This window comes from Ostrea edulis, chromosome 2 (assembly GCF_947568905.1).
Source record: "Ostrea edulis chromosome 2, xbOstEdul1.1, whole genome shotgun sequence".
In the NCBI taxonomy this organism is placed as follows: Eukaryota; Metazoa; Mollusca; class Bivalvia; order Ostreida; family Ostreidae; genus Ostrea; species Ostrea edulis.
This window is the reverse complement of record NC_079165.1, coordinates 18853906-18998084: the sequence shown is the minus strand read 5'-3', so window position 1 is coordinate 18998084 and position 144179 is coordinate 18853906. Positions and strand designations below refer to the sequence as shown.

The 144179-nt window shown below is 35.9% G+C and overlaps 6 protein-coding genes and 2 long non-coding RNA genes across 22 annotated transcripts; 5 read left to right on the top strand and 3 right to left on the bottom strand.

The window, feature by feature from the left end:
• The first annotated feature begins 26551 nt into the window (after positions 1-26551).
• On the top strand, positions 26552-66506 carry LOC125680255 (C2 domain-containing protein 2-like). 14 transcript variants are annotated; one of them, XM_048919692.2, is made up of 16 exons: positions 26557-27121; positions 31616-31711; positions 33890-34009; positions 35397-35501; positions 36062-36088; positions 43000-43215; positions 48125-48245; positions 51140-51248; positions 52245-52309; positions 52594-52721; positions 55108-55291; positions 56563-56688; positions 58410-58537; positions 60012-60087; positions 60485-60643; positions 63103-66506. In XM_048919692.2, exons 1-16 carry the CDS (start codon positions 26729-26731, stop codon positions 63360-63362), a joined length of 2313 nt encoding a protein of 770 aa, XP_048775649.1. In that variant the 5' UTR covers positions 26557-26728; the 3' UTR covers positions 63363-66506. The 14 variants fall into 14 exon arrangements, with proteins under 14 accessions (XP_056012261.1, XP_056012264.1, XP_048775649.1 ...); XM_048919695.2 differs by lacking the exon at positions 58410-58537 and adding an exon at positions 57257-57273; XM_048919706.2 differs by lacking the exon at positions 60485-60643 and adding an exon at positions 60272-60287 and having other exon boundaries at positions 63103-63242.
• A 6859-nt stretch (positions 66507-73365) lies between these two features.
• LOC130052145 (hybrid signal transduction histidine kinase M-like) lies at positions 73366-75146 on the bottom strand. The gene is made up of 2 exons (XM_056156284.1): positions 74843-75146; positions 73366-74282 (listed from the first exon to the last, which is right to left on the bottom strand). The coding sequence occupies exons 1-2, from the start codon at positions 74869-74871 to the stop codon at positions 73931-73933; spliced, it is 381 nt and encodes a 126-aa protein (XP_056012259.1). The 5' UTR covers positions 74872-75146; the 3' UTR covers positions 73366-73930.
• Positions 75147-77122: 1976 nt separating this feature from the next.
• On the bottom strand, positions 77123-78770 carry LOC125680260 (transmembrane matrix receptor MUP-4-like). The gene is made up of 5 exons (XM_048919713.2): positions 78676-78770; positions 78039-78566; positions 77874-77936; positions 77415-77522; positions 77123-77203 (listed from the first exon to the last, which is right to left on the bottom strand). The coding sequence occupies exons 1-5, from the start codon at positions 78755-78757 to the stop codon at positions 77154-77156; spliced, it is 831 nt and encodes a 276-aa protein (XP_048775670.2). The 5' UTR covers positions 78758-78770; the 3' UTR covers positions 77123-77153.
• On the top strand, positions 78474-84528 carry LOC130046386 (toll-like receptor 3). 2 transcript variants are annotated; one of them, XM_048919708.2, is made up of 3 exons: positions 78474-78602; positions 81347-81452; positions 81779-84528. In XM_048919708.2, the coding sequence occupies exon 3, from the start codon at positions 81799-81801 to the stop codon at positions 83971-83973; it is 2175 nt and encodes a 724-aa protein (XP_048775665.2). In that variant the 5' UTR covers positions 78474-78602; positions 81347-81452; positions 81779-81798; the 3' UTR covers positions 83974-84528. The 2 variants fall into 2 exon arrangements, with proteins under 2 accessions (XP_048775665.2, XP_056012257.1); XM_056156282.1 differs by lacking the exon at positions 78474-78602 and having other exon boundaries at positions 81098-81478.
• Positions 84529-100630: 16102 nt separating this feature from the next.
• LOC130052144 (uncharacterized) lies at positions 100631-103537 on the top strand. Its single transcript, XR_008800525.1, has 3 exons — positions 100631-100916; positions 101789-101874; positions 101982-103537. It is a non-coding gene; the product is annotated as an uncharacterized LOC130052144 (long non-coding RNA).
• Positions 103538-103732: 195 nt separating this feature from the next.
• On the top strand, positions 103733-112273 carry LOC130052143 (uncharacterized). Its single transcript, XR_008800524.1, has 3 exons — positions 103733-104095; positions 107718-107879; positions 108873-112273. It is a non-coding gene; the product is annotated as an uncharacterized LOC130052143 (long non-coding RNA).
• An 11740-nt stretch (positions 112274-124013) lies between these two features.
• LOC130051413 (integrin alpha-X-like) lies at positions 124014-124687 on the bottom strand. The gene is made up of 2 exons (XM_056153327.1): positions 124593-124687; positions 124014-124537 (listed from the first exon to the last, which is right to left on the bottom strand). Exons 1-2 carry the CDS (start codon positions 124672-124674, stop codon positions 124014-124016), a joined length of 606 nt encoding a protein of 201 aa, XP_056009302.1. The 5' UTR covers positions 124675-124687.
• Positions 124688-127696: 3009 nt separating this feature from the next.
• On the top strand, positions 127697-130434 carry LOC130052142 (toll-like receptor 3). Its single transcript, XM_056156281.1, has one exon. It carries the CDS (start codon positions 127711-127713, stop codon positions 129883-129885), a length of 2175 nt encoding a protein of 724 aa, XP_056012256.1. The 5' UTR covers positions 127697-127710; the 3' UTR covers positions 129886-130434.
• Positions 130435-144179: the final 13745 nt, after the last annotated feature.

Below are 144179 nucleotides of genomic sequence, written 5' to 3'. Positions count from 1 at the left end.
CTGTACATGTACATCCTGTACCCACCCAAGCGTTCAACAGAATACCGAACGTACCTCCCCCACGAATGAGCTGATATTTCGGAAATTGCGTATTGCTTAACAGATGTCAAGAACTTACTGCAGTATTTAGGACTTGGATATGTTTGGAATAACCAGTATGTTGAAAAGAAATTGGCATTTCTTTCTAGTACTGTAAAATTAAACAAGAAACAACATTTTACTTAAGTTTATGTGACACACAAAGACACAACCATTATTTACATACATCATACTTCAATCTTCTACATATATGTACATGGATTTACTATCATGCACTGTAATGATTGTTTGTGATGTGTGATTTTTAAAAAGTGTTTGTACACAAGTACATTGTACTCATTAATATATGTGTATCAGAATTTGTAACATTTCCTGAAACAAAGTTGTAATATTTTCTCCTGAAATGATTTCTGTCACATCAAACAAGGATATCTTGTACAAGTTTAATTTGTCACATTTTCTATTTATCATTTAAAACCGTTTTGTCATAACCTTCGTTCCGTTCAGCTGATTATTGATATCCATACGGATACACATTAGCCATATATATCCACACGGATACACAGTAACTACATATATTCACATAAATACACAGTAACTACAGATATCCACACGGATACACAGTAATTACAGATATCCACACGGGTACATAGTAACTACAGATATCTACACGGATAAACACTAACTACAGATATCCACACGGGTACACAGTAACTACAGATCTCTACACGGATACACACTAACTACAGATATCTACACGGGTACACAGTAACTACAGATCTCTACACGGGTACACAGTAACTACAGATCTCTACACGGGTACACAGTAACTACAGATATCTACACGGGTACACAGTAACTACATATCTCTACACGGGTACACAGTAACTACAGATATCTTCACGGATACGCACTAACTACAGATATCTACACGGATACACACTAACTACAGATATCTTCACGGATACGCACTAACTACAGATATCTACACGGATACAAAGTAACTACAGATATCCACACAGATACACAGTATTCAAAGATATCCACATGAGTACACAGAAACTACAGATATCCACACGGATACACACTAACTATAGATATCTACACGGATACATAGTAACTACAGATATCCACACTGATACACAGTATTCAAAGATATCCACAAGAGTACACAGTAACTACAGATATCTACACGGATACACAGTAACTATATATATCCACACTGATACAAAGTAACTACAGATGTCTACAAGAGTACACAGTAACTATAGATATCTACACGGATACACAGTAACTACAGATATCCACACGGATACACAGTAACTACAGATATCTACACGGATACACCATATCTACAAATATCCACACGGATACACCGTAACTACAAATATCCACACGGATACACAGTACCTATAGATATCTACACGGATACACAGTAACTATAGATATCCACAAGAGTACACAGTAACTACAGATATTCACACGGATACACAGTAACTACAGATATCCACACGGATACACAGTAACTACAGATATCTACACGGATACACAGTAACTATATATATCCACACTGATACAAAGTAACTATAGATATCCACAAGAGTACACAGTAACTACAGATATCCACACGGATACACAGTAACTACAGATATCCACACGGGTACACAGTAACTACAAATATCCACTCGGATACACCATAACTACATATATCCACATAAATACACCGTAACTACAGATATCTACACGGATACACACTAACTACATATATCCACACGGGTACACAGTAACTACATATATCCACACGGATACACCGTATCTACAAATATCCACACGGATACACAGTAACTACAGATATCTACACGGATACACAGTAACTATAGATATCCACAAGAGTACACAGTAACTACAGATATCTTCACGGATATGCACTAACTACAGATATCTACACGGATACACAGTAACTACAGATATCTACACGGATACACAATAACTACAGATATCTACACGGATACACAGTAACTACAGATATCCACACGGATATACAATAGCTACAGATATCCACACGGATACACAGTAACACACATATCTACACGGATATACATTACTACAGATATCCACACGGATATACAGTAACTACAGATATCCACAAGGGTACACAGTAACTACATATATCCACTCGGATACACAGTAACTACAGATATCCACACGGATACACACTAACTACAGATATCCACATGGATACACAGTAACTACATATATCTACACCGATACACAATAACTACAGATATCTACACGGATACACAGTAACTACAGATATCTACACGGATACACAATAACTACAGATATCTACACGGATACACAATAACTACAGATATCTACACGGGTACACAGTAACTACAGATATCTACACGGGTACACAGTAACTACAGATATCCACACGGATACACAATAACTACAGATATCTACACGGATACACAATAACTACAGATATCTACACGGATACACAATAACTACAGATATCTACACGGATACACAATAACTACAGATATCTACACGGGTACACAATAACTACAGATATCTACACGGATACACAGTAACTACAGATATCCACACGGATACACAATAACTACAGATATCTACACGGATACACAATAACTACAGATATCTACACGGATACACAATAACTACAGATATCTACACGGGTACACAGTAACTACAGATATCCACACTGATACACAATAACTACAGATATCCACATGGATACACACTAACTACAGATATCTACACGGATATACAATAACAAGATATCGACACGGGTACACATTAACGACAGATATCCACACGAATACTCAGTAACTGCAGATATCCACACGGATGCACAGTAACTACAGATATCTACACAGATACACATTAACTACAGATATCTACACGGATACACAGTAACTACATATATCCACACAGATATACAATAACTACAGATATCCACGCGGATACACAGTTACGACAGATACCCATACGGATATACAGTAACTACAGATATCCACACGGATACACAATAACTACAGATATCTACACGGATACACAGTAACTACAGATATCTACACGGATACACAGTAACTACAGATTTCCACACGGATACACAGTAACTACAGATATCTACACGGATACACAGTAACTACAGATATCTACACGGGTACACAGTAACTACAGATATCCACATGGATACACAGTAACTACAGATATCTACACGGATACACAGTAACTACAGATATCTACACGGATACACAGTAACTACAGATATCCACACGGATACACAATAACTACAGATATCTACACGGATACACAATAACTACAGATATCTACACGGATACACAATAACTACAGATATCTACACGGGTACACAGTAACTACAGATATCCACACTGATACACAATAACTACAGATATCCACATGGATACACACTAACTACAGATATCTACACGGATATACAATAACAAGATATCGACACGGGTACACATTAACGACAGATATCCACACGAATACTCAGTAACTGCAGATATCCACACGGATGCACAGTAACTACAGATATCTACACAGATACACATTAACTACAGATATCTACACGGATACACAGTAACTACATATATCCACACAGATATACAATAACTACAGATATCCACGCGGATACACAGTTACGACAGATACCCATACGGATATACAGTAACTACAGATATCCACACGGATACACAATAACTACAGATATCTACACGGATACACAGTAACTACAGATATCTACACGGATACACAGTAACTACAGATTTCCACACGGATACACAGTAACTACAGATATCTACACGGATACACAGTAACTACAGATATCTACACGGGTACACAGTAACTACAGATATCCACATGGATACACAGTAACTACAGATATCTACACGGATACACAGTAACTACAGATATCCACATGAGTACACACTAACTACAGATATCTACACGGATACACAGTAACTACAGATATCTACACGGATACACAATAACTACAGATATCCACATGGATACACAGTAACTACAGATATCTACACGGATACACAGTAACTACAGATATCTACACGGATACACAATAACTACAGATATCTACACGGATACACAGTAACTACATATATCTACACTGATACACAGTAACTACAGATATCCACACGGATACACAGTAACTACATATATCAACGCAGAAGAAAAGCTTACGAACGGGCACTTTTAAATATAAAAATTAGAACTTTAAAGCCTGGTATTTTGTTTTACAATCCTCTACTTTTCGCGATGGATTCTCCATGAAGGTACCCCACACCGTTCCGTTCTGGAAAATAACATTAGCCGGAAAATGGCTTTCAAAAGTTTTGTCATTACTATTAAGTACCTTGTACTAATTTCATAAAATACATTGTACGTCCAGGTATTTTATTTACAGTTCGGTTTCAAAAGTTTAACATAATACGCTTTTAATCATAATAATTCCATTCAATAATCTAATGTAAATAATACTATTCATTAGAATTAAAATCTCTCGATCATATTCGCAAAATTAATTTATAAAATACAATCATACATAGTTTGTTTTTTTTAGCTCATCTAACTTAGCTCAAGTATAGAGTTCCCTTTGAACTGATTTCTTCGGATTTAAGATTTTAAAGTTTGTGGAAAATAATATTTCTTAGTTTGTTTTCTTTTGTTGTGCTTGTCACCCCATTGATTTGTCAACAGAGTTTGAAGACTACTTTATGCCACAAGAAAATGTACCGTATAAAAGACACTTGTTCAGAAATAGGACTCGGAAACCATACGAGAGAGTTGATCAGCATTTAAGATGTTTCATGCAACGAGTTGGGTTTTGTAAATTTGGAGATCAAGCTAATGAACAAGTTCGAGACTAAGTGATATAAAGGTACTCTAGATCTGCTAGGGACTATTGCTAGAGCTCTTGAGTCCAGTGAGAAGCAGGCACGGCCTATTGCTATTGGGAGCAGCATGAAAACGGAAACAGATTCTGCAAATTATGTGAAGTCACGTGGTACTAAGACACAGGAATTCTCGTCACATCAGCTAAATAGATGCGATAGATATGGCAACATATCGACAGATCCTAAGTGCCCTGCCAAAGATAAGGAATGCCATAAGTGTCACAAAGTTGGCCATTTTGCAAAAGTGAACAGAAAACAGATAAAACTTCTATGCGTAATTCAGCAAGAAATAATGTAAACCTTGTGGACAAGAGTGATTCTGATGAAGAATATGTTTTTACTTTAAACAGTGACAACCAAACGAGCACCATTTCAGTAACTGTAGGGGGAATACCCACAGACATTATCATAGACTCAGGAGCAAGCTGCAGAACACCATTTCAGTAACTGTACGGGGAATACCCACAGATATTATCATAGACTCAGGAGCAAGCTGCAACTTAATTAGCCGCATTTAGTGGGAAAGACTTCAGAATGAATTGTAAGTCAAAGAAGTGCACAAAGAAACTGCTTGTCTTTGGAAGTAAAATGCCTCTGGTCGTTACTGGAAGCTTTAAAGCAGAAGTGTCTGTTGGAGAGTTTACAGATACGGCAGAGTTCATTGTTATTGAAGGACAAGGACAGGGCATTCTTGGAAAAAAGATACTGCAGTGAGACTAATCGTTTTAAGACTTGGACCTTATCATTTCAGGGAGTGTCTTGCTAGAACATTAAAAAGATGTGTTCACAGGGAGCGAAAAACTTGAAAAGAACTTTCAGTTGCAGATTCCGATTGAAAAATCAGTTAAAGCAATAGCTCATAGACTCCGACAGGTACCGTTCATCCTTAAGGACAAGATTGAGAAAAAGTTGCAAGAACTTCAGGATATGGATATAATCGCGAGAACGGAGTGACTAACTCCATGGTTAGTCCAATAGTTGCGGCACCAAAGCCAAATGGAGACATCAGATTATACATCGACATGCGACAAGCGAATACAGCAATTCTTTGCTAGTGTCTTCCTTGACGAAGTTCTCCAGAATCTGAACTGCAATTACGTGTTTAGCAAATTAGACCTGAATCTTGCATTTCATCAGATAGAGTTGTGTGAGGAATCCAGGAGCATTACAACACTTGTATCCCCAAAAGGACTTTTCAGATATACTAGTAAACGCGACCAGTTGTGCAGTCAGGTACATTTTGATGGCATTGTTATTTATGGGGCAACCAAGAAAATCGTGATAGAAATCTAGGACTCTTGCAGAGACTTAGGGGAAAGGGTTTAACTCCCAATTTCTGAGTTGCCCAATAGTTATTTCCTTTTATCCACGCAGTGGATACAAATACTTATCGCTGCGTTCATATATTACCTAAAGGATGATTGCCAGATGTCATGCAACTACCCGAACTGCAGGGACACACAAATTTAATAAGTTTACGAGTATTTGATAGTAAAATAGCTTAGATAAAAACCGATAGTCACCATCTTTCTTTGTTTAAAGAATCACTCATGTAGAAGAGGAACTAAATGATAATTTCATATTCAACTTAATGGCCTAATTCAAACAAACCATTCTTGATGTGGTCAGTTTAATGTATACCGATGGCTGATATAAACAAAATTTACGCTTTCATAACTTTTGTCCTTATTTACATAGCCTATCTATACCTGCTATGTCCAGGGGTCCGTGTTTGCTCACCTCTTTATTTAGTATTCCTTATAGCAGTTATGAGATTGATCAAGTTGTTCATCATTTCCGCCTTTCATGTATATATATTGTACCCTCTCAAGCGTTCAACAGATAACTGAACGTACCTCCATCACAAAAGAGCTGATACTTCGGAAATTGCGTATTTATCCGATATAGAGTTCATAGGTCATATGTTGTCAGTGAGAGAGGAATTCGTCCAGAGAACTCCAAGATTGAAGCAGTAACTGAAGCAAGAAAACAGTATAAGAAATAAGGAGTATCCTTGGTTTAGTGAATTTTTGATTTATTCCTGATATGGCGATATTGATAGAACTCTAAGGCCTTCAGGAGGCTAACAAAGCAAGGTGTTAAATTTGACTGGGGAGTAGAACAGGACAATTTGAAGAAGTTGACGAATGCAGAAGCTTTAAGATATTTTCCACTGGCGCGAAAACTCAAGTTAATCATGGACGCAACTCGGAGTTGTGTGAACATAGACCCAACATGGAGAAAAATGTGTAATTTCATATACAAGCCGTAGTCTGACAGGTGTTGAAAAACGATATTCTCAAACAGAGGAGGATCTTGGAATCATATGGACATGGGGAACGTTTTCATATGTATTTTACAGTATTGACTTCGAACTCCTTACAGACCAAAGACAACTGCAATACATTTATTCAGGCAGCATCCCATCCTCGTCTTAAGTTTCTCACCGGATAACACACACTAGTTCTAATACAAACTAGACGCTAAGACAGCTTCCAATACGCGTGCTTTTGATAACAGTTCATTCATTAGGCGAACAGGCACAATTTCTCCACCTTTCAAGGCTTTGACTAAAGTTCGACCAACTACCGCACTATCCGTCTCTTAAAATTTGTCCTCACTTCTTGGAGGAATGAGAATGCGGTTAGCAGCAGTGACACGATAGGAACCTATGGTTCCCTGGCAAGACACTTCACAATTCTCATCATTCAGTTGTAATGTATTGGTTTTCAGATTCATTGTTTGTTATCTTCACCTTTCATTGATAACGCTATTTCCCTTCTCGAAGAAATCAATGCCAAGTATTTCATCGAGCGAGATAATAGTATCTTTTGCTGAAATGAGTGTTTCAAATTTGCCCACCAAGGTGCAAAATTCTTCATTCCCGTACTGAGGTAACGTAACATAACAGAGACAAACTTAAGTTGTCAAAACAGATAGTGACAGTTCCATCGCCAAATGCTCGGCATCAGATGTGAATGACACGGGTCATCGGATACCTTAAAAACGCATGTCCCGTGTCACAGTAGGTGTGTCACGCTAAAGAACCCTGAACTGCTCAATGGCCGTAAGCGCCGAACATAGGACTAAATTTGAAGCCCTTCATCGGTATTGGTGATGTCTCCATATGAGTGATTATCGAGGGGGACGTTAAACAAGATACAATCAATTCTCCGACGATTGACCCTTCTTACAATAATAGCAAACCACGCCATCATTGCACTTTCTGCCTGTTTGTATGGGAGGTATCTGTGTCCAAGCTCTATCACGAACTTACCTTTTCAATCTATATACTTTACTTTGTAATTTCCTCCTCAAATCTACTACTTCCGTTATCTGCGCAGGTTGTGTGCTACTAACATTATCAATCATGCGCAAATCACCTCACTTTTCTGTCTTGTAATACGCATCAAGCTCTACCGCAAGCCTGATGGCATCGTTAAGGTTCCCGAGTCTGCTCTGGTTGACACACAGGCGCATATTAGTATCTGAGTCGACCAATGCATCTTTCCCAACCGTCTCTCATACTTCATAGGGTGCAGTCGGATAGGCCAAGCAAGTTAATCTTCAGATTCCCGTCCTAATTCTGATACATATGTACTGTCTCAGACGCTTCCTGTCAGCTTTCTTTTATTTGTGCACGGTAAAGTTCTGTCGGATTTGATGGCACAAACTTTAACCAGTAGATCAAACTGCCGTCCCGTTTCCGACGACAAATTTCCAAGTACACCTTGTGTGGCTACTCTTAACGACACTGCTAAGTTAAGTCCTTTCTCTTTCTCAGACCAATTATTGAAGTCGGCGCATGCGTCAAATTGAGATCTGTAGTCCAACTATGAATGGCTTTCATCAAATGTTGCAGGTTCTATATTGCATCTTGAGCCCTTGCTGCTTACATCTGCAATCTGTTTCTCGCCTAAGAACGGATGATTTTCGTGCCGCATATTCCATACCATGCGTTTTGCGTCATCCTTAGCATTTACATGCTGAACCATCGCATCTTCATAATCTCATCTGATTTCGCTGCACGTTGCACTCGTTTTCTTGCTTGTTGTACGAGGCAACTAAATGGGGCGGTCCTTCGGATGAGACCGCAAAAACCGAGGTCCCGTGTCACAGCAGGTGTGGCACAATGAAGATCCCTCCCTGCTCAAAGGCCGTAAGCGCCAAGCATAGACCTAAATTTTGCAGCCCTTCACCAGCAATGGTGACGACTCCATCTGAGCGAAAAATTCTAGAGTGGGATGTTAAACTATGTATAATCAACCAACCAACCTGATCTGCACTTGCTCCAACGATTGTATGAATTCCTGAGTCGCTCGCTTGCGCTCTCTGAGCCAGATGTGTTGAATGAAAGGTGAAGATGTTTACTCATCCTAGGTACCTTATCCCACCTCTGGTATATCAAGGGGCCCGTGATTGCCCAACTCTCTATTTTGTATTTCTAATACAAGTTATGAGATTGATCAAAGTTCGCTATCTTCACCTTTCATCCAATTCTTATGTGATTGGAGCGCACGCGCTTCCGCAACAGAAATACAATTCTGTTTACCAGCCGACAGATCTTTTAACAAACAAGCCCTCGAAAGCCCCAAAAAGGCACAGCAGGTCTTTCTTAAACAAGTTTTCCGCTTACTTAACCAAGACTGCCAACATCGAACTGACAGAAATTTGCTTATACACTCTTTAGTCACGTGACTACTTAAAGACCCAATTTTAAGTTAACACCCCCAAATTGTAAGATACCTGTCAATCAAATATTTAACAATAGATCTCAGGCGGAGTGACATCTGCAGACACTGTGGTCTGGAGCTACCCCAGAGAGGTGTTTTGATAACAATAACAGCCAGTATCTACAGGTGTTATTTAGATCTTGAGGAAGCCCTGTATACCTGAGTTTTGATAGCATTGATCTGTCCACAACTGCTATTTTCTTGTAATTCAATTGTTTTTAAAAAGACCCCTGAACAGAATAAATTACACAATCAGAAATCAAACAATAATTAGCACAATAATTTCTAAAACTTGTAACTTATTGAAATAATTTATGTCATCAATTTATGATACCTCTATATTTATAACAGAAATTATTCATTGAGTCAATGACTGAGAGAGAGAGAAAAAGAGGGGGTGGGTGTAGAATGTGTGTCAGCTACTCTTAGGAATACAACCATTATTCAAACACTATGACCACAGAAACTCTACAGAGGTTCCTGAGACAGGTCCTGTGTATATCAAAACTATATAAAAAAAAATTAAAAAGCAGGGACAGGTAGATTTCTACCATATTCTCTTTCTGTGTATGTCTTTGAGTGCCATGGGATATAGCAATTAACACTTTCATAGACCCTGGTCACTCCAGGTAAATAACATCTGTTTAGATTAGGCTCCGCCTACATTTTCACTGACCGTATGGTCATGAGATGGGTCTTTAAGAGATTCTAAAATTCGGAAGCAATTGTCGTTTGCGCTGAATTGTATCTTTCCTTTTCCTTTTTTTATGTCAAGTACGTATTTTAACTCTAACAGATGAGAGTCATGAAAGCTGCAGATTTCCAATTTTGTCTGTTAATGTTCCGCGGTCTTACTACTATGGGGCGCCAAATTGAAGATATCATCAATTCATTTAATGCGCGTAACAATTCAGTGAAAATTATCTTTAAATAAGTAATGATATCTTAAATTCTGAATTGCTGCGATCATTAATTGAATTGTTAATAGCATTAATTAATCTGCTGATTGATGAACACTATAATGAATATTTGCTCTCTTAAATAAATTGATGATATCAACAACTGAATTAACGCACGCATCTATTCAATTAATGAGCTCAGTAATTGAATTCCTGCTCTGTCCAGTTGAATTGTAGCGTGTATCAATTCAGTTAATGTGCGCAATAATTGAATTATTGCTCTCTTTAATTGAATTAATGATGTTATGAATTCAATTCATGCGTGCAATAAATCTTTTAGCGAGAGAATTAAACAATTGGAGATATTTTCAATTCAACATATCCACAATATTGAATTAATGATCTCTTTAATTGAATTGTAGCTATCTTTAATGTGGGCATTGATTCCATATACAAAAGCGTTGTAAATAATCAAACAGGTCTTCAATTTAATCAAAGGGATCAAGAAATCATTTGTACCCTGCTCTAAATTCCACCACATTGTTGCGCGCATCAATTGAATTGATGAGCTCTTATCAATTGGATTGATGCACATATCAATACAGTTATTGCGCGCATTAATTGAATTGATATGCGCATCAAATGAATTGATGAAAGCAATAATTGATTTGATGTTCGCAACAATTCAATTATTGCGCGCAATTTACAAGAAAGATATCTTCAATTACTTGAGTTTAGGTTAATTTGGCACTCCATATATTACGCCTTGTATAACCGCTTATTATGCCTTTGTTTTGTGTTATTACGCCTTTGTTTCGCGTTTTAACACCTTTCATTCGCTTAATTAAGGCTTTCATTCACCTTATTATGTCTTTCTTTTGTGTAATAACCTTTTTACATTAAATATTACGCTTTTAAAATCTCTCTCTCTCTCTCTCTCTCTCTCTCTCTCTCTCTCTCTCTCTGAAGGTACTTAATGTATAATGAAAGGAGACTGAAGATTTTTTGTGTGATTTGAATGGAAATACGAGGGCGAGTCAATTAGTAACCAGCCTAACTTATTTCCAGTTGAGATCCACCTCTTCTTTTTCGGTGGAATTACCCTCTAGTATGAGGCACTTAGACCAACGGTGTTCAAGTGCCATCAGCCCAGAACTGAAAAGGTCAGAGTCCTTTCCATTGACCCACTCCTTAACTGCCGTCACGACTTCTTCGTCAGACCGGAAATGACATCCATGGATATCTTTTTTCAAGTTTGGGAATAGGAAGAAGTCACTAGGAGCTAGGTCAGGCGAATAGGCAGAATATGGTATTAATTCATACCCGTTTCGCTCTACAGCATTCATTGCAACTTTGCAAGTGTGGTCTCTCGCGTTGTCATGTTGCAGCAAAACACTTTTAGAGAGTTTAACTCGACGTTTTGCACGGATAGTGGTTCTCAGCTGGTCTAACAAGTTTGCATAGTACAATCCAGTTATTGTACTTCTCTTGGGTAAAAAGTCCAACATAATAATGCCTTAAATTGCATCCTAAAATACTGTGGCCATCACCTTGCCAGCAGATGGTTGCGTCTTGAACTTCTTTGGCCACGGGGACCCAGGTCCTACCCACTGACAACTCTGAGTTTTATTCTCTGGCTCATAATAACGAACCCAAGTCTCATCTACAGTCACCAGACGCAAAAGAAAATCATCTTTTGACATAAGACGCTTCAATAAGGCGCTGCATACTGATGTTCTGGTTGCCATCTGCTCATCGCTAAGGGATCTGGGAACCCAACGGGCTGTTAGTTTGCGCATACCTAAACGACCATGTAAGATTGTTGAAACGCTACCATGTGAAATGCCTAATGCCTTCGCTATTTATCCCACCTGAATTCGCCTATCAGAGTATACCAGATTCCGAACTTTCTTGCACATATATTCTTTGTCAGTGGCATCCAGTGGGCGTCCAGACCTGGCTTCATCTTTTAAAGACGTTCTACCGCGTTTGAATCCCCCTACCCAGAATTAATCTGAGCATAAGATGGCACAGAAGACCCATAAACATCGGCTAACTCGCCGTGTTTTTCCTTGCCTGTTTTACCTTTTAAATACAACTACCGAATTATAGCACGATGCCGATACTCAACTTTAGATGAAAGGCATGCCTTTGCATCACTAGCCATGTTTGACATTCAATGTCTTATTAAAGAATGACTCGATACGCGTGCAATTTTGTACCCAGGTATAAAACATGTATTGAAACAAGGCATGAAAATCGTGACCGTCTCGGTCAATCGGAAATGGGATTGGCTGGTTGCTTATGGACTCGCCCTCGTACATATCTATAAATGTATATGTTTTATTGTTAAATAATACCGGTAATAAAAGTGAAGTAGATCAAATTAACATGACTGTTTAATGACTAGAAGCCGATCTTTTTGCATTTGAGACTTTTTAAAAGAGTTATCCGCCCTTGGTATAAAAATCCAATTTTCTAAAAATATGTGCGGTAAATGATTAACTTTATTTCATTTTTTCATAAAGAGAAAGTTTGTGTAACTAATTTGTTATATAGAAAATATAATTTCTTTTTAAGATATTTTGATAAAACATGCTCTTCCCATATACATGTACTCTGAACAGTGTAAAATTCTAGGTGAAATAAATCAAGCAGTAATCAAAATTTTGTAAATTCCCAAGGTGGATTATTTTTGATTGATAAATCCTTCAAAATGATTCCAGGATTACAATAATCCCACCATTCATTTATTAGATACAAAATAATTGAATACATGTACATCATGGTATTCAGTGTATAACGACCATATTTCATATCTGGCTAAAACATGAGCAAACATCTTACAATCTACATTTGTTAGGCGTACTGGTCTATAGTTTTTTTTAAATTTTCTTTTTCTTTCTGTCCTGTTTTATAAATTAGTGATAATTGTTTCTCTCTAAGAAAAAGGCATTAAATTAAAGATGCATAGTATAGATCTTCTATTTCATTACAAAATACTTTATAGAATTTTACTGGCAGTCCATCCTGACCAGGAGATTTTTTTCAAGCAATTGACAGAGTTTTTGGTGGGTTTTTTTTTTTTTTTTTTACATTCTAATAAAGTTGGTATCATGTCACATGTTTCTTTTTCATCAGTTGGAATTTTTTCACAGTCTACATTCAGTAAATAGTTTTCAATGTCAGCTGTGGATATTATGATGCAAATAGAATTATAGGACGTGAACAAAGTGCAAATGCTAAAGGGAGATATGTAGGAGAGAATGCACGATTAATATTGGATATATTTGAATACTGTATAATAAATGACCAAGATGGCATATTACTTTTTCTTGATTTTGAGAAAGCGTTTGACTCGGTAATATGTTTATTAGAATGATAAAAACCCTTTATAATAAACCAATATTCAAAATTAAAAATAACGGATGGCTGTCAAATTCATGCTCAATGCAAAGAGGTACAAGGCAAGGATGACCTGCATCAGCTTATCTTTCTATTTTTGTCTTACTACTAGCTATCAAAATTAGAAATGATGATGTTGTACATGATTTGATTTTAGAATGAAAATGGTAAAACAAATCTTCAAATCTTACAACATGCAGACGACTGCACAAATTTCTTAAGCGAACCAAATTCACTAAAGAAAGCTCTAGAGATCCTATATGAATTTAGCAATGTTGCAGGACGTAAGCTGAATTTAGATGAAACAAAATGTCTGTTGACTGGTTTATACTCTGAATGACATTATATTTATGGAGTAAAAATTGAGAATGTCAAATTACTATTTTGTATTGCTTATAGGAGTTATGAGATTGATCACTGTTCGTTATCTTCACCTTGGAGTATATCTTGGACATGATAAAGACGCATGCTATACAAAAAACTGGATGGAAGACGAAGATAACGAACAGTGATCAATCTCACAATTCCTATAATACAATACAAAATAGATAGTTGGGCAAACACGGACCCCTGGACACACCAGAGGTGGAATCAGGTGCCTAGGAGGAGTAAGCATCCCCTGTCGACCGGTCACATCTGCTGTGAGCCCTATATCCTGATCAGGTAAATGGAGTTATCAGTGTTCAAAACCAGTGTGCCAAGAACGGCCTAACAATCGGTATAATTTAAACATATTTTTTGAGAAACTCAATAGGATCGGGCAACAGGCATAGCCTATGTAGGCCCTCTCCCAAATACAAAGGTCAAGTACAAAGGTTTGATTGATAAACAGGATTCTTTGAAGATGTGACAATATTGTAATGAGGTTTATAGGAAAATAGTTAATAAGAGTTTTGTTGAATTTTGCTATGAAATGATTTTTTATAGATCAACATGTTCTACACATGCACAAAAATAATGTAAATAATATGCAAAATTAACTTTGCATGCTATTTATGATAAGAGAATACTTTTAGATATGAAATTAAAATAACAGATATACATGTATGTGGTCCACATTTTCAGACTCAAAACCTACATAAATCCACTGAATTTTAGGAATAGCACGTGCTCCTCTACAATACGCCTACATGTCCAACTTGACCCTTTGCATTTGACCCAATGATAAGTTGTATTGGCAAACTTGGTCGATATATCGATCATAGAATTTGCGAAATGCTGACTTTAAGCGAGGCTGTTGAAACATCATCAACTTGTTTGTCAGTAGCCTGCCTCAATTCTAAAACTGATCATACGCAGAAGAAGTTCTTGCTTATCGAATCACTTGAGAGATATGAACACCATATGCAGGTGATAATGGAATATTGCTACAGAAATATGAGAAGTTGACGATGGAGAAGCTGAGATCATCCCGTATGTCATAAAGTTGAGTTGTTAGTTTGCCGTTAATATCTACTTTTAATAAAATATCTAAGTATGAAGCAGAAGTGGACGACTCTGTGGTGTCTTATTTCGAGTTCACGGGGATATATCGAATCGACATATAAATGAAAATGATTATTATTAATAGATAATACGTCGTAGATATAACTAAATGTCGAATTGAAGGCCACAGCAAGAGATGTGTTATTCTCACGTAGAAGTTTTTTTTAATAAATTTTGCTTCAGAAGAATATAAAAACGGGTCAGCTAATAAAGGATAAGTAAATTAGAAAAACTACAACCAAAAAAAATATTAAAAGACGAAACTTAACTATCTTTGGAAAATGTACGACTTTAAATACACTGGCAATATCTGAATTGATTTATAATGTCTTTATTTTGCCTAATCCTAATCCCGAATTTTTCAAAAAGATATCACAAATTTATAATCTTTTATGGAAAAATAGAGATAGAATAAAAAGAAATACACTCATCGGGGAAAAAAATTGAACAAGGCGGTATAGGAATTGTTGATATTGAGGGTAAACTAGCTGCAAAAGCTTCTTGGATAAAGAGAATATAAGATAAAGAAAGTACTACACAAAAATTACTAGATAAAATATTTAAAAAGATAAATCCGTCAGTGAAAGAAATTATAAAAACAACAGATTATAAATTTTTGGATAGTGATTTATACAATAACACTATACCACAATTCTACGGTGAAGTTTTCACAGCATTCAACAAATGCAAAAAATATAAAGACATGACTACACTGAAAAGAGAGGAATTCTTGTCTGAACTTATTTGGAATAATGATTTATTTCAATATAGATCCAGACCTCTATTCTTTATAAACTGGATAAAAAGTGGGATTCTGTATGTTAAAGACTTATTCAATGATGATATAGACACGCATGATTTAATATATTTTACAAATAAAGTGGGTGGGGGGATAATATAATTTGTGAATACTTTATGCTAAAACATGCCACTAGATTATACAGAAATGTTTTTGATTCCACTTATGCAAAGTATGTAAATAACTTGATAAGAAATTATTTTTATTAAAGGACAGAAGTGTAAGGTCAGTGAAATATCTAAGCAGTGATTTTTATTACTTTATATCTTTGAATTCAAAATTCCATAAACATGAAAAAGGGGAGGAGGGGGTCAGAATATCTTACAAATGTGTTTGGAAAAATATCTATATATCCAAAATAGAACACATATACGAAATAAAAGTTGCAGAATTCAACAACAAATTATTACACTGTACTTTATGTAATAATTCTAGTGTTAGTAAATGGAACAAAGATGTTTCTTCTTTATGTGAATGCTGTCAGTTTGTGGAAGATATTGAGTACCTTTAATTCACATGTAAATTTACAAGAAATGCATGGAAGAAAATAGATTGGCATTTTCTTGAAATTTTATATCACTCGGGAAAAAACATAGTATTGGGATTCTACAATGAAATAAATAAAAAAAAAAAATACTTTAAATAACATGATATCCTTTATTTCTTTCACAATCTATAAATACAAAAGAAATGTTAACACTGTTAATATGTCTGAGGAAAACCTTCGAATGACACTGAATCAGTCTCTCCATGCAAAACAATGTCCTAAGAAAGGCAAACAAAATTATAGATAATTTTTATCTGGACGCAAGTAACTGTCTTTAAGGGGAAAAATATATACATCTAAATGATATACATACTTGTGCATAGATGTAGGATTACAATGAATTATGTTACAAGATAATAGAAAGCTATCCAGTGTATAGAGATACAGTCCCTCAACACTTTGTTTACCTGAGGGCAATGTTGGACTGTGAATAAGGTGTGTCCTACAGGTAGACCTTGGTGGCTTTCGTATATCGTTTATATATAATGCTTTCATATTTCATTTATGTATAATGTACATTACTTCATGGCTTTCTTATATCATTTATATTTATGTATCAATTTATTTAGTACATTATTACATATATGTATGATTCTGATAATTTGTGGATAATACGAGTAGAAAGCAACCTGCAGTCATGCTATCGAAGACATCTTAGGACCAAGATATATCTTACGATAAACTTAGGATGTGTCTTAGTCCTAAGTGAGGCCACCGAATCCATCCTAACTTAAGATATATCCTAAGATTTCTTCTAAAGTTAAGACATATTATTTATATATAATGTCATATTTATATAAAATGTCATATATCATTTATAGAAAATGTCATATACCATTTATATATAATGTCATATACCATTTATATATCCGTCAAATGGTTGTATGATGCGCACAGTGCAGTGTGTTGTAGTGTTTGTGCTTGTCGCTCTCGCTTTCAGCTATGCCATTGCCTAGCACCCTTGTGTTGCGAAAGTGGTAGCAGATTATGTCAGCCTCCCATGTCAATTATAGCCTCTCGTACAGCAAGACCTATGTGACCAGATATGGACTCCTCCTCGAGGTGACGGATGGTAAACTGGGTACCTCACAGTCCCAGGCTGAACCACAGGGTCTCGGAGGTGACTAGGCCCCCAGATGCACGACATGCATGGCCCACCGGTGTGTGGATATACCCTGGTGTCTGCAAACCTAGTCCCAAGCTATGGGTAAATAGTCGGCTAGATGAGGACCGTTAACCTTGGATTGGTAACCTATCTACGAGAGAAAACTCTACACAAATCCGGGCAGATCTCGACTCGTGAGCCCTGAAAGGTAACAGATCTATAGGAAGGAAACCTAGACGCAAACTCCTGGTCCTCCTAGGTGGGGGTTGGGCATGAGGCTAATAACATCATCTCTTAAAAACAGCCTTATTACATAAATCAATACAAGAAATCAAAATACAGCAGGAATCCTCGAGGAAACGAGTTGTTTAGGTTTAAACAACATTATGAATGTTCAAGGAGAAAGCCCACAGAGGGAGTACTTATGCAGGAATTAAAGCCTCATGGATCCCCAAAAAACCATCAAGCTTGGCACGTGGAACGTAAGGACCATGTACCAAGTATCAAAAACAGCCCAGGTCATCAAAGAAATGGAAAGATATCAAGTTTCTATCATGGGAGTTAGTGAATGTAGATGGACTGGATCAGGAAAGACTGTCTCAAACGGCCAGGAAGATCAGACAATCAACATATGGAAGGAGTTGCAATTATCATGAATAAAAAAAGTTCAAGAAGCTTGATAGAGTGGGAGCCTGTAAACGAAAGACTTATAAGAGCTCGCTTCAATTCCATCTATGCAAAGATCACGGTAATCCAGTGTTATGCTCCAACAAATGATGCAGAAGACGACATCAAAGATGCTTATTATGAAGCTCTTTTAGCACAGATTAACAAAACACCTCAGCATGCTGTATTACTAGTTATAGGAGACCAAAATGCAAAAGTAGGCAGCGACAACAGCCAACATGAAAGGTATATGGGTAAAAAATAGTGTTCCAAGTGTGTTGAGACAGCCATTTCTTGTCGCTCTTTTTTCAAAGGATTTGGCAAAATGAATGCGAATGGAGAAAGACTGTCAAATATGTGCTCATCAAATGGGGTTGTAATAGGTGGAACTTTATTCAAACATAGAGATATCCACAAGATAACATGGTACTCACCAAACAACCAAAAATCAGATCGACCATGTAATTATTAATGGAAAATGGAGAAGATCACTCCTCGATACAAGATCCTACAGAAGAGCAGATGTAAATAGCGATCACTGTCTTGTGGTTGCCAGACTGAGACTCAAACTTAAGAAAACATCAGATGCAAACAAAACAAGCAGAAAGATCATTGATATTAAACGTCTTAATGATCATGAGGTACAAAAGAAATTCTGCATAGAGTTGAGGAATAGATACAGAGCATTAGAAAATCTTGAACCAGATGAAGATCAATCTTTGGAAAGTAGTTGGGAGAACGTCAAACAAATCTACCAGCAGACTGCAGAAAAAGAAAAAACCCAAACAATTGGATACCGTAAAAAGAGCGACAAGAAATGGCTGTCTCAACACACTTGGAATACTATTGAAGAAAGAGCAAAACTGAAAGAGAAAGCCCTAAACAAAAAGTCACCAAGACTCAGAGAAAACTTACAGAAGGTTACAGTGAGAAAGACAAAGAAGTTAAAAAATCAACAAGAAAAGATAAACGTACCTACATTGATAAGTTGGCAGACGAAGCAGAGAAAGCAACTTCTAAATGTGACCTAAACACCGTATATAAAATAGCTAAAGAACTATGTGGAAAGTCCACCCAAATTCCACCTGTGAAAAGTACCGATGGCAAAGTGATAACAACACAGAGAAGAATCAGAACGATGGCTCCAACATTTTAAAGATGTTCTTAATAGCCAGAGCCAACTACAGTATTTGAGGGGATACAACAACAAAATGACCTCAATATAAACACTGGACCACCATCAAAAGAAGAAACAGCCAAAGCCATCAAATCAATGAAATCTGGTAAAGCTTCGGGCATAGATAGAATTCAAGCTGAACTACTTAAAGCTGATCTTACAACATCCACAGACATAATGTACAACCTTTTCAATACCATCTGGATAAAAAATGAGATCCCAAAAGACTGGTCAAAAGGCTTAATTGTAAAACTTGCCAAAAAGGGGGACTTGGGAAATTGTGACAACTGGAGAGGCATCACCTTGCTCTCAGTCTCGAGCAAAAGTTTTCTGCAAAATACTCCTCAATAGGATAGATGAAGAACTGGATATTATCCTACGACAAGAGCAAGCAGGATTTAGAAAAGGGAAAGGTTGCATAGACCAAATTTTTGCACTGAGAAACATTATTGAACTGTCAATTGAATGAAAAACACCTCTCTATATGAATTTCATTGACTTTAAAAAGGCCTTTGATAGTATCCATCGGGACACTCTTTGGAAAATAGTAAGAGCTTATGGTGTGCCAGAAAAGATAGTGACCCTCACGAAATGTTTTTACACAAAATTTGAATGTGCAGTTCTACTCAACAACAAAGAAACTGACTGGTTTGCCGTGAACTCAGGAGTAAGACAGAGTTGTATTATCTCGCCTATATTGTTCCTTATTGCCATCGATTGGGTCATGAAGAAAACAACAGGTGGCTCAAAAAGAGGGATTACATGGTCAATTTTCTCCACCTTAGAGTACCTTGATTTTGCTGATGACATTGCCTTACTGTCATCTCGGCATGATCATATACAAGAAAAGACACAAAGACTCAGCCATTTTGCAAGCCAAGTAGGACTCCAACTGAACGCAAATAAAATTGAAGAAATGAGATTTAATGTGACATCTTCAAGTAGACTGAAAGTCAATGGTAACGAGATCAAGCAAGTAGAGAAATTTGCTTACCTAGGATCAGTGGTAAGCACCGAAGATTCTACACAAAAGGACATAAAAAAACAGACTATCAAAAGCAAGAACAGCCTTCAACAAGTTACGACCTATCTGGAAATCAAATCAATATAGCAGGAAAACTAAAGTTAGATTATACAACAGCAATGTAAAGTCAGTACTAATGTATGGAAGTAAATGCTGGAGAGTCACCAAAACAGACACGAGATCATTATCAAGTTTCCACCACAACTGCCTGAGACAAATATGCAGAATATTTTGGCCAAATATACCATCTCAAATACAAACATCCTGAAATTGACAGATTCCTCCTGCATTATCAAAGAGATACGACAAAAACGACTCCGATGGCTTTGACACGTCTTGAAAATGGATGGAACAACAATACAAAAAAGGGCTCTACGTTGGACATCACCAGGCAAAAGACCAAGGGGAAGACCCAAAAACAACCTGGCGAAAGACGGTCGAAAATGAGCTAAAGAGTCTTAACTTAACCTGGGAAGAAGCAGAGGCAAAAGCAAAAAAACAGAGCTGAGTGGCGAAGTCTTGTATTGACCTTATGCTCCGACTGGAGCGAAGAGGATACCATTTATATATAATGTCATATACCATTTATATATAATGTCATATACCATTTATATATAATGTCATATATCATTTATATATAATGTCATATATCATTTATATATAATGTATGAATTTATGTAATAGACTCTATAATGTCATTATTTCATACTTTTCCAATATCATTTTCATATACAGTATCAATTTATTTAGTACATGATTTTCATAGTACGCTATTTCATAGCTTTCCTGTACCATTTACGGGTAATTAATCATTACGAACATTATTTTGTGAGGTTAATATATAAGCTATAGTGATACATTACATTTTGAAGGGTTCATCAAATGAAAATAATCCACCATTTTAAAATATTTCTTTAGTACTGCTTGATTTATCTCACCAAGAGTTTTATTAAAATATTTTTAACAAGAAATTATATTTTCATACAAGTCTCTTGGTAGAAAGTTACATTCGTTTTCCCTTTATGAAAATATGAAACAAAATTAATAATTTACCGCACACATTTCTAGAAAATTAGATTTTTCTTATTTTTACAAATGGAAGATAACTCTTCAAAAAGTCTCAAGTGCAAAAAAAGTCAGCTTCTAATCATGTACCAGTCATCTGAATTGCATCTACTTCACTTTCATCATTATTTAACAGTAAACATATATGTTGGTTTAAATCCTTCAAAATTGTTCAATATCCTTTCGTTATATACATTGAATACCTTAATGATCCTACTAGGTTTTCGTACATATTGAAGTGCAATTTTTTCATTCAGAAATAGGCCAATCCGAAAACATGAGTTATCTTTCCTTGATCCGGAACGTAGTACGCTTGCGTAACAGTAGGTTAAGACTTCCGGGTAGTATATTCGAGAAGCGTCATTATCAACAGTGCAGAAGGCCGCAAAGATAATGCTGTATAATTTTACAGTAATCACGCCAACAAACATGTTAACGTTAGTAAAAGATCTCAATGCATAGGTTTACTTCATACACGTGAAAATAACCAACTTTGCCTGTAAAAATAATAGAAAATTAATGTTGTAAGTAGAGGAGGACACCCCCCCCCTCTCCGATAGGATGTTCTATCGTTAAACTGATGTAATTTCCTACGACGGGCCTGTCCCGAGACGCAGTAAGATTATTCTAACTAACCCCCCCCCCATTTTCCAGGATTTCACGTGTTTTATAACTGAAATTAGTATATATCATATATTGCATACATTTCCTCAGGATCTTTAGCCCGTGTTTTAATACAGTCAGATTTATAATAAAATATCAGAAGTTACTTGTTCAATATCAATGTAGTACATTCAGTGATGAAAGTTCTGCCACGATGTACGTCTAGGTATGTCGGACTGACACATCTGGATTCTGAAAATGTTCATCTCCTTCGATTGGTGAGTAAAATTTGTAAATGAAGCAGAGGCCACTGACAGATTTCCAGCTGTCTGCCCACAAATTTTATACAGTTTCAAATACAAGTATAACCATAAAGAATTTCGTCGTCACAAACCATCTTTAAACTGACATGCAATGCTTTGAAAATAAAATAACGTATAATTGAACACCCTGAATTTATAGTCGGCAAGAGTATGTACCTGTAAATACAGCCATTTTGAGTAAAATATTCGGAGTTTTACTCAAATTATTTTGTAAATTTGTGGCGAAAGGGGGTGTCTAAATCTGTCATTGCAATTTCTTTTATGACACGATACGTGCCTATACATAATCAAATAGATTTCAAGGGGGCTAAAACGAATAAAAGAGGGAAGATACAGAGACGTCAAAAGCATTGTATTAGGGGGGGGGGGTAAACTTACCTATCCCCCAGAGAGTACATTTGAGAATATGCCCTCCCCCCCCCCCTTCCGGGATCACACAGGTCTATGAAAAATAATTTATATCAGTCTAGCAATATTCAACAAAATTAATAAAAAATATTATTTAGTTACCTATTTTACTGCATTTTAAACATATCAGTTGATATTAACAATCCTAGCTTCATGCTGCAGTGTACAAAATGATTTGCACGTCCACGTCCAGGTACTTTGCAGAAAGTTACCCAATGATTGCAATCTGGTTTATTTTTGAAAGAGTCGATTTGTGTTGGTGGAATAAATTTAGCCCTGATAAAACAATGAAAGCGTTGATTTCCTATTTTAATTGATTTCTTTTATTTTGAAAAGAGGGGGGGGGGGGGATTTTACATGTATGCAAGATCTTCTCACCACAGGCACTCGACGTTTTAAATATCTATAATAAAAAAAATTGCCTACAAAATAATTATGTCAGTCGTTATTGGATACATATGTAAACAAATGAATGTCTGGGTGATTTCCAATTTAATTTTTAAAATCCCCCCTCCCCCCGAAAATCACTCCCGACTCGATCAAGAAATTCTTCTTCTTTTTTTCCATTAACATTTTCTAACTCACTCGTACAAATGATTTCAACTGTTCTCGATTTTGAACAGCGCCCATACTAATAATATATGAGCAGTCTGACTGTGTTACTACCCGGAAGTTGTCATATTCACACTAAATGTAAGAATACAAAGAGAGATAACTCACGTTTTCGGAAAGGCCTATAGGCCTAAGTTTCTGTGCCAGACAGTTACAGTGTCTACTACCTGGTAAAATCTATATGAATGGTTATATCTATATGAATGGTTATATCTATATGAATGGTTATATTTATATGAATGGTTATATCTATAGGAATGGTTATATATATATCTATAGGAATGGTTATATCTATAGGAATGGTTATATCTATATGAATGGTTATATTTATATGAATGGTTATATCTATAGGAATGGTTATATCTATATCTATAGGAATGGTTATATCTATATGAATGGTTATATCTATATGAATGGTTATATCTATAGGAATGGTTATATCTGTATGAATGGTTATATCTATAGGAATGGTTATATCTATAGGAATGGTTATACAGGGGCGGATCCAGGAATTGTGGTTACGGGGGCACCACTTTATGAGACAGGGAGTCTGGGGCGAAGCCCTGGTGGGGGCCCAGGGGGCGAAGGCCCTGGAAGCTCCTGGATTTTAGAGATTTTATAGGGCTTGAAATATATCTCCTATTTAGTCTTTTGTACTATTTTTTTATCATTTTTTTATGAGGTTAAATTAATAAAATTACGCAAATTTTAAGGGTTTTTGGAAAAAATTAAGTTCTCCCAATAAAGTAATTCAAGAAATCAATAGATTTTGTCATTTATTTCTCCGGGAGTGGAAGAAATTATTGCTTCTTACATTGTTTAGTACATTTTTCTAAACAAGATACCACGATTTACCTCAAGTTTGAAAATTTTAGAGGGGGGGGGGGGGGGGGGGGGCGCCGGCTGCGCCCCATTAAACCCGCCACGTTTATATCTATATGAATGGTTATATCTATATGAATGGTTATATCATTCTTTGGTGGATTGACATTAAGTAGGAGGCCTACATGTAAATGCATGTATATCCTCGATAGAATTTGCATCTGACATGGATGATTTTTCGCTCAAGTGCCGAATTTGCATCTGACATGGATGATTTTTCGCTCAAGTGCCAATTTAGCTCTAAAAATTTACAAACCATTGACTAGTTATTAAAACGAGAGAGAAAAAAATGCATTAGATATTGGAAGAGAAAATCATTTATTTTGTTGCTGAATTTTAAGGACATACATCATCACTCATTCATTTGTTTGAAACAATAAATGCGCATTTCCCCGTCATCCAAGATATTAGTAATCGTAAAATAATCGACCTTTGCAGGTCACATATTTCATTTACTTCATGAATATTTATTTATTTTTTTTTAATTTTAAATCGACAAGTTGAATTTTAGGAAAGTTCTAAGAGGCCCTGTGATAACGCTCTAGGCCCTAGATAGAACAACTGGATCATGCATGTACACGTGTAATATACTTGCATGCTGTATTCAGTAAGATGATTTTGAACAGTGGAATGTGATACTACAAATATTACATCTCATTACATTGTACACATTTTTTTTTCGTTTATGTTTTACAGTTGTAAGCTGTCTTGGTTGCTGGATGTACAAGAAAATCATGAAAATGTCTGTATATAGGCCTACTAACTCATAGTACATTGAGATCATTATAACTCCTTTGAAATAACGAGATACATATGTAACTAACTCGTTATATCGAGATAATTAATGCGTTATATAGAATAGAATATGATTTATTTCCAAATTAGGACCCTCTCGGGCATACAGCATACAACATGATGATACTTATTTGTATTACATGTAAGTACCATGTAGTATAGAATAGAATAGAATATGATTTATTTCCAAATTAGGGCCTTCTCGGGCATACAGCATACATATGATTGTTAACATTTCAATGTGCAATGTTTATTACAAAAAAAAAAAAAAAAAAAAAAAAAAAAAAAAAAAAAAAAATGATGATAAAAAGAAAAGAACGAAACAAGAGCAAAATATACACTATTAGTATGAGCAATGTTCATACATGAGACATTTTGAACATGATAATACTTATTTGTATTACATGTAAGTACCACTGTGTATCCTAATGCAAAAGAGTCAGAAATACTCTCAGAAAAAATATATACATGTACATAACAACACTACATGTATATATATATATCGAGATAATCAAGTCGTTATATAACGATATTACTTCAAGTACATCATCGTGAAAACTACAGGCCTGAAATGATACGGGTACAGTAATATAAAACCACAGGCACTCGACGTTTTAAATATCTAGGCTATAATAAAAAAAATTGTCTTCCTGTAAACATATTATGTTTACAGGAAGACAATTTTTTTTATTATAGATATTTAAAACGTCGAGTGCCTGTGTATAAAACAAATCAAAAATCTAAAAAAAAAAAAAAAAAAAAAAAAAAAATTAAAAGTTAAACTTCTCTTTTAAAAAAAAAAATGAATATGGCCTACATCTGCAACTATTTAGATTTTTTTTATTTTTAAAAAAGGCCTAATGTCTCGTCATGTCATAATCTTAAAATGAATTTATGACCTACAATTGTCATAAAATTGAAATAGAGTTTAATATTTTGTCAATAAGAAACGCCTCTGACCTAACCGAGCCTCCTTTACGGGAATTCCCTATGGAGACTATTTTTAAAGTATTCTGACGTATTGGGGGAAAAATCGATTGCAGGAGAATCCCTGCATTTCAGCAAAGCAGTTAGCTAGAAGAGGCGCTGAATTTTCTTATCTTCGTAAACCAGGGATGTGTTTGTATAGCAGAATATGGGAGTGAAGTTCAATTACAAGACATATCATTTTACAAGAAGTCGACTCTGATTGGTTACCCTATGGCTGATATCACACTGAAGCTGATCTGGTATCGGCTAGGGGAGAGTTTCGACAAAATGGCGAATGCGGGCCAGGGAATTACGGCTTGGTTGTTTTCAGACTGGGACGACAATTTGCTGGATGTTTTGCTTTTCGGATGGATAGGATGGGCAGTGTTAGTTGTTATGATTGTCAATGCAGTGCTGACATTTTTCGGGCCTCTGAAACCCCGCGATAGTTGGGACCGCAGTACCACCGGGGTTACAGGGGCGATTGTAATAGAAAAACCCGGATCGGAATCCTGTCAGTGGTTAAACTCAGCTTTAAATTGGTTCTACTTGCATTATGACAAATTTCCAGAGTTCGTGGACGCATGGGTATTGGGTTTAAATGAACAGACAATCAAACTTGGGGTAAGTAAGCAAAATTAATGAAGAAAACAAGGAAAATCCTCCTAGATTCTAAAGGGGGACTGTCTCAAAGTACAATATTTGAGTTAATTTCGATAATTTAACTGCACAATAATTGTATTTCCAGCTTGTCATTCTGTCACACAAATTTACTGGTTGTAGGAATGATATTTGAAATGTTTGGCATTTTGAATGTGAGTGACCAACAGTATGTACATGTATTATAAAGAATATAATCAGATAATTTAGCATTTTTAGAAAGTTCAAATAGATTTAAGATCCAATATTTGGTTACCATTTTGAATACTTTGCCATGTCTTCAATGCAGCTGCATGAGGGCACCCTCTCCTCCCTCTTACTTGTAGCCATGCGGGTCTTAATGTTAAATGCAGCAGTGGGATCCAAATACTTCATGTCATCACAGCACTGTCTCGTTTGATTTTTTCTCTATGTACATGTTGTAATATAATTACTTACCCATGCCAGTGACAGCTATATATGACGTAATAAATAAAAACATTGAGGTGCAGACAGAATATTGATTACACTTTCCATTCACTTGAAAATTTCGTTGGTAATATTCGCACTAAGAAATTCACCTGATAGTGGGTTTTTTTAAAAGTCAATTGTTATGCAACAAACGGTGTGTGTTTTGCATTATATAGACAATCCAAATCTCTTTTGCAAAGAAAGATTTGTGTCACAGAGAGTTAAGATTCAACAACCTTGGGAGGAAGTGAAAATGAAAACTTCCATTGTATTTGTACATTAGAACACCTGCAGAATCATTCGACATAAATTAAGAAAAATTCCCTTGGACTATAGTACTAATTAGTAGTCAAGGTATGCACTTTTATATTAGATACCAGTAGTTAGTACACCATTCTGTTAATCCCAAGATAATTTGTAGCACAACCATAGGTATAATTTTTTTTTTAGTAATTACCATGATTACATTGATTACATGTACAGTTGCATAGACTCATAGGTATGTACATTATCACTTTGAAGGAAAGGAAGATATTATAAATATTCTTATGGTGCTCCATTTATGTTTGAGAAAAAAACATGCATTGCAAATATAGCGGTCAGACGGGTTTGATCGCCAGTGGCCAGATTAGCTCATTTGATAGAGCACCTGACTAGAGATTCAGGGGGCCCTGGTTCGAATCCCGTTGCATTTTCTCTGTGTTACATATGTTTACAGCCTTAGGCATCACACGTATCTTTATCATCATATCTAAAAGATATTTATCTCATCACCTTATAATAAATAGTTTACAACATTTGGCTGGTGTGTAACACACACAGGATGTAGCTTTTAGAGTTATCACACACACATATTCCCCAGGTGTATAATGAGGCAGTCAGGTATAAGGCAGAGTCATATGTGGCATTTATGAATTACATATTAATTGATCTAGCCTGTGTCTTACTTAGTCTGATTAAAATTTCATTATCTGCCATTGTAATTGTACTTCTAATACTGTGCAACCTATTAAATCAGACTATGTCGAAAAGGGGGCCAGATCATGCACTTTTGTTACAAAGGACTCATTCTCTCTTCTACATTGTGTCAATTGGCAAAATGAGCTGCCTTGCAAACATGTAATTATTTACACCGCTACAAGCACATTCCTCTCCACTGTTGAAAATTAAATCACATTTCATCCTCACTGACTGAATAATTATGATGAGTTGCCATAGAAACGGTGATGTTAGATACATTTGTTTGTAATTGTTATTTTTTGTAATAATCTCTCTTATCTTTTTACTGCCTGATAATGATAGATCTAGAGAGCAAGACTAATTCTGCAAATTCCTCATTTAATAAGGGAACAATTTGTGCATACAAAATTATCATCTATGGAGCTAAGCATCCTTGCATGTTGTTCATTAATCAGTTGTAATGTTTGTATTGCTGGCTTTATGCAGTATGTTACATGTTTCATACACTTTAATCTTTACACAGACTTCACTTGTACGTCATTAGATATTACTGCATGTTGTGTTAATCATGTTAATTAAGGGAACTTGCTATTTTCATTTTTTTATTCAATTAATCCAAGTATGGATCACATCAATCATGTTAAAATCAGATCCTTTGATTCACTTGCTTAAGGTAGTACTCTAATCGTCATAATGGCTGACTTCCTTTAAAAACATGGATGAAAAAATCGATATCAGCAATATTTGACTTTTCCTTTTCCATTTAAATACCTAGCTGAGTAGCTCAGTAGGTTAGAATACCGACTACTGAACTGTAAGGTCTCGGGTTCGAGTCCAGCAGGGGTTTTAAAAATTTTTTTAGAGTACCTTCTACTAAAACTGTATTTTTTGACAATATAAAGTCAATTTGAAAATTTTCAACTTCAAAATATTGTTCAACATATCCTCCACTTTTCATCTACATCAAATTTCTCTGGTGTAGCATACCTCCTTAATATTGATGCCAGTACATGTGAACGTGTTCAGTGTCAAGTTATACATATGTATAGATCTATATTTATCGGTAAATACACTGAAGAATCTTTACTGCAGATTTACAAGTCACTAGATTCAACCTGTGTGAGTGCAGGTAAAGTGATTACTTAACACATTTAAACTTTCAGCAAAATTGATTTTAGAGTCCGATAAACATATTCTATTTGGCAGGCCCCATCTCACTGATATATAAAGCATTTAGATGACCAATATGAATAAGTAGTATACTGTTATATTAACAGTGACCTGAAATGACCTTTGATCTGGCTTGACCCAGCGTGTGTGGTGCCTACAATAATGACTGTCTGAATGCTGCAGTGATTATGTAATTTCCTCATTTAGTTGCTCATTTTGTGTCTGGATGTCTGCAGTACTGAGTGATAGAATAAATATATCATCCTGATCATATACACAACTTTATTATGCTCAGAAGATAAGGAGAGTCACTCAGCTTCCAGCAAAAATAATATACAAATATTATAATAAACACAAGGAGAGGAGCATCTTGAAGTTCTCTGATGACAACATTCCAGAGAGATTTTACTCTTATTCATTTTAAACTTATAGAAATAAAACAGAACACCAACACATCATGAGAATGCACGATGAATTTATTTGGTTCCTTGTGAGAATCTTCCGCAAATTAAACCTCAAGGTGTTGGTCTTCAGCTTTGACTCTGTCTTATTCATTTTAAAAGATATAAATTTCAATTTTGAAAATACTTGAAGTTATGAATTTCGAAGCAATCACGCCATAGGCTTACGTTATGAAGCACGTTACTTAGGGCTTATTGAAATGTATGCTGGCACGAAGCATTGCAATTCATACCCTCGGGTATTTTCAGAAATGATTTTTTTCCCCTTTATTTACATTTTACTTTTATTTCTGTCAGAATTCTCAGTCGTCTACAAAGACGAACATGTACTATGTTTATCCAGTAGTTCTGCATTCGTCAGGGCGTGAAGCTAACTTTTTATGTCACCTGTCCAGCCGGACTGATGGGGTATAATTTCAACCAGTCTGCAGAAAAATTTACCAGTCCAAAAGAGTTTTTCAGAAATAATTAAACATATTTCGTTAATGTTATTAAAATGAAATTTAACTCAGTATGCCTCAGACAATGCTGTAACACTTAAATGTGGGATTTATATTTACGATCAGATTGTCTGATATATATACAGATCGAAGCATGCCAAATGTGTGTATAAAATTTCATAACTATATTTTCCAAAATGATGCTTTAGAAAATTAACCAGTCCCATCGGACTGACTAAAACAAATGTCAGTCCGCCCGCCAGACTTTTAACCAGTCAGTCAGACTGACGGGCATATGTTGATTTCGAGCCCTGTTCGTATGTGCATTGTTTACAACAGTAGTGCATTCATGAGGAAATGCATATCATTACAATTTGTAACAAACATTGGAAATATAAATATGATTCCATGATAATCTAGTTTGTTTGCATGTTGGGGGTAAATTGTGAAAACAATGAAAGCATGAGGGTAATAAATCAGAGAAGAAATTTACCCAGAATTCCACTGTTCTCATATTCACCCTTCATACAAACATTTATCTCTTATATTCATGACATATTGTGTAATTCATCTTTATATATATATTTTTAGATACATGTAAGTTATTTATGATGTGTTAAGTTGAAGGTGACATTTTAAACAATGAAACGTACATCAGAGGTTTGAATATCAAAAAGATAAAGACTGACTTTGGAAAGGTCATCGTGCATGTGTATCGCATGCAGAGTATATTTGCATGAAATGGGAAAGATTTGCCCCACATACAAGCCATGTTCAATGGGAAAGAAAATATTGATGGTTAACGTAGATTTGGGCATTATGCATATAAATCACCTAATTAAATTACCCTAATATCCATTAGCAAATACACAAGTTCCTTTGAAGTTGTTCTAGATGAGATAATGCAAGCCTGATTAACCACAGCTCTTTAATTATTGGTGATATATTAGATGACCATACACCATTTATTTCTACAGGGACCGGTACAACTGAAGTTTGAAAGAGTCAAGTCAGGAAGCCTGCCTCCCAAATTCAGTGACGTCAACTTTCAAGCAGGTCCAGAGGATAAATATGTGAGTAGCACATCAATCACCCCTAAAGCATCTCAAGAAGTAAACATGGCAACGACTTACAAAACATGGGAAATGGTGAATACCCAGGTGTTTGGTTGTTGTAGAGGGAGGTGTAGAATTGAAATCTGTTACTTATGTAGGTGATGTAGAACAGCAACTTCACTCCTTTATTTGATTAGAGTTCTCAGTCCCTGGCTATATTGCACACTGTAAACATCTGTGACATTAGATAGGATGTGACAGCAGCTTCATTTCCCACATAGAAAACAGTATAATCTAACATGAATCCCAGGAGGGATTTTGTATCTGTCACCAACATTTTTAAAGAGCATTTTTGAAAGTGCATGATCAGATGTTCAATCCAAGCTTTCCTTACAAATGGGGATATAGATCTGTCAAGATTTATTGATGCCGTCTGAAAAGATTCTTTTTGCCTCAGTAGTATGTATACTGGAACATGTTTGTAGATATCATTGATAGATGTAAAGCACGTAGAAGTATATGCACATGTAAATTTTACTGGAAAACAATCAACGATTTTGTTGCTGGAGGTTAAATTTACTAGTATATTGACAAGTTACTGATCAAATATCACTGCCATGTAAGGTGCAGATACAGTGTAGTTACTTTCAGCAGTGTAGTGGTCCTTAAATTAAAAAAAAAATTCATGGACTTTAATTCTTCAGACATGCTTGTAAGTATTGACCTGGACCCAGTAACTTGTCATTAACTCTAACTGACAGTTAAACTTTTGAGCAGTTGTAGTGTATAGTTATGATATATCAGGTCAAACTCGAGGTTTGTTCCATTTGACATGTTAAATTGAGTAAACTTAAGAAAGAATGGCTGCATACAGATCTTTCTTGACCTAAGGTAAAAAAAATTACTGAAAATCTATCCACAACTTTTAGAGGTATTTCGAGGAAAAACTTCAAAATATCAAACAAGAGTTCAAATTATTACAGTAAAACTTGCTTTTATGGAATTCCTGGGGATACCTATACCTTTATAAGTGAAATTTCTTGTATTCATCATGTTCATATAGAAGTTCTTTGTATTCAAGAAGTACAGTCAAACCTCATTATCTCAAACTCGATGGTGCCGAGAAAAAATTTGAGGGTTCAAAATATTGTGGGTCAAATACCTAAAGACAATGCAGTTGGGACTTCCAACTCGCTTCGACATATCCGTGGTATTCGAGGTATCAATGTTCGAGACCGAAGTTCAACTATACATGATATTTAAGAAGCATTAATTGAATGATCTTTTTTTTTTTTTTTTTTTTTTTACATATAATATGATATATCGTGTCAAACCTTGCAGACAAATTGAATAATGTATATTAAGGTATTATGATCATTGGTCTGCATGCTGTTTCATGTTATTTGTACAATAGATGTATATAATTTTTAAAAGAAAATCATTCTATGCCTATAACTCAGGCAAGAAAATGCAATCTCATTATAAGCAGCCTCTCTGTAGATTGTGTGTTTGAGTTCCGCAGATGTTTTGATTTTTTTCTTAATGATTTTACACTAATATTGTAAATTTTTTAGCGATCTTAAACTTCCGACACCTCAGCATTATTAGTATATCATACATATCCTGTAGATTTCATCGATGACCATTGTCATATAGATGTGTTACACCTCCTTAAGATATTTATTATATCATTAAAACAGTGTTAAAGATATGGCTATAACAGCTTAGCTATTTATTTTGTAGCGATCACCGCTGGGTTCGATCGCTGGTGGCCAGATAGCTCAGTTGGTAGAGCATCTGACCAGAGATTCAGGGGGCCTGGGTTGGAATCCCAGTCTTGTCCGTTGCATTTTCTCCTTTCCTGTTACATTTGGTGCCGTAGACCAGCCCCTGGAACTGGCAGGTGAAAATGCCTGCCAGGGGATTAAGATCCTGGGTTGATTAAGGAGGGAGGAATGTAGCGGTCAGCCAGGTTCAATATCTGGTGGCCAGATAGCTCAGTTGGTAGAGCACCTGACTAGAGATTCAGGGGGCCTGGGTTCGAATCCCAGTCTTGTCTGTTGCATTTTCTCCCTTCCTGTTACATTTTCATAATGATATAACTCATCACCTTTAGGTATTATGATTTGAACAGTGAAGTTCCTGAATTGGATGAATCTGGTGAATGTAATTAGTTTTGTGCTGATTTCTCTGCAGGTCGTCAAATGCAAGGTGGATTCTAAAGATCTGTCCTTTGCCATTTTTGCCTCCCAACAGACATCAGAGGGAGTCCGACTCACCAACTTGACAACCAGCATCCTTAAGCTGAAGGGATCAGTGAGTGTCAGCTATTTTTATTGTCCATATAGTCTTACTGCTGACTATGTAACAAATGTGTTATGAAAACGCAGCAAATGCTGGCACAAAAACTGGCACATTTGTGCAGATATACTTTCCCACTTTCTCAGTACATTTGTATATTATGACCAAAATGTTAAAGACATATATAAGTTCTACAAAGCTTTGCAAATCATTGAAAAGAAACAACGAACAAGATTTGGAGAAAACTGTCAACAAACTTGCATGTGTTGGGGAACTTGTTTCTCCCATACCCTCTCTAGATTTCAGAAGTGTGGGGTCAAAGTTTAGAATGGAACACAATGAAAAGTGTTAGAGGTGATGTAACATGCAGCATCAAATCACAAATTGCTACAAAGATCAGGCTTACTATTATTTATTTTCTGTTGTACAAAAAAAATAAAATGGGGAGGGGATAAAAACAAAAGTCCTTAAAGATAGAAATATGTAATTAAAAATTTTATTTTTAATTCAGGATGGAACCTTTTTTCAAAATCCTAAATTCAGTGATATAAAGTGTTATTGGTCAAAATTTGGATATACATTTGTAATGTAATGTTAATGAGAATAATATGAACTGTTTTTAAGGTCACAATTTCTTGCACAAGTTGCAAACTGGACTGACAATCTTGCAGTGTTCTCTGAGTTTGTTTACATTGGGTTGTTTTTTTTTATCAATGACCATCAACAAACTGCTGGTGGAAGAAATGAAAATAAAACCTGAATTTGGTATATTTATTTTTATTGGATTTCAGCCCAAATTAGGGTCAGTGCTCCCTAGAACAGAAAATAAAAAGATGTTGGCCTCAGTTTGTGTTGTTAAGCACTCTGAATCCTCTCAAACAGGAAAAGACATGGGAATAAACCTTGATAGGCTTAACCTGTTTCTAAGTCATGCAACAGTGTAATGGTAGTCTCATGTTGTATGGGAGTCATTTATCTTATAAGATAAAATTTGCAAAACAACTTCAAACACAATTCTCTCAATAACATGGTTTTTGAAATTACATAATTTCCTGAAACTGGAGAAAAACCAATAATTTGTATACTCTGGCATGCTTTTAGAAGAACAGGGATGATGATAATTTCTTGAATGTTTAGAAATTGTAAACATGCCCAGTAAAACATATGGATAATTGCATTTACCCCTCATCAAAATGCCTGATGTAAAGTAATTTATGTACTTCAAAAAAAAAACCCTCAATCTTCTTTTTATCATTAGATGCTGCAACAAACAAAATGTTCATGTGATGTGGTATATGTATTTTTTACAATACACTTACAATAAAACATGTTCAGTGAACAGTGTGTATACATGTTACATGTCTGATTTACATTGAGTGATGGTAAACCATTTTTTTCACAGCTTCGTGTGGAGTGCTTTAACCATGGCAGTGATATGATGGCTAAGGTTGCCTTTGAAGGTCGTCCTGACGTTCATATCGTTGGAAAACCTGTAAACCCTTACCAGGTAGGCATGGCTAGATCAACAGCATGCTTGCAATTCTTCATCCCCAGAAAAAAAAGAGAGAAATATATAGCTCCAGTGGCTGCCAAGTGTTTCCAGCCATTCTGATGTAGGCATTTTCCTATCTAATTATAGAATGGCTTATCTTCTACTGGGCTGTGGGGAAGAAATTTGAGTATTTATGTTTTGTGATAGTAGATTGGTACCACACTGTTATATTACAGCAGTTTATACCGAGAAATCTTTAGAAACTGGGAAACATCAAGGTACCATGTTTTACTATCTCAGGAAAAATCAGTGTTGAGTAATAGCTAATCAACCCATCAAAACAATGAAACAGTATGCCTGTCAGAAATTCAACACCATGCAGGATTATTCAATCGGTTTTGCTTTACTCTTGAATGTGCTAGGAGAATCTGACTTTTAATTCAGAAGTCCATGATAATTCAGAATTACCATAATGAACTCTCCAAGGTAATCTCTCAATGGCCCTATAAATAGTTAAGCACTGTAAGCATGGTATTTATCATTTAATTATTATTTTCCCTGTTAATATTGATCAGGATTTGAGTATTAGAGAGGGATGGGTGGTAAGTAAACACATGAGGATGTACATGTATTGACAAACCTGCCAACTGCTTACTCCATCGCACCTTTCTGTCACAAACACAGTCTTCACACAAGGTATAATTACGTGGTGGATCACAGTAACCATTAGGACTGAATTACTGAACGGAATCATGAAGTTAGATTTCAAATTAAAATTGATCAAAAAATACAGATATACATATACTCATTTTGCATTTTATGCTTCCTTACTTAACAGATTCAATTCTAATCCAGGTTGATAGTGCCTCCTCCAAGTGATGTGTGGCATGTCTTTTCATTCTTGAAATATAATTTTTTTTTTAACTCACCTGAGCTTAAAGATCAATTGTGCTTTTCTGATCAACACCAAACTTGGCACAGAGAAGCATCTTTGGCTGAAGGGTCTTCAAGTCTATTTAGAAATGGAGGACCACAACCAAAAAAAAGGGGGGGAGATAATTTAAAAAATGTTAAATATATGTAGGCCATAATGTTGTAATTTTAGGTCACATGAGTTACTCAAGTGACCTTTTGCTATTGGTCTGCATCCATCGACGTGTGTCATCTGTCATGAGTTAATAATTGAACAATTATTAACTTCTTGATAATTACCTTTCGAATTCTTTTCAAATTTGATATGGAGCATCTTTTGGAAAAGGGGGATATGAATTGTAAATTTCAGGACTCCTGCACCCCTAGGGCCTTAGGGTCAGAGCAAAAACTGCCAAAAATTGACAAATTTTCAAAAATCTTCTCTACAATCATATATCTGTAGGAAAATGTAAATGCATAGTCATGTAGAGCAGAGAAGCCTCTACCAAAGTTGTGAATTTCATGTTCCTTATAGTGTCTATGTGTAAAACATTTAAACTACATCTTCTTTGATGCTATTGATACTAAGATGAAACGAAATAGATTAGGAGCAGGTAGCCATTTACCAAAATTGTAAGTTTCATAAATCTAAGGGTAGGGGTTTTGGTTCCAGGGTGGGGCCAAAATTATCATAGTGATTATTGTCTTAATCATTTAAAAAACTTCTTTAATTTTACTGATACTGTATGAAAACTAAGCGCATATTTGGGAAAAGCAGAAAAGGATGCATGTACCAAAATTGTGAATTTTGTGACTCCAGGGTTCTAATTCTAGCTAGGGCAAGTCAAAAATAGTCATATCGTGTTAATATAACATACATCATTTTATGCAATGTCTTCCATCAGTATGGGCACTTTGGGGGGCATTTGTGTTTGAAGAATACATTTCTTTTGATACTGCTGCTGGAGTTATGTTTTATGCATGAAATTGCAACTGCTTAGGTGAGCAATGTGGCCTATGGGCCTCTTTTTACAATTCATAAGAACCAGAAAGGTATTAGTACATTTTCAGAAGTGTACCTGTACAGTGTTGGTTTTATCTATAGCTCTGTTTAGTCATGAATGCTCAGAATCTTCAGCTGGATATTTGAGTGTCTGTTCTCTCCAGAGCAGGTAACTGGTTTGTGTTGCCATAGTTATCTAGCAAACAGAATTGATAGCAGCAGACATTCTTATGATGGAAATGTCAGATATAAATTATATCAATGACTGTGGAAGAAAATCCTCACTTGAAGACGAGATGTTTTTTACACTCGCAACAAAATATTCCCTGATTTGTTTGAATGGTGTCTGCTATTTGATCAGTACAATAGCTACATTAAAATTGAATGCTCCCTATTCTAGGTGGTTACAATTATCAACATCTCAGTGTTTTCTTAAGTGATTTACAGAGTAGAGAGAAAGTTTGTAGTGAATACCAAGGAACATCTGCCAATATCAAACTAGCGAGGAATAAAATAGTGGAATTCTCGTTTGGTATTTAATCACCATTACAGTATCACTGTAGGAGCAAGAGGGGAATAAAGCAACATATTTATTAGTTATATTGTCTTTGGTACTGTACAGTTGTGAGATAAGATCCCTGTTAGATCTAGTTTTATACATGTCTTTGGCACTGTACAGTTGTGAGATAGAGATCCCTGTTAGATCTAGTTTTATACATGTTTTTGGTACTGTACAGTTGTGAGATAGAGATCCCTGTTAGATCTAGTTTTATACATGTCTTTGGCACTGTACAGTTGTGAGATAGAGATCCCTGTTAGATCTAGTTTTATACATGTTTTTGGTACTGTACAGTTGTGAGATAGAGATCCCTGTTAGATCTAGTTTTATACATGTCTTTGGCACTGTACAGTTGTGAGATAGAGATCCCTGTTAGATCTAGTTTTATACATGTCTTTGGTACTGTCCAGTTGTGAGATAGAGATCCCTGTTAGATCTAGTTTTATACATGTCTTTGGTACTGTACAGTTGTGAGATAGAGATCCCTGTTAGATTTAGTTTTATACATATCTTTGGCACTGTACAGTTGTGAGATAGAGATCCCTGTTAGATTTAGTTTTATACATGTCTTTGGCACTGTACAGTTGTGAGATAGAGATCCCTGTTAGATCTAGTTTTGTACATGTTTTTGGTACAGTTGTGAGATAGAGATCCCTGTTAGATCTAGTTTTATACATGTCTTTGGTACTGTACAGTTGTGAGATAGAGATCCCTGTTAGATCTAGTTTTATACATGTCTTTAGTACTGTACAGTTGTGAGATAGAGATCCCTGTTAGATCTAGTTTTATACATGTCTTTAGTACTGTACAGTTGTGAGATAGAAATCCCTGTTAGATCTAGTTTTGTACATGTCTTTGGTACTGTACAGTTGTGAGACAGAGATCCCTGTTAGATCTAGTTTTATACATGTCTTTGGTACTGTACAGTTGTGAGATAGAGATCCCTGTTAGATCTAGTTTTATACATGTCTTTAGTACTGTACAGTTGTGAGATAGAGATCCCTGTTAGATCTAGTTTTATACATGTCTTTGGCACTGTACAGTTGTGAGATAGAGATCCCTGTTAGATCTAGTTTTATACATGTCTTTGGTACTGTACAGTTGTGAGATAGAGATCCCTGTTAGATCTAGTTTTATACATGTCTTTGGTACAGTTGTGAGATAGAGATCCCTGTTAGATCTAGTTTTATACATGTCTTTGGCACTGTACAGTTGTGAGATAGAGATCCCTGTTAGATTGTAGATTTAGTTCTATGTATTATTTCTTCATTGTTACCTGTAGTTCTTGTGAAAAGTGTTGCTTAGTAACAAATGAAAAACTGTGGCATTATTTTTCATTACTTGCTAGGGATTCATTTCAGAGTCCATTTAGAAAGACATATTTGACATTTAAGAAAGATTGAGTATTGAATTTCTTGAAGTTACCCTGTAGTTTTCTAGGACAGATCACTGCACACGCTGCAATGCAGGGAAATGTGATACACATTGAGTATTTGCCAATTCTGCTATTCTTTTCAGGTTTAGTATGAAACGTCTTTGGGACAAGGGGAAATTATTGTAAATTTGAGGACTCTTGCACCCCTGGGGGGGGGGGGGGGTCAAAAACTGCTAAAGATTTACCACCTTTCAAAAATCTTCTCTACAACTGCACATCTGTTAATAAAAAAACTAAATGCATAATCATGTAGAGCAGGATGTCCTCTACCAAAATTGTAAAAGATCATTGCACTAAATTAAGCTATGAGACTTGGGTTTTGGTGGAAAATAATGTTTCGAAGTCTACTGTTTTTGTACCAGACATATTAAGGTAACTCCATACTCAAATCATTATCTGATAAAAGTATAGACGGTGTATTTATTTCAATTTATTAACTAAACTATCAAATTAATCGTACCAGGTCATTGCACTTTTTAAGATGCCAGAAATATATAGAATCTTTTATCAACATCAGAAAATTACAATTCCTTAAACAGCATTATCAAAATTTCACAAAAACTGGTTATAACGATATAATAGTACTTATAACAATTTCATGAAACTGTTCCTTTACAAAAATATACAAAATGTCTGTGAAATATAAAGGAAATCTATCGCATAATGGACTTGATAAAGAAACAAATCAAAACGGAGTTACTGCCCTTGGATCCAATATTTTGAAGCATTTTATTGATTATTCGTATATAACTTAAGACTTTTGAAATATTTAATGTTAAACAAGATCTTTTACAATAACTATTGGAAATGACTCCAACAAAATTTATGTTACTATCCTGTGCTCTCCAACGACACACACACACACACACACACAATGAAAGCATATCGAGCACAAGAATGTCATCATTGATAATAATAATAATAAATATTAAGTAATAATAATAAGAATAAATCATTGATTTTGCATAATATTCTGATGTCACATGAGGGTTGTATTACTTTAAACAAAGACTTCATAGCAGGGTTTGGTTATATCACATGAAAGTGTTACAATTAAGACTTCAGAGCAGGGTTTGGTTATATCACATGAAAGTGTTACAATTAAGACTTCAGAGCAGGGTTTGGTTATATCACATGAAAGTGTTACAAGCGACACTTGTTTGTGAGACATGGGTCTAGCTGGTTGGGAGGGGGGGGGGGGGGGGGGGGGGGGGGGAATTTTATGCAGGTTAAGTTTCATTGGCTTAAATTGTTCACATAGAAATAGAATTTGTACGAACAACTTTGTACAGAATTTGTGTTTCATTTCTAACTTACACATATCCAAAGGGCAACGTTGAACAATCTCCGTTTCATAATTTAAAAAAAAAAATCTCAAATGTTCAAGTAATCTACATTGTTTAGTGACCGGTCTGACATTATTCTCACTTTACCCACATGACATTCTTGTGTTTGATATGCTTTAATTGTGTGTGTGTGTTGTTGGAGAATTCCTGAGTGTGTATGCATGTAATGAGGGCTAACCAGGTTCTATTGTGTGATTTGACATTATGTTTAACTGTTATTCTTTGTAGAAGCGTGGGGTATGTCTTCCATGCTGATACTGTATAAGAACTAAATACATATTTAGGAAAAGCGGAAACAAATGTGCAATTAAATCAAAATTGTAAATTTCACAACCCGAAGGTTCTGACTCTAGGTCAGGTCCAAAATAGTCATATAGTGCTCATGTTACATATGGTAAAACGCAGCGGTCACCTCTGTGAAGCAGTCCCTTGTCTCATGCACTTTATTCCCTTTCAATGAAAAATGTATAGTGGCAGTATATTGTGACAGTGTATAGTGTACAGTGGCAGTGTATAGTGGCAGTGTACAGTGGCAGTGTACAGTGGTAGTGTATAGTGGCAGTGTATAGTGGTAGTGTACAGTGGCAGTGTATAGTGGTAGTGTACAGTGTCAGTGTATAGTGGTAGTGTACAGTGGCAGTGTATAGTGGTAGTGTACAGTGGCAGTGTATAGTGGTAGTGTATAGTGGTAGTGTATAGTGGCAGTGTGTAGTGGCAGTGTATAGTGACAGTGTACAGTGGCAGTGTACAGTGGTAGTGTATAGTGACAGTGTGTAGTGACAGTGTATAGTGATAGTGTACAGTGGTAGTGTATAGTGGTAGTGTATATTGACAGTGTATAGTGGTAGTGTACAGTGGCAATGTATATTGACAGTGTATAGTGGTAGTGTACAGTGTATAGTGGTAGTGTATAGTGGTAGTGGTCAGTGTATAGTGGTAGTGTACAGTGGCAGTGTACAGTGGCTGTGTATAGTGGCAGTTTTGAATTGTCACTTAAATCCAAGGTTTATCTTCCAAATGTGGCTATTTAGTTAATGAATGCACTGTCTTTATATAAACAACTGATTAAGCATGAAGTGATCTCGAGAACATAATCGGTCTAATTAGGTCAATTTTGAACAGTTGGATGATCAATTAAAGTTATCTATTTAACTTAGCATATCATAATGAGTTGTTTTTTAAAATACACAATAAAGCAAGGGTCTTCATTTCAAACAAAATGGCAGAAAAGGGTTGGGAAAATCAACTTATGAAAAATGGAAAACTGAAATAGTAAGTGATGTAGAAAGCACCTGCTGAACAAAATCACCATTTTTTTCAAAAAGTGAATATCATGTACAATTCTATGTGAATTTGTCTTCTTCAATAGATTATAATGTTTTAAATGTTGTTGTTTATTATGTAGCAATCTGTATGCATTTACATGCATATAACTGCACTTATATGCATGTTGTATTGTAAATCATAGAAATCTAAGTTTTGTTTGATAAAGTGCAACTGTATTTAAGAGGTCACGTCACTTTAAAGGTCACTGTTATTGAATCTCGTTGATGACTGTTTAATACAGGTTTGACTGTATATTATATTACGTACCCCAGTAAAGTCTTTCATCAGTATTAGCACTTTTGGGGGCATTTAATTCTGTTTTAAGAACACATATTGTTTGATACTGCTGCTGAACATTAGAATTTAGCTTAGATATGCAGAACAGAACAGTTATTATAGATTCCGTAGCCCTTGGGGCTTTGGGGCTAGTGATACTTTTAACTAATACTCAGGTGACTGATCAGGCCTGTAGGCCTCTTGTTGATAGGAATCAAACAAACTCAATTCCTGAATTTGCTCACAGGCACATGGTGTCTGGATACTATGACACCCCCCTTCCCCACTTGAATTAACACAGAAATAAGAAATTGATGCAGTACTGACAAAAAAACAGTGTACAAAAATTCATTATATGAAAGACTAGGAGGTTGTTACTGTTCACTATGAATCTATCAGATATGACAGTTAATATGTGTACAAGAAATTTATCTATCTCTAGTGTATTAATACAAACCATGCTATCAGGTAAAGTGGCAACCTGTTATTATTTTGTTTTCTGTGTATTGCAGGACCCCCACTATTATTTTGTTTTCTGTGTATTGCAGGACCCCCACTATTATTTTGTTTTCTGTGTATTGCAGGACCCCTGCTATTATTTTGTTTTCTGTGTATTGCAGGACCCCCGCTATTATTTTGTTTTCTGTCTATTGCAGGACCCCTCCGATTTGGTGGACATTGAGGTGGTGGAGGAGGTGGTCAGAAATGCCATCTGTCTGGCCACCACAGAATTCAACATCACCAAATGGATTACCGGCCAGTCCCAAAATATCCCTCGAGTTTGTGGGGGGTCTCCAGTATCCCCAGTCTCCCCAAAGCCCCACACAGAGGACGCCTTCAAACCGATCGAAGCCAAGCAGACACAAAGTGCTGTAAGTGGCTTAGATGAAATCTCTCATATTTCAAGGGACAGGTTTACATGTATATTAATTTTTCTATTGCTGCTATGAAGTGGATGGATGAGTGAGAGGTAGAATGAATTTTGGGCATTTCATTTCAATTTCTTTATGATTATCTGATATATCTGTTTTCTGACATATTTTTTCTGAAGATTTTAGCCATAGATTTAAAACAAAATACCATCAAATAATGTTTTCAATTTCATTGATATTTTTTTAAAAAACTAATTAGAATGTCTATTTAAGTCTTTTAGCCATGTTTTATTAGGATATTCATATCATCAAAATCACAGTGAAATTAAGGCTCTAGACCTGTTTTCAAACAATACACCTTTTTCATCATTCCAGAAAAAATTGCAAAAAATTCACATGAAATATTTGAGAGTTTATATCACTCTTTCGGTGGTGAAATCATACTTCATATGAGGTGTTTTAATGAGCCATTTGATAAAATTTTGATGTAATCAGCCACCTTAAAGATATCTTCAATTCTTAGAGTTTATGTTAATTTGGTGCTCCACGAGTCTGAATTGTGTTACAGTATTCAGATAAAGTTTGTTACTTCTGTGTATCTGAAGTCATTAAAGTGTGTCAAGCATTGTAAGGTGGGCTTTTGTTGGAAAATCATTTCAACAGATATATTTCTGTTTTATTTATCATCAAATCGATGTTTCACTTCCCTTTGAAGCCTACACAAAGATTTACAATTGCCTAGGGAAGTAATTTGCCCCCCCAAAAAGCTTTCTTCTGGGAGTCATCATTAAGTTCCTGCATGTCAATTTTTTTTATGAGGAAATCATTGATTATCCATTCAGATTTCTCATTTGAATTTTGGTGTGTTGTGATTTAAAGGTCACATAATGAAACAAGATGCCTATTGGCTACAAGACTTGTATATATATAAGTATTGGAGCCCTAATTGTGGTCCCACACTGAGTATTGAAGCCCAATTTGTGGCCCCACACCAAGCATTGTGGCCCCACACTCAGCTTTGGAGCCCTTTATTGTAGCCCCACACTAAGCAGAAACTCGTGAATGAGCATCTATACCTACATTTTGACATACTGAAATTTTAAAAGTTGTTGCTATTGAAAATTCTCTTAAGATTCCTTCCGGGAATGAACCTGTGCACACTGGCAAACTGTCACAGATTCCGGGAATGGACCTGTGCACACTGGCAAACTGTCACAGATTCCGGGAATGAACCTGTGCACACTGGCAAACTGTCACAGATTCCGGGAATGGACCTGTGCACACTGGCAAACTGTCACAGATTCCGGGAATGAACCTGTGCACACTGGCAAACTGTCACAATGACCTTGAAGTTCTTGAGAATGAAGATTTTTAGAATATTTTTCCTGTATACATTATTATTGACATATTTTTCCTACAGATTCTATAGAGAGACTACCTGGGCTTTCACCGAGCCATAAAAAGCCCACATTGTAAAAGCCTAGGGATTTCTGATGTCGTAAATCCATAAAACAGTTGTGATATGACGTCTAGCTGTTTGGGGGCGAGATCAAAAGATTGATGTTGGATAAAAATCTAAATTCAGATAGTTAGGGGAGGAGGAGGAGTAAAAATCTCCATAAGTTTCTGTCATCTGACATCAATTACACTTTAGTGGATAAAGAAAAAAAACAAGTGACTGTTAAAAATGCATGATATTATTACATATTAATGAACATTTAATAGTTTTAATGTACTCTTTATTTGTAAATAAGTAATAGAAAAGGTATACAGAGTGTTATTTATATTGGTATGCTTTTACTTGTTAATCAATCAGTTTAAACATTCATCATATTTAGTTTTATGGAGGGGGGGGGGTGTCTTGATGAAAACTATGTGAATTTAGTTTTTTGTCAGTCATTGAACTTTTGATCTCGCCCCTTACAAATAATAATGGAAGTAAACACTACTGAAAATGTAAACAAATGTGTGCTTCTAAAATAAGAAATGCATAGAATTTGAAAAAAATATATATAAAAAAAAAGAATGAATATCAGGAAACATATGCATGTTCTGTACACATTAAAGCTTTACTGCACAAAAACCTCAGGCGTATTTCTCAATATTCAATCAACAACCATTAAATATCCAAACCTGGTACATGTGTTTCTCATGGAAACTCTGCATACAAAGATCTGACATATTCCGACTAGAGATTACAGCGCGGATCAGTCTAATTAAAATTAGACTTCTTAGATCCGCGCCGTATACTCTGCGTAAGAAGATCTGACATAACCTGACTAGGGGTCATGTTCATGTGAACTTTATGTCAGCCAATCAGCGCATTTATTCTGAAATCGTCGGTGTTCACAATTCTAGGAAAATGGTTGCGATTGTTTGGTTTAAAAGAAGAAACATCGCAGCTAGACGTGACGTCACAATGCACCGTTTACGTCGACTGGCGTTATATTCCTCACATTAATTAAGTAAACCATCTTGAAAACTATTCAAATCGTACCCATCCATATTCATTCATAAATCGCAATTCACAATTAATTTAATTTGGGTGTATTTTATATCGTACGTTTTGTTGTTTGTATGAACGGAATAAATTGGGCATTATTGCGAAAGATTGAAATTCCTTGTGTGAGAATATACAATTTTTTTATGTGGAATAAACTTCTTGAAAGAGATTACAGCACCTCGGTTACAAATTTCCGAGAACCGCCTAAATAGCCATCATTGTCTGTATGGCGTAATCTGATTGGCTGATAGTTCTCATGAATATTCCAAGCCAAAGGTCATGTGGACATATGACCCTCTATGGGGTTATGTCAGTTCCTGTTGTAGCGATTGTGAGCGAATTTTTGGATCTGATTTTAATTAGATTGAGCGCAGATCTAAGAAGTCTTGATTTTAATTAGATGGACATATTTCCAGTGATTAAGGGAGACGCCTATTGTTTTTCTTGTTCAGTAAATGGTTAACTTTGTGGGTAAGACTAGGATCATCTAATTTGATACATTACATTCAACCATCATATATGGGTTGTATTATAGTATATGGTACAGTATATCTGTATGTCTGTCTGTTCACCAATCATCACTTTGTGGAAGGATCTATGAGAATAAAACCTGGTACACATGTTTTCATCGTGAGAGGAAGAGACCTGTTATTTCTCAAGGTTAAAGGTCAAGATCATACTTGTATGGGTAGTCAAGGAGGATAAACAGTACAAATAAGGCTAGGATCATCAAACTCGGTGAACATGTTCCCCATGGTGTTGGTGCAATGTATGTTTTGAAAAGTAATAATTTTGCTTGTGAAGTTATACTTTAACCGAGTGAAATCTTTTGTTCATTTGATAGTTACCCCGCCTGTTATTGCACCTCGGTCTCTGTCCATTGCTGTGCGTTAACAATAATTGAACATTTTTAACTTCTTCTTGATGACTACTTTTCCAATTCTTTTCAAATTTGGTATGGAGCATCTTTGGGACAATGGAACTTAAATTGTAAATTTCTGGACTCCAGGACCTTTTGGGTGAGGCAAAATCTGCCAAACATTGACAAATTTTCAAATATTTTCACTACAACTGTACATCTGTAAGAAAAACTAAAATCATAATCATGTAGAGCAGGAAAGCCTCTACCAAAATTGTAAATTTCATGATCCCTGGGGTAGAGGACCTGACTCCAGGGTGGGGCCAAATTTGGCATGTAGTGTTTATCATATGAATGCTTTAATTTTGCTGATACTATATAGATTTAAAACTAATTGCTTTAATTTTGCTGATACTATATACTAGATTTAAAACTAAATGCTTTAATTTTGCTGATACTATATAGATTTAAAACTAAATGCTTTAATTTTGCTGATACTATATAGATTTAAAACTAAATGCATATGTATAGGTAAAGCAGAAAGGGTTGAACCAAAATAATGAATTTGCAACCACAGGATTCTGACCATAGAGCGGTTCCAAAATAGTCGTAGGGTGTTAATAGAGCAGTGTATTGTGTAAAGTCGTTCATCAGTATGGGCACTTTGGGGGTATTTCTGTTTTAAAAACACATTTTGTTTTATACTGCTGCAGAATATTAGTATTTAACTTTGAAATGGGCACTTTGGGGTATTTCTGTTTTAAGAACACATTTTGTTTTATACTGCTGCAGAATATTAGTATTTAACTTCGAAATGGGCACTTTTGGGGGTATTTGTGTTTTAAAAACACATTTTGTTTTATACTGCTGCAGAATATTAGTATTTAACTTTGAAAATTATCACAGATTTTGAAGCCCTTCGTCTTAGTGATACTTTTAACTAATACTCAGGTGACTGATAAGGCCTGTGGGACTAGTGATACTTTTAACTAATACTCAGGTGACCAATAAGGCCTGTGGGCCACTTATTTTTATGAATTATTGTGGTCAATTCATGAATATGTATATATATGACACCCTTCCCTCCTCCTTCCCTGATAAAATTTGTTGCTGTGTATGATTATAATATTCTTACCATGACTATTCAAACATACTCAGTAGTAACAGAAAGATGCATTTCACAGGACATATTGCAAACCTGTGACACTGTCTTAATAGATATTGAAAATATTCATTGCCTTTATTCCAAGTGTTTGTGTGCTGCGCCCATGTTTGGTATGTAAGTTTGGTTTTGAAAATGCTTCGAGACGTACTCGAAAAATCATGAGAGTATGTGTTCCAATGAGGTATGAGAAAGAATTCGGGAAAGATTTATTACCGTGACTATTACAGTACAAAGAGGATGTGAGTAAGATTTGGAGCATGAGAAAGTGCTTGGAAAAGGTATATAACCTCCAGGCCTGTTCCTGTTTTAATTGCTTTTGGAAAACACCACCTCATATTTGTGCCCCAAATATATGCATGTATGGCATTTATTTTATTTTCAGTTCCAGTCACCAAACTCAAGCTTTGCTGTCCCTCCCCTCAGAACAAACAAGACCTCCGACGAAAAACGGCTTCTAGTCAAGGTCATTAAAGCGAGTGGACTGGCAGCTAAAGGTGCCACAGGTAGGAGGGGAATCCACAGACATTCCCCGTCAGTATGAATAAATTGCATGGTGGAAGACTCAATAAATATAAATCCTCTTTAAAAAATTTCCTTCTTTCCTTTAAAGAAAGTCAAGCTTGTTTAATGTTTTTTTTTTTCACCCCATATCACCTTATTCCTTTCAAAATTATAAAAAAGATGAATGATATGTATCAACTTTGAAATGACAGCATGTTTGTTAAAAGTTACACTAGGAGCCAACTTATACAGGAAGTTGAATTTTTGTCCAGGAACCCAAAATTCAAGGGAAGTAATTTGAAGATTTTAATTGTTTTAAACTTGGAAATAAATCCAGATAAGTACATAATTTTGTTATCATATACAGAAAATGACTTTTACGAGTCACTTGGACTCAATTTAATTCTTCCCCCCAAAAATGAATAAAATGACCTATACTATTCCTGTAACTTTTGTGGTGAATAGTGGCAGAGTTTAAAATAAAAAGAAAAATGTTATCAGGAATCGGGGTCAGAGCTACAAAACCTGGCTCTTATGTGGATAAAAGATGGGTGGGTTGGAAGTCACAGGGCATGTGGGCATCAACCTTTGATCAGCAGACTCTATCTCTAATATCTTTTAAGCTTGAGTGATGAAACATCACACACACGGTATTCTAACGACCCCGATGGGCCTATTGATTTTAAGTAAGTCTAAGGTAAAAGTACAGGCAGAAAATGTGAAACAAACTGATTTACATCTTTATTTGAGTATTGGCAATGAAAATACATTTTTAGCTCACCTGAACTGAAGGTTCAAGTGAGCTATTCTGATCACATTTTGTCCGGCGTCCGTCTGTCTGTCCGTCCGTCTGTCTGTCTGTCCGTCTGTCTGTAAACTTTTCACATTTTCGACTTCTTCTCCAGAACCACTGGGCCAATTTCAACCTAACTTGGCCAAAAGCATCCTTGGGTGAAGGGCTTTCAAGTTTGTTCAAATGAAGGGCCATGTCCCTTTCAAAGGGGAGATAATCACAAAAATGCAAAAATAGGGTGGGGTCATTTAAAAATCTTCTTCTCAAGAACCACTGGGCCAGAAGAGCTGAAATTTACCTGAAAGCTTCCTGACATATTGCAGATTCAAGTTTGTTCAAATCATGGCCGCCGGTGGTAGGATGGGGCCACAAGGGGGGATCAAAGTTTTACATACAAATATATAGGGAAAATCTTTAAAAATCTTCTTCTCAAGAACCACTGAGCCAGAAAAGCTGAGATTTACATGAAAGCTTCCTGACATAATGCAGATTCAAGTTTGTTCAAATCATGGGACCCTGGGGTTGGATGGGGCCACAATAGGGGATCAAAGTTTTACATACAAATATATAGGAAAAATCTTTAAAAATCTTCTTCTAAAGAACCACTGAGTCAGAAAAGCTGATTTTTACATGAAAACTTCCTGACATAGTGCAAATTCAAGTTTGTTCAAATCATGGCCCCCGGGGATAGGATGGGGCCCCAAGGGGGGATCAAAGTTTTACACACAAATATATAGGGAAAAACTTTAAAAATCTTCTTCTCAAGAACTACTAAGCCAGAAAAGCTGAGATTTACATGAAAGCTTCCTGACATGATGCAGATTCAAGTTTGTTCAAATCATGGCCCCCGGGGGTTGGATGGGGCCACAATAGGGGATCAAAGTTTTACATACAAATATATAGGAAAAATCTTTAAAAATCTTCTTCTCAAGAACCACTGAGCCAGAAAAGCTGAGATTTACATGAAAGCTTCTTGACATAATGCAGATTCAAGTTTGTTCAAATCATGGGCACCTGGGGTTGGATGGGGCCACAATAGGGGATCAAAGTTTTACATACAAATATATAGGAAAAATCTTCTTCTCAAGAACCACTGAGCCAGAAAAGCTGATTTTTACATGAAAACTTTCTGACATAGTGCAGATTCAAGTTTGTTCAAATCATGGCCCCCGAGGATAAGATGGGGCCCCAAGGGGGATCAAAGTTTTACACACAAATATATAGGGAAAATCTTTAAAAATCTTCTTCTCAAGAATAGCAAAGCTGTGATTAATCATATTTATATGGAAGCATCTTCAGGTAATGTAAATTCAAGTTTGTTCAAGTCATGCCCCCAGGGGGTAGGGAGGGGCCACAATAGGGGTTCAAAGTTTGACATTGAAATATTAAAAAAAATATATGTTCAAAAATCTTCATCTCAAGAAGAGCATAGTAATGATTAGTCATTTTAATGTAAAAGCATTATCAGGTAGTACAGATTAAAATTTGTGGAATTCATGGTCCCCTGGCGAAGGTTGGGGCCACATAGAAGATCGATTTTTTTTTTGATTTTTTTTTTTTTTTTTTTTACATGGGAATATATTTTACATGGGAATACATAGGAAAAAATGTAGATAAATTTTCAATTTTTTCTGCTCTTGTTAATTTTGCATCCAAATAAATCTAGTGATATAATTTCATTTTTGTCTTCATTTATAAATTAAGAAGAAGAAAACTCGCCGTCGATTCCTTTTGAACAACTTGGTGAATATCATTAATCTTGGCACCAAAAATCTTTGACTGAAGGGCATTCAATTGTTATAATTACACACTTAATGCACATATTTACAATGTGTATGACCCTCTATTGATTTTCTGGTCACACCTGCCATGTTGGGTTTAAAACATAAACACTCTTTTCTCAGGTGAGCGATGTGGCCCATGGGCCTCTTGTTGTACTTAATATTAGGTAGAAAGAAGATTTTTAGATAGTCGGTAAAATCAAGGATTCAAACACATATATAAACATTTATAATCAATCTAATTGGATTGATTTATGATTAATAGATTTTAATGGAATGGATAAAAAAAAATTAATTTGATTTTTTTAAAAAATGAAAACAGGAACCATTGATCCTGCCTGTGTTGTGTTCCTTGACAATCCACCGCAGAGCCAGATCACAAGTGTAGTCAAAACTTCTGTCAACCCTTTCTGGGATGAGCAATTCCTGTTGTAAGTGAATTATAATCATGACTTACACAGCTTTCTCATATTTCTTTTACATGGTAATTCGAAGTTGAAATGTTTCATCTTGTGAAAGAATACTATATGGTCAGATTTATCAGATTGACTGATATTACCTTTGAATTATCAGTATACCGGAACATTTATATGTGTATAATTGCACCTGTTTTATCAGAATACTGGAACATTTATATGTATATAATTCTACCTGTCTTATCAGAATAACGGAACATGTATATGTGTATAATTGTACCTGTCTTATCAGAATACCGGAACATCTATATGTATATAATTCTACCTGTCTAATCAGTATACCGGAACATGTATATGTGTATAATTCTACCTGTCTTATCAGAATAACAGAACATTTATATGTGTATAATTGTACCTGTCTTATCAGAATGCCGGAACATCTATATGTGTATAATTGTACCTGTCTTATCAGAATACATGAACATCTATATGTGTATAATTGTACCTGTCTTGTCAGAATACCGGAACATCTATATGTGTATAATTCTACCTGTCTTATCAGAATACCGGAACATCTATATGTGTATAATTCTACCTGTCTGATCAGAATACCGGAACATTTATATGTGTATAATTCTACCTGTCTTATCAGAATACCGGAACATCTATATGTGTATAGTTGTACCTGTCTTGTCAGAATACCGGAACATCTATATGTGTATAATTGTACCTGTCTTGTCAGAATACCGGAACATGTATATGTGTATAATTCTACCTGTCTTGTCAGAATACTGGAACATCTATATGTGTATAATTCTACCTGTCTTGTCAGAATACCGGAACATCTATATGTGTATAATTGTACCTGTCTTATCAGAATACCGGAACATCTATATGTGTATAATTCTACCTGTCTGATCAGAATAACGGAACATTTATATGTGTATAATTCTACCTGTCTTATCAGAATACTGGAACATCTATATGTGTATAATTCTACCTGTCTTGTAGTGACCTGAGTGGGAACACTAGGGAAATGAAGTTTGAAGTCATCGACAAAAGCAGACCGACTGGAGGTAAATGTTCACATGGCAATGCTTGCGACTCAGGTTTTTGACTGTGTACTCAGTGGCAACAGTGATATTGTATCCAATGAATGTTAGGTGACAAAATCTTATGTGTTACAGTCTTTTGTGCTCTCTGATCTTATACATAGTCTTCCAAGTAAAAAAATCCAGAATCTTGGCTAAGGGCAAGGTGTAATGTGGCGATCGAGGTTAGCACACGCTTAATAAAAGGCTGTGTCTGTATGATAGCAGATTAAAACATGTAAATACGGGTACATTTCGTATTCAAACAGAAAACTTCCTTGGTGAGGCTCTTGTGTACTATGAAGACATTAAGAAGAATGCCAGCAGCAGACAGATTGTCCCACTACAGGGTGTTACAGATGACGGTTCCATGGCTAGTGGCTCCATTACAGTGGAGGTTGGTCTTTCTTTTTGTGAGGTGCTGTATATTCTTAATCATGACCTGCTATATGCGTTGTAGAAGAGGGCTAATATACAACTCGTGCTGTTCTAGCGTAGGGCTTCAGCATACACATGTAATCACAAAGAAAGATATAGGCTATTTTTTATATAGACTTTGTGGGATAGCTGATTTGAGATACACATACATGCATCTGTTATCTAAGTTGAATACATACAATTCCTTCATGTGTGTTCTAATAAATGGTTCTAGATGTATTTAAAGAAAAGGTCTTCTCCTTCAGCTGATATTTCCCAGTCCATGATATGTATAGTAGCATGATCTGTGCAATAGATACAATGTACATTTTGTAACAAGGAAAACTGTATTTGTCCTATCAACAAGATTGGCTTCTTTTAAGCTTTGTTTTTTGATTGTTAGATTAATAGAAAGCAATGATCATAAAGTTGATTTTGTTTAAGCTGAGCAAAACATGTATTTTGTCTCTGTGTGTTAACAAGCAATGGATGTATCGGTTATATGCTGTGGATTTTACAGGCAGTTAATCAGATTTTCTCTCTCAGTGCAGTCATATTTGGAAATATAAATCAAAATATTTTTTTCATTTTAAAAGTGAAATGTGTTTTGTAAAATTTTTCAGTTTCGCCGTCCTCAGAAATAGATCTTTTCAACCAACCCTTCCCTTTGATGTATATATGTGTGCCATATTTATCGAGTGTGGATTTATAGACTTTCTAGTTGTGTTTGTTTCCATGGTTTCCGAGTTCATCATTTTGAGGAAATTTGTTACCTTGACAATGGGTTTTTGTATTGTACAGAAGGTGAGCTTGTGATTTGAAGGAATACGAATAGTGTTTTACATGCTCAGTGTTGAATTATTAATCACTAGATGCATATGGAGAGTCTGCAAGTAGATTTAGTAGTATTGTTCTTCCAGTGGTCTTAACAATTTTTGCCAAGAGTACGTTGTTGGATTATGAAAATGGCAATTAACTTGGTTGCTTGAAAAGAACACACTGTTTGGAAGCCATTATTAAAGATGGCTGACTACTAAAATTTATGAAGAATTTAAAGTCAGACATTCAGGCATAAGGAAATCATTGTGAGATGTTCCCTCTGTCTGTAAAATCCACAGAATCTCTTTAAGAAGCTGAAATTAAAGCGAGTTTGTTTGGCATTTGCTTTATGAAAAAGTTGCCCCTTAACCAAACTTTCAAAAAAATAAACTAGCTATTTTCCATCATTGAAGATGATTTGCAATGAAGATTCCTCATTAGAAAAAGAATTGTTAAGAAAATAATCAATTAACCATTGCCAAGGCTTTGATTGACAAATGCCAAACAGAATTTTTTTTTAGCATGGCCTAATAATAATTTTAAAAATTATGAAATGAACAGCGCAATAATAGTTTACAAAGTGCTTGCGCTGATTTTTTTTCCCCATATACACAGGTAGTCGGCCTTCTTTATTTTTAGCAGAGCTTGCACCTTTCTTGTCGGTTGAAATCATATCACGTGCTAAATCTGTTTGTGTCTGTGCAAGTGCCAGTAAAAGTGCATCAGTGTTGTATAAATAGGAACTCTGGGGTTGCTGATCCTCTGCGTCTGCATCTGAATTCTTGGAATGCTCAGTAGAAATGTCTATACAGTCATTACAAAGTGATGGAAAAGGAATGCTACTCTGCATGCAGGCACAAATAAAATTTTGAGATAAAGGAAATCTTTGGGGTCAAGGAAGCCTTGTATCTTGATCTTTCAGAATATGTAGATTGAAAATGTTAGCAGTTCATTCCCCTGTTTTCCAGAGAGTTTAATTAATTTTAACAAGGTGAAAGTAAATGCACGTTTAGTCATTCATGCATTTGATAAGGTGATCTATCAGTCAATATTCCGATTAGGTGGCAAGTAGTGATCTCTCCCTATAGATAAAGCAGTTAGAATGGCACCTTAACTCAAGCTCTAGCCAGTAGAAAGCTCTAGCCATGCTTTATATCTATACATAATAAAACACTTATGTACCAAATGAATGTGTTCTTGCTGATTCTGATACTCAGTATGATGTATATGCATGGCAAAGTATCTAGAATTGTTAAATGTGAATCGTAAATTTGGTATGTGCAAATCATGATGAGTTGAGCTCGGACTGTGGCTAATTTCAGGCAGTACTGCGTCCTGCATCCATTTTGTCATGTACAAGCTTTAATTGTTTTCAGTGTATTGAATGACGGTAACATGAATATGAGGGTAAATGATATACAGCATTAATTTTGCCTTTTATACCAAAACATAATTTTGGTTTTTCCTTAATTTAGTGTCAGTATTGAATTCAACCACTTTCTTGTTCCTAGATACTATTGTTTTTTTTTAATATTGAATTTTAACAGTTTCTTTTCTTGGATCCTGTTGACACAAATGGGCTTGGCCCGGTCCTAAACCAGAAAAACGTTACATCTCCCAAGAGAACGATTCAAGTCAATCAGGCCAGGACACCAGGGGGCACTCTGGTTACCACGACAACTATGACAACAGAGAGGCAGAAAAACCAGCGACATGAGGCTGCAGTGGATGGTATGCTGACAGATTTCATGCTTGTATAAACACATCAAAACTGATTCGAAATATTTAAAAAGAATGGATGTGTATTACATCTTTAAATGAAGGTTTCAGAGAAACCATTCCTTTGAAGATGAGTTCAGATGGAGATGATTGTTCTGTAGGGTGATAATCTTCATTATTGGAATTATTGGTTTTCAGTATAGTACATAAGGAAAGCTACTGAGATAAAATAGAAACAGTACTTGTAAATCAGCATAACAATTTCTACAAGTACAACAATTTAGAATGCTGTTATCTATAGGTCTTTTATAGCTTTTAACCCTTGTCACAAACTGTTTTAGGGGTAAACTATACATATTTTCATCCTGCCTGCCTACATGTAAATCTGGACAGAGGTTATTTTCATGCATAATATACACACAATCTCTATCTCTTTCTCAAAATCATATTGGGGCAATACATGAAACTTTTATTTTAGCCCTTAAAGCGCAGAGATGTGTAAAGGTCATGACTGAAGAAAGATTTCCATTGGGTTTTAGGATAGTAGGTCAAAGGTGAAGGTCATGAGACCTGGCACAAGGACAATGGCTCAGTGGGGATGTCAGTTCTATTAGGACTTCTCTTGTTATAATCTGTGGCAGATTTTGAAAATACATGTACATATTTATTTGGGGGGAGGGGGGGGGGGGGGCACTTTTCCAATCATTTCACCGAGGCAGTTGGCAGCATGAACTTCCGACCCCTATGTATCTACTGCACCACCCCCAGTATATAAAATTAAATCATATGTGGAAACAAGGGAATATTTCATTGTGATAAAATGTGTATTCAAGTACTTTGTAAATGTGTTTGTACTTCTGTCTACTGATCTGCATAAATTATGTGAAAGTTGGAAAGAGGTGTCTAAAATATAGATTAAATTTCATTACCTCAGTGTTAGAGTGTCAAGACAATGCATGGTAATTATAGAACTGATAAACATTAATGGTGTAGGTATTTTACATACTGGTGTGTTGTGTGATATATTCATTCGTTCAACTCATATTACATGTGACAGGTAGAGTTCTGTATTATACATATAGTATGGAAAGTCACAAAAAGTCTATTTGATTGGAAGCCACTTATAAATCTGTTTTGAGCTCTTATTTAGCATGTGTGTTTGTGTGTTTATTAGCATACAATGAGTGGAATGTTGGCTTCTTTTCTTTCTTTTTTTTTTTTACCAAGAAATATGACATGATACATCTGATTGTTTTGCATGTATCTCCTACTTTTTATTCCAGCCTCCCCACATTATATAGAGAAGCAAAATGTTTTTGATTTTGAATTGTCGGAAAACACTAGTGTTGACACGCTGGACACGACCAACGCCAGCACCGTCCAGCAGAATCTGTCGCTATCATCTTCAGGTAATTTTGACCAATCAGGCTCTTACTAACACTGCCACACCGTGGATTTCTGTAATGGATGGCGTGGATAAATCACACGACTACTCACTGGAAATCTCTCACTTCCATCATGTACAAGTTCAGTAGAAATGTTGGAGTTACGCAGCTCTCTTTCTATTTATACACCACTTATTTTGTTTGTAGTAGCCCACATTAAAAATCACATACATTATAAGATTTCAAAATTTTAAGTATGAAAATTGGTATCCACATTACATTTCTACTTCTTTTCACACTCGACATTTCACCGAGTGAACTGCTATCACTGCATTCTCCCCGGGTGACCAGGTCTCATGTGTTCTAATGCTGCAAGATTTTCTTTTTATTTGCTGTGCTTAATTTACGCAAGTTTCTATGATCTCGAAATGGATTTTGAGGTCCAGAATGACAAAGAGTTTTATTTCGAGGAAGAAAAAGTAACCTCTTTCCAACTACAGTACATGTTTATATGCACCTTCATGTAAAAGTGAGAAGTCCTACATAGTCCATTGTTGTATTCCTTGTGTGTAGCACACTATGTGATTTTCAGACTTTGGACACGGTTATGTAAGTAAAATAACGAGATGTGAATATTACATTGTATTCTGTTTTGGTGCCTGTGACACCCCACATACTCATGCTGTGAGCACCCTGCATGATAAGTCTTACTTCCTAGACAGACGGCACTCACCAGTTTGTGAACTTTTGAAATTTTTCTTATTAATTGATTATTGGTAGATTTGTGTGTTTCATGAAAGAAATAGAAATGTATGAGAAAATTGACTAAAACTTCCAAAAAAATTATGGAAAAATCCCTGGTGAAAATAATTCAAGTCATATCAACTCCTAGTTATTTTTCCAAAGGAGAAAAGAGCAATCATACATTACCCTATTTAATTCTCTTATGTCATTCCTATTTTATGTAGAATATAGTGGGGGGAAATCTGTTATACTGTATGTATCCCACATCTCACTACATATCTAAAGTTTGCATTGTGTAATCTGTAATCTAGATAGAAGTGAGGTGTCAAAGCCAACAGTTTTCATGAAGCAATGGTAGCCAAAAAAAAATATGGCATGGCTGCCTTTTTGTTAGAAGTGTAAATGAGGATATCGCCTTCAATACTTGTGCATTAATGACATATGCGACGTTTGACGTTTAACTTTTTCATCTCCTCGATATGAAGAGTTCGTTTATAATTTCCAAAAAAGATATAAATTTTATATTGTAATAATATTACCATACTTTGTATACTAACCTGGATAGCTAATTGGTTAGATCACCTGACTAGTAATGCAAGGGTACCAGGTTCAATCCCCAATCGTTCCAAAGATTTGTCTCCCTTCTTCCCAATAATAACTTTTTAATGTCCATATATATACACACACACAACCTTCTGTAATGCATAAGAGCTAACTTTAAATATTCACTTGCAACAATCAGGAACTATCAAAGTATGCTAACTCTAAAACAGACACACAATTAAGATTTTTTTGTAGAAACAAGATTGAATGCAAGTGAATTGTACGTAAAGTGTCACAAAAAGATTATATATTATAGTGAAACGTTGCGTATGTCCTCAGTGGTGATAAATCATGCACTCCGCATGACGTACTAATTGGAATGCATATTTAGGACTGATTTTCCTGTAGTGTGTTTTGTCGGCATGTGTTTTTACAGGCCTTGCTTACTATGTTTACAGCAGAGGTAATTACAATGAATGGGGTAGAATCTGTGACAGAGACAGCCATTCGTGAGTTAAAGGACAGGAAATTCAAATCAAAAACCCCATCTAGGACTAGTACTCTCATCATTACAGGGGTCAAAAAGGTAAGTCGTGAAGGACACGTTCACTCAAAGTCAAAAGGGTAAATCGGGTATTCAGATGTGAAGGAGGCATCGGTGCGGAAATCAAACTGTATGATTAAACTGTCTAATTATGAAGAATCTGTAAGTTTACCTAATCTTGCAAAAGTTTAAATGGGTGAAAATCAGTTTGGTTGAAAAGTAGAGATTTAGCTTTGGTGTATGTATCAGTCATTAAAGCAGATGAGTGCATATTGCAATGTGAATTCTTAATTCCCAAGGAAATATTATCAGGCCAATGCACATTTGAATTTGAATTGTTTCCACACATTATTGAATGATGAGAAGTGATTTGCAAGTTTTCATACAAGGGGATACTCTCTCTCTCTCTCTCTCTCTCTCTCTCTCTCTCTCTCTCTCAAAAGTATAAAATCCTTAAAATATAAATTAAGCTAATAAATATTATTACATCCATAGTGATATGATTGATTGTGATGAAATATATGGTAAGTCTATAAATAAACTTCTAAGGTTTTCATTACCCATGTATCAACTATTTTATGTCAAATTAGAACTGCTAGGTAGAATATGACTATTGTACACAAGTGCACCAGCACTCGTATCAAATTATTTGCATTCACATGTTAAATTAATGACAGTGTTAGAAATTGGTTTAAATCTTGGTATAGACCACAGGTCTTTGCCAAAACAATATGACATGGACCTCATCGAATTGGCATAGGCCACAACATTGGAAAAAAAATAGCAAAAATATAAAACATTTTCATTTACTTGTAATGTACTTAGAAAGCACATTTTCTTTCCATCTCCATAACAATATCCTCCTTTCCTCATAACGTTTATCAGACGTTGACTGACCAGGGTACTTTGGGATAACTTTATTGCTTTAAACCTATAAGATTGTCATAGAATTTTGTCTGTTTCAATTACAATTGGTGTAGACCAGTGTCGTTTGACTTAGACTCAGTCTATCGATCTATGGTTAATTTCAAACACTGGTTCAATGATGTAAATGCTCGTGCTCTAGAATTCACATCAAACATTTCCAATACATATTGCAATTCTCGGTGGAAATGCAAAATCACAAATTAGAATGTGCTGAAACCATCTGTATGAACAAGGTGTGAATGCAAAGAACAAGTATGGAATTTTGAGTCTGTGTCATTCACATTATGCAAACATAATTAAAACTACAGGATCAAGCATGTTGTAGAAAATTAGAAAGTATGATTTAATATTTCATAGGAATGATTGCATCAACTGGCTGGCTTGAGCAATATAAGCTTGAAAGCTTGAGTAAATCATAGAAATTGTAGATAATGAAACTTTGATCTATTGGATTTCTTATGTAATTAAGTGAAAGTTTCTTGGGGGGAAAAGAAAACAGTTTGTAATAATTCTAAATTTTGAAGTTCTACTAAATTTCATGATTTTTCATACCAATGAATTCAACATACCTCATTCTTGTACTTGTTAGAGTCATGAAGAGGTGCCTCAAGACGTTCCCGTGGTTACGACCCAACCTCCATCACCAGGTCACCAAGATCCAAAAGGTAATAGCTTTTTAAGGAAAAAATCCAAACAATGTGCTCTTTTTTAAGTTTAAATACAAAACATACTGTACAGGTATAAATTAAACATCAGGATGCTAATACATTGTGTAAAAATGAATTCAATGCATCAGTTGACGTATATTAGGATTAATAACGTGAAATTCTTGTTTAACTAAAATTTCAGAGACTCTTCTGTATTTGTAAATGCTAATTTTACTTTTCCCCTGATATTTTGCTATTGCCATGCTTCTCTTATATTAAACTGCAAGGTAGCAACACCAGTGCTCGTATCTTCAGTATCACATGACACAGTGCTTTCCACAATATGTCACAATATACAGTAGATAACACAAAAAACCTTGTAGATGGCTTAAGTTGTTTGCTTCATGCTTTGCAGACAGAAAGAAGGGCATGTCCCTTGCACGGCAAATCAAGAAAAGGTTTTCTCGTTCAAAGAAGCGCTCACAGAGTGCTGATAGGTCAAGCAATTCTCAGAGAGAAGGCTCAAACTATCTTCAGCCGCCTGATTCTGGCCCTGGGAAGCCACAATCAAAAGGTTCACTGCATCCCTTTGTTCTGGTTCACTGAATGTTGTTCATGGTTGAGTAGATTTCTGTCTGAATAGTTTGATGTTGGATATGGTTTCTAGTTTTGTAGTTGTTTATTTCATTTGTATTTAATGTTCCACTGTTTGCACAAACAAATTAGATGTAGGCATATAAATACAAAATTTTATTACTACCATTAAAGTAATACTTTATGTACTACTAATTTTTTCAATATTTAATAACAATTATCTGAATATTAGATAAAAATGCATGCTTATTTTTTCACAAATATAACACTGTATACTGTAATTGCAAAAAATTAACAACAGTGGCAAGATTCTGAAAATGAAATTATTCTAGCTAAATCTTTAATAATTTTTGGTTCTTCATATTGAGTAGGAATACATTATGTAAAGTTTAGTTTGCAAGCTTCTATAGCTTACATTTTTATCCCCTTGCAATTCATTCAGAGGGATATAGAAACAAGACTGTTAATGTGTGTCAGAGAGTGTAACAATTCACTCAGAAGGATATAGAAACGAGACTGTTAATGTGTGTCAGAGAGTGTAACAATTCACTCCGAGGGATATAGAAACAAGACTGTTAATGTGTGTCAGAGAGTGTAACAATTCACTCAGAGGGATATAGAAACGAGACTGTTAATGTGTGTCAGAGAGTGTAACAATTCACTCCGAGGGATATAGAAACGAGACTGTTAATGTGTGTCAGAGAGTGTAACAATTCACTCAGAGGGATATAGAAACGAGACTGTTAATTTGTGTCAGAGAGTGTAACAATTCACTCAGAGGGATATAGAAACGAGACTGTTAATGTGTGTCAGAGAGTGTAACAATTCACTCCGAGGGATATAGAAACGAGACTGTTAATGTGTGTCAGAGAGTGTAACAATTCACTCAGAGGAATATAGAAATGAGACTGTCAATGTGTGTCAGAGAGTGTAACAATTCATTCAGAGGGATATAGAAACAAGACTGTTAATGTGTGTCAGAGAGTGTAACAATTCACTCAGAGGGATATAGAAACAAGACTGTTAATGTGTGTCAGAGAGTGTAACAATTCACTCAGAGGGATATAGAAACGGGACTGTTAATGTGTGTCAGAGAGTGAAACAATTCATTCAGAGGGATATAGAAACAAGACTGTTAATGTGTGTCAGAGAGTGTAACAATTCACTCAGAGGGATATAGAAACGGGACTGTTAATGTGTGTCAGAGAGTGTAACAATTCACTCAGAGGGATATAGAAACGGGACTGTTAATGTGTGTCAGAGAGTGTAACAATTCACTCCGAGGGATATAGAAACAAGACTGTTAATGTGTGTCGGAGAGTGTAACAATTCACTCCGAGGGATATAGAAACGGGACTGTTAATGTGTGTCAGAGAGTGTAACAATTCACTCCGAGGGATATAGAAACGAGACTGTTAATGTGTGTCAGAGAGTGTAACAATTCATTCAGAGGGATATAGAAACAAGACTGTTAATGTGTGTCAGAGAGTGTAACAATTCACTCAGAGGGATATAGAAACAAGAATGTTAATGTGTGTCAGAGAGTGTAACATTGAGCTGGTAGACACTCTACAGGCCACATTGTTAGCTCGATTGGTTTGATACTTCACAGGTAGCTTTAGTAGGTCAAAGCTCAAGGTCACTATGGGACTTCATAGAAAAAGCTTGAAGACACTCTACAGAACACAGTTTTTGCTTGTTTGATTTGATACTTCATCTATGGGTAGCTTTAAAAGGTCAAACTTCAACGCCGCTATGGGACTTAATTCATAGAAAAAGCTTGTAGACACCAATTGCGAGGGGATATGCCCTGCCTTGAGGAGCTCTTGTTTTTGAAATGTAATTTTGTATATATTGGATTATCATTCTCAGGAAGAGGGGATGGGGTGGGGTGGGGTGTTAAGATGGGATTTTCTTACTTCTTTCATGTTGTCATATAAATATGTTATGTATAATAGATGAATGAAATATAAGATTGATAACACAAGTTTTAATTCAAGCATCACAATGGATGTAAGCAGCACGTGTACATGCATTAATGTGTATTGTTTTATCAGTAGTATGTTATAGAGAAGATTATGTAGCGAATAAAAATGTATCAGAAGTATATCAAAAATACAATAAACAAATTACATCAATGTTATTGAGTAGTGATTTTTGCATGACCTGGCACAAACCACAGCTTTGTCATTATTATGCAGAAAGTCAGCTTTTGTTTTAGCTTCTAGTCCCCATTCCCATATCTTTATTTTGTATTTTGAAATTATGGTAAAGCATTATGATAAAGCACCAGGAAATTAGATTAGGGAAATAGTTGTAAAACTTCATAATTTTGATATATGAAACTATCTTTTTAAGTAAATGACAAAATCTAAATAAATTGTTCAGATTTTTTCTGCCAGCATGAAAATTGATGACATGTTTGGTAATTTTTGACAGATGATATTGAGTTGGTGAGGGGGAAAAGAGAGACACCAGAAACACCGAATCTCAAGAAATCTCGTTCCCTTGGCGGGAGCCTAAAAAAACTGTTTCGTCGGGGCCGGAAACAGACGAGATCACGGGGAGAAACTTCCAGGGAGAGTTCATTTTCTCGTTCCTCAACACGCAATGTCTCACAAGGCCCGTCTAGAGAGGGGTCATTAAATAGAAATGTTGACCCAAAGGATATGCAATATCAACAGACTTTAATTTCATAGCATTTGTTCAACTGTATACATTATGAGGAATTTTGTATTTTCATACAGTGTTTGTAAAATTATTCAAAGTCTAAAAATCAGTTTTAAAACAATTTCAATTACAAGTAAAAATATGAAGTGATAATAAACATCAAAAAGAAACATATTGGATATTTTCGGAATAGCATATATTCATTGTTTACATATGAAAGCTAAGAACCAGTTTCATGAAAAGATATGAACCTCCATCTTAGCAGGCTGGTTTATACATATAGACTCGTGAGCACAATCATGAATTTTTTAATTCAGAATCCAACAGTCATGGAAACTTCTGCCTATATGAAACGAGTACTTTGACATGTACATCTTGTTAGGGTCTTCCTTTCATTTTCCGGTTCAGCCGTTTTATATTTAGTCAGTGTCTATCTACTTCTGCTTTTATAAATAATTTTTCATGTTTTTACACAAACAAAAAAAATCCTTCTAGTTGATGCATGCATTACAATTCCAAAGACAAATCACAATTTTGCATATTCTCAGTTGCCGCCCCTTGTCACCTCAAAATGAACACAAACCATGTGACACTGTACAATTACTTCACTACAGACATTACTCTGTTATATGGGATGTTTGAGCATATTATCTTCACCTTGTATTTATGCCTTAATTATTGTCCTCGTTGTGATTTTCCCATTAATTTATTACCTCGTTTTCCAGTGTTTATTATTTTACGTTTGATTACGGCTCATGAGCTTTGTGTTTACTTAGCTGAGAGTTTACGTCATAATCACGTGACTATTTATTATGTGCCGACAACGCTAAATACTGCAAAACGCTACCGCCATATTGTTCATGGCTGAGAGATGGAGATTTCAAACCTTGTGCACAGTTACATGTAGTTACAAGTACACATGCACTTGTTTCCCTTAATTTTTGACGAAGACAAATTGCAACATACAAATGTGTTGCAAACTTTCAACATGGCTGGTTTCATTTCAAGGTTTTGACAACTACTGATCCACAGAGAATGCAATTTACATTTCACAGCATTAAAGCTACACGTTTATGCTGAAATGTAGACAGTTTAGTGAGAAGTAGATGACATGCCAACATGAAGAATCATTAGACCATGTGCTGAGTTTTTGGGTGATTCCCCAACGATACTTGTACATGTTTGAAATCTCAACCTCTCTGACACTAAGATTAGATATATGTTTTGTATGCTTTTTCTATTGTTAGTTTTGATCAAGCAGGTTTGATTGACATGTGTATATTCTATACTGAAAGCAAGTTTTTGTTTGGTTCCCTTTTAGCGACCGCTTTTGTTTGGTTCCCTTTTAGCGACTGCTTTTACAATGTTTAGTGCAGGATAAAATTTCATGTCGATATATGTACTTGACTCGATATTATTTAGAACAAGTGTGTGTTCATATTTGAGAATTTTGAACAATGAAAAATGGTATAGTCTGTGCCCCCAAAAATGCGAAAGAAGAATTGTGTGTATAAAGGGCTCTCAGTTCTCTGCTATATGTATAAGGCTTATCGATCAAGCTCACATTTGGTTCTCGGGTCAATTTTTCCTGTAAAAGATGCTGCAAGGAGGATATATTTGCTTTGAGTGGAAGATTAATGATGCTACAGCAGGAAATATACACAGATTGAAAAAAGACATGCACTAATTTATCAATGGCAATATCTAATTATTTAAAAAGTGTACAGTAGATTGTAAATTCAGCCAAATTATTGAGTTTCAAGAGTTTTCTGCATATTCTGTTTTGAAAAAGAAGTATTGAACTTCAACAAAGATTGCAGAAATGGTCATCAAAATTTCACTCTGATTTTGATGATATCATCCATTTGGTTTCTTTTAAGTATACACAATTGCCCATAGCCTGAGAACCAGATAATTCCTTTATGTAGCCTATAATTTCATCCATAATGAAAGATCTCTGTAGGGATTTACCAAAGGTTGTGCATTTATGTGGTCAGTAGAGCTCTGTCCGTGTTAGAAACATTGATTAATTATGTTTGAAATCCGATTTAACTGCATGTATAAAGATCATAAGTGATTTGTGGAAATGTTACAAATTTTATTTTTATACACAAAAAGTTTATTTTTGTCCCTCAAATATATGATGGAGAATGCCCTTTCGAAAGTGGGAAGAAACAATAAGACTAATGTATTAAAATTTTACACATGTATAGTTATGTACACATTCTGTTATAAGTTTTAAGCTATCTTTATGTTTCCTTTATCATTTTGGGAGTGCAGAATTAATGGAAACTAATCTCGGGAACAAGAAAATTATTGACATACATTATTTTTAGAAACAAAAACAATCTATATTTTAGTCCACTTCTAAAGTGGTGAGTTGTTTGTATGGTGTGAAAAGTGAGTACAATGTATACACTTCTGTAATGTGCAAACCATGAAGAGAAATTGTCAAAGCAAAAAAAAAAAAATTTGGTTAGTTTTATACTCTTGTCCTTGGTGATACAGCCTTGAGGAATGCATAATGGAATAGTGATCCTTCTTCCCCTTTTAAAAATATTTAGACCCAATTCATTGTGAATGACAATGCTAAAATTCAGTTTGCTTCCAGTGAAATTTAGAACATTTTGCACTAAAACAGGATTGAAAATTTGATGAGATACACTATATACATAGAGGAATATCTGATTTCCTCACATGTTATATGACTTGCAATTATATCCTTATCCCAGAGATGACTCTGCAATTTTGAATGCACTGGTCCGCTTAGAAAATTTTAGGCAAGGTATATATATGTACACTGATCAAGGTTGATGTATTACAAATATCTTTGACAAGCCTTGGTGATTTTGATGGCTAATGATATTTAATCCTTGTGTTTTTGCTTTAAACTGTAATCGCAGGGACTTTTTCAGATTAGTTTTTGTTGTAAAAAATATTCATCTTTAACATGACAATAATTGGAATTGATGTTCAGTAAAGTGTTGTATCACAATTTATCAAACGTTTTTCAACAACGACATTTTAGACTAGTGCTCTAACATTTGTTTTCCTTATTTAAGGCCAATATGTAGATGTTGGGTGTCTTGCCAATGCATGTGTAGAAGATTTGATCTTTGTATGTGAGTGTGTGTAGGACCAAGATAGGTGAAATAAAATGCTACACTGATAAAGTCATTTATTTATTTTTTCGTCTTAAGAAAAGAAGTTCATGAATAAGTAAAATTCAATCTAATATTAAAATCAGTTCCTTTATCTGCTCCTTTTTCTATAGGGTCACTACTTCGTGACAATACTTTTTTTTTTTTTAAAAGGAGTGGATCAAGGAGCTGATTTTAATCAGATTGGCAACATTTATAATAGTTTTGGGATGCGAGATCAGGCTTCCATCAGAATTTGGTTTTGGGCTAATGTGAAGATCAGAAATTAGGACAACAGGACAAATTCGTACAGAAGTTGCACTCGCAGACCTTTTATTTTCTAATTATGCTTGGTTTGATGTCTGACAAACATCTAAATCCATGGACATTTCATAACCTTGAGGAATTTTTGTCCTTGAAATTGGAATCTTTCATCACTGTTGTGCCTATATTTATACCCCAAGCAACGAAGTTGTGGAGGGTATAATGTTTTTGACCAGTCCTTCAGTCCCTTTTTTATCAGCGCAATTCCTTTGAGACCGCTCAACAGAATTTCATGAAACTTTGTAGTTAATAAGGACACACTGTGTAGATGTGCACATTTCCAGGAAATTCTGATTCAATAATTTTTCTGAGAGCTATGCCCCTTTTGAACTTTTGAAATTTACATGAAAGCTGCCTTACATAGTGCCGATTCAAGTTTGTTAAAATCATGACCCCTGGGGTAGGGCTACAATAGGGTATCGAAGTATTGCATACAAATATATAGGGAAAACATTTAAAAATCTTCTCAAGAACCATTGCATGGGCTAGGAAAGTGCAAATTTACATGAAAGTTTCCTGACATTATATTATTAAAGTAATGACTCCTGGGGTAGGATGGGGCCACAATAGAGGATCAAAATTTTACATACAATTATATAGGGAAAATCTCAAGAACCACTGGGCCAGAAAAGTTTACATTTACATGAAAGCTTCCTGACATAGTGCAGATTTAAGTTTGTTAAAATCATGACCCCCAGGGGTAGGGTGGGGCCACATAGGGGATCAAAGTTTTACATACAATTATATACGGAAAATCATTAAAAATCTTCTTCAGAATTACTGGACCAGAGAAGTTTACATTTACATGAAAGCTTCCTGACATAGTACAGATTCAAGTTTATTAAAATCATGGCCCCAGGGGAAGGGTGGGGCCACAATTGAAGATCAAAGTTATATGTACAAATATATAGAGAAAATCTTCTCATGAACCATTACACCAAAGAAGTTTACATTTACATGAAAGCTTCCTGACATCATGCAGATTCAAGTTTGTAAAAATTATGGCCCTTGGGAGTAGGACATAGTGCAGATTCAAGTTTGTATATCATGGCCCTCGGGAGCAGGTTGGGGCCACAATAGGGATCAAAGTTTTACATGCGAATATATATGGGGAAAATCTTTAAATATGGGCCAAGGTGAATGATGTGGCCCATGGGCCTTTTGTTCATCATATTTCTAATGGTTATTTTCTATGTAAAAGCAATGCAATACAACTGTCGATTTCTCAGAAAATGCACCATTCCCTCAGGACTTTCCCCTGGAAAACACGGACAACTCCCTCATCAATATTTTTAAACAATCAAAATGCTCAGGAGCCTTCCAGGAATTGATCGCAAGATATTTCTCCATGGCAGAAGAATAAATCAATTCTAAAAAGTTGTTTCGGTATAATAACAGTTTTTTAATGGGTTTTTCGGGTTTCCTTTGACAAAAAAGCTATTTCCCGAAGCAACGAAGCCTCCGATGAGGGAAATAGCTCTCTGGTTGAGGGGGACCATAAATTTGGTAATTCCCTCGTACCTATTTTCTAACTGTATGTAAATATAAATCATGGTCTTATTGTTTAGAGAGAAAAAACGATGAAAGAAGCCAGAATTTTTTTCCACTCTCGGGGAAATAGATCACAAAATCATTTTATTAATTTCACCTCATTAAAAAGACAGAAGATGGTACAAATAACTACAAAGTAGACATATTTCAAGCCTATAAAATCCAAAGCATTACAAAAATCTGTGACGTAATTATTCATAGGGCGTCACCCGATGATTGTTTACGAGTCCGTTCGTTCTGTTTAAAATTATGTCTGTTCATCATGCGTTTATGTATCTTGTATGGCAAACCCTTTTACTATTTATTCGTAAAATAAGATATCTCTTTAAATAAGAGAGATATCTCTTTACACTAGAGAGATATCTCTATTGGTTGTAGAGATATCTCTGTTAGTTAGGGAGATATCTTTTGTGGCTAGGGACATATCTCTTTAACCAAAAGAGTTATCCCTTTAAACAAAAGAGATATCTCTTCTTTTTGAAAGATATCTCTATGCTAGGGAGATATATCTCTCTTTCAGAGATATCTCTTAAAGCTAAAGAGATATCTTTTAAAGAGAAAGAGATATATCCCTAGCATAAAGAGATATATCTCTATCAATGTAAAAAGAGATATCTCTTTAAGTTAGAGAGATATCTCTTTAAATTTTCAAAAAGAGATATCTCTTTAACTTAAAGAGATATCTCTTTTTAAAATAATCCCCGGTGATCATAATTACTTCTTCCTGTTGCAACGCCATTAATATGATGTAACCAATTTTTTAACCAATCAAAATACTTCTAGTGTAAAAATGGTGGAAAAGGTTAAAGAGATGGTTGGGGAAACATAATTTAGTACAACTGTAAATGTACATCTAGTCTAGCTCACATATCTTATCAATTGATTGTCTTTGTTTTGTTTGTTTTTTTGTTACCTGTATACACTTCACATGCTGTAAACGCAAAATCTTCGCCCGGAATTGCAGCCATCATGGTAAAATTTGCTTTGCCGGGCTTACGGTTTAGGAAGAATTCTTTAAGTATTCAAACTAGTAAAAAATATTGGAAAGAGATATCTCTTTTTCTTTGAGAGATATCTCTTTCAACGATTAAAGAGATATCTCTTATACTTTGAGAGATATCTCTCTAGGAATTCTAAGAGAGATATCGCTTTAAATGAAGGAGATATCTCTCAAAGTGAAAGAGATATCTCTTTAAGTGAAAGAGATATCTCTTAAAGTATAAGAGATATCTCTCTAAGTAAAAGAGGTACCTCTCAAAGTGAAGAAGATATCTCTCTAAGTGTAAGAGATATCTCTTTTAAGTGTAAGAGATTACTCTAAAAGTAAAAGACATCTCTTTAAATGTGAGAGATATTTCTAAAAGTAAGAGATATCTCTCATTTTAAAGAGATATCTCTTTGAAATAAGAGATATCTCTTTAATTTAAAGAGATATCTTATTTTTCGAATAAATAGTAATAGGGCTTGCCATAATCTTGATTTCAATATATACTAGGGGGAAAAAGAAACTACATTTTTCTATATTTATTGTTTATATTTATAAAATCTAAACAATCGATAAAGGTGATGTTTTTAAACAATATCGGATAGTACCCGACTCAGATGCACGGACTGAACACATATTGTTTATTGAAGTGTTCGTACGCACGAGTTTTACTGGCCAATACTGTTTGGAGTAAGTAGTGTAAAAGGTTTGTTTGGACACTATTCGTTAAAGAAAACACTTTAGTTTTGACAAAATTTACCCTTCTCTCATGCCACGACTCAGCGAAAACCAACGTAATCGTGCTGTTGGGATGCTTCAATCTGGAATGGCACAAAATATCGTAGCAAGACACTCTGGAGTTCATCGGAACACCATCCAGGCATTATGGTGACGTTTCCAACAATCTGGTAACACTCGGGATCGACCACGTTCTGGGCGCCCTCGTGTGACGTCGCGTCGACAGGACAATCACATTAGACTTGTGCACCTGAGAAACGTTTCCAGACAGCAAGTTTGACTGATCGTAGCATTCCTGGACTTCGACCAATCAATCCAAAAAATGTGCGTAATCGTCTGCGCAAGCACAACATCAGACCAAGACGTCCATCAGTGCGCCCAATACTGCTTCAACGTCATCGTATCACTAGACTAAAGTGGTGCAGACGACATCTGCGATTCAGAATACAGGACTGGGCCAATATTCTGTTCTCTGGTGAATCCAGATTTCATTTGGATAGCAGTGACGGCCGCTGTAGAATGTATTGTCGCGTTGGGGAGCGGTACCAGGACGCTTGTGTTGTGCAACGTTGACAATTCGGTGGAGGTAGCGTTATGGTGTGGGGTGGAATAATAGCATGTGGAAGGACAACTCTACAAATTGTCAATGGAAATCTCACCAGCGTACGCTATTGAGACGAAATTATTAAGCGCCATGTGATATTCTTCATACAGAGACAGCAAAATCACATCACTCTGCAGCAAGACAACACAAGGCCACATGTTGCACCTGTAATCAGGGACTTTTTGTTCAACAGAATGTCGATGTCTTGCCTTGACCAGCAGTTTCCCCCGATTTATCGCCGATCGAGCACGTCTGGGATGAAATCGAATGACGTGTACGCCGTTTACCAAATCAACTAGTGACATTGGCTGATTTACGCCAGGCTTTAACCAACATCTGGAACAACATCGCTCAAGCATTTCTGAACACTTTAGTGGCATCAATGAGATCGTGAGATTGAGCCCCGCTCGTGCCATGGCCACGTCAAACCTAAGACGTAAACAATACTAAACATAGGTATAGTGATGGCTTCTTCACTAAACAATCGGCATTTAGAAGTGAGAATCACGGGTCTTTCGGATACCTTAAAAACGGAGGTCCCGTATCGCGGTAGCACGATAAAGAACCGTTACTGCTATGGCCCTGAGTACTATGCATAGGTCTAAATTTGCGGTACTTCACCTATAGCTGGTGACGTCAGAATACGAGTGAAAAATTCTCGACGGGACTTAAAAACAATCAATCAATCCTCTCGTCTATGAGCTTCGCCTTTCGTATGACGTAATAAATGCGCATGATCAAAATGGCTGAACATGTAGAGGAGATTGCCTCTATCGTGTTGAACAGTAAATCTAGTAGATTTCTTTGACAAAGTAAATAAAAAATAGTATGTATGTATGAGATGTTTGTATTTTTCATTCATACAAGTGTGCACATCGGAAGCCGAAAATGCCTGCATATCTCGTCACTTCCAACTTCTACCATGTAACACAATTTGGCGCGCTTGGGACCGCATTCCGTGTGCATTTAAGAATAATTTTTGAAGATCAAGAGATGTATCTTTTTCAGTTAGAGAGATATCTTTTCTGTTTTAAGAGATAGTTTTGATTCAAAATGTTAAAAAGATATCTCTTAAAGTGAACATCTCTCTTTAACTTAAGTGAAATATATCTTTAAAGTAAAAGATATCTCTTTTTAGAGAGATATCTTTCAAAGTTAAAGAGATATCTCTTTTGAATAAATAGTAAAATGGCTTGTCATAGAGGTCTCGTGTCGCGGCAGGCGTTGGCACGTTGAAGAACCCTCTGCCGTAAGTGCTAAGCATAGGTCTAAAAATTTGTGGTTGTTGGTTGTATGGTTGTACATGTACAATGTCCCACTCGAGCATTTTTCATTCATATGGAGAGATCACCATTGCCGGTGAAGGGCTGTACAATTTAGGCATATGCTCGGCGCTTACGGCCTTTACCTTGATGTAGGGAGAGGGCTAAAATAGGCAATGCCTGCTGCCCGATCCCATTCACTTTGTGAATGAAATGTTGTTTAAAATAAAACTTCATGATAAACGGACTAATTTCAGCTTCTCGATCCATCGTCAACTTCCCATATTTATGTAGCAATATTCCATTATCACCTGCATATATGGTGTTTATATTTCTCAACTTATTCGATACGCAAGAGCATGTTCTGCGCATGATCAGTTTTTAAATCGAGGTAAGCTTCTGACAAACAAGTTGATGGTACAGGGGTTTCAACAGTCTCGATTGAAGTCAGCATTTTGCAAATTCTATGGTCGTTATAACGATCTAGTTCGTCAATACAACCTCGCATAGGGTCAAATGCTGTCTGACGTGTTTCATATCGATTGTTAAGCCGTTCTTGACACACTGATTTTGACTACGGATAACGTCGTTTACCTGATCAAGATATAGAGCTCACGGCGGGTGTGAACGGTCGACAGGGGATGCTTACTCCTACTAGGCATCTGATCGCACCTCTGGTGTGTCCAGGGTTCCATGTTTGCCCAACTCTCTTTTTTGTATTGCTAATAGGAGTTATGATATTGATCACTGTTCGTTATCTTCACTTTTCATATGGATGAAAAGTGGAGGATGTGTACAATGAAAACTTTCAAATACTTTTGTAATGAGTAATGAACTATACAATGGGCCTATACCTTCCAAACACTGAAGTGACTCAGACCAATGGAATAGTCCGAGATCCTGTTTACCCCTATTTCAATGGGTATAACCCTTTGCTATATAAGAGGCTGCAGAGGCAGCCTTCATCATTCGTAAGCAGCCCGCTGTTGGTAGAAGTAAGCCAGAATTAGAAGGTAAACTATTAAAGAATTAATAGTGAAAAGAGTTTGAAAGGTTAGGGTAGAAACATAAGCCACTGGTGAAAGACAAACTAAGGAATTGTGGTGAGATACAAGGTGTAATAATCCTGAATAAGGGTGGGGCACCGAGTACTCACAAGCAATAGGAACTTAGTTTCGGAACCAGGTGCAAAGTGCCCAGCCATCTCTACAGAAGCGTGTGAATAGAACCTTGGCTTGTGTCCCAGTGTATTTTTAAGAAAAACAGAACCCGGGACAAGTATCCCAGTAAATCAGAATAATCATTGTAAGTGATAGTGATTCTATGTATTTAATTTTTGGCCCAAGTAGAGCCCGAGGAAAATTCCATACATGTATATATATTTAGAGTTCACGAGATCCCTTTATCCTTTGAAATGAACCCTTAGAAAACACGTTACACTTTATTAATCAAAAAACCAGTTTTAGAAGAAAGTAATCTGAAAAAGAGAAAAAATTGCTAGACTCGAACCCGCGATCTGCAGATCAGCAGTCGACAGGGTATTTTTTTTTCTTTTAAGCAATCAACATGTTAACCGACTGAGCTACATGTACCCGAGCGATTATATTTAAAAGGAATATACAAATATTGCTGTTTTTCATATTTTCATTCATGTTTAAAAAGGAAATCAGCCATTGTGTCGATGTAGTTACTCCTTAATGTATTTCTCAGAGCGTTTGGTTGAGATGGCATTCAAATATCTTTGCCTATTATCCTTTTGAGGTCACATTTTGCCATTAGAAGATCAAAGTACCATATGACAGGGGATGCTTACTCCTCATAGGCACCTGATCCCACCTCTGGTGTGTCCAGGGGTCCGTGTTTGCCCAACTATCTATTTTGTATTGCTTGTAGGAGTTATGAGATTGATCACTGTTCGTTATCTTCACCTTGCATGTTACTGGAAATATTTACCTATTCAATAACTCTCTTCGTGAAATGAATTGGTTACAGTTTAATGTGTATTAGTTATCGTCGTCTTCCAACAGGAAGAGTGACAAAGGACCAGCGAGGAGTTGCTTTTGGTACTACAGGGTACGCCACGGGAGATGTTGCCGCTGACTTCTGCAATGATGTCGCCATTGTTTGTTGTATCGTATTGTTTTGAGACAACGTTGATGAATTCTGTTTTGACGTTACAAGATGTGTTGATTTTGGTGTTGATACATGTTGATGAGTCATCGGGTATGTTGTTGCAGATGTTATTGAACTCTGAACTTTTGGAGAAGTTGTCACCGTGACAGAAGACATTGTTGCTGTTGTCGTCACGGGATAAGTTGTCTCGCCCCCAGATTGCGTCTGGTGAACTGGAAAACAAAATCATTAAAGGTATTTCACAAAATGATAACTTCGGACATTTTCGTAGTTGTTATCATGCATGCTTACCTAGAATACCCTGTTGTAGAGTTTCGCTAACGCTGTTATTAGATTTACAGCAGCGAGTCGAACTACCAAAGTGCAAAAAGTCGTTCTGTTGAGCAGATCTGCACTCCAGGTCGTAAGTTATAAAGTTATCCATGAATGAATGCAAGCAACTGAGTTTCAACTGCTTGTAGGTTCCGAATATACATGTATGCACAGTGTACAATAATTTTAACATATGGTGAATCATTATTAAGTCGCCAGTTCAAGAGTATTTATTTTAAACTGATATGCAAATCAAACAAAAACTATTCTCTCATAAAAGCAAGACTTGTTCTGAAATTGATATTTGAAAATTATCTGGTGGAGACCCCATGATCAAGCACCCCTTTCCACAAGTTTTCAAGCCAAATATCATGTGCTGTGTTATTATAAAGCCTTAATTCAATATCCTATATATTTGTTTTGTATCTTGAGAACAGACTGCAATTGATGGAAAACTTACTAATGTGCACTTGGACAGTAGTTTGCCATCTCCGTATCTTATCATGCAAGTGTTGTCACATACGGTCGCAAAAGATTGACATCGAAAAGTTAGATAATCTTCACATATGAAACAGGAAATGGAATGAAATGGAGGACTCGTTACATGTTGAGATGACGTCATTGGCTGTGTCAGAGTTGTCAGAGTGATTGGTGTGGCAGTAGTAGTTTTTTCTACAACAAATAAGTGAAAATCTTTTCAATAATCTGCAGATCCTTATATATGTATGCATACTCTTTTCCATCAGCATCTTAGGGTTTTGTCACCATGGAATGGTACCGTCCGAAGACCTTCTAATGCAGCAGAGAAAACACATACCGTGACGAGACTGGCAGAAGCAGGAACATTGAATGTCCGCCCAGCTCTTGTATACTGTGCAGATAATCGGATCATAGGTATAGCACTGCGACACCTTGTCCCTGCATAGGGAGGGATCTGGAAATATCGTAATTATAGAGTGATTCTAATGAGGAATTGCAACGGCGTCTTTGTATTTCTTACTGCTGCGCCTAAGATTTAAGATCGAGGGCTTGATGCTTTTTTGTCTCTTTCTGTCTCTTTTTTTTGTGTGTGTCTTTGTCTGACCTCAACTTTAGTCATGGCTATAATTTTGAACTATACAAGATCTAGATAGAATTGAAAGTTCAAGCTTTTCTTACTCTTCGTTTGTCCGAAACTTTGTGATAACAAGATAAAGACTGATAGGTCAAGGCCAAAGCTATACATTTACATTCCAACCCGATTTTGTTAAAAACGTAAAAAAATATATATATATATTGTGGTTTATTTGACAATAATTTGCAAATGACATCATTATCATACGCTCAGGAGCATTATAAAAATCCTGTCGCTTGACCACGTTTTCAATGTTGATGAGGTGAAATGATATATTGTATCTCTGACCGCTGTTTTTAATGCGTCTCGAGATCGTAATCAATATACGATGTTTTTGTCTTTGTATTTTTCTGCATGTTTGGTTTGTTTTTGTTTTTTAATGATATCCTTGATTATTACCTTTGAATTAGCCAGAATCGGGACATAGTCAAGTGATTTATGTTTTTAACAGATGCTATTTTCATTCTTCTGTAACGGGCGGGTTTGCCCAGATAAGTTCTAAAGGTATAAAGACAGAAATCAACATTTCACCTCTTTTCTTTCATTAAGTATGTACATCGTTTTGGCGTAATAGGATTATCACATATAAGTTATTAACCAAGCGCACCTAATAATCTGTATTCATCGTCAGGATTTCTTACCAGCGAAGTCCGAATGTCCTTCAAACACACCAATGGAATTTTTCAGTAAACCTATACATAAAACGAAGACGACGCAAAGAATGTTCATCTTAGCTCCAGATTTGATCTCGAAGACAAGAGGACTGGACATTAGAACAGAACCCACACTACTTAATCATTAAGATAAACTTCGCGGTCATCTCTGATTGCCCACTGGACAATACATCATTTCACCTTTTGTGTAGAGTCTGTACTGCATATTCATTCAATAACTCATATAGATCGGGTCCCGTAGTGATCCGGGTTAGAATGGGTCCTCAGTAGCCCTTGGCTCTCGTAAAAGGCGATTAAATGGGGTGGTCCTTCGGATGAGACCGTAACACGGTAGTCCCGTGTCACAGCAGGTGTGGCACGATAAAGATCCCTCCCTGCTTAAAGGCTGTAAGCGCCAATCATAAGTCTACATTTTTCAGCCCTTCACCGGCAGTAGTGACGTCTCCATATGAGTGAAAAATTCTCGAGAGGGACGTTAAACAACATATAATCAATCATATAGATCGGTGCTCCATTGCAAGCAGGAACAGTGTATACTCCGCTGTGTCAGCGATATTTTTACCAGGGGACTGTTTATCCATTGGACATACGCTACATGTAGTCAATAGACGTGTTGCATCACAGTCAGTTTTCGTCAATAGGTGAAACTGATATAGATGTAGTAGGCTATCTTATGTATATCATGCACCTACATAGATTTACCTGTTACTCATGAATATACAGCCAAATTTTCGCACCCGTTTTAAAAACGCTCATTTAGCCATCATCTTTTACATAGGGCAAACAGCAAAACGTGGTCGCTCAGGAGTAAATTCAGTCTCAGCATCCCGCTGGTGCGCTACGATCTGTTCGACAAGGAAGCCGAGTACACAAGTAGTTTGATTATTGGGCCATTCTGAAACTGTTAAACCGAGAGTGGTTTAAAAATGGAAGGAAAAAACAACACAAAGTAGACTTCATCCATGTTTATTTGTGATGGTGACTCAGATTTTAGTACTATACGTTGGAATGGTAAGTGGTAGTCTCCCTGAATCTAAATGAGAATTGATATAGTACTTAATTTTATCAAAATTCGATAAAATACCGATTCCTCATTCATTTATGAATACATTAACATGTATTGTTTTCGTCTTCATCTAATTCTTGTCAACTGGAGCAAAACGAATTGATTAAACTTTTTGATCTTTTGGTTTATGAATTTTTGAACCTGCACTTACCGACTTGGAAGCTGTTTAAAAAATTACCTTGATCGAATTTACAGAAGCAGCGACACTGCACCATCGCCCAAGATTTAAATCGAATGCACATATCTGCACCATACCTCGGGCATATTGAAATATTGTCTCTGCACCCTGAAGAATAAGCAGATTGGAGTACCCAGGTCTTAAGAAGACTCGTGTATCATGATGCTTTATGCTTGGTGAATATTTATTGGATATTATAATGTGCAAGGAAACTGTTTTACATAAAAAAAAAAGGCAGGAAAGTTGTGTATCAAAAGACAGAAAGCTCTGAGTGAAAAGCTTCGTCCATTCAGTTTCACAACTTTTGTCTGATTACGGTAGATGCCTTACGTGGAAAAAAAACTGGTAGGCATTTCAAGTCGGTCCAAAACATTTTCTGTCTTGTCTTGAAAAGTTCTTCCTTTAATTGTAATATAGATAATATTCTTTCTTACATTGTATTCTCATTTTCGTTTTTACCTCGGTCTGTTGTTGCCGAAGCAATCGTTGATCTTGGTGGTGCTGTTGGCAACATGGAGACACCTGTAGTGTATTATGAGTTTTAATCAGTGAAGCGTAATATCTACATTGGTATCCTAGTATGGATAGGTAAGAAAGATGCACAAACACAGTACATGCACTTACCTTTACAGAACAGTTCCTTGGGATCAAATGTGTCTTTTGTATAAGTAGTGTTTGTATGTGTAATGCTATTGGCATTGCTGGCCAATTTATCTGTTACTTCATCAGTGAAAAGCACGGGAATGATTTCAACGCCTTTCCCGAGCAGTTCCTCCACTGGCTCCGTTGTATTTTCAGGGTGAAATATGCCATCCGTCAATACTAAAAGCACATTATCAGCTTGTGGGCGATCACCACCATTTTTTGTGAACATTACATCAATTACGAAGTTAAATCCTTCCTCTAAGTGAGTAAATTTACCAATGTGCGAAATATTTGATATGGCTCTAATTATGTCTTGTTCTGATGAATTAAGTTTGAATTCCAGTCTAGCATCGTTAGAAAAGCTAACTGCACCGAACTTGGTGTTGTTATTGTAAGAAGCAGAGCTGTTGACGATTTCTTTCATGAATTCAATCTGGGCATTGAACGAGTAGTTGGTTTCACTCCCACTGCTATCGACCAGAAAAACAACATCCAGAGGTCTGCATCCTGAGAAGAAACGCTAGCGTCATCGTTTGTTTTCAGGTTAGTCACGTTTTACAATGTGAATTTGCAATCAAACTAAACAACGGCATGAAAGAGAGTGTTCGTAGGGTACCTGTGGTAGGAATTTTTGAGTGACATGTCATCAGGAATGCATAGACCAGAGTAGAAATGAACAAGGATCTACAGACGACCATTTTGTCCGTTGGAATTTTTTATGAGAAAATGGCTAAGATTGCTTAGCCTCATTTGATAACAGGTTGTTCGTAACTTGTCATATTGATAAGAAAGGTCGTATGTATATACCGTTTGTAATATGTGTCCACATACACCTACTGAAGGATTAATTAATTTTCATAACTTATTTAATAGTAAATTCTGTGGGAAAATACATTATGAACGATCACCAAGTTCGAACCTAAAATGCAAAAACCATATTTTTAACTAGTTCTAATTTTTTATTACTAAAATCCCTTTCACATGCACCTGTTTACACACGGGGTGCATTTTGGGGCATATGTGCAAAATTTGCAACCAGGAGTATATTGTGTCATGTGAAAGCATTTGCATATATGTAAAGTATTTTACTCAATTGTTTTATTCCTAATCTGAAATCTGCATCTAGTCAGACGAGGTGCATATTCACTTTTACATATGAGTAAATTTAGTCCCGTGAACGCATGGCAAAATTTACACACATGACAAAATTATTGAAATTGTCACTAGAATATTGCATAATTTTCTTTTAAAATTTCACATCGTCCTGTATTAGAAAGAGTTGTGAACTTCTGCTGTGTCTGTAACTTCAAACTGCAAATTGTATTAGAACAATAAATGACAAAATCTATAGCTACATAATAAGGATAGATCCACCTCGTTCCTTTGTCCTCAAAATACATCCATATTGCTTGGAATAGGTAACTTAGTACGGATTTACGCACAGTTTGCTAGTGCATGTGAACGCATCGCAAATATTACATAAACACAGTAAGAGTATTTGCAAGTGTAAAATTTGCGCCTATGAGTAAAATGTCGTGCATGTGAGTGGCAGCTGCTCAACCATTTAACTATGGGGAATTTTGTTTGTTATACGACACTCAAATGACCGGAAAGATAACAGATGCCCTGTAATGAAACTAGAAATTAGGTGTCTATCATTGTCTCTCACTCCATGTTTTTATTCATGGAAATTGAGCGTTTCGAATAAACTTTATAAAATGATAGATCAAGAACCCGATCGTATATTTTTTTTAAACAATCGCTTGAATTGTCCAATACTAACTTATCCTTACATGAAGGGATACCTTCATTAATTCATTTAGCAGAACACTGTATTCTACATACGTTTTTCTGGAAACATACATGAAATCGCAAACATTGCAGGAAAAAAATCTTAAGTTTGCTCCTGTTTAACAAACTACAGAAAGACATTTGAACATATATATTTTTCTGTGTTTTTTTTAAATAGAAATGGATTTAAGCATGTAAAATATTTATATTATTGACCTTGTAAGCTATTTACACATAACGGCTGAAAATTATCTGACCTTGGCATGTCTCCATATTTGGTGATGATTTCCATATTTGAACGATGGTAAAGAGAAATAGTCCACGAAAGGCAAACTCTAAACGCATAAAATAAACGATCATAACGGAATGAATATCTGTTTTTATTTACTGAATGAATATCTGTTTTTATTTACTGAATGAATATCTATTTTTATTTACTGAATTACATGTTGATTTACATGGTACTACACACTACTGTAACGCATCGGTTTAGTTGTTAGTTGTTCAAAAAGTAGTTCGTAGAATGTATATATCCATACGCGGACGAAGGGAACTAAAATGAAACAAAATGCGTCTTCGTTGTTGCAATTGGCACTCAATGAAAATCAAAGAGAAAACATACATGCAGTGAATGAATGAGCCAAAATCTAGATAGAAGTGTAGCAGATGTTTACATTTTCTGAACTTTCTTTCTAGCTTATAACAATATATTGACATTCACTGTGTAGAGTGTCAGGGTGTAGAAGAGTCGTAGACAGAACGCCAGGTAAACGTCTTCTCGAAGCCTCTGTTAATAGAATAAACGCAATTACAACCAATGCATGGGGCAAATCTTACTTCTATTTCGTAAATTAATCTGCAACAATAAACTTTTGTGGTATTGGTGCTCGATTCCAAGAAAGAAAAAAATATTTCCAAACTTGAGTTCTGAAACGGAACACACATTAGGTTACAGTAGGTTAAACAGGACTCGAACGCACAACCCAAGGTGAGTCCTCTTCACCATCGACATTGATTAATGCATACATACAAACAAGTGCTAGACATTTATTGGTTTGAAGAGAAGGTTGTCACGTGTCGGGATTCTCTATGAAGTATTTAAAATGTATCGTTGCGCACAGTATTTAGCATAGACTTGCTCAAGTCTCTATGTTTAATAATCAGTGCTCTCTTTAATACTTTTTAATAATGCCAAACATAGATATGTTTGGTGATATTTAAGTATGGTAAGAGACCAGATATTTAGACTTCTGAAACAGAAAAATTTGAACGAAATGATAAATTAATAAAAAAAAAAACAACCAAAAAAACATAGAGACTTGAGCAAGTCTATATTTAGCACTTCTGCTTTAAAAAAAACAACCCACCAACCTTTTCACACCTGAATATCTATATTTGTAGTCTTGTGATATCTTTTACATTTTTTTTTTTTATCATTTGTAAATTCCTTCCGTGTTTAGAAAGAGTAATATTGTTGTTGTTCTTGAAAAATTTAGCTTCCTGAAACAAGAACAGCGATACCGGAAACGATAGAGTATTGGACGATTCTGTGTTAAAGTAAACTTGGACATAGATGCAGACACAAGTGTGAACCAAATCTACGTAAATATAGGATAGCGCACTAACAGGTACTGTACTTTGTAATGTGTGAATTCGTCTTGCATGTCTCTTCTGTCTCGAGAACTATGTTTAGCCGTGTAACTCAAATATATGTACACTACATGGAATGAAGATCGATATATATTTATGTATAACTTCCTGTTCAAAACAAAACGATAGATAATTTATCCGTATATGGGTTAACATAACCTAAATCCAAAGCCTTTCATTCACTTTGTGAAGGTTTTTGTTTACAAGGTAACGCCCAAAATATTCTGTAATTCATCATGATATATATGTATTCACTTGTTATACATCTCTTCTTTCAGAATTTTGACATTTGGTCAGTATGATTCCAGTTACTCAGAGTGTATTTTTCATACTGCTGGCGATGCAGGACAGCATACTCGCTAATCCATGTACTCAAGCTGAAAAAACGATCCCAAAAATGTGTAAGTGTTCGCATTATGGCAAATCTGCATATGTAAAAATAATTTGTGTGAACACAAATCGAACCTCACCAGCACAACAAATACCAAAAATGCCGAACAACACCAGCAGTGTACATATTCAAAGATTTCAACTAGTAAGCGTCACCAAAGAAACCTTCGGCAATCTGATGAATATCCCACTGATGGAACTAACTCTACGGGATAATAATATCGAGAACATTTCCGTGGATGCGTTGTCGGAACTGCAAATCCTTCGGTATTTGGAGATCAGTGGAGAAACTAAGGTTTCAAAACAAAATATATCCCTAATGATGTGTAATGTAACTAAAACCGTTAAGTATATCCGATTTTCTCACAATGTTTGGGACACACCCCCTGACTTTAAAGGACTCAAGCATTCTCTTTATAAGATAGACTTATCCTTTAACTATTTCCACAGTTTAAATGGCACCTGGTTTGCAGATTTGAGGCGACTCAGAGTCTTGGATGTGTCATTTAATGGAATATCAGAAAATAGTTACAACTTCACTGGCATAGAAAATGTCACAAATTTGTTCTTACAGGGGAATTGGTTTAAAACATTTCCAAAGTTTTGTAATTATTCATTTAAAAACTTACAAAAGCTCCATTTTCAGTTTAATAAATTGACTGAATTTAAACGAGAATATTTTTCGTGTTTACCAGATTTGACCCTCTTAAACTTGAATGGACATGCGATACGAAAACTTTACAATAACACCTTCACATCGTTAAGCTCTTTGAAAATACTCAAAATTCAAAGGTCGGCTGGGCAACTCTTTCATATTGAAGCTAGGGCATTTGAAAGTACGTCATTAAAAGAACTGCTCTTCACAGGCAATGGATTCTGGTTTCAGAACACTCCTACCAACCCTGCTCTCGAATATTTCAAACACTGTCCAAATCTGACATTGTTGAACATTACCTCCAACAAGCTTAAACTAAAGGGACATGAATTCATTTCAATGATGAAACCTTTGAAAAAATTGCAAGTGCTAGGTATAAGAGATATGAATCTGAACTATTTACCACGGGGGTTTATGAAATATTTACCTCATTTGTTCAAACTCGACGTGTCAGACAACTTCCTGCAAGCGTCGTGGGATGGTGAGTCCGTTTTCGGTTATAAATCGAAATTACGCTTTCTTGATTTATCGGACAATAATATCGAAAAAATCACGCCTTCGAATTTCCCAGAAAGACTCCTGAATGGAATGAGCAATACTGGTGGACTAGATGTCAGTCATAACAAGTTTTCCTGCAACTGTGATGATGCGCTGTGGTTTTACAAATGGATGCACTCCAACAAAGAAAAGTTATCCTCGGTAGACAACATTACATGTAGGCCTAATGCACATGATGATCTGGGTACGAGAATATTGTTTAACCTTACCGAAAAAGACGTGTGCCCCATCAACCCGGCAGTGGTAATTGCTACTATAACATTCTGCAGTGTTCTCATGGCGGTGCTTCTCGTGTTGGTAGTGGTGTATAAACTGCGATGGCATATACGTCATTGGTTATACGTAGTGAAACAACGGAGGAGAGGATACGAAATCATAAAAGATGATCCCGATTTCAATTACGACATATATATTGTTTACGCTGACGAAGATAATAATTTTGTTTTCAAGATTGCCGTACCCTATCTGGAAGACAAGGGCTACAGTCTCTGTGTGAGGTGTCGAGATTTTGAAATCGGAAAGATACACTGCGATAACATTGTCGACAACATGAACCAGAGCAGACGAGTTCTCTTAATTCTGTCCAATCATTTTGCAAAAAGTAAATGGTGTGAATTTCAAATGCATTTTTCGTACAACAGATGTTTGGAAGAGAAAAGAAATAACATCATCGTAGCAGTTTTGACCGAAATCAGCTACAAGTATTTGTCGAACACTCTAAAGGCATTGCTGACAACACATGACTACGCGCTATGGTCAAAGTCTGACGAAACGGGGCAGAATCTATTCTGGGGGAAAGTATTACGGAAATTACAGTTCCAATCCGACCATACAGAAAGTGCTGATGATATGATTGGTGACATTCAATAATGATACCGGAAGATGCAGCTTTAAAAGTACATGTTCAACTGTTATTGGACATTCGAACCTAAATCTTATTGAAACCAACAGTTGACTGTTGGAATTGAACTAATTTATTGAACTTTGGAACATGTTGGTGTACACAGCTGGAATATTTCATGTTAATTCCTAAACCGCTTGCTTGTACATATGGAGATGAAGAGATTTTATCTGTGTTAAAGTATTGCGAGAGTTGCTTATTGATAACAATAAAAATGATAAGGAAAGAAAATAATGAATAGGTTCTCTCCTAAGGAAGATCTCAGCAAATTGAGGATGAAATGCTTATTCATTGAACTGCATTGAAAATCTTTTTTTTTCTTCTTCCTTGAATGGAAAAAATTGGCTTCAACGTATAATTTACATTGTGTATGAAATAACATGTAGTTGTTCTATTCTGTGGAGGATTTAGAGACCATCCCCCACCGAAGATAGAAAACCCAAAATTAGTACAACAGGAAATGTATACAAGATTTAACGTTATATATATAGACAAGTGCATTAAGATAAACAAATCAATAATTAGTTATTGTTGTTATTTATTGATTTTATTATGTATAATTTATATCTAGAATAGCCAATAAAAATACTCAAACAAGAGGCCCATGGGCCATATCGCTCACCTGAGTCACTTTGGCCCATATCTGAAGACTTTCCATATATATTTGCATGTAAAACCTTAGTCCCTATTATGACCCAAACTACCCTTTGCAAACTTGAATCTACACTATGTCAGAAAGCTTTCATGTAAATGTCAACTTCTTTGGCCCAATGGTTCTTGAGAAGAAGATTTTTAAAGCTTTTTCCTATATTTGTATGTAAAACTTTGACCCCCCCCCCACTTGTGGCCCCATCCTACCCCCCGGGGGCCATGATTTGAACAAACTTGAATCTTCACTATGTCAGAAAGTTTTCTTGTAAATATCAGCTTTTCTGACTCAGTGGTTATTGAGAAAAAGATTTTAACTATATATTTGTATGTAAAACTTTGATCCCCTTGTGACCTCATCCAACCCCCAGGGGCCATGATTTGAACAAACTTGAATCTGCACTATGTCAAAAAGTTTTCATGTAAAAATCAGCTTTTCTGGCTCAGTGGTTCTTGAGAAGAAGATTTTTCCTATATATTTGTATGTAAAACTTTGATCCCATATTGTGGCCCCATCCTACCCCCGGAGCCCATGATTTGAACAAACTTGAATCTGCATTATGTCAGGAAGTTTTCATGTAAAAATCAGCTTTTCTGGCTTAGTGGTTCTTGAGAAGAAGATTTTTAAAGTTTTTCCCTATATATTTGTATGTAAAACTTTGATCCTCCCTTGTGGCCCCATCCTATCCCCGGGGGCTATGATTTGAACAAACTTGAATCTGCATTATGTCAGAAAGCTTTCATGTAAATCTCAGCTTTTCTGGCTTAGTGGTTCTTGAGAAGAAGATTTTTAAAGTTTTTCCCTATGTATTTGTGTGCAAAACTTTGATCCCCCCCTTGGGGCCCCATCCTACAACAGGGGGCCATGATTTGAACAAACTTGAATCTGCACTATGTCAGAAAGTTTTCATGTACAAATCAGCTTTTCTGGCTCAGTGGTTCTTGAGAAGAAGATTTTTAAAGATTTTTCCTATATATTTGTATGTAAAACTTTGATCCCATATTGTGGCCCCATCCAACCCCCGGGGCCCATGATTTGAACAAACTTGAATCTGCATTATGTCAGGAAGCTTTCATGTATATGTCAACTTCTTTGGCCCAATGGTTCTTGAGAAGAAGATTTTTAAAGCTTTTTCCTATATTTGTATGTAAAACTTTGACACCCCCCCCCCACTTGTGGCCCCATCCTACCTCCCGGGGGCCATGATTTGAACAAACTTGAATCTTCACTATGTCAGAAAGTTTTCTTGTAAATATCAGCTTTTCTGACTCAGTGGTTATTGAGAAAAAGATTTTAACTATATATTTGTATGTAAAACTTTGATCCACCTTGTGGCCTCATCCTACCCCCAGGGGCCATGATTTGAACAAACTTGAATCTGCACTATGTCAGAAAGTTTTCATGTAAAAATCAGCTTTTCTGGCTCAGTGGTTCTTGAGAAGAAGATTTTTAAAGTTTTTCCCTATATATTTGTGTGTAAAACTTTGATCCCCCCTTGGGGTCCCATCTTATCCCCGGGGGCCATGATTTGAACAAACTTGAATCTGAACTATGTCAGAAAGTTTTCATGTAAAAATCAGCTTTTCTGGCTCAGTGGTTCTTGAGAAGAAGATTTTTAAAGATTTTTCCTATATATTTGTATGTAAAACTTTGATCCCCTATTGTGGCCCCATCCAATCCTTGGGGGCCGTGATTTGAACAAACTTGAATCTGCACTATGTCAGAAAGTTTTCATGTAAAAATCAGCTTTTCTGACTCAGTGGTTCTTGAGAAGAAGGTTTTTAAAGATTTTTCCTAAGTATTTGTATTTAAATCTTTGATCCCCTATTGTGGCCCCATCCAACCTCCGGGGCCCATAATTTGAACAAACTTGAATCTGTATTATGTAAGGAAGCTTTCATGTAAATCTCAGCTTTTCTGGCTCAGTGGTTCTTGAGAAGAAGATTTTTAAAGTTTTTCCTTATATATTTGTGTGTAAAACTTTGATCCCCCCTTGGGGTCCCATCTTATCCCCGGGGGCCATGATTTGAACAAACTTGAATCTGAACTATGTCAGAAAGTTTTCATGTAAAAATCAGCTTTTCTGGCTCAGTGGTTCTTGAGAAGAAGATTTTTAAAGATTTTTCCTATATATTTGTATGTAAAACTTTGATCCCCTATTGTGGCCCCATCCAATCCTTGGGGGCCGTGATTTGAACAAACTTGAATTTGAACTATGTCAGAAAGTTTTCATGTAAAAATCAGCTTTTCTGACTCAGTGGTTCTTGAGAAGAAGGTTTTTAAAGATTTTTCCTAAGTATTTGTATTTAAATCTTTGATCCCCTATTGTGGCCCCATCCAACCTCCGGGGCCCATAATTTGAACAAACTTGAATCTGTATTATGTAAGGAAGCTTTCATGTAAATCTCAGCTTTTCTGGCTTAGTGGTTCTTGAGAAGAAGATTTTTAAAGTTTTTCCCTATATATTTGTATGTAAAACTTTGATCCACCCCTTGGGGCCCCATCTTATCCCCAGGGGCCATGATTTGAACAAACTTGAATCTGAACTATGTCAGAAAGTTTTCATGTAAAAATCAGCTTTTCTGGCTCAGTGGTTCTTGAGAAAAAGATTTTTAAAGATTTTTCCTATATATTTGTATGTAAAACTTTGATCCCATATTGTGGCCCCATCCAACCCCAGGGGCCCATCATTTGAACAAACTTGAATCTGCATTATGTCAGGAAGCTTTCATGTAAATCTCAGCTTTTCTGGCTTAGTGGGTCTTGAGAAGAAGATTTTTAAAGTTTTTCCCTATATATTTGTATGTAAAACTTTGATCCCCCCTTGTGGCCCCATCCTAAAACTTGAATCTGCAATATGTCAGGAAGCTTTCAGGTAAATTTCAGCTCTTCTGGCCCAGTGGTTCTTGAGAAGAAGATTTTTAAATGACCCCACCCTATTTTTGCATTTTTGTGATTATCTCCCCTTTGAAAGGGACATGGCCCTTCATTTGAACAAACTTGAAAGCCCTTCACCCGAGGATGCTTTTGGCCAAGTTAGGTTGAAATTGGCCCAGTGGTTCTGGAGAAGAAGTCGAAAATGTGAAAAGTTTACGGACAGACAGACAGACAGACGGACGCCGGACAAAATGAGATCAGAATAGCTCACTTGAACCTTCGGTTCAGGTGAGCTATAAAGAAAGCCCCGGAGTCCCCAGATATCTATCCTATTATCCCCCTTTAACAAATCCACTCCAAATAAACATTTGTCTAATGAAAGGTGAAGATAACGAAAAGTGATCAATCTCATAACTCCTACATGCAATACAAAATAGAGAGTTGAGCAAACACGAACGCCTGGGTATACCAGAAGTGGGATGATGTGTCTAGGAGGAGTAAGCATTCCCTGTTCCATGTACTTAGTGTAAATATCTGTGTATGTCTCATTGTGTTGTTAAAGAGTTTAGTCATTAACAACACAATGAGACATATACAGATATTTAAACGTAGTACATGGAACAGATGCTTACTGGTACACAATGTCTTGATATACAGGTATATGATATATTTCGCTGTATGCAATATACGATATGTCCTGTTCAAGGGCCTAGCTGAGAGTGTCCGAGTGGTCACTGGTAAGGTAGAGTGGCTTACCCGTACATAACGTCTGGATATCACGATCTGTCCAAGGGACTAGCAGAGAGTGTCCGAGTAGGAAGGTCGTGGCGGGAATGTGACGCGTGTGAGAACCAATCATGCATATAATTATTGGCCAGTCTGTTCATGCATATAATTATAGACCAGTCTGTTCATGGGCACCGGTACATAACCCTTGCATACATCACATACTCCCACAACACATTTCGTTGCTGCTCTGTTGCTGCACATGAATTGAAATGTTGGGAACACAAAGTCAAAGCGTTGAAAGTTAGGAACCGGTAATGTTGTCCTAATAACGATAGTACGGGTCTATATGGCAATCCCTATTACTATTTATTAGCAAAATAAGATATATCTTTAAATCAAAGAGATATCTCTTATTTTAAAGAGATATCTCTTTAAAACGAGAGAGATACCTTAATTTTAAGAAATATCTCTCTATAAGAGATATCTCTTACACATAGAGAGATATTTCTTTCACTTTGAGAGATATCTCTTTCATTTAAAGAGATACATCTTATACTTTAAGAGATATCTCTTTCACTTAAAGAAATATTTCTTTTACGTTGGTTAGAGCATCGCGCTCAAAATCACACGGCCTCTCACCTCTGTCGGCGCGGGTTCGTGAGAAAGTTTCCCAGTTTACTTTCGGAAGGTCGGTGGTCTTCCCTAGTACATTTTATCTGGGTTTTCTCTTCCACCAATGAAAACTGGTCGCCAACAGATAACTAAAAAATTGTTGAGTGTGGCGAAAAAAACATCAATCAATCAATATTTTACTTTGAGAGATATCTCCTTCACTTAAAGAGATATCTCTCTAAGAATTCCTCGAGAGATATCTCACAAAGTATAAGAGATATCTCTTTAATTGTTGAAAAATCAGTATCTGCACCAAGGGGTGCATGAGCCGAGTTGCATGGGATACATTGTAGAGTCAGGAATGATGTAGCATAGTTATAATTGTGAATATTCGGATTTAAACTTTTGGAGTTATCATGCAGATCCAGATATTTCTAAAACTTTCAATCTTTTTTCAGGACTATGACCTTTACCTTTTTTCTCCAAAATCAATAGGTGTCTTCCTAACCTGCTATCCAACAATAAAACCAAGTTTCATTTGATTCAGTTTTAAAATTTTTGAGTTACTGTCCAGAAACCATATTTGTCTGAAGTTTTCAATCTATTTTCGGTCACTGTGACCTTGACCTTTGACCTCTTTTCTCCAAAATCAATAGGGGCCTTGCTTTGCTGGTATCCAACAATATATCCAAGTTTCATTTGATTCAAATTGAAAAAAATTCGAGTTATCCTCCTGAAACCAATATTTTTTGGAATTTTAAATCTATTTTGGTCACTGTGACCTTGACCTTTGACCTATTTTCTCCAAAATCAATAGGGGTCTTTCTTACCTGGTACATAACAATATATTTTAAGTATCGTTTGATTCGGATTTAAACTTTCCGAGTTATCATCCGGAAACCAAATTTTTCTGAAATTTTCATTCTATTTTCGGTCACTGTGACCTTGACCTTTGACCATTTTTCTCCAAAATTAATAGGGGTCTTCCTTACCTGGTATCCAACAATATATCAAAGTTTCATTTGATTAGATTGTAAACTTTTCGAGTTATCATCCGGAAATCAATTGTTGACGCCCACCCACCCACCCGCATCACCAAACCAATAGCCGATATCAACTTCGATGCAACTCGGCTAAAAAGAGATATCTTTCAAAGAGAAAGAGACACCTCTTTCCAATATTTATGCCCCCTTCAAAGAAGAGGGGCATATTGGTTTACACCTGTCGGTCGGTCGGTCGGTAGACCACATGTTGTCCGCTCAATATCTTGAGAACCATTCACTTGATGATAATGGTATTTAATATGTGGGTTGGTTATGAGTAGAGGAGGACCCCTATTGTTTTTCAGGTCCAAAGGTCAAGGGTCAATCTACTCTGGACATAGGAATATAATGTGCGCTCAATTTATTGAGAACCCTTTGCTTGAAAGGCATCAAACTTGGCACACTGGTACATCCTAAGAAGTAAATGACCCGTATTGATTTTGAGGTCAAAGGTCAAGGGTCAAACTGGACATAGGAATATACTGACCATTCAATGTCTAGAGAACCCTTTGCTTGACATACATCAAACTTGGTACACCAGTACATCTTCAGAAGACTCCTATTGATTTTGAGGTCACATGGTCAAAGGTCAAGGATCAAACTGGACATTGGAATATACTCTGTGCTCAATATCTTGAGAACCCTTTGCTTGACAGACATCAAACTTAGTACACTGGTATATCTTCAGAAGAAGATGACTCCTATTGATTTTGAGGTCACATGCTCAAAGGTCAAGGGTCAAACTAGACATGGGAATATACTGTCTGCTCAGTATCTTGAGAACCCTTTTCTTGACAGACATCAAACTTGGTACACTGATACGTCGTCAGGGGAAGATGACCCCTATTGATTTTGAGGTCACGTGGTCAAAGGTCAAGGGTCACACTGGACATAGGAATATAATGTCCATTCAATATCTTGAGAACCCTTTGCTTGACAGACATCAAACTTTGTACACTGGTGTATATTCAGGAGAAGATGACTCCTATTGAATTTGAGGTCACATGGTCAAAGGTCAAGGGTGAAACTGGACATAGTAATATACTGTCCACTCAATATCTTGATAACCCTTTTGCTTGACAGACATCAAACTTAGTACACTGGTACATCTTCAGGAGAAGGTGACCCATATTGATTTTGAGGTCAAAAGTCAATAGTTGAACTGGACATAGTAATATATTGTCTCCTATATTTTAAGAATTATTTGCTTTGATTGACACCAAACTTGGTACACTGGTACAGCATAAGGAGTAGATTACCTCTATTGATTTTTAGGTCACATGGTCAATTCACTCTTGACATAGGAAGATATTGTCTGCTCAATATTTTGAACTGATGATACTATTATCAATTAAATGAGGTGTGTGTATAACCCTTTTCAATTTTGCACCATGGAGGGCATATGTGTTTTACAAACATCTCTTGTTTTATTATTTTGGATACTTAAGGAATACTACCTAAACCGGATGCCCACCAAAGCAAATCTTACCATAATGGCTGCTATCCCGAGCGAAGATTTTGCGTTCACCGCATGTGAAGTGTATACAGGTAACAAAAAACAAAGACAATAAATTGATAAAATATGTGAACTATACTGGATTTACATTTACAACCTCTCGGCAACTTGATAATGTTACCCCAACTACCCCGCCATTTTTACACTAGAAGTATTTTGATTGGTTAAAAAATACGGTTACATCATATCAATGGCGATGTAACAGGGAGAAGTCATTATGATCACCGGGGTGAAATCTGTTTGATTTAAAGAGATATCTCTCTAAGTTAAAGAGATATCTCGTTTTGAAAATTTAAAGAGATATCTCTTTTTACATTGATAAAGAAATATCTCTTTACGCTAGAGAGATATTGAGAGACATCTCTCTGGCTTTTAATTAAAGAAATAACTCCTTTGGTTAAAGAGATATCTCCTTAGAGTAAAAAGATCTCTAAATTACAAAGATATCTCTACAACCAAGAGCCATAGGTCTACATTATACTACCCCCAATTAAAACCCCACAATGAATGAAACGAATTTTACTCAAAACTTCGATTAAAAATAGTATTGGGGGTGGTATGTTACATACCCCTAATATTAAATCATTATTACAAATAAAATTACAGGTTCCTGTGCTTGAATAAAAAAAATTAGCTATATCCTTACTGAACAATTCACCAGGGCCGTAAATTAACCTTCAATTTGGAGGAGGCAGGAAATTAGGCGGAGGCCTGGGGGCCGCCCAGGCCCCCAGACGCTGAGCACATTTTGTTCACACTGAACACGTTTCGTGCAAAATCCTTGATTCTAGGGCCTTCTAAGATGTTACTTGACTAACTCATTCTAAAAGAAAGATTTGGAATGCTTTTTAAGGGAGTTATCATGTTCTTAGTTATTGGAAACAACATAAATTCTAATGAACTTTAAATTTTAATTTTTTTTTGGCTCAAAAGTTGGAGGAGGCAGCTGCCTCCTCCGCCTCCATGTAATTTACGGCCCTGTTCACTTTAAAATACTTATGTTATAATACCCCACTCTTGTAGGGATCCGGATTATACTAGGTCCTCAGTACCCCTTGCTTGTCGTAGGGGGTGACTAAATGGGTGGTTCTTCGGATAAGACCGCAAAAACCAAGGCCCCGTGTCACAGCAGATGTGGCACGATAAAGATCCCTCCCTGTTCAATGGCCATAAGCGCCGAGCATAGGCTTAAATTTTGCAGCCCTTCACCGGCGACGTCTCCATATGAGTGAAATATTCTCGAGAGGGCTTCACACAAACAACCACTCAAGGAGCTCCGAGTGCGGGAGATGAATTTATGAATGTTACAAAAGGAAAAGGATGTATTTTTTTAAAAAAAATATATCGTAAATAATAAAGATATCAAAAGATTTTTATCATCAAATGTCTAAAATACCTTAAAATATATTATCTGTTACAATTTAGTTGTTGAGCATATATACACAAATTGAAATTCATATTGCAGTTACATGAATTCTGAAATAAAATTGTAAATACTTCAACACTCCTGTTAGTATAAGCTAACCACTCGTATGTGTTTCCTTGAATGACTCATGAAAACTTGGAACACATCGAAAATTGCCAACCTTAGTAAATACATGCATGTATGGTGAAAGGTGAAGATAACGAACAGTGATCAATCTCCTAACTCCTCTGAGGAATACAAAATAGAGAGTTGGACAAACACGGACCCCTGGACACACCAGAGGTGGGATCAGGTGTCTAGGAGGAGTAAGTTGCAGTAAATAAACAGCAATCCATCCTTTTGAGATAGAACGTTGTTTCCGTGTAAACAGTAGGCGGAAGTGTTCGTTTCACATTCTTCCTTTCTTTGATAAGTAGATTCATGGGAACAGACAAAGGTATGGTGTCCGGATAGGGCCATTTGCAAAAGCGTGACTGCGCGTTAGTCACAACACGCCATCACGCCAACAAGCAACGCGCCTTCGAGCAGACAAGCAACACGCCTTCGCGCTCTCACGACAACAAGCAACGCGCCTTCGAGCTCTCACGCCAACAAGCAATGTACCTTCGCGCTCTCGCGACAACAAGCAACACACCTTCGCGCCGTCACGCCAACAAGCAACGCGCCTTCGCACCGTCACGCCAACAAGCAATACGCCTTCGCGCCGTGTTGCTTGTTGGCGTGACGGTGCGATGCAATCGTAACTACTCGGCTATTTCCGTAACCGCAAATGAACCTCGTATGTGTATCGACGCCATCAGAGTTGGTTGTTACGTACACATAAACGTAACTTTGACGTCACAGTCGTACGTTACACTTTGAAACGTGAGCTTTCAAATGCATCTAAGCTATTATAGACATCTAAGGTATTGTACCACTTACATGTTCATGTATTAGAGTGAATAAGACGTTTATGATACCAAAACTGAATTTGTGGTGAAAATATAAATATATATAAAACATTATTCAAGGATTCGGTTCTGGTCTTTTAACCTCACCTCATCCACGGGCGCACTTCCGGCGAAGAAATGCATTGATTTGATGCAATTCTTGCGCCGATCCACGTCCGAGTCTTCTTACCGGTTACGGAAAAGGACGAGCGCGTGATCCGATTGGGTGCGATGGCGCGTTGCTTGTCTGCGCGAAGGCGCATTGTTTGTTGTCGTGAGAGCGCGAAGGCGCGTTGCTTGTTGGCGTGAAAACGCGAAGGCGCGTTGCTTGTCTGCTCGAAGGCGCGTTGCTTGTTGGCGTGACGGCGTGTTGTGACTAACGCGCAGTCACGCTTTTATAATTCCAATGTTAGTTATTACAATTGTTTTGATTGGACAAAAATAAAGCTGAACAAGAGTTTACACATCAATAAATCCGAAAATGCGATGTATTCATAAACGCCTGAAAACAAATAACATAGTGCGGGGAAACTATTAAAAGTTTTGCAATTGTTAATAAAGTGAATGAATTGGAATTATAAGAATCAAACATTCTTTTTGAAGAATTTATCGATGTGTAAACTCCTGACATTTTACTCTCAAACTTAACATAAAAGTGCTTCGCACTTTTATTCAGTTTGTGAGTAAAATGTCCGGAGTTTACACATCAATAAATTCTTCAAAAAGAATGTTTAATCCTATAGTAAATGACCCTATCCAGACACCATACAAAGGGACCACAAAGCCAGGCATCTTCTTATAATTGATATGGCATACATTTAAATTTATCAAATTAGAACCACAAGAAATCTGGGATATTTCCATTCCAGTGGACGACTTTTAAAAGTTAACTTGAAAACAGTAGAAATCAAGATCTTGGTAATCCCAAGTACATTTGGACTCAAATTCAAACTACACAACAAATATTCTGCAAGAAAATTATCCCTCCAGTGAACTTGACTTTTTGCATTCCTTAGAACTATTTAAGGTAGATCTTTCATATTTTATATATAGATTTCTCATGGCAAAACCTTTCTTTTCGTACTATGACCTTTTACCTTGGAGTTTGACCTGCTTTTAAGAAAACGTAAACTGTTAAATATTATTCGAAACAATTCAAAGTAGGGCGTTCACATTTTTTATATAGATTCGTTATAACAAGACCTTGTAAAACATTTGTGTTTGATCTTCTGACCTAACCTACCGTGGCTTTTTCTCCTATATGAATTTTGTATATATAGATTCTTTATGGCAAGACTTTGTGTTTGATCTTGTGATCTTGACCTTTGAGTTTGACCTATTTTAAAAATATATCCTGAACTATTTAAGATAGAACTTTCATATTTTGTATAGATATTTCATGTGACAAGATCTTTCATTTCACTACCATTTCATTTCATACCGTGTGACCTTGGTCTTATCCAGAACAGCAAGGTCATGTTAGTCATATTGGTGTTGAGGCATCTCCGTGTTGGAATTCATTTCCAGTTATGTCTTATGTCTTTGGGGCTGGGGTGGGTGGGTGTCAGAATAGAATAGAATAGAATATGATTTATTTCCAAATTAGGGCCCTCTCGGGCATACAGCATACATGATTGTTAACATTTCAATGTGCAATGACGATAAAAAGAAAAATAGGGTCAAAATGTTTCATGGGAATAAATATTGATAAAATAAATCTTTTAAAATTTACAATAGCTGAACAGCGGCAGGGCCAAGGTGACTCAAGTGAGCGATGTAGCTCATGGGCCTCTTTTTTTCAAATGAAATTCAAATGACTGATCACATCACCTAAATATATTGGGTTTTACAGTACGTGGCATAGCTATGTCCGAAAAAGTTCAAGATTATAATCCATATGAATTTCCTAACACTTTTTTTAGGAATCGGAAATATCTTCATTCATTGCTCTTATTAGTTCAATAGACGCGTACATCAATGTGGTAGAATAATTGCAGGCAAAATTTAATTTGGAGCTCGATATAAAATTAATGATCTCTTTCATTGAATTCTTCAAAGATATCTTTAATTATTTACAACACTTATAATTTGGTTGAATTTCATCATAATTTGTAAAACATTGGAAATGTAAATATTTACAAAGTGAATTGCACCTTGAATAACAATCGCAAACCAGAAAAATGCTATATGAGAATCGAAAAATAGGCCTCGATAACGAGTGCAGAATATTGCTGGTATTTAATATCGGGATCGGGATTGAAATATTCATTAATCGGACCAATCATTTTCTTTGCGCCTAAATACAAATACAAACACTGACAGTAATAACTGTCAGAAGCCAGCCAGCTAGTGACCCTTGTAATGATTGTTACCATTGTATTTTACAAAACATGGACAAAGAGAATTCTGCAAATGTGAAGAAAGGTATACAGGATGTATCAGTATTCCGAAGTTTACTGCGGTTTTTTGAACTCGATATTTATTCATGATTTTGATTGTAAAATTAAGTTTGAAAAAGGAAAGAAAAACAATAGATCACAGGAGTTTGAAATTTTATCAAGAAATTCAGTAAAATTCACATGATTGACTAAGCCACGAGCTATGCGTTAGCATTGCGAATTCGCTAATGCTAACGCATAGCTCATAGCTTGGTCAATCAAGTGAATTTTATTGACTCTTTTGATAAAATTTCAAACTCCTGTGAATAGATCTACGTACATGTATATCTTTAGTTAAAATAGACGAATTGTTGTTTCAAACTGAATTCTACAAGGCGGGAAATATCTGATGTTGGTCGTCATATTGGCTATGTATCTCTTGACATTCGATGTATTTTTCCGATGCAAGTTCTTTCGGCCTTTTTACAGTTCGGCCCTAGGTTCGTTCGACCTCAAATTTTATCGGCCTCTTGTCGTTTCGGACTTCGATACCTAGTCGTTTCGGCCCAAGTTTCGTAAGCGACAAAATACCGACAACGTGATGTTGTTTTTGTTAATATAGATGTGTATCGAATTTATGCTATTGTTGTTTGTTGAATGGAAGCTGTTCGAGTTTAAGCTTTTGAGACTTTAATGAAGAGAAATTTTTGTATTATGAGGAAATAATTGGCTAGTGTTAGAAAAGATTATGAAATATATGCAAAATTGTTCAAATTTTCTTTTCCATGATGCTAAGCAAATTGTGATACCATGATAATTGAGAATAGTTTTTGAAATCATCTAGGCAAACTTTTTAACCTTGAAATATATTGATTTCTTAACAAATTTGTGCCGTAAAATTTATTTGACATGTGATTTCACCGCAAAACCTATAGATATTAAAAATCACTTTGAAATCATGTGAAGAAACTACAAACAATTGTGTATTTTTTGTTAGTATATCTATAAAAATTAGCTATATAATTTAACACTAAGCTTATTCAAAAAGGCATTTTTTCAATGAAATATATTTAGTGAAAAAATAAACAATTATGACTCATGGCCAGGTACTGTACACTGTAAACTGATATGTTATTTGCGTAGTTAGTGTATGTTAGGTTCAGTTAGTAATTTTACGGGTGAATACCATAATGTTGATAATAAAATCTACAGTAGATCGAGACCACGAATATTCCCCAACACACGGTGTAAAATGGTCCGTGGACACGGTATGGCACGGTGTATGTGTATTTCGAATGCACAAGAAGACTGCCTTGTCTAAAAAGTTAGTCCCTAATACCCACCGTGAGATCAGTGACGGAATTTAAGGTAATTTTCAAATTTAAGGTAAATCGTGGTATCTTGTTTAGAAAAAATGTAATAAACGATTAAAAAAGCAATAATTTCTTTCTTTCCTGGAGAAATAAATGGCATAATCTTTTGATTTCTTGAATTACTTTATTGGGAGAACTTAATTTTTTCCAAAAACCCTTAAAATTTGCATCATTTTAACAATTTTACCTTATAAAAAATTATAGAAAATAGTACAAATGACTATAAATAGGAGACATATTTCAAGCCCTAAAAAATCTGTAAAATCCAGGAGCTTCCGGGTTCTTCGCCCCCTGCGCCCCCACCAGAGCTTCGCCCTCGGCTCACTGGGGGCCTCAAGGCGGCCCCAGATCCCCTGCCTCTTAAAGTGGCGCCCCCCGTAACCGCAATTCCTGGATCCGCCCGTGGAGATCGTATAATCAAAGTACTGAAAAGCGCTAAGCTGACTTCATGAATTCTGTCTGTAATATTAATGAGCAGGAACAACAGTTAAAAAAAAATGTCTATGCGTTATTCTTTATTTTCGCACAACTAAAATAATACATTTCCTGTAAGGAAATAAAGAAATGGATTGGAAACAGTGTCCTGAAACTTTTCGACATGTTCAAAAATAAACTTTATATGATGTTGTAAAAAACAATGGTCACCATACTAATTTTGGTCTAACCCGGAACTAAAACCCTATCCTTGGGTCATGAAATTTTCAATTTTGGTAAAGGACACCTGCTCTTTTTTTAAATATCTATAATCAGAATTTAGTATCAATAGGATTACCACCGCTGAGTTGGTCTATAGGTAGAGTGTTCGCGCCCTGTATGCGGACGGTCAGGGTTCGAATCCCGGCCGCGACAGACCTAGGTCGTTAAAACAGGTTGTCACAATTCCATCGCCAAACCCTCGGCATCATGTGTTAATGTCACGGGTCCTTGGAGATGGCCTTAAAAACGGATGTCCCGTGTCACAGTAGGTGTGACACGCTAATGATAAACGATAAATTTCACACTGAAGTGTTGTAAAATCTTATTTACAAGTTTAGATGAATATTAATGACTCAAGTAGCTGGAAAATTATTTAACCATACTAAACTGACTTGGAGAACTAAAAACTTGATTGTAATACACGAGGTCCGCGTGCTTCAATGCTTGAAATTCGGTCACGGCCTCTCGGGAAGCTGAGTTCACGCTTTTACGCATGGAAATGTGTTGCAAAATTGTTGTACATGACCGTTATGATGTACAGTGTATCTCCAATTCTTCCGTTTTGTAAATTAGTTATTGACCACACAATTAGCTGTGCATCAATTTTCAATTCAAGGACATAGGATACCCAACAACATTTGCTGTGGAATTTTGCAATACTATTTGTAAGGGTTTAAAATATTCTCTCTCTCTCTCTCTCTCTCTCTCTCTCTCTCTCTCTCTCTCTCTCTCGTGATGTTTTAGATTCAGTAGTGCCTTCATTATTTTAATGCATCTAAATTAAAAATGATTCAATATAGAAATTAGAAAAATGTTAATGATCGATATCGTTAATGAAACAATCGTCGCAAACCACGGGGTTATTGTTTCATTCTATTTCACACACGTTTGTGAAATAGAATGAAACAATAAGCCGTGGTTTATGATGATAGTAGTATAAGGCAGCTCGATAGGGGGTTCAGCTGAGTGCAGTTTTGAGTACGGGCCGATAGGGGGTTCAACTGAGTGTAGTTTTGAGTGCAGTTTGGAGTTTTTCATCAAATTCTATTGATATTAGGGGTTTAGATGTGTCTTGGTAGTCCTTACAAATTGCCGTGGTTAAAATTACTGCTCAGCACGTGTGCTGAATTCTGATTGGACGATTTTAAAATCGCTACAACTTCCTTATATTTGATGGAAACGTTATGAAATTCACACTGTGTGTATATGATACAAATGCCTGTTGAATGACATCAACAAAAGTGCGGAATCACACACGCGTGCGCGTGTATGCACGTGCAACAGTTTCTTTCATTTCTTGGTACTGAAATGACCATATTGAACGTACTACATATAATTAAAGGCTAAAATAAAGTGATTTTTTGCCATAGGTTTACAATGACATCACTTTTTAATTGGGGAAGGTTTGGGGAACATATGTAATGGTCCCAGTTACAATTAGAACTAGTTGCTTTTAAAATACAAGCTTATGTAATCTGTAAATGGCATATCATTGTCTTTGATGGTGTGGACTTCCTTGTTTACACCATAGACATATATAACAGTTTACACAAGAAAGAAATATCAATTTTGATATAGTAAGATGAGAAAAAAGACTTAATTTTTTGGTATTACAAAGGTATTTAAAAGTAAGGCCGAAACGACATTAGGTCGAAACGACATTATGTCGAAATTACTAACGGCCGAAAAAACTTGGGGCCGAACTGAAAAAAGGCCGAAACGACCAGAAATCTATTTTTCATAGTTAGGGGATTATGTGGAAAAATCAAGACATCCCCTTTAAAAATTACAGTGTTCTTTACACAAGCCCCTGTGGTTTGTCACCTCCACTCACTTCCATGACAAGATGCATTTGCTTAAACTTCACATTTGACCAAGTTTAATACAAGTTGTCTTCTAACCTAAAGCAACCTGGGTAGTAATCTGAGATTCCTGTGACTCTTACCCCGTTTTTATATTGTGACATGTGCGGGGGAGAGTCAGAGCAGACTCCATATTGAAAAGTGGGAATTCAGTGACACCAGCTGGTGTCGCTGTATACCTATACCTCTTACAACTTTATTTCGCAGATCTATCTTCCAAAACGCGAGGATTCAATTATCGAAAGATTATTCTACAAATAGATCATGATTAAAACAGCCCTGACACTGACAAATGAAGCATCACTTGAAATAGGTCGCCGCCACGCCATTCGATTTCTTTGCGCATGACGTCAGCACATAAACACACAATATTCCATTGTTTAAGGTAGCGACGGATACCAACCACGTGATCAGTAAAAATTGTGTATTTTCACGTGAATTCATTTTCTGGAATTCCTTACTCCGTCATAGAATAGTCGAAAAACAAAAAGGGGTTCCGAAAGTGTTTTGTTGCTGTGACTGACTCGCCTACAGAAAATATGCACATACCACATAAGTATACGTCAATGTCTGTAATAATGGTTGATCAAATGTTTCATCTGTGTGAAACTTTTTGCTAATCGAAATGTTAAACCAACCACCAATCCATGTACATAGATGCGCTACGTAAACAAAGTTGTTGATTGATGCATCGTAAAGTACTGCATGCTGAGAGATTAAATACTGTTTATACAGTCATTGAGAGGCTAAACAAAGTTTCTTGCAAGAAGAGGAAGTTGGTGGATGCATTCAACTTGGACAACGAAATCATAGGTTCGTTTGGTGAGTGAAAAAATGCCATAAATTTGTATTCAAAAGTTCAACTCACATTTCCTCTGCTATTTCACAACGCGATTTATAATAACATCTGTAAGTTTAAACACACGACATACAGTAGATGTATTATTTTGTATGTATATATGTATTCCATGTGTGCTTAAAATATAACTCCTACCTGTGCATGTGATTGTAAACAAACGGATGTCATGTAAATGTATCCCACATTTGTAAACATGGGCTGTCACAACTCTTTTATTAAAAAAATAATAATATCGTTATGAAAATAACCGTTACGAAAATAACATACCTTGAACTACATGTATAAAAGTAATGAAAAACAAATATCTGTATATACCTACTATCTAGGGGTATGAGGGAACCGGATAAAAAGTGGAAGGGGGGGGGGCATGTGTTGAATTATAACTCCCTAGACTATAGTATACATATACTATTACTTTGAAATTTCAGTGACCTAAGAAATATATCAAACCTGAAGTTTCGTGTTTCACACAAACATATAGGTTGGCAAAACCTTTTTAAATAATGTAAATTAATCACAAGTCTGCATATGCCCTCTCATAGGCAAATGTATGCACTGTATGTATAAGTAAGATATGTATACTACACATATGCCCTTCTCTTGACCCACATTTTGTAAATAAAACAGATATGATAAGTCTATGGCAGTTTATGAAAACATATATACATGTCATCTCATTGCAATTTATAATTTTGAAACATCAGTATTTAAATTTTAACTGAATATGTGTTGAGACACAGTTTTAAAATTCACATTGTCTGACGCAATCTAATTACTCAATGGTATAATATAGACCTAACTGTGCAAATATCAATTATGATGATCTTTTTTCTAGGCATCAGCCTGAAGACCGAGTGAGGTTAGATAGGACCAGTGCAGGTTGAAGTGGATTTCGAGTCAACAAGTATAACAGCAAGAGAGGTACTATATTTTTTTTTTTTGATAAACATTTGTAAAGGCAAATCTGAGTGTATCAGATATTCATCTTTTTTGCTATATTTAAATATATTTATCTATATTTTGAACAGGTACTCCATTTACAGTGATGATGACATATCTCCTGGACCCCCACAACTCCACAAATTTAAAAATGTTTGATCAAGTTCCGAAGATTAAAGAACTACTGCAAAATTTGGGACTGGATGAAAACCATTAATTCACTTATATGAGCTCAGAGCAGTGGATGTTATACAACATACTTTAAACTAAATTGTGAATTTAAGGGAAAACAAGTACATGTACTCGTATATTACAAGTACATGCCTTTTGAAAGACAATAATATTGCATAGATGTAAAGGAAATTTCAATGTTGATTATTCTTTCTTAGATATATTAGTAAAAAATGTGCACATGATAGTATATCAATTTTATAACTTCAATCAATGTGTTTGATTTTTCCTTCTAATTCAAAATTTAGTTGAAACATACATCATAGATACAGTAATGTATATCAAATTTTTAGAAAAGTTTCATAATGGAACTAATTCCCCCCCCCCCTTATACATACAGTGAACATAGACCTTCACCTGGGGAAAACTTCAGTTAGTTAATGCAATATACATGTACATGCATTCTCAGTTATCCAATAGTGAGTTTTTGGTTCCATGTGAAACTACAATTAGAAATCTTAAACTTATGAAAGACACACCTATCTGTGAGGGTAGGATGACTCAGATGGACTTAAATGTAGTGATCCATGGACAGTCCATGGGTCTCTTTCCATTGATATTAATTATTTATTGAAATATGAAATGGTTATTTAAACATATTTGGTGTATTATACTATATAGTGATATAAATTTCTATCAAAAAATATGTATAGGTAATAGATTTGGTCCAGTTATTACAAGAAATTGTATGAAAAATAACTAAATATTTAGGCAATCATTGTGAGTGTGAAAAGGTCAACTGCAATAGCACACACTATATATCATTCTTAAATGGCTCATAGAAACTTCTAGTATTGTGAGTTTGAATACTCAATATGGTAATTTGGGAATGCTTAATCATTTAAGGTCAATAGTTTATCTCTGCTGACTGTATCTCTTAAAATTCATTTCTAGAAGGGAGGGGGTAGGGTTACAAAATCTGACATAGTTTCAGATTAAACCTCATTTGGTATATTTTTTTCTATTCAATATTTTAGATACTACTTGACTTATTGTAAAAATGAAATAATATCAGAAATTTTATGAGCAGAATTTTGTTGTTGTCAGAAAATGTATGTCTGGTAGTATTTGAGAAACGCCATATTTAGGGTAAATTTGGCCAATTGCCAAGTCGAATCATGCCAATGTTTTCCTTAGATGCATTTTGAATTTCTAATTCATGTTGATTTTTTATCTGTTTGTGTTTAATTTACATAACTATATATGACAAACAATATTTCTGGTGTCAATAAATTTTTTATTGGCTTTTGTGTTAATTTGCTCAATTTTGGCATTTTTTGACTTTTGGGGCTGCAAAAGAGGGGATTTCAATCTCGCTTTCCTTGAAAATTAACCTGATTACTTTTGTTGATTTTTTGATATGTTTTAGGATAAAGTCAAAATGTTATAATAAATAAAATTGAAAAAAATTCAATGAGCGTTTTTTGGGGGGCTAGCTATCAATAGCTACCTTAAACGGCGATAGAATCGTAATAATCATATCAATATATTTACTTTCACCAATAAACCTTTGCTGTGTTATTTTTTTCATTTCTTTATAACATGGAAGTGACCAAAGGAATTTTCTTGTGTTCCTCTGATGTTTAATGAAAGATAATTCTACATTCAAAGGAGAAGATATAGATATAATTCATCAGGAAGGGAGGCAAATAAATGAATAAGGGCTGATTTAACAAACTTCATTTTTCCCTATAGTGCGATTGAATGGGAATTGTATGCATACAATTTTAAAATGATTTAGATGTGTAATAGTAATCGTCCAAGTAATGTGACCTCCAGATTAAATTCTGTAAACAAAATTTTGTTTAACCAAAGAAGTTGAAATTGATGTACAATTTTTCATATATAATAACATGTGTCATTAATTATTTCATTTATATTTAATAGCAACAGAGTTTCTCAAAAATGGAAGAAATTCCAAGTAGAGAAAGATCAGAAGAGAGAGCCCCTTACAGCCAGATCATCAACACAGGTCAGTGATGTGTAAGTTTGTATGTAGGACTCTATTAGATATAAAACATACAAATAAGCAGACATATAAGACACAGTTTCAGGGGTCAATGTATTTTAAAACAAACATCACAGATACATTGATTAGTACTTTAGTCAGAACAAACATCACAGATACATTGATTAGTACATTTAGTCAGAACAAACATCACAGAGACATTGATTAGTACATTTAGTCAGAACAAACATCACAGAGACATTAATTAGTACATTTAGTCTGAGCAAACATCACAGAGACATTGTTTAGTACATTTAGTCAGAACAAACATCACAGATACATTGATTAGTACATTTAGTCAAAACAAACACAGATACATTGATTAGTACATTTAGTCAGAACAAACATCACAGATACATTGATTAGTAGTTTTAGTTAGAACAAACATCACAGATACATTGATTAGTACATTTAGTCAGAACAAACATCAGATACATTAATTAGTACATTTAGTCAGAACAAACATCACAGAGACATTGATTAGTACATTTAGTCAGAACAAACATCACAGAGACATTGATTAGTACATTTAGTCAGCAAACATCACAGAGACATTGATTAGTACATTTAGTCAGAACAAACATCACAGATACATTGATTAGTACATTTAGTCAGAACAAACATCACAGAGACATTGATTAGTACATTTAGTCAGAACAAACATCACAGATACATTGATTAGTACATTTAGTCAGAACAAACATCACAGATACATTGATTAGTACATTTAGTCAGAACAAACATCACAGATACATTGATTAGTACATTTAGTCAGAACAAACATCACAGAGACATTGATTAGTACATTTAGTCAGAACAAACATTTCACAGTTTGTACATGTAAACTACATAAAAAAGTTTGACTGAAGCAGACACCACAGATACACTAGTTGGTACATAAAGATAACTCAAAAGAGAACAAGAAAAACCAAATTACTCACCACAGTGAAACAAAAATAAACATCTCTAATCAATTTCAGTAAGTAAATTTGATTGAATTGCATCTATTTGATGATCACAAATAATGTGTGAAAATGTTTTTCCACTCCATTTCTGTATATTTCATGTATAATTAAAGATTTTTGAATTCATTTGATTAAAGATTTGTTGTATCCTTTCTGATATGTTCCTGAAGTTCATTCCAGAGTGTTGAAGCTTAAAATCTGAAAAATCTCCTGCTATATGAGCAATTACAATGTTTAGGAAATCCAAAATATTTCAATATCGAAAAATATATGTAATTTTCTGAAATTCAACAATATCTTAAAAACTGTCTGGTGATAATCCGACCATGTAGAGTTTTAAAAGTTTCTGTGGTTATACTTTGCATATACACAAACTTGGTTAGCAATGCCAGTGGGGTGGTGTGTTGTTTTTTTAGGTCACCTGAGTGACTCTGGTGACCTTTTGCTATTGGTGTGTGGAATTTGGCATTCGTTGACAATCTCCTTAATCACTAACATTCCGATTTTGTTTCAAATTTTATTTGGGACAAGGGGGCATATACTGTAAATTTCAGGAATCCTGGGGCCTTAGGGATGGGGCAAGAACAGGCAAAAATGGACCAATTTTCAAAACTCTTTTTCTCTACAATCACACATGTTTAAGAAAAACTAAATACATAATCATGCAGTGTTCATGAAAACATTTAAAACTGACGAGTAGGACTAGTGAACTGCCTGAAGTTATTGGCCCATAGTGAAATTTACTGCCCCCCTCCCAATTTTCATAGTACATGTTTATCACTTATATTATGGAATGTATTGTACAATTAATTTACTGAAACTTTATCAAATATCATATTTGATAAAGTTTCAGTAAATTACTTGCACTTATTCATATCCACCCTATAAAAACATCCTTCCCATCAGTAACAGAAAAACAATACCGTACATGGTCTCTCCACCCGCAGACAAGACTACAAATTCACATATTTTTCACAAACATGAAAACAACCTGATTGTACCTTAGGATGTAGTCTTATCTCACAACATCGAATGTAAACGATTAATTATTACTACAAATTGCATAAAATGAGAGATAACTGCAACTAACGAAATTCATTTTAATTGAACAATACTGGTGTGTGGTGTGATGCAGAATGCGACCATTTTTTGTTGTTTCAACAAATTGTTTGTTGAATATTAATGTGATTTAAGTACAAGTTACCTTGTCAAGTACAAGTATAGTTATCATAAAAAATGAACAAACCACAATTTCCAAACAATTTATGTGCTATTTATTGATTTATTTTGATGGTAAATTTATACTAGTAAGACGATTAGAATATCCAACATTATATTTAATGTAACTTACAAAATGTCTACAAGTCCATTGGACTTTTTGATTTTGATTTTCACTGACCCGACCTTAAAATTCACTGGCCTCGGTCTTCAGACCACTGAGTTTTCATGAAAACTGGTCATGTAGAGCAAAAAGGCCTCTACCGAAATTGTCAATTTCATGATCCCGGGGTAGACGTTCTGAGACCAGGACAGGTTCAAACTTGTTACAGTATATAGATAGTATTTATGTGTAAAACATTTAAATAACATCTTCTGTAATGTTCTTGAAGCTGAATAGATATTTAGAAGAAGCAGTTAGCCCTTTACCAAAGTTGTAAATTTCATAATTACGGGGTAGGGGTTTTGGTTTTAGTGTGAGGCCAAAATTAACATAGTGATTATTATTGTCCTTATCATTTGAAAGACGTCTTTAATTTTGCTGATACTGTATAAAACTTGAGAAAGGTGTGTCTCAAAATTGTGAATTTTGCTATCCCAGGGTTATGAGTCTAGGACGATCCAAAATAGTCATATAGTATCAATATAACAAATGTAAAGTCTTTCATCATTGGGGGGGGGGGGGGCAATTTTAGATATGTAGAACAAGAAAATTATAGATTCTGTACCCTTGTGGTTAGTTATACTTTTACTAATATCCAGGTGACTGACAGGGCTGTGGACCTCTTGTTTCTTTATATAACTGATAACAATGTTAAACTGGTACCATTCCCAATGCCAAATACTATCAACTTTCCACATTTTTAAAGCTAAAAATGTCCAGTAACGAACTTCTATAACATTGTAATTTGAGGCTTGTAATTCGCTTTGCATAAAATGTTGTACGAGTTAACTAATTTCTTCACTTTCTCATAATATATAAGTAGAGGTCAATAAAATGGCACTAGTTTGTAAAATTATAATCAATGAATACTTGTTTATCCTTTAAGATATCACTGATACAGTGGTAATTTTAAATTAAATGCCATTTGTTGGTATAATATGAAAGGAAATTCTCAATTTGTTCCATTTTGATGCTATTTTTTTCCAATTGAATAAGTATGGGTACCTTACTCATATAGTTCGGGGGGTGGGGGGGGGGGGGCACTGAATGCATAGTAATCTCATAGATAAACTCAGTGCTCATTCTTTAATTTTTTGCATTATCTCAGTATTGCTTTTGCAAAAGTTGAAATCTGAGAGTATAAAAGTATGGAAAACCAAATCTACTGCGGACAGTGTAGAAGAATGACTGTGTTAGTGTTTGTGTCTGGTTAGAATAATGCCTGCTAGTCCTTTCACAGACCAAAGAAGAAAGCGGGAAAGAAGATAGTAACGTCCCGTTACCTGAACCACAAAGCAGAATCCATCATAAAAAAGCAACCAACAGCTCCAGCCAAAGCCTCCAATGCCCAGAAAAGAATCTCGATCTTACCACAGACGCAGGGTTCGGGAACACCTATGAGGTATTTCACAAAAAATAGATTTCATGTTTAAGCGAGTACATAAATTTCTTTCGAGGTTTTTTTCCCACTGTCCATTCGTGTGTCAGTCCTGAACTATAGGTTTCCACTCTGTCCATTTGTCTGTCAGTCCTGTAAATCAGTTTTCTGCACTTTTTAGCTCACCTGAGCTTTTCTGATCAAAACTTTCCATTGTCTATTGTTGGCTTGGTTCTTGTTGTCGTCGTAAACTTTTCACATTTTAAAATTTTTCTCCAGAACCAGCAGGCCAATTTCAATCAAACTTGGTACAAATCCTCCTTGAGTGAAGTGGGTTCGAGTTTGTTGAAATGAAGGGCCATGCTCCCTTCCAAGGAGAGATAATCGCAAAAAAGGGTGTTCATTAAAAAATCTTCTCAGGAACCACCGGGCCAGAAATGTTCAAATTTACATAGCAGCTTTCTGACTTAGTGCAGATTCAATTTTGTTTAAATCATGGCCCCTGGGGTAGGATGGGGCAACAATAGGGGATCAAAGTTTTACATGCGCATATATAGGGAAAATCTTGAAATATGGACAATGGATGTAAGCAGCACGTGTACATGCGTTAATGTGTATTGTTTTATCAGTAGTATGTTATAGAGAAGATTATGTAATGAATAAAAATGTATCAGAAGTATATCAAAAATACAATAAACAAATTACATCAATGTTATTGAGTAGTGATTTTTGCATGACCTGGCACAATCCACAGCTTTGTCATCATTATGCAGGAAGTCAGCTTCTGTTTTAGCTTCTAGTCCCCCATACCCGTATCTTCATTTTGTATTTTGAAATTATGGTAAAGCATTATGATAAAGCACCAGGAAATTACATTAATAGGGAAATAGTTGTAAAACTTCATACTTTTGATATATGAAACTATCTTTTTTAAAGTAAATCACAAAATCTAAATAAATTGTTCATAGTTTTTCTGCCAGCACGAAAATTGATGACATGTTTGGTAATTTTTGACAGATGATATTGAGTTGGTGAGGGGGAAAAGAGAGACATCAGAAACACCGAATCTCAAGAAATCTCGTTCCCTTGGCGGGAGCCTAAAAAAACTGTTTCGTCGGGGCCGGAAACAGACGAGATCACGGGGAGAAACTTCCAGGGAGAGTTCATTTTCTCGTTCCTCAACACGCAATGTCTCACAAGGCCCGTCTAGAGAGGGGTCATTAAATAGAAATGTTGACCCAAAGGATATGCAATATCAACAGACTTTAATTTCATAGCATTTGTTCAACTGTATACATTATGAGAAATTTTGTATTTTCATACAGCGTTTGTAAAATTACTCAAAGTCTAAAAAGCAATTTTAAAACAATTCTCCTAGTAACTTTTTCTTCATTTAATTACAAGTAAAAATATGAAGTGATAATAAACATCAAAAAGAAACGTATTGGATATTTTCGGAATAGCAATCTATTCATTGTTTACATATGAAAGCTGAGAACCAGTTTCATGAAAAGATATGAACCTTCATCTTAGCAGGCTGGTTTATACATATAGACTCGTGAGCACAATCATGAATTTTTTTATTCAGAATCCAACAGTCATGGAAACTTCTGCCTATATGAAACGAGTACTTTGACATGTACATCTTGTTAGGGTCTTCCTTTCATTTTTTATATTTAGTCAGTGTCTATCTACTTCTGCTTTTATAAATAATTTTTCGTGTTTTTACACAAACAAAAAAAATCCTTCTAGTTGATGCATGCATTACAATTCCAAAGACAAATCACAATTTTGCATATTCTCAGTTGCCGCCCCTTGTCACCTCAAAATGAACACAAACCATGTGACACTGTACAATTACTTCACTACAGACATTACTCTGTTATATGGGATGTTTGAGCATATTATCTTCACCTTGTATTTATGCCTTAATTATTGTCCTCGTTGTGATTTTCCCATTAATTTATTACCTCGTTTTCCAGTGTTTATTATTTTAAGTTTGATTACGGCTCATGAGCTTTGTATTTACTTAGCTGAGAGTTTACGTCATAATCACGTGACTATTTATTATGTGCCGACAACGCTAAATACTGCAAAACGCTACCTCCATATTGTTCATGGCTGAGAGATGGAGATTTCAAACCTTGTGCACAGTTACATGTAGTTACAAGTACGCATGCACTTGTTTCCCTTAATTTTTGACGAAGACAAATTGCAACAGACAAATGTGTTGCAAACCTTCAACATGGCTGGTTTCATTTCAAGGTTTTGACAACTACTGATCCACAGAGAATGCAATTTACATTTCACAGCATTAAAGCTACACGTTTATGCTGAAATGTAGACAGTTTAGTGAGAAGTAGATGACATGCCAACATGAAGAATTATTAGACCATGTGCTGAGTTTTTGGGTGATTCCCCAACGATACTTGTACATGTTTGAAATCTCAACCTCTCTGACACTAAGATTAGATATATGTTTTGTATGCTTTTTGTATTGTTAGTTTTGATCAAGCAGGTTTGATTGACATGTGTATATTCTATACTGAACGCAAGTTTTTGTTTGGTTTCCTTTTAGCGACCGCTTTTGTTTGGTTCCCTTTTAGCGACTGGTTTTACAATGTTTAGTGCAGGATAAAATTTCATGTCGATATATGTTCTTGACTCGATATTATTTAGAACAAGTGTGTGTTCATATTTGAGAATTTTGAGCAATGAAAAATGGCATAGTCTGTGCCCCAAAAAATGCGAAAGAAGAATTGTGTGTATAAAGGGCTCTCAGTTCTCTGCTATATTTATAAGGCTTATCGATCAAGCTAACATTTGGTTCTCGGGTCAATTTTTCCTGTAAAAAATGCTGCAAGGAGGATATATTTGCTTTGAGTGGAAGATTAATGATGCTACAACAGGAAATATACACAGATCGAAAAAAGACATGCAATAATTTATCAATGGCGATATCTAATTATTTAAAAAGTGTACAGTAGATTGTAAATTCAGCCAAATTATTGAGTTTCAAGAGTCTTCTGCGTATTCTGTTTTGAAAAAGAAGTATTGAACTTCAACAAAGATTGCAGAAATGGTCTCCAAAATTTCACTCTGATTTTGATGATATCATCCATTTGGTTTCTTTTAAATATACACAATTGCCCATAGCCTAAGAACCAGATAATTCCTTTATGTAGCCTATAATTTCATCCATAATGAAATATCTCTGTAGGGATTTACCAAAGGTTGTGCATTTATGTGGTCAGTAGAGCTCTGTCCGTGTTAGAAACATTGATTAATTATGTTTGAAATCCGATTTAACTGTATAAAGATCATAAGTGATTTGTGGAAATGTTACAAATTTTATTTTTATACACAAAAAGTTTATTTTTGTCCCTCAAATATATGATGGAGAATGCCCTTTCGAAAGTGGGAAGAAACAATAAGACTAATGTATTAAAATTTTACACATGTATAGTTATATACACATTCTGTTATAAGTTTTATACTATCCTTATGTTTCCTTTATCATTTTGGGAGTGCAGAAGTAATGGAAACTAATCTCGGGAACAAGAAAATTATTGACATACATTATTTTTAGAAACAAAAACAATCTATATTTTAGTCCACTTCTAAAGTGGTGAGTTGTTTGTACGGTGTGAAAAGTGAGTACAATGTATACACTTCTGTAATGTGCAAACCATGAAGAGAAATTGTCAAAGCAAAAAAAAATTTGGTTAGTTTTATACTCTTATCCTTGGTGATACAGCCTTGAGGAATGCATAATGGAATAGTGGTCCTTTCCATCCCCTTTTAAAAATATTTAGACCCAATTCATTGTGAATGACAATGCTAAAATTCAGTTTGCTTCCAGTGAAATTTAGAACATTTTGCACTAAAACAGGATTGAAAATTTGATGAGATACACTATATACATAGAGGAATATCTGATTTCCTCACATGTTATAGGACTTATATCCTTATCCCAGAGATGACTCTGCAATTTTGAATGCACTGGTCCACTTAGAAAATTTTAGGCAAGGTATATATATGTACACTGATCAAGGTTGATGTATTACAAATATCTTTGACAAGCCTTGGTAATTTTGATGGCTAATGATATTTAATCCTTGTGTTTTTGCTTTAAACTGTAATCACAGGGACTTTTTCAGATTAGTTTTTGTTGTAAAAAATATTCATCTTTAACATGACAATAATTGGAATTGATGTTCAGTAAAGTGTTGTATCACAATTTATCAAACGTTTTTCAACAACGACATTTTAGACTAGTGCTCTAACATTTGTTTTCCTTATTTAAGGCCAATATGTAGATGTTGGGTGTCTTGCCAATGCATGTGTAGAAGATTTGATCTTTGTATGTGAGTGTGTGTAGGACCAAGATAGGTGAAATAAAATGCTACACTGATAAAGTCTTCTTTTTTTTTTTTTTTTCGTCTTAAGAAAAGAAGTTCATGAATATGTAAAATTTCAATCTGATATTAAAATCAGCTCTTTATCTGCTCCTTTTTTTGGGAGTTGAACTATGTTCAATCTCCCTGGGTCATCACGCACTTTTCTGCGCAGTAATTTGTATTGATTTGTATAATGGTCGTCAGCGGGGGTTCTGTGTCAGCTGATTTACTCCTAGGTAAATCAACATAAACTTTTATAAACATCCGCCATTAAATAATCCATGTAACTTTTCTGAATTAATCTAATTTTGATAATTGACATGTAAGGAAATGCAATGATATTGTATTCAAATCAATTTGAATACAGGATTTCGATCAAATTGATACTGATATACATAGAAAAATAAAAGATAAGGTTGAAAATTGTCGTTTGTAGCGCAGCGTTACCTATAAACATTGATAGGGAAACGAACGGCAACTGCACACAAGACCTATTGACACCGTGGCGCGAAATATCGAATATGGTGCGAAACCTCAGAAAATTTACAAAAATAACTCTACAACATTGCGTATGTGTATATATTTGGTTTTTTTTTAATGTGATATAAAAAATGCTTGATGTTACATGTATATTGAATTAAAACACGTCATTCCCAGTCAACAACTTTCGATTGGGATCGGTATACGAAATAAAATTTCTTATATCCGGTTGCAAAGTGAAACTGCTTCATGCTTCAAGTTATTGAATTACGTAGTAATTGCACGTTACACATTAGAGAACTGTGTCTTTTAATAAAGAAAGTCACAAAATAGATACAAAATGAGTGTACCTTATTCATTAGTGTTACCGAGCTTTCGTCGACGAAAATCTCGAAATGGCGTGTTTCGCTGCGCTTGATGACGGTAAGGTCCACATTTTCTACGTGAGTAGTATGATATTTGTTTATGAATTTTTTGTGCATACATGGTATTTCTCGGCTAGGAATAATGGAAACTTTCTCACCTATGTATGTAAAGACATATTAATCTCTATTTTTAAAAATGTAGAACACTTTTATCAAATGACAATATTTGAAAACGCTTAGAGCCCCGATGTCAGAATTTCCTTTTCCAAGACATCAATATGTCAAATTCATTATACTTTTTTAATAGTATGTACCATATTTTGTACCAGTTATCCATTTTGAATCCCCTATTACAATGAGATTTTGCTGCACTCTGTAATGTTTAAGTGGATGTCATGAGTGTGTGTCAAACAGAAATTTTAAGAGCATGGGATAAGGTGCTGCCATGTATGACTTCACTATCAAAGTTTAACCCAGTTGCCACAATGTTGAATTTATGCTGCAAAAAGGATTGGAAATTGCTCTGGTCAAAACACATTGTTTATTTGTCTACAGATGAAAGAGACATGAGGATTCTCCCTCACAAACTGAAAAAAAAAATAGTTATGGATCTTGTACATGTATAGTTTATTAATCACTATAGATTTCCAACATCACAAGTCTGATTCCGCTATATTCTTCCCATTCTGTCAGGTTCATTCACCCCCTGTTTGAACCACAGTATAATATCCCAAATACCTTGGCAATAAATAACACTATTTGACTAGTGTTTCATTTTTAGGGGAGTTGCGATGAAGTCGAACTCGGGTCATGATCTGATGAAGTGCCTTTGGGCGGGCAGGCGGGCACGCATCAACATTTCATTTCCGCACCATAGCTCTTGAGCAAATTATAGGATCTCATTCAAACTTAGATGGATTGTCACCCTCAGTAAGATGAGGAAGCCTATCGATTCTGGGCTCACTAGGTCAAAGGTCAAGGTCACAGTGGCTATAAATAGACTGAAATTTGGAGAAAATTTTGTTTTCCGCACCATAGCTCTTGAACGAATCATACGATCTCAATCAAACTTAGATGGATTGTCACCCTCAGTAAGACCAGAAAGCCTATCGATTCTGGGGTCACTAGGTCAAAGGTCAAGGTCACTGGATATAAATAGCCTGAAATTTGGAGAAAATTTTGTTTTCCACACCATAGCTCTTGAACGAATTATAGGATCCCAATCAAACTTAGATCGATTAAGTAAGACAAGAAGTCTATCGATTCTGGGGTCACAAGGTCAAAGGTCAAAGTCACAGTGGCTATAAATAGACTGAAATTTGGAGAAAATTTTGTTTTCTGCACTATGATTTTTTAACAAATTATAGGATCTCAATTAAACTTAGATGGATTATCGCCCTTGATGAGACAAAGAAGCCTATTGATTTTGGTCAAGGGTTAAAGGTCAAGGTCAGAAAGGATTTAAGTCGGCTGAAATTTATGTACGCAAAATTTTGCTCCCTGCTTGATAATTCTTGCAAACTTTTCTGCCGGTTCCCTCTATGTCCATTCCTTGCGCAACTCGGCTTGTGCATTTCCGATGCCGGACAATTTTTAATTTTTTTGCATTTCATTTATTTTGAGTTATTATACAATTATTTACCATTCCATTGATCCTCTACAGGACTGTAGTATACTCAGGTGACAGTTTAGCATATTGGACTACCTTTTCAAGTAATGAATCCTTAGAATTAGCTACAACTAGGATTAAACTTGAATGTATATATACAGGGGAAAAACTTCTTCATAACTGCAAGGCATTGAAAACCATATTGATTTGAATGTTTGGGCCATAATATGTGGTCACATTTTTCATGAGAATATAAAGGGTTGAAATTCTAGAAAACAACAACACGACTTCAGTTACTCGAGGAGCGTTGTGGCCCATGGGCCTTCCATTATCCATGTTTGCTGTTGTAACGCTTTGAAAAACAACAACAATTGATTTGTATCTAAAATCATGATAATATTCAGTCATTTATCCCCCTACCCTTCCAGTGCTATCTGTTCTAACTGAATTTCCACAATGTTCAACTCCCACGAGTACTTTAAGTACTTTGATTTTATAGGGTCACTACCTCGTGACAATTCTTTTTTTTTTTTTAAAGGAGTGGATCAAGGAGCTGATTTTAATCAGATTGGCAACATTTATAATAGTTTTTGGATGCGAGATCAGGCTTCCATCAGAAATTGGTTTTGGGCTAATGTGAAGATCAGAAATTAGGACAACAGGACAAATTCGTACAGAAGTTGCACTCGCAGACCTTTTATTTTCTAATTATGCTTGGTTCGATGTCTGACAAACATCTAAATCCATGGACATTTCATAACCTTGAGGAATTTTTGTCCTTGAAATTGGAATCTTATAATTCATCACTGTTGTGCCTATATTTATACCCCAAGCAACGAAGTTGTGGAGGGTATAATGTTTTTGACCAGTCCTTCAGTCCCTTTTTTGTCAGCGCAACTCCTCTGAGACCGCTCAACAGAATTTCATGAAACTTTGTAGTTAATAAGGACACACTGTGTAGATGTGCACATTTCCAGGAAATTCTGATTCAATAATTTTTCTGAGAGCTATGCCCCTTTTGAACTTTTGAAATTTACATCAAATTTGCCTTATATAGTGCAGATTCAAGTTTGTTAAAATCATGACCCCTGGGGTAGGGCTACAATAGGGTATCGAAGTATTGCATACAAATATATAGGGAAAACATTTAAAAATCTTCTCAAGAACCATTGCATGGGCTAGGAAAGTGCAAATTTACATGAAAGTTTCCTGACATTATATTATTAAAATAATGACTCCTGGGGTAGGATGGGGCCACAATAGAGGATCAAAATTTTACATACAATTATATAGGGGAAATTTCAAGAACCACTGGGCCAGAAAAGTTTACATTTACATGAAAGCTTCCTGACATAGTGCAGATTTAAGTTTGTTAAAATCTTGGCCCCCAGGGGTAGGGTGGGGCCACAATATGGGATCAAAGTTTTACATACAATTGTATACGGAAAATCATTAAAAATCTTCTCCAGAATTACTGGACCAGAGAAGTTTACATTTACATGAAAGCTTCCTGACATAGTACAGATTCAAGTGTATTAAAATCATGGGCCCAGGGGAAGGGTGGGGCCACAATTGAAGATCAAAGTTATATGTACAAATATATAGAGAAAATCTTCTCGTGAACCATTACACCAAAGAAGTTTACATTTACATGAAAAGCTTCCTGACCGTGCAGATTTAAGTTTGTATATATCATGGCCCTTGGGAGCAGGTTGGGGCCACAATAGGGATCAAAGTTTTACATGCGAATATATAGGGAAAATCTTTAAATATGGGCCAAGGTGACTCAGGTGAATGATGTGGCCCATGGGCCTCTTCATCATATTTCTACTGGTTATTTTCTATGTAAAAGCAATACAATAAAACTGTCGATTTCTCAGAAAATGCACCATTTCCTCAGGACTTTCCCCTGGAAAACACGGACAACTCCCTCATCAATATTTTTAAACAATCAAAATGCTCAGGAGCCTTCCAGGAATTGATCGCAAGATATTTCTCCATGGCAGAAGAATAAATCAATTCTAAAAAGTTGTTTCGGTATAACAGTTTTTGAATGGGTTTTTCGGGTTTCCTTTGACAAAAAAGCTATTTCCCGAGGCGACGAGGCCTCCGACAAGGGAAATAGCTCTCTGGTTGAGGGGGACCATAAATTTGCTAATTCCCTCATACCTATTTTCAAACTGTGTGTAAATATAAATCATGGTCTTATTGTTTAGAGAGAAAAAACAATGAAAGAAGCCATAATTTTTTCCACTCCAGGGAAATAGATCACAAAATCATTTTATTAATTTCACCTCATTAAAAAGACAGAAAATGGTACAAATAACTTCAAAGTAGACATATTTCAAGCCTATAAAATCCAAAGCCTTGGGAGCCTTAAGGCGGCCCCCAAACCCCCGTCTCGTGAAGTTGAGCTGCCTCCAACTTCAATCCGACCTTGATCCGCCCCTACTAGTGATACAAGATTGGAAAGAATTGTGGTGTCGTTGGGCATTTAGGGAGGGCGGTAAATCTGCTGACTATATACATCAAGATGGTGATCCCTAAAAGCATGGATGCATCCTCCAGTCCAATGCACGCCTATTCCGAAGGATTAAAACTCTTGTGTAGGTTGATTTACATACGTTGCAAAAATCTGTGACGTAATTATTCATAGGGCGTCACCCGACGATTGTTTACGAGTTCGTTCGTTCTGTTTAAAATTATGTCTGTTCATCATGCATTTATGTATCTTGTATGGCAAAACCCTTTACTATTTATTCGTAAAATAAGATATCTCTTTAAATAAGAGAGATATACCAATTTTTTAACCAATCAAAATACTTCTAGTGTAAAAATGGTGGAAAAGGTTAAAGAGATGGTTGGGGAAACATAATTTAGTATAACTGTAAATGTACATCTAGTCTAGCTCACATATTTTATCATTTGATTGTCTTTGTTTTGTTTTGTGTTTTTGTTACCTGTATACACTTCACATGCGGTAAACGCAAAATCTTCGCCCGGAATTGCAGCCATCATGGTAAAAATTGCTTTGTCGGGCTTACGGTTTAGGAAGAATTCATTAAGTATTCAAACTAGTAAAAAATATTGGAAAGATATATCTCTTTTTCTTTGAGAGATATCTCTTTCAACGATTAAAGAGATATCTCTTATACTTTGAGAGATATCTCTCTCGGAATTCTAAGAGAGATATCGCTTTAAATGAAGGAGATATCCCTCAAAGTGAAAAAGATATCTCTTTAAGTGAAAGAGATATCTCTTAAAGTATAAGAGATATCTCTCTAAGTAAAAGAGGTACCTCTCAAAGTGAACAAAATATCTCTTTAAGTGAAAGAGATATCTTTTAAGTGTAAGAGATATCTCTAAAAGTAAAAGACATCTCTTTAAGTGTGAGAGATATTTCTAAAAGTAAAAGAGATATCTCATTTTAAAGAGATATCTCTTTGAAATAAGAGATATCTCTATAATTTAAAGAGATATCTTGTTTTTCGAATAAATAGTAAAAGGGCTTGCCATAATCTTGATTTCAATATATACTAGGGGAAAAAAGAAACTGTACATTTTTCTATATTTGTTTATATTTATAAAATCTAAACAATCGATAAAGGTGATGTTTTTAAACAATATCGGATAGTACCCGACTCAGATGCACGGACTGAACACATATTGTTTATTGAAGTGTTCGTACGCACGAGTTTTACTGGCCAATACTGTTTGGAGTAAGAAGTGTAAAAGGTTTGTTTGGACACTATTCGTTAAAGAAAGCACTTTAGTTTTGACAAAATTTACCCTTCTCTCATGCCACAACTAAGCGAAAACCAACGTAATCGTGCTGTTGGGATGCTTCAATCTGGAATGGCACAAAATATCGTAGCAAGACACTCTGGAGTTCATCGGAACACCATCCAGTCATTATGGAGACGTTTCCAACAATGTGGTAACACTCGGGATCGACCACGTTCTGGTGGTCCACGTGTGACATCGCGTCGACAGGACAACCACATTAGACTTGTGCACCTGAGAAATCGTTTCCAGACAGCAAGTTTGACTGATCGTAGCATTCCTGGACTTCGACCAATCAATCCAAAAACTGTGCGTAATCGTCTGCGCGAGCACAACATCAGACCGAGACGTCCAGCAGTGCGCCCCAATACTGCTTCAACGTCATCGTATCGTGGTGCAGACGACATCTGCGATTCAGAATACAGGACTGGACCAATATTGTTTCATACCGATTGTTAGGCCGCTCTTAGCACACTGATTTTGACTACGGATAACGTCGTTTACCTGATCAAGATATAGGGCTCACGGCGGGTGTGAACGGTCGACAGGGGATGCTTACTCCTACTAGGCATCTGATCGCACCTCTGGTGTGTCCAGGGTTCCATGTTTGCCCAACTCTCTTTTTTGTATTGCTAATAGGAGTTGTGAGATTGATCACTGTTCGTTATCTTCACTTTTCATATGGATGAAAAGTGGAGGATGTGTACAATGAAAACTTTCAAATACTTTATTAATCAAGAAACCAGTTTTAGAAGAAAGTAATCTGAAAAAGAAAAAAAATTGCTAGACTCGAACCTGCGATCTGCAGATCGACAGGGTATTTTTTGTCTTTTAAGCAATCAACATGTTAACCGACTGAGCTACAAGTACCCGGGCGATTATATTTAAAAGGAATATACAAATATTGCTGTTTTTCATATTTTCATTCATGTTTAAAAAGGAAATCAGCCATTATGTCAATGTATTTAATCCTTAATGTATTTCTCAGAGCTTTGGTTCAGATGGCATTGAAATGTCTTTGCCTATTATCCTTTTGAGGTTACATTTTGATAAGCCATTAGAAGATCAAAGTACCATATACAACCTCGCATTGGGTCAAATGTAGTCTGACGTGTTTCATACCGATTGTTAAGCCGTTCTTGGCACACTGATTTTGACTGCGGATAACTCCGTTAACCTGATCAGGATATGGGGCTCACGGCGGGTGTGACCGGTCAACAGGGGATGCTTACTCCTCCTAGGCACCTGATCCCACCTCGTGTGTGTCCAGGGGTCCGTGTTTGCCCAACTATCTATTTTGTATTGCTTGTAGGAGTTATGAGATTGATCACTGTTCGTTATCTTCACCTTGCATGTTACTGGAAATATTTACCTATTCAATAACTTTCTTCGTAATTGGTGAGATAAATTGGTTACAGTTTAATGTTTATTAGTTATCGTCGTCTTCCAACAGGAAGAGTGACAAAGGACCAGCGATGAGTTGCTTTTGGTACTACAGGGTACGCCACGGGAGCTGTTGCCGCTGACTTCTGCAATGATGTCGCCATTGTTTGTTGTATCGTATTGTTTTGAGACAATGTTGATGAATTCTGTTTTGACGTTACAAGATGTGTTGATTTTGATGTTGATACATGTTGATGAGTCATCGGGTGTGTTGTTGCAGATGTTATTGAACTCTGAACTTTTGGAGAAGTTGTCACCGTGGCAGAAGACATTGTTGCTGTTGTCGTCACGGGATAAGTTGTCTCGCCCCCAGATTGCGTCTGGTGAACTGGAAAACAAAATCATTAAAGGTATTTCACAAAATGATAACTTCGGACATTTTCGTAGTTGTTATCATGCATGCTTACCTAGAATAACCTGTTGTAGAGTTTCGCTAACGCAGTTATTAGATTTACAGCAGCGAGTCGAACTACCAAAGTGCAAAAAGTCGTTCTGTTGAACAGATCTGCACTCCAGGTCCTAAGTTATAAAGGTATCCATGAATGAATGCAAGCAACTGAGTTTCAACTGCTTGTAGGTTCCGAATATACATGTATGCACAGTGTACAGTAATTTTAACATATGGTGAATCATTATTAAGTCTCCAGTTCAAGAGTATTTATTTTAAACTGATATGCAAATGAAACAAAAACTATTCTCTCATAAAAGCAAGACTTGTTCTGAAATTGATATTTGAAAATCATCTGGTGGAGACCCCATGATCAAGCACCCCTTTCCACAAGTTTTCAAGCAAAATATCCTGTGCTGTGTTATTATAAAGCCTTAATTTTATATCCTATTTGTTTTGTATCTTGAGAACAGACTGCAATTGATGGAGAACTTACTACTGTGCACTTGGACAGCAGTTTGCCATCCCCGTATCTTATCATGCAAGTGTTGTCACATACGGTCGCAAAAGATTGACATCGAAAAGTTAGATAATCTTCACATGTGAAACAGGAAATGGAATGAATTGGAGGACTCGTTACATGTTGAGATGGCTGTGTCAGAGTTGTCAGAGTGATTGGTGCAGCAGTAGCACAGTTTGTTCTACAACAAATAAGTGAAAATCTTTTCAATAATCTGCAGATCCTTATACATGTATGCATACTCTTTTCCATCAGCATCTTAGGGTTTTGTCACCATGGAATGGTACCGTCCGAAGACCTTCTAATGCAGCAAAGAAAACACATACCGTGACGAGACTGGCAGAAGCAGGAACATTGAATGTCCGCCCAGCTCTTGTATATTGTGCAGATAATCGGATCATAGGTATAGCACTGCGACACCTTGTCCCTGCATGTGGAGGGATCTGGAAATATCGTGATTATAGAGTGATTTTAATGTGAAATTGCAACGGCGTCTTTGTATTTCTTACTGCTGCGCCTAAGATTTAAGATCGAGGGCTTGGTGATTTTTTTTTGGGTCTCTTTCTCTCTCTTTTTTTTTTGTTTTTTTTTTTTGTGTCTTTGTCTGACCTCAACTTTAGCCATGGCTATAATTTTGAACTATACAATATCTAGATAGAATTGAAAGTTCAAGCTTTTCTTACTCTTCGTTTGTTCGAAACTTTGTGATAACAAGATAAAGACTGATAGGTCAAGGCCAAAGCTATACATTTACATTCCAACCCGATTTTGTTAAAATCGTAAAAATATGTTGTGGTTTATTTGACAATAGTTTACAATGACATCATTATCATACGTTCAGGAGCATTATAAAAATCTTGTCGCTTGACCACGTTTTCTATGTTGATGAGGTGAAGTGAAATTTGTATCTCTGACCGCTGTTTTTCATGCGTCCCGAGATTGTAATCAAGATACGATGTTTTTGGTCTGTTTTTCTGCGTGTTTGTTTGTTGTTTTTTTTAAATGATAACCTTGATTATGACTTTTGAATTAGCCAGAATCGGGACGTATAATAATGAATAATCGAGTGATTTTTGTTTTTAACAGATGCTATTTTCATTCTTCTGTAACGGGCGGGTTTGCCCAGATAAGTTCTAAAGGTATAAAGACAGAAATCAACATTTCACCTCATTTCTTTCATTAAGTATATGCATCGTTTTGACGTAATAGGATTATCACATATAAGTTATTAACCAAGCGCACCTAATAATCTGTATTCATCGTCAGGATTTCTTACCAGCGAAGTCCGAATGTCCTTGAAACACACCAATGGAATTTTTCAGTAAACCTATACATAAAACTAAGACGACGCAAAGAATGTTCATCTTAGCTCCAGATTTCATCTCGACGACAAGAGGACTGGACATTAGAACAGATCCCACGCTACTTAATATAAAGATAAACTTCGCGGTCATCTCTGATTGCCCACTGGACATTATATCATTTCACCTTTTGTGTAGAGTCTGTACTGCATATTCATTCAATAACTCATATAGATCGGGTCCCGTAGTGATCTGGGTTGGAATGGGTCCTCAGTAGCCCTTGTTTGTCGTAAAAGGCGACTAATGGGGTGGTCCTTCGGATGAGACCGTAACAACCGAGGTCCCGTGTCACAGCAGGTGTGGCACGATAAAGATCCCTTCCTGCTTAAAGGCTGTAAGCGCCAATCATAAGTCTACATTTTTCAGCCCTTCACCGGCAGTAGTGACGTCTCCATATGAGTGAAACATTCTCGAGAGGGACGTTAAACAACATATAATCAATCATATAGATCGGTGCTCCATTGCAAGCAGGAGCAGTGTATACTCCGCTGTGTCAGCGATATTTTTACCAGGGGACTGTTTATCCATTGGACATACGCTACATGTAGTCAATAGACGTGTCCATCACAGTCAGTTTTCGTCAATAGGTGAAACTGATATACATCTTATGTATATCATGCACCTACATAGATTTACCTGTTACTCATGAATATACAGCCAAATTTTCGCACCCGTTTTAAAAACGCTCATTTAGCCATTATCTTTTACATAGGGCAAACAGCAAAACGTGGTCGCTCAGGAGTAAATTCAGACTCAGCAACCTGCTGACAGTGCGCTACGATCTGTTCGACAAAGAAGCCGAGAACACAAGTAGTTTGATTACTGGGCCATTTTGAAATTGTTAAACCGAGAACGGTTTAAAAATGGAAAGAAAAAACAACACAAAGTAGACTTCATCCATGTTTATTTGTGATGGTGACCCAGATTTTAGTACTATACGTTGGAATGGTAAGTGGTAGTCTCCCTGAATCTAAATGAGTATTGATATAGTACTTAATTTTATCAAAATTCGATAAAATACCGATTCCTCATTCATTTATGAATACATTAACATGTATTGTTTTCGTCTTCATCTAATTCTTGTCAACTGGAGCAAAACGAATTGATTAAACTTTTTGATCTTTTGGTTTATGAATTTTTGAACCTGCGCTTACTGACTTGGAAGTTGTTGAAAAAATTACCTTGATCGAATTTACAGAAGCAAGCGACACTGCACCATCGCCCAAGATTTAAATCGAATGCACATATCTGCACCATAGCTCGGGCATATTGAAATATTGTCTCTGCACCCTGAAGAATAAGCAGATTGGAGTATTCAGGTCTTAAGAAGACTCGTATATCATGATGCTTTATGCTTGCTGAATATTTATTGGATATTATAATGTGCAAGGAAACTGTTTTACATAAAAAAGACAGGAAAGTTGTGTATCAAAAGACAGAAAGCTCTGAGTGAAAAGCTTCGTCCATTCAGTTTCACAACTATTGTCTGATTACGGTAGATGCCTTACGTGAAGAAGAAAAAACTGGTAGGCATTTCAAGTCGGTCCAAAACATTTTCTGTCTTGTCTTGAAAAGTTCTTCCTTTAATTGTAATATAGATAATATTCTTTCTTACATTGTATTCTCATTTTCGTTTTTACCTCGGTCTGTTGTTGCCGAAGCAATCGTTGATCTTGGTGGTGCTGTTGGCAACATGGAGACACCTGTAGTGTATTATGAGTTTTAATCAGTGAAGCGTAATATCTACATTGGTATCCTAGTATGGATAGGTAAGAAAGATGCACAAACACAGTACACGCACTTACCTTTTCAGAACAGTTCCTTGGGATCAAATGTGTCTTTTGTATAAGTAGTGTTTGTATGTGTAATGCTATTGGCATTGCTGGCCAATTTATCTGTTACTTCATCAGTGAAAAGCACGGGAATGATTTCAACGCCTTTCCCGAGCAGTTCCTCCACTGGCTCCGTTGTATTTTCAGGGTGAAATATGCCATCCGTCAATACTAAAAGCACATTATCAGCATGTGGGCGATCACCACCATTTTTTGTGAACATTACATCAATTACGAAGTTAAATCCTTCCTCCAAGTGAGTAAATTTACCAATGTGCGAAATATTTGATATGGCTCTAATTATATCTTGTTCTGATGAATTAAGTTTGAATTCCAGTCTAGCATCGTTAGAAAAGTTAACTGCACCGAACTTGGTGTTGTTATTGTAAGAAGCAGAGCTGTTGACGATTTCTTTCATGAATTCAATCTGGGCATTGAACGAGTCGTTGGTTTCACTCCCACTGCTATCGACCAGAAAAACAACATCCAGAGGTCTGCATCCTGAGAAGAAACGCTAGCGTCAACAAGGGCATGAAAGAGAGTGTTCGTAGCGTACCTGTGGTAGGAATTTTTGAGTGACATCTCATCAGGAATGCATAGACCAGAGTAGAAATGAACAAGGATCTACAGACGACCATTTTGTCCGTTGGAATTTTTTATGAGAAAATGGCTAAGATTGCTTAGCCTCATTTGATAACAGGTTGTTCGTAACTTGTCATATTGATAAGACAGGTCGTATGTATATACCGTTTGTAATATGTGTCCACATGCACCTACTGAAGGATTAATTAATTTTCATAACTTATTTAATAGTAAATTCTGTGGGAAAATACATTATGAACGATCACCAAGTTCGAACCTAAAATGCAAAAACCATATTTTTAACTAGTTCTAATTTTTGATTACTAAAATCCCTTTCACATGCACCTGTTTACACACGGGGTGCATTTTGGGGCATATGTGCAAAATTTGCAACCAGGAGTATATTGTGTCATGTGAAAGCATTTGCATATATGTAAAGTATTTTACTCAATTGTTTTATTCCTAATCTGAAATCTGCATCTAGTCAGACGAGGTGCATATTCACTTTTACATATGAGTAAATTTAGTCCCGTGAACGCATGGCAAAATTTACACACATGACAAAATTATTGAAATTGTCACTAGAATATTGCATAATTTTCTTTTAAAATTTCACATCGTCCTGTATTAGAAAGAGTTGTGAACTTCTGCTGTGTCTGTAACTTCAAACTGCAAATTGTATTAGAACAATAAATGACAAAATCTATAGCTACATAATAAGGATAGATCCACCTCGTTCCTTTGTCCTCAAAATACATCCATATTGCTTGGAATAGGTAACTTAGTACGGATTTACGCACAGTTTGCTAGTGCATGTGAACGCATCGCAAATATTACATAAACACAGTAAGAGTATTTGCACGTGTAAAATTTGCGCCTATAAGTAAAATGTCGTGCATGTGAGTGGCAGCTGCTCAACCATTTAACTATGGGGAATTTTGTTTGTTATACGACACTCAAATGACCGGAAAGATAACAGATGCCCTGTAATGAAACTAGAAATTAGCTGTCTATCATTGTCTCTCACTCCATGTTTTTATTCATGGAAATTGAGCGTTTCGAATAAACTTTATAAAATGATAGATCAAGAACCCGATCGTATATTTTTTTTAAGCAATCGCTTGAATTGTCCAATACTAACTTATCCTTACATGAAGGGATACCTTCATTAATTAATTTAGCAGAACACTGTATTCTACATACGTTTTTCTGGAAACATACATGAAATCGCAAACATTGCAGGAAAAAAATCTTAAGTTTGCTCCTGTTTAACAAACTACAGAAAGACATTTGATCATATATATTTTTCTGTGTTTTTTTTTAAAAATAGAAATGGATTTAAGCATGTAAAATATTTATATTATCGACCTTGTAAGCTATTTACACATAACGGCTGAAAATTATCTGACCTTGGCATGTCTCCATATTTGGTGATGATTTCCATATTTGAACGATGGTAAAGAGAAATAGTCCACGAAAGGCAAACTCTAAACGCATAAAATAAACGATCATAACGGAATGAATATCTGTTTTTATTTACTGAATGAATATCTGTTTTTATTTACTGAATGAATATCTATTTTTATTTACTGAATTACATGTTGATTTACATGGTACTACACACTACTGTAACGCATCGGTTTAGTTGTTAGTTGTTCAAAAAGTAGTTCGTAGAATGTATATATCCATACGCGGACGAAGGGCACTAAAATGAAACAAAATGCGTCTTCGTTGTTGCAATTGGCACTCAATGAAAATCAAAGAGAAAACATACATGCAGTGAATGAATGAGCCAAAATCTAGATAGAAGTGTAGCAGATGTTTACATTTTCTGAACTTTCTTTCTAGCTTATAACAATATATTGACATTCACTGTGTAGAGTGTTAGGGTGTAGAAGAGTCGTAGACAGAACGCCAGGTAAACGTCTTATCGAAGCCTCTGTTAATAGAATAAACGCAATTACAACCAATGCATGGGGCAAATCTTACTTCTATTTCGTAAATTAATCTGCAACAATAAACTTTTGTGGTATTGGTGCTTGATTCCAAGAAAGAAAAAAATATTTCCAAACTTGAGTTCTGAAACGGAACACACATTAGGTTACAGTAGGTTAAACAGGACTCAAACGCACAACCCAAGGTGAGTCCTCTTCACCGTCGACATTGATTAATGCATACATACAAACAAGTGCTAGACATTTATTGGTTTGAAGAGAAGGTTGTCACGTGTCGGGATTCTCTATGAAGTATTTAAAATGTATCGTTGCGCACAGTATTTAGCATAGATTTGCTCAAGTCTCTATGTTTAATAATCAGTGCTCTCTTTAATACTTTTTAATAATGCCAAACATAGATATGTTTGGTGATATTTAAGTATGGTAAGAGACCAGATATTTAGACTTCTGAAACAGAAAAATTTGAACGAAATGATAAATTAATAAAAAAAAACCAAAAAACATAGAGACTTGAGCAAGTCTATATTTAGTACTTCTGCTTTAAAAAAAAAACAACCACCTTTTCACACCTGAATATCTATATTTGTAGTCTTGTGATATCTTTTACATCTTTTTTTTTTTATCATTTGTAAATTCCTTCCGTGTTTAGAAAGAGTAATATTGTTGTTGTTCTTGAAAAATTTAGCTTCCTGAAACAAGAACAGCGATACCGGAAACGATAGAGTATTGGACGATTCTATGTTAAAGTAAACTTGGACATAGATGCAGACACAAGTGTGAACCAAATCTACGTAAGTATAGGATAGCGCACTAACAGGTACTGTACTTTGTAATGTGTGAATTCGTCTTGCATGTCTCTTCTGTCTCGAGAACTATGTTTAGCCGTGTAACTCAAATATATGTACACTACATGGAATGAAGATCGATACATATTTATGTATAACTTCCTGTTCAAAACAAAACGATAGATAATTTATCCGTATATGGGTTAACATAACCTAAATCCAAAGCCTTTCATTCACTTTGTGAAGATTTCTGTTTACAAGGTAACGCCCAAAATATTCTGTAATTCATCATGATATATATGTATTCACTTGTTATACATCTTTTCTTTCAGAATTTTGACATTTGGTCAGTATGATTCCAGTTACTCAGAGTGTATTTTTCATACTGCTGGCGATGCAGGACAGCATACTCGCTAATCCATGTACTCAAGCTGAAAAAACGATCCCAAAAATGTGTAAGTGTTCGCATTATGGCAAATCTGCATATGTAAAAATAATTTGTGTGAACACAAATCGAACCTCACCAGCACAACAAATACCAAAAATGCCGAACAACACCAGCAGTGTACATATTCAAAGATTTCAACTAGTAAGCGTCACCAAAGAAACCTTCGGCAATCTGATGAATATCCCACTGATGGAACTAACTCTACGGGATAATAATATCGAGAACATTTCCGTGGATGCGTTGTCGGAACTGCAAATCCTTCGGTATTTGGAGATCAGTGGAGAAACTAAGGTTTCAAAACAAAATATATCCCTAATGATGTGTAATGTAACTAAAACCGTTAAGTATATCCGATTTTCTCACAATGTTTGGGACACACCCCCTGACTTTAAAGGACTCAAGCATTCTCTTTATAAGATAGACTTATCCTTTAACTATTTCCACAGTTTAAATGGCACCTGGTTTGCAGATTTGAGGCGACTCAGAGTCTTGGATGTGTCATTTAATGGAATATCAGAAAATAGTTACAACTTCACTGGCATAGAAAATGTCACAAATTTGTTCTTACAGGGGAATTGGTTTAAAACATTTCCAAAGTTTTGTAATTATTCATTTAAAAACTTACAAAAGCTCCATTTTCAGTTTAATAAATTGACTGAATTTAAACGAGAATATTTTTCGTGTTTACCAGATTTGACCCTCTTAAACTTGAATGGACATGCGATACGAAAACTTTACAATAACACCTTCACATCGTTAAGCTCTTTGAAAATACTCAAAATTCAAAGGTCGGCTGGGCAACTCTTTCATATTGAAGCTAGGGCATTTGAAAGTACGTCATTAAAAGAACTGCTCTTCACAGGCAATGGATTCTGGTTTCAGAACACTCCTACCAACCCTGCTCTCGAATATTTCAAACACTGTCCAAATCTGACATTGTTGAACATTACCTCCAACAAGCTTAAACTAAAGGGACATGAATTCATTTCAATGATGAAACCTTTGAAAAAATTGCAAGTGCTAGGTATAAGAGATATGAATCTGAACTATTTACCACGGGGGTTTATGAAATATTTACCTCATTTGTTCAAACTCGACGTGTCAGACAACTTCCTGCAAGCGTCGTGGGATGGTGAGTCCGTTTTCGGTTATAAATCGAAATTACGCTTTCTTGATTTATCGGACAATAATATCGAAAAAATCACGCCTTCGAATTTCCCAGAAAGACTCCTGAATGGAATGAGCAATACTGGTGGACTAGATGTCAGTCATAACAAGTTTTCCTGCAACTGTGATGATGCGCTGTGGTTTTACAAATGGATGCACTCCAACAAAGAAAAGTTATCCTCGGTAGACAACATTACATGTAGGCCTAATGCACATGATGATCTGGGTACGATAATATTGTTTAACCTTACCGAAAAAGACTTGTGCCCCATCAACCCGGCAGTGGTAATTGCTATTATAACATTCTGCAGTGTTCTCATGGCGGTGCTTCTCGTGTTGGTAGTGGTGTATAAACTGCGATGGCATATACGTCATTGGTTATACGTAGTGAAACAACGGAGGAGAGGATACGAAATCATAAAAGATGATCCCGATTTCAATTACGACATATATATTGTTTACGCTGACGAAGATAATAATTTTGTTTTCAAGATTGCCGTACCCTATCTGGAAGACAAGGGCTACAGTCTCTGTGTGAGGTGTCGAGATTTTGAAATCGGAAAGATACACTGCGATAACATTGTCGACAACATGAACCAGAGCAGACGAGTTCTCTTAATTCTGTCCAATCATTTTGCAAAAAGTAAATGGTGTGAATTTCAAATGCATTTTTCGTACAACAGATGTTTGGAAGAGAAAAGAAATAACATCATCGTAGCAGTTTTGACCGAAATCAGCTACAAGTATTTGTCGAACACTCTAAAGGCATTGCTGACAACACATGACTACGCGCTATGGTCAAAGTATGACGAAACGGGGCAGAATCTATTCTGGGGGAAAGTATTACGGAAATTACAGTTCCAATCCGACCATACAGAAAGTGCTGATGATATGATTGGTGACATTCAATAATGATACCGGAAGATGCAGCTTTAAAAGTACATGTTCAACTGTTATTGGACATTCGAACCTAAATCTTATTGAAACCAACAGTTGACTGTTGGAATTGAACTAATTTATTGAACTTTGGAACATGTTGGTGTACACAGCTGGAATATTTCATGTTAATTCCTAAACCGCTTGCTTGTACATATAGAGATGAAGAGATTTTATCTGTGTTAAAGTATTGCGAGAGTTGCTTATTGATAACAATAAAAATGATAAGGAAAGAAAATAATGAATAGGTTCTCTCCTAAGGAAGATCTCAGCAAATTGAGAATGAAATGCTTATTCATTGAACTGCATTGAAAATCTTTTTTTTTTTCTTCTTCCTTGAATGGAAAAAATTGGCTTCAACGTATAATTTACATTGTGTATGAAATAACATGTAGTTGTTCTATTCTGTGGAGGATTTAGAGACCATCCCCCACCGAAGATAGAAAACCCAAAATTAGTACAACAGGAAATGTATACAAGATTTAACGTTATATATATAGACAAGTGCATTAAGATAAACAAATCAATAATTAGTTATTGTTGTTATTTATTGATTTTCTTATGTATAATTTATATCTAGAATAGCCAATAAAAATACTCAAACAAGAGGCCCATGGGCCATATCGCTCACCTGAGTCACTTTGGCCCATATCTGAAGACTTTCCATATATATTTGCATGTAAAACCTTAGTCCCTATTATGACCCAAACTACCCTTTGCAAACTTGAATATACACTATGTCAGAAAGCTTTCATGTAAATGTCAACTTCTTTGGCCCAATGGTTCTTGAGAAGAAGATTTTTAAAGCTTTTTCCTATATTTGTATGTAAAACTTTGACCCCCCCCCCCACTTGTGGCCCCATCCTACCCCCCGGGGGCCATGATTTGAACAAACTTGAATCTTCACTATGTCAGAAAGTTTTCTTGTAAATATCAGCTTTTCTGACTCAGTGGTTATTGAGAAAAAGATTTTAACTATATATTTGTATGCAAAACTTTGATCCCCTTGTGACCTCATCCTACCCCCAGGGGCCATGATTTGAACAAACTTGAATCTGCACTATGTCAAAAAGTTTTCATGTAAAAATCAGCTTTTCTGGCTCAGTGGTTCTTGAGAAGAAGATTTTTCCTATATATTTGTATGTAAAACTTTGATCCCATATTGTGGCCCCATCCTACCCCCGGAGCCCATGATTTGAACAAACTTGAATCTGCATTATGTCAGGAAGTTTTCATGTAAAAATCAGCTTTTCTGGCTTAGTGGTTCTTGAGAAGAAGATTTTTAAAGTTTTTCCCTATATATTTGTATGTAAAACTTTGATCCCCCCTTGTGGCCCCATCCTATCCCCGGGGGCTATGATTTGAACAAACTTGAATCTGCATTATGTCAGAAAGCTTTCATGTAAATCTCAGCTTCTCTGGCTTAGTGGTTCTTGAGAAGATTTTTAAAGTTTTTCCCTATGTATTTGTGTGCAAAACCTTGATCCCCCCTTGGGGCCCCATCCTACAACAGGGGGCCATGATTTGAACAAACTTGAATCTGCACTATGTCAGAAAGTTTTCATGTAAAAATCAGCTTTTCTGGCTCAGTGGTTCTTGAGAAGAAGATTTTTAAAGATTTTTCCTATATATTTGTATGTAAAACTTTGATCCCATATTGTGGCCCCATCCAACCCCAGGGGCCCATCATTTGAACAAACTTGAATCTGCATTATGTCAGGAAGCTTTCATGTAAATCTCAGCTTTTCTGGCTTAGTGGGTCTTGAGAAGAAGATTTTTAAAGTTTTTCCCTATATATTTGTATGTAAAACTTTGATCCCCCCTTGTGGCCCCATCCTAAAACTTGAATCTGCAATATGTCAGGAAGCTTTCAGGTAAATTTCAGCTCTTCTGGCCCAGTGGTTCTTGAGAAGAAGATTTTTAAATGACCCCACCCTATTTTTGCATTTTTGTGATTATCTCCCCTTTGAAAGGGACATGGCCCTTCATTTGAACAAACTTGAAAGCCCTTCACCCGAGGATGCTTTTGGCCAAGTTAGGTTGAAATTGGCCCAGTGGTTCTGGAGAAGAAGTCGAAAATGTGAAAAGTTTACGGACAGACAGACGGACGCCGGACAAAATGAGATCAGAATAGCTCACTTGAACCTTCGGTTCAGGTGAGCTATAAAGAAAGCCCCGGAGTCCCCAGATATCTATCCTATTATCCCCCTTTAACAAATCCACTCCAAATAAACATTTGTCTAATGAAAGGTGAAGATAACGAAAAGTGATCAATCTCAAAACTCCTACATGCAATACAAAATAGAGAGTTGAGCAAACACGAACGCCTGGGTATACCAGAAGTGGGATGATGTGTCTAGGAGGAGTAAGCATTCCCTGTTCCATGTACTTAGTGTAAATATCTGTGTATGTCTCATTGTGTTGTTAAAGAGTTTAGTCATTAACAACACAATGAGACATATACAGATATTTAAACGTAGTACATGGAACAGATGCTTACTGGTACACAATGTCTTGATATACAGGTATATGATATATTTCGCTGTATGCAATATACGATATGTCCTGTTCAAGGGCCTAGCTGAGAGTGTCCGAGTGGTCACTGGTAAGGTAGAGTGGCTTACCCGTACATAACGTCTGGATATCACGATCTGTCCAAGGGACTAGCAGAGAGTGTCCGAGTAGGAAGGTCGTGGCGGGAATGTGACGCGTGTGAGAACCAATCATGCATATAATTATTGGCCAGTCTGTTCATGCATATAATTATAAACCAGTCTGTTCATGGGCACCGGTACATAACCCTTGCATACATCACATACTCCCACAACACATTTCGTTGCTGCTCTGTTGCTGCACATGAATTGAAATGTTGGGAACACAAAGTCAAAGCGTTGAAAGTTAGGAACCGGTAATGTTGTCCTAATAACGATAGTACGGGTCTATATGGCAATCCCTATTACTATTTATTAGCAAAATAAGATATATCTTTAAATCAAAGAGATATCTCTTATTTTAAAGAGATATCTCTTTAAAACGAGAGAGATACCTTAATTTTAAGAAATATCTCTCTAAAAGAGATATCTCTTACACATAGAGAGATATTTCTTTCACTTTGAGAGATATCTCTTTCATTTAAAGAGATACATCTTATACTTTAAGAGATATCTCTTTCACTTAAAGAAATATTTCTTTTACGTTGGTTAGAGCATCGCGCTCAAAATCACACGGCCTCTCACCTCTGTCGGCGCGGGTTCGTGAGAAAGTTTCCCAGTTTACTTTCGGAAGGTCGGTGGTCTTCCCTAGTACATTTTATCTGGGTTCTCTCTTCCACCAATAAAAACTGGTCGCCAACAGATAACTAAAAAATTGTTGAGTGTGGCGAAAAAAACATCAATCAATCAATCTTTTACTTTGAGAGATATCTCCTTCACTTAAAGAGATATCTCTCTAAGAATTCCTCGAGAGATATCTCACAAAGTATAAGAGATATCTCTTTAATTGTTGAAAAATCAATATCTGCACCAAGGGGTGCATGAGCCGAGTTGCATGGGATACATTGTAGAGTCAGGAATGATGTAGCATAGTTATAATTGTGAATATTCGGATTTAAACTTTTGGAGTTATCATGCAGATCCAGATATTTCTAAAACTTTCAATCTTTTTTCAGGACTATGACCTTTACCTTTTTTCTCCAAAATCAATAGGTGTCTTCCTAACCTGCTATCCAACAATATAACCAAGTTTCATTTTATTCAGTTTTAAATTTTTTGAGTTACTGTCCAGAAACCATATTTGTCTGAAGTTTTCAATCTATTTTCGGTCACTGTGACCTTGACCTTTGACCTCTTTTCTCCAAAATCAATAGGGGCCTTGCTTTGCTGGTATCCAACAATATATCCAAGTTTCATTTGATTCCAATTGAAAAAAATTCGAGTTATCCTCCTGAAACCAAAATTTTTTGGAATTTTAAATCTATTTTGGTCACTGTGACCTTGACCTTTGACCTATTTTCTCCAAAATCAATAGGGGTCTTTCTTACCTGGTACATAACAATATATTTTAAGTATCGTTTGATTCGGATTTAAACTTTCCGAGTTATCATCCGGAAACCAAATTTTTCTGAAATTTTCATTCTATTTTCGGTCACTGTGACCTTGACCTTTGACCATTTTTCTCCAAAATTAATAGGGGTCTTCCTTACCTGGTATCCAACAATATATCAAAGTTTCATTTGATTAGATTGTAAACTTTTCGAGTTATCATCCGGAAATCAATTGTTGACGCCCACCCACCCACCCGCATCACCAAACCAATAGCCGAGATCAACTTCGATGCAACTCGGCTAAAAAGAGATATCTTTCAAAGAGAAAGAGACACCTCTTTCCAATATTTATGCCCCCTTCAAAGAAGAGGGGCATATTGGTTTACACCTGTCGGTCGGTCGGTCGGTAGACCACATGTTGTCCGCTCAATATCTTGAGAACCATTCACTTGATGATAATGGTATTTAATATGTGGGTTGGTTATGAGTAGAGGAGGACCCCTATTGTTTTTTAGGTCCAAAGGTCAAGGGTCAATCTACTCTGGACATAGGAATATAATGTGCGCTCAATTTATTGAGAACCCTTTGCTTGAAAGGCATCAAACTTGCCACACTGGTACATCCTAAGAAGTAAATGACCCGTATTGATTTTGAGGTCAAAGGTCAAGGGTCAAACTGGACAGAGGAATATACTCTCTGCTCAATATCTTGAGAACCCTTTGCTTGACAGACATCAAACTTAGTACACTGGTATATCTTCAGAAGAAGATGACTCCTATTGATTTTGAGGTCACATGGTCAAAGGTCAAGGGTCAAACTAGACATGGGAATATACTCTCTGCTCAGTATCTTGAGAACCCTTTTCTTGACAGACATCAAACTTGGTACACTGATACGTCGTCAGGGGAAGATGACCCCTATTGATTTTGAGGTCACGTGGTCAAAGGTCAAGGGTCACACTGGACATAGGAATATAATGTCCATTCAATATCTTGAGAACCCTTTGCTTGACAGACATCAAACTTGGTACACTGGTTTATATTCAGGAGAAGATGACTCCTATTGAATTTGAGGTCACATGGTCAAAGGTCAAGGGTGAAACTGGACATAGTAATATACTGTCCACTCAATATCTTGATAACCCTTTTGCTTGACAGACATCAAACTTAGTACACTGGTACATCTTCAGGAGAAGGTGACCCATATTGATTTTGAGGTCAAAAGTCAATAGTTGAACTGGACATAGTAATATATTGTCTCCTATATTTTAAGAATTATTTGCTTTGATTGACACCAAACTTGGTACACTGGTACAGCATAAGGAGTAGATTACCTCTATTGATTTTTAGGTCACATGGTCAATTCACTCTTGACATAGGAAGATATTGTCTGCTCAATATTTTGAACTGATGATACTACTATCAATTAAATGAGGTGTGTGTATAACCCTTTTCAATTTTGCACCATGGAGGGCATATGTGTTTTACAAACATCTCTTGTTTTATTAGTTTGGATACTTAAGGAATACTACCTAAACCGGATGCCCACCAAAGCAAATCTTACCATAATGGCTGCTATCCCGAGCGAAGATTTTGCGTTCACCGCATGTGAAGTGTATACAGGTAACAAAAAACAAAGACAATAAATTGATAAAATATGTGAACTAGACTGGATTTACATTTACAACCTCTCGTCAACTGGATAATGTTACCCCAACTACCCCGCCATTTTTACACTAGAAGTATTTTGATTGGTTAAAAAATACGGTTACATCATATCAATGGCGATGTAACAGGGAGAAGTCATTATGATCATCGGGGTGAAATCTGTTTGATTTAAAGAGATATCTCTCTAAGTTAAAGAGATATCTCGTTTTGAAAATTTAAAGAGATATCTCTTTTTACATTGATAAAGAAATATCTCTTTACGCTAGAGAGATATTGAGAGACATCTCTCTGGCTTTAAATTAAAGAAATAACTCCTTTTGTTAAAGAGATATCTCCTTAGAGTAAAAAGATCTCTAACTTACAGAGATATCTCTACAACCAAGAGCCATAGGTCTACACTATACTACCCCCAATTAAAACCCCACAATGAATGAAACGAATTTTACTCAAAACTTCGATTAAAAATAGTATTGGGGGTGGTATGTTACATACCCCTAATATTAAATCATTATTACAAATAAAATTACAGGTTCCTGTGCTTGAATAAAAAAAATTAGCTATATCCTTACTGAACAATTCACCAGGGCCGTAAATTAACCTTCAATTTGGAGGAGGCAGGAAATTAGGCGGGGGTCTGGGGGCCGCCCAGGCCCCCAGACGCTGAGCACATTTTGTGCACACTGAACACGTTTCGTGCAAAATCCTTGATTCTAGGGCCTTCTAAGATGTTACTTGACTAACTCATTCTAAAAGAAAGATTTGGAATGCTTTTTAAGGGAGGTATCATGTTCTTAGTTATTGGAAACAACATAAATTCTAATGAACTTTAAATTTTAATTTTTTTTTGGCTCAAAAGTTGGAGGAGGCAGCTGCCTCCTCCGCCTCCATGTAATTTACGGCCCTGTTCACTTTAAAATACTTATGTTATAATACCCCACTCTTGTAGGGATCTGGATTATACTAGGTCCTCAGTACCCCTTGCTTGTCGTAGGGGGTGACTAAATGGGTGGTTCTTCGGATAAGACCGCAAAAACCAAGGTCCCGTGTCACAGCAGATGTGGCACGATAAAGATCCCTCCCTGTTCAATGGCCATAAGCGCCGAGCATAGGCTTAAATTTTGCAGCCCTTCACCGGCGACGTCTCCATATGAGTGAAATATTCTCGAGAGGGCTTCACACAAACAACCACTCAAGGAGCTCCGAGTGCGGGAGATGAATTTATGAATGTTACAAAAGGAAAAGGATGTATTTTTTTTTTAAATATATCGTAAATAATAAAGATATCAAAAGATTTTTATCATCAAATGTCTAAAATACCTTAAAATATATTATCTGTTACAATTTAGTTGTTGAGCATATATACACAAATTGAAATTCATATTGCAGTTACATGAATTCTGAAATAAAATTGTAAATACTTCAACACTCCTGTTAGTATAAGCTAACCACTCGTATGTGTTTCCTTGAATGACTCATGAAAACTTGGAACACATCGAAAATTGCCAACCTTAGTAAATACATGCATGTATGGTGAAAGGTGAAGATAACGAACAGTGATCAATCTCCTAACTCCTCTGAGGAATACAAAATAGAGAGTTGGACAAACACGGACCCCTGGACACACCAGAGGTGGGATCAGGTGTCTAGGAGGAGTAAGTTGCAGTAAATAAACAGCAATCAATCCTTTTGAGATAGAACGTTGTTTCCGTGTAAACAGTAGGCGGAAGTGTTCGTTTCACATTCTTCCTTTCTTTGATAAGTAGATTCATGGGAACAGACAAAGGTATGGTGTCCGGATAGGGCCATTTGCAAAAGCGTGACTGCACGTTAGTCACAACACGCCATCACGCCAACAAGCAACGCGCCTTCGAGCAGACAAGCAACACGCCTTCGCGCTCTCACGACAACAAGCAACACGCCTTCGAGCTCTCACGCCAACAAGCAATGTACCTTCGCGCTCTCGCGACAACAAGCAACACACCTTCGCGCCGTCACGCCAACAAGCAACGCGCCTTCGCACCGTCACGCCAACAAGCAATACGCCTTCGCGCCGTGTTGCTTGTTGGCGTGACGGTGCGATGCAATCGTAACTACTCGGCTATTTCCGTAACCGCAAATGAACCTCGTATGTGTATCGACGCCATCAGAGTTGGTTGTTACATACACATAAATGTAACTTTGACGTCACAGTCGTACGTTACACTTTGAAACGTGAGCTTTCAAATGCATCTAAGCTATTATAGACATATAAGGTATTGTACCACTTACATGTTCATGTATTAGAGTGAATAAGACGTTTATGATACCAAAACTGAATTTGTGGTGAAAATATAAATATATATAAAACATTATTCAAGGATTCGGTTCTGGTCTTTTAACCTCACCTCATCCACGGGCGCGCTTCCGGCGAAGAAATGCATCGATTTGAAGCAATTCTTGCGCCGATCCACGTCCGAGTCTTCTTACCGGTTACGGAAAAGGACGAGCGCGTGATCCGATTGGGTGCGATGGCGCGTTGCTTGTCTGCGCGTTGTTTGTTGTCGTGAGAGCGCGAAGGCGCGTTGCTTGTTGGCGTGAAAACGCGAAGGCGCGTTGCTTGTCTGCTCGAAGGCGCGTTGCTTGTTGGCGTGACGGCGTGTTGTGACTAACGCGCAGTCACGCTTTTATAATTCCAATGTTAGTTATTACAATTGTTTTGATTGGACAAAAATAAAGCTGAACAAGAGTTTACACATCAATAAATCCGAAAATGCGATGTATTCATAAACGCCTGAAAACAAATAACATAGTGCGGGGAAACTATTAAAAGTTTTGCAATTGTTAATAAAGTGAATGAATTGGAATTATAAGAATCAAACATTCTTTTTGAAGAATTTATCGATGTGTAAACTCCTGACATTTTACTCACAAACTTAACATAAAAGTGCTTCGCACTTTTATTCAGTTTGTGAGTAAAATGTCCGGAGTTTACACATCAATAAATTCTTCAAAAAGAATGTTTAATCCTATAGTAAATGGCCCTATCCAGACACCATACAAAGGAACCACAAAGCCAGGCATCTTCTTATAATTGATATGGCATACATTTAAATTTATCAAATTAGAACCACAAGAAATCTGGGATATTTCCATTCCAGTGGACGACTTTTAAAAGTTAACTTGAAAACAGTAGAAATCAAGATCTTGGTAATCCCAAGTACATTTGGACTCAAATTCAAACTACACAACAAATATTCCTACATCAGAAAATTCAGTAAAATTCACATGATTGACTAAGCCACGAGCTATGCTTTAGCATTGCGAATTCGCTAATGCTAACGCATAGCTCATAGCTTGGTCAATCAAGTGAATTTTATTGACTTTTTTGATAAAATTTCAAACTCCTGTGAATAGATCTACGTACATGTATATCTTTAGTTAAAATGGACGAATTGTTGTTTCAAACTGAATTCTACAAGGCGGGAAATATCTGATGTTGGTCGTCATATTGGCTATGTATCTCTTGACATTCGATGTATTTTTCCGATGCAAGTTCTTTCGGCCTTTTTACAGTTCGGCCCTAGGTTCGTTCGACCTCAAATTTTATCGGCCTCTTGTCGTTTCGGACTTCGATACCTAGTCGTTTCGGCCCAAGTTTCGTAAGGACAAAATACCGACAACGTGATGTTGTTTTTGTTAATATAGATGTGTATCGAATTTATGCTATTGTTGTTTGTTGAATGGAAGCTGTTCGAGTTTAAGCTTTTGAGACTTTAATGAAGAGAAATTTTTGTATTATGAGGAAATAATTGGCTAGTGTTAGAAAAGATTATGAAATATATGCAAAATTGTTCAAATTTTCTTTTCCATGATGCTAAGCAAATTGTGATACCATGATAATTGAGAATAGTTTTTGAAATCATCTAGGCAAACTTTTTAACCTTGAAATATATTGATTTCTTAACAAATTTGTGCCGTAAAATTTATTTGACATGTGATTTCACCGCAAAACCTATAGATATTAAAAATCACTTTGAAATCATGTGAAGAAACTACAAACAATTGTGTATTTTTTGTTAGTATATCTATAAAAATTAGCTATATAATTTAACACTAAGCTTATTCAAAAAGGCATTTTTTCAATGAAATATATTTAGTGAAAAAATAAACAATTATGACTCATGGCCAGGTACTGTACACTGTAAACTGATATGTTATTTGCGTAGTTAGTGTATGTTAGGTTCAGTTAGTAATTTTACGGGTGAATACCATAATGTTGATAATAAAATCTACAGTAGATCGAGACCACGAATATTCCCCAACACACGGTGTAAAATGGTCCGTGGACACGGTATGGCACGGTGTATGTGTATTTCGAATACACAAGAAGACTGCCTTGTCTAAAAAGTTAGTCCCTGATACCCACCGTGAGATCAGTGACGGAATTTAAGGTAGTTTTCAAATTTAAGGTAAATCGTGGTATCTTGTTTAGAAAAAATGTAATAAACGATTAAAAAAGCAATAATTTCTTTCTTTCCTGGAGAAATAAATGGCATAATCTTTTGATTTCTTGAATTACTTTATTGGGAGAACTTAATTTTTTCCAAAAACCCTTAAAATTTGCATCATTTTAACAATTTTACCTTATAAAAAATTATAGAAAATAGTACAAATGACTATAAATAGGAGACATATTTCAAGCCCTAAAAAATCTGTAAAATCCAGGAGCTTCCGGGTTCTTCGCCCCCTGCGCCCCCACCAGAGCTTCGCCCTCGGCTCACTGGGGGCCTCAAGGCGGCCCCAGATCCCCTGCCTCTTAAAGTGGCGCCCCCCGTAACCGCAATTTCTGGATCCGTCCGTGGAGATCGTATAATCAAAGTACTGAAAAGCGCTAAGCTGACTTCATGAATTCTGTCTGTAATATTAATGAGCAGGAACAACAGTTAAAAAAAAAAAAAATGTCTATGCGTTATTCTTTATTTTCGCACAACTAAAATAATACATTTCCTGTAAGGAAATAAAGAAATGGATTGGAAACAGTGTCCTGAAACTTTTCGACATGTTCAAAAATAAACTTTATATGATGTTGTAAAAAACAATGGTCACCATACTAATTTTGGTCTAACCCGGAACTAAAACCCTATCCTTGGGTCATGAAATTTTCAATTTTGGTAAAGGACACCTGCTCTTTTTTTAATATCTATAATCAGAATTTAGTATCAATAGCATTACCACCGCTGAGTTGGTCTATAGGTAGAGTGTTCGCGCCCTGTATGCGGACGGTCAGGGTTCGAATCCCGGCCGCGACAGACCTAGGTCGTTAAAACAGGTTGTCACAATTCCATCGCCAAACCCTCGGCATCATGTGTTAATGTCACGGGTCCTTGGAGATGGCCTTAAAAACGGATGTCCCGTGTCACAGTAGGAGTGACACGCTAATGATAAACGATAAATTTCACACTGAAGTGTTGTAAAATCTTATTTACAAGTTTAGATGAATATTAATGACTCAAGTAGCTGGAAAATTATTTAACCATACTAAACTGACTTGGAGAACTAAAAACTTGATTGTAATACACGAGGTCCGCGTGCTTCAATGCTTGAAATTCGGTCACGGCCTCTCGGGAAGCTGAGTTCACGCTTTTACGCATGGAAATGTGTTGCAAAATTGTTGTACATGACCGTTATGATGTACAGTGTATCTCCAATTCTTCCGTTTTGTAAATTAGTTATTGACCACACAATTAGCTGTGCATCAATTTTCAATTCAAGGACATAGGATACCCAACAACATTTACTGTGGAATTTTGTAATACTATTTGTAAGGGTTTAAAATATTCAATGATCTCTCTCTCTCTCTCTCTCTCTCTCTCTCTCTCTCTCTCTCTTGTGATGTTTTAGATTCAGTAGTGCCTTCATTATTTTAATGCATCTAAATTAAAAATGATTCAATATAGAAATTAGAAAAATGTTAATGATCGATATCGTTAATGAAACAATCGTCGCAAACCACGGGGTTATTGTTTCATTCTATTTCACACACGTTTGTGAAATAGAATGAAACAATAAGCCGTGTTTTGCGATGATAGTTGTATAAGGCAGCTCGATAGGGGGTTCAACTGAGTGCAGTTTTGAGTACGGGCCGATAGGGGGTTCAACTGAGTGTAGTTTTGAGTGCAGTTTGGAGTTTTTCATCAAATTCTATTGATATTAGGGGTTTAGATGTGTCTTGGTAGTCCTTACAAATTGCCGTGGTTAAAATTACTGCTCAGCACGTGTGCTGAATTCTGATTGGACGATTTTAAAATCGCTACAACTTCCTTATATTTGATGGAAACGTTATGAAATTCACACTGTGTGTATATGATACAAATGCCTGTTGAATGACATCAACAAAAGTGCGGAATCACACACGCGTGCGCGTGTATGCACGTGCAACAGTTTCTTTCATTTCTTGGTACTGAAATGACCATATTGAACGTACTACATATAATTAAAGGCTAAAATAAAGTGATTTTTTGCCATAGGTTTACAATGACATCACTTTTTAATTGGGGAAGGTTTGGGGAACATATGTAATGGTCCCAGTTACAATTAGAACTAGTTGCTTTTAAAATACAAGCTTATGTAATCTGTAAATGGCATATCATTGTCTTTGATGGTGTGGACTTCCTTGTTTACACCATAGACATATATAACAGTTTACACAAGAAAGAAATATCAATTTTGATATAGTAAGATGAGAAAAAAGACTTAATTTTTTGGTATTACAAAGGTATTTAAAAGTAAGGCCGAAACGACATTAGGTCGAAACGACATTATGTCGAAATTACTAACGGCCGAAAAAACTTGGGGCCGAACTGAAAAAAGGCCGAAACGACCAGAAATCTATTTTTCATAGTTAGGGGATTATGTGGAAAAATCAAGACATCCCCTTTAAAAATTACAGTGTTCTTTACACAAGCCCCTGTGGTTTGTCACCTCCACTCACTTCCATGACAAGATGCATTTGCTTAAACTTCACATTTGACCAAGTTTAATACAAGTTGTCTTCTAACCTAAAGCAACCTGGGTAGTAATCTGAGATTCCTGTGACTCTTACCCCGTTTTTATATTGTGACATGTGCGGGGGAGAGTCAGAGCAGACTCCATATTGAAAAGTGGGAATTCAGTGACACCAGCTGGTGTCGCTGTATACCTATACCTCTTACAACTTTATTTCGCAGATCTATCTTCCAAAACGCGAGGATTCAATTATCGAAAGATTATTCTACAAATAGATCATGATTAAAACAGCCCTGACACTGACAAATGAAGCATCACTTGAAATAGGTCGCCGCCACGCCATTCGATTTCTTTGCACATGACGTCAGCACATAAACACACAATATTCCATTGTTTAAGGTAGCGACGGATACCAACCACGTGATCAGTAAAAATTGTGTATTTTCACGTGAATTCATTTTCTGGAATTCCTTACTCCGTCATAGAATAGTCGAAAAACAAAAAGGGGTTCCGAAAGTGTTTTGTTGCTGTGACTGACTCGCCTACAGAAAATATGCACATACCACATAAGTATACGTCAATGTCTGTAATAATGGTTGATCAAATGTTTCATCTGTGTGAAACTTTTTGCTAATCGAAATGTTAAACCAACCACCAATCCATGTACATAGATGCGCTACGTAAACAAAGTTGTTGATTGATGCATCGTAAAGTGCTGCATGCTGAGAGATTAAATACTGTTTATACAGTCATTGAGAGGCTAAACAAAGTTTCTTGCAAGAAGAGGAAGTTGGTGGATGCATTCAACTTGGACAACGAAATCATAGGTTCGTTTGGTGAGTGAAAAAAATGCCATAAATTTGTATTCAAAAGTTCAACTCACATTTCCTCTGCTATTTCACAACGCGATTTATAATAACATCTGTAAGTTTAAACACACGACATACAGTAGATGTATTATTTTGTATGTATATATGTATTCCATGTGTGCTTAAAATATAACTCCTACCTGTGCATGTGATTGTAAACAAACGGATGTCATGTAAATGTATCCCACATTTGTAAACATGGGCTCTCACAACTCTTTTATTAAAAAAATAATAATATCGTTATGAAAATAACCGTTACGAAAATAACATACCTTGAACTACATGTATAAAAGTAATGAAAAACAAATATCTGTATATACCTACTATCTAGGGGTATGAGGGAACCGGATAAAAAGTGGAAGGGGGGGGGCATGTGTTGAATTATAACTCCCTAGACTATAGTATACATATACTATTACTTTGAAATTTCAGTGACCTAAGAAATATATCAAACCTGAAGTTTCGTGTTTCACACAAACATGTAGGTTGGCAAAACCTTTTTAAATAATGTAAATTAATCACAAGTCTGCATATGCCCTCTCATAGGCAAATGTATGCACTGTATGTATAAGTAAGATATGTATACTACACATATGCCCTTCTCTTGACCCACATTTTGTAAATAAAACAGATATGATAAGTCTATGGCAGTTTATGAAAACATATATACATGTCATCTCATTGCAATTTATAATTTTGAAACATCAG

What these genes read in the sequence shown, in the direction of transcription:
- LOC125680255 (XM_048919692.2), top strand. Translation starts at nt 26,729, where the DNA reads ATGGCTGATATCACACTGAAGCTGATCTGGTATCGGCTAGGGGAGAGT. An exon ending in ACATGAGGCTGCAGTGGATG is followed by an intron (nt 55,292 to 56,562) that starts GTATGCTGACAG and finishes TTTTTATTCCAG; the next exon opens with CCTCCCCACATTATATAGAG. An exon ending in AGGTCACCAAGATCCAAAAG is followed by an intron (nt 60,088 to 60,484) that starts GTAATAGCTTTT and finishes CATGCTTTGCAG; the next exon opens with ACAGAAAGAAGGGCATGTCC.
- LOC130052145 (XM_056156284.1), bottom strand. Translation starts at nt 74,871, where the DNA reads ATGGCAAACTACTGTCCAAGTGCACATTA. An exon ending in TACTGTCCAAGTGCACATTA is followed by an intron (nt 74,283 to 74,842) that starts GTAAGTTTTCCA and finishes TTTGTTTTCCAG; the next exon opens with TTCACCAGACGCAATCTGGG.
- LOC125680260 (XM_048919713.2), bottom strand. Translation starts at nt 78,757, where the DNA reads ATGGTCGTCTGTAGATCCTTGTTCATTTCTACTCTGGTCTATGCATTC. An exon ending in CTCAAAAATTCCTACCACAG is followed by an intron (nt 78,567 to 78,675) that starts GTACCCTACGAA and finishes GTTTCTTCTCAG; the next exon opens with GATGCAGACCTCTGGATGTT. An exon ending in TTCGGCAACAACAGACCGAG is followed by an intron (nt 77,523 to 77,873) that starts GTAAAAACGAAA and finishes CTTATTCTTCAG; the next exon opens with GGTGCAGAGACAATATTTCA.
- LOC130046386 (XM_048919708.2), top strand. Translation starts at nt 81,799, where the DNA reads ATGATTCCAGTTACTCAGAGTGTATTTTTCATACTGCTGGCGATGCAG.
- LOC130051413 (XM_056153327.1), bottom strand. Translation starts at nt 124,674, where the DNA reads ATGGTCGTCTGTAGATCCTTGTTCATTTCTACTCTGGTCTATGCATTC. An exon ending in CTCAAAAATTCCTACCACAG is followed by an intron (nt 124,538 to 124,592) that starts GTACGCTACGAA and finishes GTTTCTTCTCAG; the next exon opens with GATGCAGACCTCTGGATGTT.
- LOC130052142 (XM_056156281.1), top strand. Translation starts at nt 127,711, where the DNA reads ATGATTCCAGTTACTCAGAGTGTATTTTTCATACTGCTGGCGATGCAG.